Source organism: Cydia pomonella, chromosome 3 (genome assembly GCF_033807575.1).
Source record: "Cydia pomonella isolate Wapato2018A chromosome 3, ilCydPomo1, whole genome shotgun sequence".
Lineage (NCBI taxonomy): Eukaryota > Metazoa > Arthropoda > Insecta > Lepidoptera > Tortricidae > Cydia > Cydia pomonella.
This window is the reverse complement of record NC_084705.1, coordinates 2,617,312-2,740,598: the sequence shown is the minus strand read 5'-3', so window position 1 is coordinate 2,740,598 and position 123,287 is coordinate 2,617,312. Positions and strand designations below refer to the sequence as shown.

At 37.9% G+C, this 123,287-nt stretch overlaps 3 protein-coding genes across 4 annotated transcripts in view; 1 reads left to right on the top strand and 2 right to left on the bottom strand.

Annotated features, from left to right (window-relative positions):
- The first annotated feature begins 2,693 nt into the window (after positions 1 to 2,693).
- On the top strand, positions 2,694 to 74,378 carry LOC133515788 (cadherin-87A). 2 transcript variants are annotated; one of them, XM_061848371.1, is made up of 38 exons: positions 2,694 to 3,027; positions 41,250 to 41,314; positions 45,694 to 45,818; positions 46,506 to 46,592; positions 46,774 to 46,890; positions 47,259 to 47,384; positions 47,819 to 47,953; positions 48,375 to 48,567; positions 49,391 to 49,503; positions 49,675 to 49,872; positions 50,468 to 50,620; positions 51,094 to 51,281; positions 51,463 to 51,625; positions 52,192 to 52,341; positions 52,683 to 52,838; positions 53,130 to 53,253; positions 53,940 to 54,131; positions 54,875 to 55,110; positions 55,692 to 55,845; positions 58,036 to 58,233; positions 58,511 to 58,629; positions 58,784 to 58,904; positions 59,248 to 59,438; positions 59,940 to 60,126; positions 60,558 to 60,772; positions 61,219 to 61,416; positions 62,590 to 62,749; positions 63,075 to 63,210; positions 63,655 to 63,845; positions 64,464 to 64,640; positions 65,362 to 65,474; positions 66,000 to 66,163; positions 68,773 to 68,930; positions 69,385 to 69,490; positions 70,182 to 70,371; positions 71,292 to 71,405; positions 72,149 to 72,228; positions 73,088 to 74,378. In XM_061848371.1, exons 2-37 carry the CDS (start codon positions 41,260 to 41,262, stop codon positions 72,224 to 72,226), a joined length of 5,481 nt encoding a protein of 1,826 aa, XP_061704355.1. In that variant the 5' UTR covers positions 2,694 to 3,027; positions 41,250 to 41,259; the 3' UTR covers positions 72,227 to 72,228; positions 73,088 to 74,378. The 2 variants fall into 2 exon arrangements, with proteins under 2 accessions (XP_061704355.1, XP_061704354.1); XM_061848370.1 differs by lacking the exons at positions 2,694 to 3,027; positions 41,250 to 41,314; positions 45,694 to 45,818; ... (4 more) ...; positions 72,149 to 72,228; positions 73,088 to 74,378 and adding an exon at positions 45,870 to 45,959 and having other exon boundaries at positions 66,000 to 66,179.
- Positions 74,379 to 74,851: 473 nt separating this feature from the next.
- Positions 74,852 to 103,727, bottom strand: LOC133515793 (uncharacterized). Its single transcript, XM_061848380.1, has 4 exons — positions 103,457 to 103,727; positions 78,854 to 78,994; positions 77,882 to 77,941; positions 74,852 to 77,123 (listed from the first exon to the last, which is right to left on the bottom strand). Exons 1-4 carry the CDS (start codon positions 103,532 to 103,534, stop codon positions 76,926 to 76,928), a joined length of 477 nt encoding a protein of 158 aa, XP_061704364.1. The 5' UTR covers positions 103,535 to 103,727; the 3' UTR covers positions 74,852 to 76,925.
- A 5,493-nt stretch (positions 103,728 to 109,220) lies between these two features.
- Positions 109,221 to 123,287, bottom strand: part of LOC133515792 (uncharacterized) — a 19,819-nt gene continuing 5,752 nt past the window's right edge. Inside the window, exon 2 of the mRNA XM_061848379.1 lies at positions 109,221 to 109,609. Within this exon, the coding sequence (XP_061704363.1) occupies positions 109,313 to 109,609 (297 nt within the window). The 3' untranslated portion in view covers positions 109,221 to 109,312. The remainder of the gene's footprint in view (positions 109,610 to 123,287) is intronic.

Below are 123,287 nucleotides of genomic sequence, written 5' to 3'. Positions count from 1 at the left end.
AAAAATTTAAAGGGACTTCAAAATTATTGATATGTTGTCATCTAACCAGGTCCTGATACCACAGGATGGTCCAAAAAGATGTAGACAATTTTTTTAAGAATATTCTTATTACTTACACGACTATTACAAAAAAATCTTTAAAAAATAAAACTACGTTCATAAACCAAAACTATAAAAAAAACATATTATCCTCAAAACATGCACCTTTAGTTTTGATACACAAAAGCAAACTTTAATTAGAAATAGGTATCAAGAATATATTATGCCGCTGCAAAAAAAAGACTTATTTCAGAAGGTACATAATTATATTATTATATGGGTACTTTTAAACCTAATGGTAATTTGAGTATTTCAATTGTAACTAGTGCATCGAAAGAACCGCTTAATAAAGAAGAAATAATGTTTGAAAATCGCAACAAACTGTTTACAAGCCCTGAATTATAGAGAGTGAAATGAAGGCTCGCCGGCGCGTGCGCGGCGTGAGTTGCAGTCGCCGGGCGACTCCGGCGCAGCGTGCACGCGTGCGTGCCGGGGGCATGGCCAAGATGATCGGTTGTAGAAAACGAAACACTATCATTTCCATATTCGTTTATTTAGCCAATATGCTAAACGAAAAAAAGGTTTTGAATTTTACTCCTTAAGAGTAGATTTTCATACAGTATGTTTCCCACCATTGGGCTTTAAATGCAGGCCTCGATTCTACTCGCTAAATTGAGCTACTTTTACTATGGGACCAACCCCGAAATCGTGTTTTTTTTTGGTATTTCCCCTAAAATAATTAAAATTCCAAAAATTTAAACATTGGGGCATAGGCGTGGTTGATGTCGATATGCAACAAATTGTGTCAAATTATTTTGAATAATGTTAATATCCAGAGCGGAAAATGAGGACTACGTTTGTATGAAAAGCGATTTCACGCGGGTCCCCCACTTTCGTCTTAAGGAGATTTTACAAAATCGACGTTTTTAGGGTTCCGTAGTCAACAAGGAACCCTTATAGTTTCGCCATGTCCGTCTGTCTGTCTGTCTGTCTGTCCGAGGCTTTGCTCCGTGGTCGTTAGTGCTAGAAAGCTGAAATTTGGCATGGATATATAAATCAATAAAGCCGGGAAAGTCGTACAATAAAATCTAAAAATTTAATTTTTTTTAGGGTACCTCCCCTACACGTAAAGTGGGGTGAATACTTTTTTTTTGCTTCAACCCTACTGTGGATATCGTTGGAAAGGTCTCTCGAAACTAATAGGGGTATTCAACATTTTTTTTTGATAAAGTGAATATATTCGGAGATAAACGCACCAAAAGAGAAAAAAAATGTGTCCCCCCACCTCTAACATTGAACCATAGGTCCAAAAAATATGAAAAAAATCTTGGAAGTAGAGCTTAAAAAAGACATTAAACGAAAACTATAGCGGATATGATCAGTTTAGATGTTTTTGAGCTATCGCAAAAAGTTTCCCCTTCATAGTAAAGAGACGTACATCCACAGTTCATCCCTTGGTTGTTCAATTTACTATACTTTAAGCTCCAGTTTAGCTTGTTGTGACGGAGGAGTAACTAGGGAACCCTACTCTGAGCATGGCCCGACATGCTCTTGGCCGGTTTTTTTAAGGTTAAATTCCTTGCACTTGTAACTTGCAACTGTAGAATACGGAGAAGAAGAGTCCCCCAATGTTCCCGCTAATTCAATGTACATATTTTTAGTACACATTGTTTTCAAACAGACTGTACTTTAGTACGAGACTTTAGTAGAAGACAGTACTTTAGTAACGGCGCTCACTTAAGTTTTTTCCATTTCCACGCATTTTTTCCGACAACTCACGAATTTGGATTTATCTTACTAACAGATCTACATATTTTTTTTACTAGCCAGGAACCGCTTTATACCTTTATCATACCTTTTGTTACTGTTTTCATCCACTAAAAGTATCTACTTAATTATCTTTACTTTTGGATCACCCATCGTAACTCTGTCTGCCCGTCTATCTGTTTTCTCTTCACGCTTAAACTGCTGAACCGATTTAGATGGAATTTGCTATGAAGGTAGATTGAGTTCTGAGAACGGAGATACGACAGTTTTTATCATGGAAATCATCATTATACACAGATAGATAGATAGAATAGTCGCAGCAGGTATATAATTAACAGAGGATACAGTTTTTGTTTTGACTGTAATGTCATCAAATTATCATTTGGCGACAAAAAAACCGGTTTGAAGGACCATTATATACTTTTCTTACTGGCATTGAGTAAATATATGTCTTTACATAGGTATTAAATTTCCATCATGCTGATAATAATGTAGTAAATTATTTATATTGTCGCCGGTTACGGTAGTGCCCGATCAAAGGATGATGTGTATCTTATTTCTATAGTTAATTTGAATTCTTATTCTTAAGCTCCATCTGGCGGCAGCTTAACAAATGTTATACGACTTTTACTTTCATTTTCAATTGTTTATTACCGCGCCATCTAGCAATGTTCTACCAAACTAATAAAGAAAGTCGATGAAGAGAAAGGGACAGGTCGTCGTCGTTTCAAGCTTGTTCCAGAGATGGCGCTAATAGCGCGAATTAGGTAAAATTGCAATAACCGTAACGTAGCTTATCCTTCTCGCTCTCGCAGTTAACTGTGACCGAAGAAAGAGACAAAAACTCAGTGTCAATGTATCGTAACGTAAACATTTCTGTTAGTTGCGAGTCAGGTTCCACGGTGACGGGTACGGTAGCACGAATTCAACGTGTTTAAATAAAGTTAACACGAAATACAATACGATATATCGGATAATTGTTTTACTAAACAGTGTTTCATGTTTTAAAATAGTGTTCAGTGTTGTTTTAAGTTCATTTGTGCGTGTTTTTAAGTGATGCAGCCGAGTTTTTGTAATACTAACGGTATTACTGCCTCGTGAACTTTGTCTGAATTTTAAGACACACCTAGTGGCTTTTGAAGTCTGCTTTTTGTTGGAGCACAAAAGAAACAGGATGTAACACAGAGCACGTGTTATTTTCACTGACAACTAGATCTAACGGTGAGTAACTACTCAATTTCGCAACGTAAAATACAGTAGTCAACCGGGATATTTAATCCACATCTTTTGCGAATTCCTAATAACTTTACTCAAGTAAATATGTACTTAGTTAAGATTTACAGCTGGTTACCAGCTGGATGACTAACTTGGACCTTAATTACACTTAATTAATTGCGAAGTTCCAATAGCATTCATTTTAAAGTTTAACCAACCTAATCCCAACTTCGTACATAAAATTAAAAAAAGAAAAAAACATGCTGGCAAAGGCAATCATCCATGCAGCCAATTATTTTTTAAACATAAAAGTTGTTTTTATAGGTATGAGTTATTTTATCGGGGCGTGTATGAACGTCAGTTATTAAAGAGTTTTATTGTTTTATCAAGTTTTTACACGTCTGGCTTGCCATTTAGTCGGACGGCCTTGCTTAAAGGTCTGCCATTCTCCGACCGTTTGTCACGCATGTTGTTAAGATGTCGAAAATGCAGAATTATGAATCATTCCTATACAAGGTGTGAAGTTTGATGCCGATTTTGGGGGTCTGTTAAGTCTTTAGGTCAATAGGTGAAGGTGTAGTTTGCAATATCAGTTGGACTTTTAGGAGCTTGTAAGACCCGCTGCTGGCCAAAGGTCTTCTTATTGGACTTCTACTAGTCTGCCTCGGACAATCTTCGTTGATAAATATGATTAAATAGTTCGTATGCTTACCAAAGGTGCTTTGGGGTGACTTCGTAAAGCGGGGTAATTTTGCAAATGGCTAAAGCTTGTGCGGAAAGAGGAGTCGTAGAATGTACATCCCGTACATTCTACGACTCTTCTCTTTCCGCACAGACATATCGACTAAAACCGAAATCAATGTATACTTTGGCAATGCTTAGGCCCTAAGTCGTTCTCATCTCACCCGCCGCCCGTAGCGTATGGCCTCGGTCGTCCGCCGCCCGCAGCGGGCAGGGGCCCGCCACCCGCGGCCTCTGTATGGTGTGTTAGTAGATGTTCGGAAGCGATCGCTCTTGCCCGCCGTGTGACCGCCGCGGCCGCGGCCCGCCGCGGCCGCTGCCCGCCGCGGCTGGCGGACACCCGAGGCCTGACTCTACTGGACCGTTTATTAAGGCATCTTGCTTACTGTTGGTATAGTAGAAACTGACAGTTTAGTAGACATTTACAATTTTCAAAACTACCCTCTTTCGAAGTTACCCTTTCCTCAAGAAGACCCTTACACGAATGCGGCAAACTTGATCTGCCTTTCTTTGTATCAAGTTCCACTAGTCACACTGCAAAATATGGGCACCTGATTTCTTAACAGCCTATATATCTGTGATGCATAGAATCCTAAATTGATTTCTAATTGTCTCTTCATGGTTGGTGGTTAACCAACTTAAGAATCGTAAAAGTAGTGTCCATTTTTAAGCTGTGATGTGAGCTAGGTTTGTGTTGTGAAACGTGGCGAGGTGCGAAGTCGGTGGAGGGACTGGAGGGAGAAGTGGCGCTGATTGTCACAAACACACATAATCGTATCATTAATGCTAGCGGCAGCCGTTTGAACTAATTTTACTCACCCAGAGAATTAGAGAAGCACCAGTCGTGCACCTTTTTTTTTTTTTTTTTTCACGCAGGGGTAAATACATTTACGTATCTCACCCCCGGGCCAGGGAAGCCCATAGGGGGGTGGTATGTGGGACTCGCTCCTGCTGCGACTCCCTCTGTTATTCAGAGGGAGGAGAGGAGAATACCGACTAACATCCCCTGCGGCGATTCTCCGCACTGCCGTTTATGGGGGCCGCCATGGGGTCGCAAACGTTCTACCACGACGCCCCCCGAACCAGTCGTGCACCTAGCGAATACTCAGACAAGCCAACTATATCAGTAGTAGAATAAAATAAGGCGAAAAATTCAAAATTGGTATGGAAGATCGATCCTACGCCCCTACATTTTTCAAATTTGGCGTTTTTTCTACTGACTAAGTTGGCTTGCCACGGTACAGTAAAAGTAGTTAGGGTAAACTTATGCGGGTTTAATAATAGTACTTAAGTATACTTGTTGCATTAAATTACAAATTCTTGCGCTGTCTGTGGGAATCGAGGGGTTCAAGCGGAAAGCTCATATTTTATCAAGTTTCATGCAATGCAACGACTAGTTACCTACGAGTAGGTATAATTACCTACCTAATGGTATAGAGGGTTTTCTTAGTACGCACGTTTATTTACACGTTACATATGTAGACTCTATGGATTATTATTGATGTCCGATCGAGACCGGATTTTTCTCCGAAACCGGATTTTTTACCGAAACCAAAGATTTGGTGGATTTTATCGTCTCATCGACTTTAATGGTTGAATTAAAACTAAGCTAAAGAAGAAATATAATCGCATAGGTCCTTCTTTTCAGTATGACGAGCTCCTGACGTCCTGACACAACTATAATGACACCATTACGGATCACTTTAGTCAACTATAATGAAGTTAACCAATCGCGCCTTGCCGCGGTCAAAATGACAAAACCAAAGGATAGAACAAAATACATAAACGAGCATTTTTTCAGTAGATACATATCTATATTAGTCGTACCGAAGAATTCTTTATTATATCATCAATGTATAAAATACCGCCTGTTATTACCTGGTTCTATTTTCCTTTAACATTTATTTGTAGTTTTACATGTATGTAAAATGTATAATTGTTGATGCAATAAAAAACTTACTTATTTACTATTAAAATCTACCTATCCGTGGGTATCACTAACTATTTCTCTTTATCTTTAACGTTTTATAGTAGGTATTATACCTCTTCAATGATCTTCAACTTCTTATTACATTAGTACTCGTAATTAGCTAATTGCCTACCACGGTCATTTGTCACTGACACTAGTAATTATCATAGGAATCTGCTAATTTTAGCCGCGTGTTGATTTAAACTCCAGACTTGCCTAATTAAAAGCCAATGGCCAATTACTCAGAGATGCGTATCATATATCTGTGCGAGTATGCAGCACGCACGCAAAGGAACAATATGCTTATCAGTCTCAAAATCCACAGTAGATGCTACCAGACAACTCATAAAAACTATTGCCGGGAAACAAGAATTGGGATGCAAAGTTGGATTAGCGCTATGTGATTAGTCGAAAGCATTCGACCTCATAGACCATAAGCTTATTATTAAGAATTTAGACCATTACGGCATCCGGGGGACTTTCTTGAAAATATTTGAATCCTTTCTAATGAACAGGCAACAATGATGTGAAATAGATGTTAATGGCTATAAGGGATGATCTAATAATCAATCGCTTTATACCATTTCTGTTGCTCAAGGTTCAGTAATAGGTAATTATTTATTTAGTTCATTAGTTAATGACTTGTCAACGTGTACGTCGCATTCAACTTTAGTAGTTAAAGTGCTTTTGTTGTTTGGGGAACTAGTTTCACAGAACTGCAATCTAAAGTAAATTACCTGCTACGAGATGTAAAGCACTGGTTCAATATCAATGGTAAGAAACTTAATCTTGAAAAAAACAATGTAATCCAGATCAACCTTAGGGGTTTGTCACTCCAAACATTGAATATTGTGCTTGATAATATCGAAGAACGTTTAGTAAATAAGGCAAAATATCTAGGGTTTATAATAGACTCTGAGACTGAGACTTTCTTAGAAAACACGACATTTATGTAACGTATTTTACTTTGACATGCATAAACTGTGTCAATACAAATAATTTTCACATGCCCTAGGGCCGAGCATATCAAGGGCCAATAATGTACACTTAATCATATCTAATGTACCATATGCTCTTGTGAATAAACTTTCATTTAATTTCATTTCTGCATTAAAGTGGGATACCCATATACAAGGTGCCCGTGAGCATTGCGAGAGATTTGAACGCACATTCCTCATGGCAACAGAAGCAAAAAATGTTATATGATTTTTTGTGAAATTCAACAAAAAAAAATCCCTTTTTTTAACACTCCTGTACATAAAACGTAATTTTTATTGATAAACACATAACCTAAAATTAACTAAAACTTTTTTTTTTTTGCGGGTAACCTCTCGAATACATTTTTTTAATTTTTGGATGCCAATCAATAGGTATGTTCAGACTAGACCTCAAAGTGGCAATACCGCAGACAAAAATGTGTTTTGTACCGACTTTGGCGAAAGAATGATTTCGGAAAACATTAAATTATCTCTGAAACTAGGCCTAATTCAGAAAACTTTATATGACATTTTAGTTTCTAAATATTACCAGGAATGCTTAGTTAAAATGTCTCGCAATGCTCACGGGCACCTTGTAGATGAGCTTTGTAAGAGGTGAGGCAAAGCGTGTTTTGCAATTTCTAGATTAACGAAAATGCTTGACTTGAACAATGTGTGTGGTACAAGGTCCTAGAATCTATAATCGTTTGCCAAATAATTTAAAGTCAGCTGAATTATCAGATAAATGATAATATGTTTATAATTAAGCTTAAGGAATATTTAGTACATAAGAATAATTTTATGTGTTAATTAAAATGAGATACTTATAGATATAGAAAATAGACGTAAATGTAGATGTTAATGTAAATAATTGAATTGATATGTAACTTGCGTTATGAATAAATAACATGAAATTAAAATTTTAGACTTACGCCGTTCAAGAAATGGGCCCCTGTCAGCATCAATCGTAGCGGATGTAATTATGCGTCTTTCATTCTCAAATGATTTTACAAAAAGAACGCGAATTGTAGTGATTTATAATAATATAAGAGGGTGACAGATATTTTATATTGATGCTGACTATACATAGTCCAACTATACGGGCAGAAAGGCGGACAACACGGTAATAATTCTAAAATAACTTCAATAACTTTCTGATAACTGACAGAACAAGGCGACAATAAGTCTAACCAAAACTTGCAAAACGTGCATTTTGCCTCCAAACCTTTTCCACTCTAAAATAAACTTTATCTTTTCGTAATAAGGAATATATTCATCTGCGCACCTGCCGCGAACACTAAAGTTCGCAAATTGCGGGCATCTTTCTCTGTAAGTCTAATTACGTCTGAATTGGAGAAAAAGAGAAAGATACAACAAGGTGTTTATTATGTAGTACTGACGTATTTATAAAGGTCGTATAGTACTTTAGGACTTTAGGTTTTTATGTCATTCTAGACTTGTAGGGCGTTATCCGTTTGTAGTGGAAAGTAGCTGAACCCTAGGTCAGCTATAATTATGATTTACAATCTGTATCGGTGTATAGTTACTATTATCTACCTACTTAAGTGGACTGTAAGCATTGAGATATATCTAAGGACGGGTCTTATGGGCAATAAGAATGGGGCCAATACAGCGGTGTCACGCGCAAGAATTCGAGCCAATCGTGCAGTCTAACGCCACAACGCGATTGGTTTATGAGTTCGAATCACGCGCGCGATTGGTCGCAACTAGTTGCATTAGACTGCATGATTGGCTCGAATTTGTGAATGACACCACTAAAGTAATGCCCCACTAATGGCCGTAAAGAGCCTTCCTTAGAAATATGGCAATGACTGTAAGGCGGAGAACAAACAAAAGTTTCATTTCATGACCTGTATTAGACTAGGTATAATGTTTACAGTTGTGCAAGTTGCGGAAAGTTTCTCAAAAGTTTTAAGAAAATTTCATAGGAAATTAAGTAAACTTCCAAAATTTAAGAGGCTGTCAATACCTAAAGCGCGCACACTGTCTATTTGTATCGGAGTAAATGAGATAGCACTGTCGCATGTTACTGGGCCTGGGCAAGGGAATAATAAGAAAAATATTTAAATAAAAAAAGTGGATTATTAGTGTAATATTTTACTCAATAGCGGTTTAGATATAAATGTTTTGAAATTGTGATTTTAATTGCAGACCCATAAGTCAAAACAATAAAGACATAGAACCGTTTAATTGTGATTTTAAGACTAATCTTTGCAATTATTTTCTATCGAGCCGATTTCGTTCAATCATGTATCGAGTACAACCATGGTCTTTGAAATATAATTAATATGAACATATATTTTTCTTACTTGACTAAAACAAATAGTCTTTCTTAAAAAACTGTTTAAGTAACATCAATTTCAAGGACATTGGGTGTTGACAGCCTCTTAACGCAAAATTTCGATCCCTATACCAAAATATGAGAAGTTTCATATGATAAGTGTACGAGATTTTTCAATGTGGAATTTTCGCAATTTTAGAAACTTTCCAACGGCACGATATACATATCTGCCGTCCTATCACTAAAACCTATCTAACCCACAAATTATAGTTTTGAGATATGGGCAAAAAACGTTCAAACCCATATCTCTAGAAAATGTGTACATTTCTTCCGGATTTCTTTTGTGCAAAAATTAAAACTAAATTTATCCTTACTTTGTTTGAAAACCATTTCCTCAAATATTATATTATTAATTAGATAATCACAATTTTGTGTTTTAGTGTTGCAAATAATTACTAAAATATGTGCGATATTACTCCTAAAACACCGTTAAGTATAGCTTAACCGTTCTTTAGAATTGAATAACATATAAAAAATAACTAAATAACGGCCAAGTCAATTTACGTGTTTATAGTATCGTAATTGTGAATTGTGTAATAAACAAAACATAGCTTAATAACCGCAAAGGTACTGAACAATTTTATAGTATTTTATCTGTTAAAATATTACCTAGAAAACATTTGTAATAACTCATCTGTTTCCATAAAACAAAAGCCTCAGCTCCTTCTACTTCACCCAGTATCAAAATTCACACTTGCAACCGAACCCAATCACCAGCAACTCCCTGTTCTTGCCAGCCGATCGACAGGGCTCCTGCCATAAAATATCTTGGGGTGGTAATTGACGAAAAACTGGATTTCAAGAACCACGTAATAACCACAGCAAATCGAGTACGCAGACTTATTTACGTTTTTAAAAATTTACGAAACTCGGCACGCAAGTCATTGCTTAGAACAGTCTACATTAGTATCTGCGAATCTGTACTAGCCTACTGTATAACTGCTTGGGGCGGAGCATGCAAAACTTACATGCTTACACTGGAAAGGGCGCAACGAGCTGTTATCAAGGTCTCCCTTCGAAAACCAATTAGATATCCTACCAAACTAGTGTACAGCAATCTGGGTGTCCTCAGCGTTCGTGGTATTTTTGTTCTGCGGGTGGTGTCAAGGATTCACAAAACAGTCTTGATGTCTCCCAACTACGAATGCATGCTGCAAAAGCGCACGTTCAAAGTCCCAGTTCCTCCGACTGTATCAGCTTTTGCTCAACGTCTGCCTAACTTCATCCATCCTTTTGTATATAACAAAGTTAATAGTAAAACTCTCATCAAAAAATGTACTGTTAGGGAAGTTCAGAAAAAAATTTCTTTATGGCTCAGCTCCCTCTCTTACGAGAATATAGAAGAACTTCTAAAAGTTGATAAATAACCACTTTCTCTTTTCACACACACACACACACACACACACACTCTTTCACTCGCAACAATCAACTTGATCGAGTCGCACACATAATGATAAATTTAAATTAGTTTAATTTAGTTTTAAGTAGTGTTAAATTGCTTGTTTATTAATTTAATTGTAAAAATGTTAAATTATAATATTTTAGTATTTCCTCTTCTTATAGGCTTTAAGTACCAATTGTATAAACTCTTTTGAGTCTGGGTTACCTACGAGACAGGCTGAGCCTAGTGTAGGAGCCAGAGCAAACTGACTAGCATATTCCCTAGCATAAAAAATACGCATGTCCTTCCTGTATGTTCTATTTTTGATTGTATTTTTTGTTTGCGTTTTTTCTGCATGCACTTTTTGTAATGGTAATTGTATAAAACAAAATGCTGTTAATAAAAATGCTGTTAAATTGGGCCGAGAATAAACACGTTATTGGACTGTAACCGTTTTTTAGCTATGTAATGACTATACATATTGAAGTAATTTGTATGCATTCCTATACTAAAACCCCGTTAAATGACGAACAAGTAATGCTCACAAGGAAATATTCACAAAAAAAGGTTTATTGTATTAACAAAATCATGTTAACCTGCATTATACTACTAAGTTTTAAGAGAAATTCAATATGTTAAATCAGATCTTTATCGTATATGTATTTATTCGCATGCAAAAATAAAACCAAAAACTTAAAAAATACTGACAAATCAGTCGTCAACTTTTTTAAATTTTAAAAACGCAAATTGTGTCAGTCTCAAAAATGTGTTAAATTTTATATAAAAAAATGTACGTGAAGAAGTAGATTACCAACCATTGTAAGGTGCCTGATCCATGTAAGGCCCAGTGTCTAATGAAGCCCACTTTTGAAAATGCGCCCCCCGCGCTTTGATTGCCAGTTCAAAAACCTAGTAAGGCTAAATGACTACACTAAAACCTATCATTTCTCAGATCCCTACTAGTTTTTTATACGGAATTTGTGACTTCCTGAGTTTTACTACGGTAAAAGGTAAGTTAACATGCTACTTACTAGGTTTAGAGGCATAGAAATCTGTAGTAATCATAATAATTGTGCCGATTTTGGAGCAGGTGTCTCTGTAATCGGGTGAGTACTTACGAGATGGATTCAAATAAGATAAAAAACGAATTTCCAATAATTAGTTACCCACCTTACCTAGTAGCTTTTTATATAGGGCAGCCAAAATCAGCCTTTAACACCCTTCGCATAAAAATAAAGTATTAATCTCATGCATTATGGAATGGCTGTAGTACAATATGCGGAGATGATCAGAGGCTTCACTTTCATAATTCCGTTGAATTTGGGGACCCGCTAAAGTGTGGTAGTTTCTTAAGTTACTTGGAGTTAGTAACTATTACAAAGCTCAATTAATACCTTTATGATTTCGACTCCATTAATCTGCACTTCTTTTCTTCTGAAACTTTTTCTCGTTAAGTAGAAAAATCTAAACTTCCCTTCTACTTAACTTTTTTAATGTTCGACTCGTCTAAGGCCGTTGAAAAAGATGATGCGAGCCAAAACATGATCCTCCCTATCCCCCATATGTATCCTCGAGAGCTCTATTCTTCTTATATTTTCCCGTCGCTTTGGTAAGATGCCGTTAGAAAGTCCAATTCCTTCTCCTTCTCAAACTACCGCTCTATTTATTTCCATTTCTTTGTTTCCTCTCTAAAGTTCTTGAGTGTCTTTTGTAAATAAACAGATTACCGTTTTGAACAGACATGCGCTCACGAACCCATATTAACCCGGTTACCCTACTCGGCACAGTACAATTATCGCTCTTGTAAAAATGCTGCAGATATGGTATAACACGGTGTTATCATTCTTGGAATTCGGTAATGCTTTCAACACGGGTGACTTCGACATCTTAGTAGGCATATTGCGTTCTCTTAATGTATCTCCTGCGACAGTGAACTAGTTTCATAGTTATTAAATAGGGCGTCAACAGAGGTGGATTGCTCTTAATCTTTATTGTGCCTGCACAGGACGAGGCAGCGTGTTGTCTCCTGTTTCATTTCCTTACTTTATATACTCTAACACGTTATATTTCCTTCTTCTGCCACTTTAAACATACTATCAAGGCTCTTTTATTCATCTACCATAGACCATGAACATGAACACTAATTTAGAAAGCATTTTGATTTGGACTTTCACGTTACGGTCTCAAGGTAAATCCACTGAAGTTATAGCAGGTACCTACCCAGGTCAAAGTGTTCTGCCAGGACTGATTTTAGTACTCTACCTGCCATTATTTTTAACGATACCTATTTAGATTTCCTACTCTCCCCAGGTCTCTTAAATCTCGCTGTTTCTCTATCATGGATACCTCAGATGAGCGAGTTTAGAAGGATTTTTTTTGATATAAAAGCATCACTCCGCAGAGTTCGAAACATTACGCCACTAAGATTGCATTAGCTCAATCCCTCTTACTAACTATATTAGTTTATGCTGACACTTGCTACTTAGACCTTTGGAACACCAACTCAATATGTTTGAGCAATTCCAGCAACTCTCTATTCAGTAGTTGCTTTTTAAATTAGATCATGTCTTCGTAGTGACCATGTTATCGCTACGTAGAAATCTACTACCGACGTGAATTATCATTGGTTTATCGTTCTCCATTTTTGTATGTAAATCGTAGCACTTACTTTCGGTTTCCGGTTTTTTTTTTTATATAAGCATGCATCCATCAGTCACCGAATAAAAAAGACAGCTTACAGCGCACGGCGCATTGTTAAACTGTCTGCCTTACGTAATAAAATTCAAGGGAATATGTTTTACACTTAGCGGGGTTTTAGCGTGGCATTGTTGGTTGGCCGTGTTTAACTGTTGTATTATTATTCTTTTTCTCAAACAGAATTACCCGTTAAGCACACTAAATAGGTTTTAGTGATGTATTTGTTACATGAATCGCAATAAAAGTCTTTTACACAAACGGTTAAAGAACGTTAGCCATGTTTAAGCATAGTAACTGTTTTTTTGTGTAGTATTTAATAAAAAAAAATTGTACTTGATAAAACATATTAATAGTTTTTCCAAGTAAATGTGTTTTAGCTATGTATGACGTAAAAGCTTAATTAAAATAAAAAACTGGCTAAGCGCTTTTATATTACTTATAGAAGAATAATGTAGGTTTGCGATTTTATAGTATTGAGAAGTATCAAATTATAATGCAGTTAGCGTGTTAGGTCGAGTCTGTATCTCCGTAACTACAACAGATAAAAATATGATTCCAAGACCAGTCGATAGAGAATTCTTTTCTCTTTTAGAATATTTGTCCAAATGAAAACTGGTATTATGCAGCTTTGAGCGGTTTTAGAGATAGGACGGCAGATATTGTTTTTATTCGCCCCTTTACCACATTCTACGAAATAAATACCTACATAATTATGCAATGTAAATACGTCATGTTTCACAACTATGAGACCATCCCCGGAGATGCAAAACTATTGGCTTCTCTACATGATGGCCCAGCGTAGGCCAGTCTAAGGGACGCAGCTACGCACGCGGTGAAATTAGAGCAATATCACTTGCTCAATCTAACGCATAAATGCGTCCCTAGGACTGGCCTACGCTGGGCCATCGTGTAGAGGAGCAAGATCTCTCAACTGACATTCGGACTTCGGACACAAAAAATCTAAGTAGGCATACTTTGAGTATATCAACTTTACTACCGACATTACAACAACACACAACGTAATGATGCCATTTAAACACACGAGTCCGTAGTGTCAGCGTGGGAACATCCTATTGTACAGTCAAGGTATTATCAAATATCAAATATCAAACATTTATTCAGCAAATAGGCCACAGGGGCACTTTTACATGTCCATTTTTACAAACAAGAAATTAAAAAAAAAAACAATTACAAATATCGAATCTATGAAATAATAAATACTTTATTAGAGATGTATACTGTCTCTAAATGTCAAATTACATAAAAAAAACTATGATAAAAAAATAAAACCATAAAATACTAAAATTTTTTAGAGATGAATAAGTCTCTAAGTGTCAGAGATAAAAGATAAAAAATATAAAAAATTAAATATCGACACGGACGAAGTGCCAAAAATATGTACACACATATATATTTTAATGTATGGGCAAAAAGGTGGTGTATACATGTTTTTGGCACGTTGTCTGTGTCGATATTTAATACCTTGACTGAACCATTTGTAACTTCATATTTACTACTTCACTCATATTTATAAAAAGGACAACATTCGAAACCATCAAAATGCAGCATTTAACTTCAAATATCTTAATTTGATATTAATCTCGTTGCCACTCGTTTGCACCAGATAAATGGACAGGTTAGAATCCCGGTAAGGGCATTATTTGCATGATGAGCACATTTATTTGTCCTGAATCATCGGTATTTTCTATGTTTTTAAGTATTTGTATATTATATAGGTATATCATTGTACGAATAACCCACACACAAGCCTTCTTGAGCTTACTGTGGGACTTAATCAATATGTAAATAACTAAAAATAGCTATAAATAGTTCTAAACATGAAAAATTGTATTGACATATAAAACTATGTTTTATAAAGGAATAAATGAATGAATGTCCTTTAATATTTATTATCATCTCCTTATTCATTAAACATTTTGGGTAAGGTTATTTATAGTATGAATATAACTGCAAAAAAATACATATACACATAATAAAAAACCTGTCCTAGGGTACCAGCGGGGCAGGGCCCAAGCTGCCGGTGGTCAGGGCCGCAGAGAGGAAGACTGACTATCCGCGCCGTGTCCAAGATTACCGCCTTTTGCATCTGACCCTTGATCCAAACACCTAGCGAGAGTCTCTCAAGGTGTTGGTCGAGAGATTATTAAATATCAAATCAATATTAGATTTACAAGCGTCAAATGGCCCTAATAATCTCGGCACATAGTTAATGTTGCGTTGCAAAAGGCGTTAGGCATCTGACCCTTGATCCAAACACCTAGCGAGAGTCTCTCAAGGTGTTGGTCGAGAGATTATTAAATATCAAATCAATATTAGATTTACAAGCGTCAAATGGCCCTAATAATCTCGGCACATAGTTAATGTTGCGTTGCAAAAGGCGTTAGGCCGGTTTGGACCAAACTGGTTGCAGTGCCACCAATCAATCGACTAAGAATGTTGTACGAATTTAGAAGCAGACAACCTACATTTTTAAAGATTAAAGTACATTACAACATCTGTCATAATCAAAAAACGATAAATAAATAAATGAAATTCTTTATTTCCAGGCAACTATTGAGCCATATTTAGATTGTATGAAAAAAAAAGGAATTCTAAAGATTTCATAATTTTTAAAAGTTGTGAGTGAGTGAGAAGTGTGACTATGTGCATCCCCCCGTAAAAATGGCAGATCGATTTGTACGGTAAGATATCGCTGAACTCCTCCCTTCCGACGTGTCGGAAGCCGGTGTTTCTCAAAGCCTAAATCAGTATGCGTAGGCAGTGTTACGTTACTTATCACCGAATAAGAAAAGTGAACGCATATCGCCATTTGCGAAGTAGGATATGCAGTCCTTCCTCGTCGGTCGACGTTCCATTAGAACTAGTTCTGCGATTAAACGCATTTAAGACGTGACCGTTTATACTATGATAGGTTTAGATTATAAATAATTGTACTAGACAGGAGAGATGAGGATTATATCGGGTATTACGGGTAGGTATATTATGCAAGTTGCAGGATGTATTCCACAAAGTTGGCAACATTGTTTAAATGTATAGTTTAAAAAACAAGTAATAAAGGGTTTATCCGTTTTAGAAAAGGAAAACGTGAAGATTTCGAAATTTTTATCCGTCTTTTTTCGGAATTCTGAAAACTTTTCGCTGTCATATTTTTAGGTGTTTGTTGTTCTTCCACACAAATATGAAAACAAGCTTTAGAACTGTATCGTCAAGTAATAAAGTATAACAATAATGTAATATTTATTTACACTCGAAAAATATATCCCAATTCTCCACACATTGTTGCCTGAACCGCCTGAATCGAAAACTTAAAGTTGACATTGACATTTCGCGCTAAAAAGGCGCCAATAGACAGGGGGCTTCTGTATACCTCCCACAGAGGCTACAGTTTAACACACACTCTATTCTGGTCAATATGGTGATCAATCACGTAATCACAGTGATACATATTACGTTAAAACGTGATTAAAATGAAGAAACGTCGCAGGCGCTCCAATCAACAGGGCTTTATCTTGCACACAACACAACATGCGCATCAAGGTCAACTGCATTCTTGCGATCATAGGAACAACATTAGCAACAGAATTGATATTAGTACTGGGAAAAAGCGTGAAGGAGCCAGGTATTGTAAGGCAGGACTTACTTGTAAATATAAAGTTTCTAAATTACTATTATTGTATGTGAAGATATCGCATCTTGACTCTGTAATTCGACCACGTTCTACATAGATTTACCTTTTGCTCAGAATGTATCCAAAGTGACGTCACGGACGGCCGATTGCCTCCGAAATTGACGAGGAATGACAAAGAAAATAAAAAGGAATGGAAATTATTGGAAATATACCATATATTAATAATATAGAACCGATAAGAACAATCAGAATCAGTATACCTATGTATACAAAATAAATAATTGTACATATGTTTGAATAGCCTTCATTGAAAATCCACTTAAGCATCCCTGCAGGCCTCAACCAACACCTTTCAAACTTTTTTTTGAGGGTTGTAAGGTCAAGCCAGGCTTGGCCGGACGGACATGGACTAGACACACAGCATAAGGAAAAAGCGGATGTGAATTACGGCAGTTACAATCACTACGTAGTGTCAGGTACCAAGCACTTTTGGATTCTAAGGTACGCCAGATGGTAACATTGCGTATTGTTCGGAGTCGTTTTCCTTTTGAACGTCTTTTCTTATGATAATGAGTAATGACATTAGTGTCGCCAAATACATCTTACATACATATCTATATTTCACTGCATACGTACTGGTTGTATAAGTAACCTCCTCTGACGTTCCTAATACCTTTACAAGTGTAGGTACCTACCAAGCACTTTTATGAATTCTAAGGTACGCCAAAAGGTATTGATAACTGCGTATTGTTCGGAGGCGCTTTCGTTTTTCTTCCTTTCTACTGTACAATGGCGATAATGTTTCATAACGACACCTTTGTATTGTATTGACGACTTTGGCATATTTTATGTAACGACTATTGAAAAGTTTTAAAACACTGTTCCGCCTGCAAAACAGACGAGTCACAGTTCACAGATGATTCTTTTGACAGAGTAATGTTTAGAGTCAGAGCCAGAGCCACGTCATCATAGAATTTGACGTATAAAATAACACTCGCACTGCGTGCGCTATCGAAATCATTGCAGACTTGTCTTGGTCTGACCTTAGTAGTATATTACTCATATACGAGGGGAGTCATTCTGATGACGTCATTCTGCTGAAGTAGACGACCTGCACCGCCGTCTTCAGGCAGTTTTGGAGACGCAATACCATTCTCATCAACATATACGTTGGTAGCGGTTTCCTGCCCACTAGGGAGAGGTCTACATAGGAAGCAGGATCCGTGCTGCATACATCTGATATGTATCGACCTTAAATGTACTATTAACTTTAAGATAAACGTAAAGATTATTAATTCAGCTATTTTACGGCCAAAGCCGGTCCGGTGTGAACCATTGGGTATGTAAACAAGTTTCGTATCCGCAAAGGACGGTCGTTGGTCTGAAATGTAGCCGGTTGTACTGTGTGAAATGTTTAATGGAATCTCATCTTTGTGGTAATTAAACTATTGAGATTTTTTAACGGTTATAGTTTTTCCAAGTAAAAAAACTAGCACGAAACCCAGCTAAGAACCCAATCGTTTGAAAATGACTATCACGACTTTTAAAAAATCGCACCTAAGTCGGTTGAGCCGGTTCACTCTTTTGGAAAATATGAATACTATGATGCCGCAGACACTGCTTACTCATAAACACATGCGATCATCATGATCATGTCTGTATGTCCGTCTCTCACCGACGTGCTTTAGGATTGCTTAGTCAAGATTGACAAGAACCGTGCATCCACAGCTGAGTTCTTGTCAGTTTTATCACAATGTGTACTTTTCAGATTCAAGGAAATTGACAGTTATATCGCTATCTGAATGTCAAATGTTCGAAATTTTCACCGATATGAGCCTCGTTATTCCATTACTAATTATTTTTATGGACATACAGGATGACCTTAGTCATTGGACATACAGGATGACCTTAGCCATTGGACATACAGGATGACCTTAGCCATTGGACATACAGGATGACCTTAGCCATTGGACAAATCCTGAAATCCCACGTAGGGTTACTTCTCAGGAATGCTCTGACGTTAATATTTTTTTAATTAGAACAAAAGATAAAAATATAAAATTTTCGAACAAAAGTTATTTGCAATAATCGACAACAAAAAGAAACACACTGTGTTAATCTTTGGCAGTATTTTTGACAATTTGTTCGAAATATTTGATAATGATGTCATTTTTCAAAAGTCGGAAGCTTATTACTGTCATAAATAAAAAAAGGTAATCAAAAAAGTCGAAGAAGGTTCCATACTATTCTTTGAGGATATTACCTTAGGAGCTACTAAAACATACAGGCTGCTCCAAAGTAAAAAATAGTAATTTGTTAATTTCTTCGAAGCGGCTACACCGGTTGTTATGATACTTTGTACACTGGTTCTAAATACCCTAATGCATATGTACATTTCGGCTTTGTCCAATGGCTAGGGACACACTGTATGAATTGCATGCTGTTTTTGATAGGGTGATGAGTTTAGACGTAGTAATTATTATTCTTATTCAGTCCAACCACAACTATTACTCGTATTTTTCTTAGAAGCCCAAAGATTACCAACTATTAAGAAACGAATAATTAACAAATGACTAAGCAGTCTTAGATAAGCCTTCGTTCACAGAATAGCGTGTTCGCAACTGAGCCGTCAACCACACGATGTTTACAAATAGGTAACCCGCTTCCCAGCTTTATTGTTAACCGCCGAGGTACTGGCAGTCATTCTCATCAGGTCTTAAGTCAACCAGTGTAACATTAGTCTGGCAAACCAATTTTGTTAGTAGAAAAAGGCGGAAAATAAACACTTTTACTTGGATCGTATTAAGCTCCCGCTCAGGGATCGGAAACCGGCATGTTTTTTATGACAACGATCTTTGTTAATTATTTCATTTCTAATTGGGTAATCTAATAAATAAAACATACGTTATCTAAAAATACAACTGAGTTCTACATTTGGAGTATAAAATAAATCGAAGTAGATGTTTATTTCGAAGTTTTTGCAAAAAAAAGGTCCCGATCCCTGCTCCATCTTCCCCACTAAGAAAATTATGTGGGAATATGTTTTGCTAAGGTTCCCGCGACAGTCAGCTCGTCAAGCGTTGGGAATAGCTACCCTGCTGCAGATCCGAGATAATGCGTGTATTATAATTAAATATGTCGCTTTTACAACGTTTAGCTACGTATTAACAGGCAGGTTAAGAACAATTAAAAATTTAAAACGGTTAATAATTTGAAGAAATTCGGCGCAAAACGTTTTGTTTCTTTCGCTCTTTATTGTAATCCGCGTCTATACCTACATCTGCGAAGGAATTTAAAGTGTTGCGTTAATTTGGGTATAGCTTGAAACCCCCTTGTAAGAAGTTACAGGGCATTGTTGTGAAGTTTTAAACTTAGACTAGACCTTGCCGTAATATATACATAGTAGTATAGGCTATGAATCAAGGACCTACGCAAGATTTGAGTCTATTAATTCTCCGATTGAACACTTGTCGTTTAAAGAGGTACCTACTCCTTGTCTATTAATTAAGTGAAGTCAACTTATGTTTTAAGTTATGTGGATTCGCCTTTAAGGGGCTCCCCGCGGTTTTAATAAATTTTTGAATATTTTTCGTGCATCATTGTCACTTGTCACAGTCGTGACGTCGCGTCATTGAATGCGACGTTTTGAGTTAAAAAAAGTAATGATACATTGCTTCTTGAATTATTTTATATGGAAAAATAAAAGTCTGTGTTTTATATAACATATGAAAGTGTGTTAATAAAAGTATTAACTAACTAACCTTTGGTTATGCGGTACTATCAAAAATACACCCAATACCCAGACAACAGGGTTGCCAGAGCTCAACGAGGGTGGGAGGGGGTTAGGGTCGGCAACGCGCATGTAACTCCTCTGGAGTTGCAGGCGTACAGAGGCTACGGATACTGCTTACCATCAGGCAGGCCGTATGCTTGTTTGCCACCGAGGTAGTATAAAAAAAAAATACACCTTTTTTGTTCAGATGTTAACTAAACGTCGTGGCCATCGCTGTCTGTCAATTTTCTTCATAAAATGTGTGACGTTCGTCGGACTGCCGCAATTATGTTCTGTCTGTTACTTAAGACGAAATTTAAAAAAAACTTTCAGAATCGTTTTATATCACTAAAACCCAAGTCTAGTTTAAGTTTGCGCTTATATCAAAAATACACACTGTATTCATTATGACATAGTATAAGGAAATATAGAACGGGTGTATTTCATTCGCCAACAAACTGCCAGCGTAGCCAACATGCAAACCGCTTACGCTCCGTAGCGATCGAAACGGAACTGTCACTCTCGCACTAATATGGAAGAGTGATAGAGACACAAAGCGTTTCGTTAACGATGCGATAGCGACCCGGCTGTTTCTGCAGTTTGGCGAAATTCTGTAGTAGATTGAACTGTTTTTGTTTATGTGCTATAAAATTTAAAAAAAGTCACGTTAAGACTTAAACATGCTAAATTAAGACTATGCAATAATTCAAATGTTCGTGAGCACCAAACCACACAATACGCCTTTTTCCATGATAAATATCTAATTGTGCCTCAATCGTTAGATTTTCATACAACCACGTAACACTTTCCGCAGCGCCTGCGCACAGGAGCATAAAAACGCTTGCATCACGCTTATACAAGATGTTAACCAACCGGCGAAACTATTAACTAAGTATGAGTTTTAGTTGCGAGTGCATCGGTTAAGAGCAATGCCTAGCTGAGCAACTTTTCAAATCTCGTACATATTTTTGAAGCTGTTTCTGTCGCGCTAAGGTGGGCGGGAGTGTGTGCGTGCGATAAGGACAACTGCAGCTCGGACTAAAACTCCCACGCAAAAAACTCAAATATTGAGGTTTCGCTCTCGACTGTTTCCTTCTCCAACACAACCAATCATTGTGAAATTTTGGAAACTGCAAGAGGAAGAAATAATCTATGCCGCTATGTTTTGATTTTTTGGATATTTGTTGTCATATTTGTATACTGCGCCTCTTTTTGCAGCCAATTCGATTGAGCCTTTTTTGCGATTTTAGAGGCGCTGGAAGTTTCTCCAATAAAATAATCCAAAAAAGCAAAACATAGTGGCACAGATATTGATGATATTGATCTTAATTGAAAAAATAATTGCTCCAGGTTAAACATCCGGAGAGGAAACAGTCGAGAGCTACAGAGAGTATGGAAAAATAGCAACTAGGAATTCCTCTTAAATTAACGCGAGTGTGTACAGAGTATAGTTGATTAAAATTTAACTCCCAAGAGAGTAATGACTTCTGATTTATTTACCTGCTTTTAGAATGACTTAAGGGCCAAGGGAGTTAAAAATCGTAATGAGATTTGATGTATTTTTTATCCAAATTATACTAAATCGCATAGTTGGCTCATAACTATTACAGACCGTTGCTCTGGATTCGATTTATAATTTATATTTTTTATTGCTTTTGTGGTGTTCTTATAACTAAAAAAGTGTGCCTACTATAAACCTTATCAGGGCACTGCATTGTTACATGGAGCCGGACCAAGATAAGTTGGCAGCGATTTTGATAGCCCAGACGGGGTACGTGTTATTTTAAGCGTCAAGCTTCTATGAAATAATGACGTCTACTTAACACTTGCACCATCTGAGCTAACAAAAACGCTGCTAACTTATCTTGGTCTGACTCTACCTATAAAATACAAAAAATATCATTCAATATTTACATTTAATATGTTACATCTAAATCTAACATCATCATCATTCTTTGCGTTGTCTCGGCATTTTGCCACGGCTCATGGGAGCCGGGGCCCACTTGGCAACTAATCCCAAGAATTGGCGTAGGCACTAGATCTAAATCTAACAAATCGTTGATAATCGTTTGTCCCTATCTGTCATTTCTGTTAGAAAGAGACAAATTTTAACAGAGGTTTTGGTCCGGTTGCTACGCTTTATTAATAAGAGAATAAGATTAGGTTCCATAACAAGCTATACAATAAAATAGACAAAATAACAATCATTGTCTGAACTGATAATATTATTGAATTATATTATCTATATATTGTTCAGTTCAATACACGGAACACAATAAAGATTATTAATATTAATATTTTATTATAAACATATATATTATTATTGTAAACCATAGATATAAGAAGTAAGGAGATTTATAACGAAGCATAATTTCAACGAGTCTCGCTGTCTCCAACTGTCCCCCACCACATCATTAAAGGCGTGGCCAGACAACCAACTCACGCGCTGTGATTGGCCAAACCGCGCGGTGTAGGAGCCTACAGCGGCGGCACTAGAGTGAGGACAATTCGATAGAGCTATCGATATTTTACATGTTCTGAAAATGACCTAAGAGTTTTGACATTTTTGTTTTAAGTAATAATTGCCATAGACTTAATTTATATTCCTTTAAATTTTTGACCTTATTTACGAGCTAAGAATTGTAAGGTACGTGTAAGGTATATTAGTTGAGCCATAAGTTCTCTCACAAAGGTTTTTACTGATAAAATGTAATATAAAGCTTTTAATATAAAAAAAAGCATGTACCATGATGCGAAAGCTTGTTTATGCTTAACTAATCAAATTGGTTTAAATTTTAGTCATTATTTGATGTAATGTTTGTTTAAATTGTTTACTTTCGGATTGTCGTTAGACGCGAGCGCTTCATTAAAAAAATAGTTTCAGTTTATTATAGCATATTTCGTCACCAATTGAAAGCAATTCCAGCATGTTATATAGTAAGTATAATGCACCATTAAATAAGCTTTTATATCATATGTACGAATAATAAGGAAACAGTAATCATAATTATCAGTAAAAATCTTTCTGATAGAACTTTTGGATCGACTAAGTATACAATATACTATTATTTTAAACATATTTATATTCTATCTGTAACTGTAACTGTAAACATTTTTCTTGAAAATGATCCGAACAAATAACACTTTTCTCGCTCGTAAACCAGTTAGGGCCCTTTTCCTGTAGCATTTATCCATTTTTCGTTAATACTGGGATTTTTCGGGAAACTGAAAAAAAAAAGCAATCATGAACATATTTCTTTGTTGACTCACTGTAAACTGTACCTCTGTAAATTCTATTCACCACAGTTTCTTTTTCAATTGTTTACTCTAAATAATTGTATATTATTATTTTCAATTGTAGTATTGTTTTTTTTTTTACTTGTAAACCGTATTATCCACCACAGGACAGGCTATGCCTAGTGTGGGGGCCAGCATAAATGTAATACTGTTATTATTTTATTTCTGAAATAAAACATTTGTACATTTGTACAATTGTACTTAATTAAATCAGTTTATTTTTTGGATTACCTTTTCGATTTTTAATCCAAATTAATAAGTATTAAATTGAACATTGGGTACCTATAAAATAATTGTAAAATTTTACTTGAAAAGTAATTACTTTCGTATGAAAGTAATTATTTTTAATGTGTGTATACACTATATCCAAACATTTTTATCGATAACGCTCAAAGATCAATTATATGCACGAGCACCACTCTACTTCGCGGCGTCAATGAAGGGAGCGGTTGGCGGTCGTACCAAGAAACAATAATGTCCCTGTGAATATCGTTAGCGGTTTAATGCATTGCGCCGTTGCTAAGGACACTACAAATAGTTTTCCATGCCAAAGCGTCAATGTAGAATGCATAGACAAATTGCCACGCGTTTGTATGACAACATGGTCTGACTCAGAAAAATCATATGTCACTGGATTTATTTGTTAAAATGTGTGGTTTTATTGACTAATACGTGAAAAAAAAATGTACTATGTAACTCCATGATCCTTATAGTTTCTGGATGCACTCCTATTTCGACACAAAATAACGCTATAATTCGGCATTTCAATAAAATTGACGCGCACATTGTTCAATGACAGCTAATTTGCTACTGTCTTACGGCGGGCCGGTATGGCCACGATGTGGCCATGTCGCGGCGACACGCGCCACGCCTCCGTCAGCCATCTAGTACTTTCTATGATCTGAGTTGTAAACTGTGTGAGGTGTGCAATAAAAGGTATTGTATTGTATTTTTCTATGGAACTTTTACTACTATTCGACAATCAATATTGTGTGTGAAAAGATAGGCCTGTGCCCAGCAGTGGGCCTTTTATGTTATGGTATAGTCAGCAAACGAGCAGACGAGCAGCCTGATGGGAAGCGGTCATCGTCGCCCATGGACATAAGCAAAATCATAGGAGCCACTTAAGCGTTGCCGACCCTCGAAAACCCTAAATATCCGCTTCTTGAAGAATCCCATGTCGCCTCGCCTTATATTATATTCGCAGCCCAGAAGCTCCTTCTCATCATCAACTGAAAAACATCATAAAACACGTTACTGTACATAAATATATCACAACTTCTAGATAATAAGAAGAAGTTAATAAAAAAGCACGGACGTTAATGTATGCATTGTTAGACGCCGTATTTACGAGTATTACCAACTTTTACTTAAGTTCACAGTTCACCTGTTTAGTGTAGGTAAATGATACACTAGTCACACTACACATATGTAAATCTGCGAGACGTCGTCGACGACTTCATTTCATTTCATTTATTAATTGTATAGTCATGTTGCAATACAATTCAGTAAGTCAGTCCATGACGCGCTGTGAGGACATACAATAACAATACAGGGTGTCCCAAAAAGGACACACGGACACGGACGATTAGGGGAACAATGAAGTGCCTTAGGGCGACACGCAATCTGGTGTGGACTAAATCTTATTGTAATGGAGTGTGTAAAGTGTATACTGAAACCGGTATTTCACGACCATAGGAGGTTAAAGTTTTAGTAAGTTACAAATACATAGTTGCTCTGGTAGAGTCAAAGTGTGGCAATGTCAAATTTCTAAGAAAAAAAGACGTTCCCCTAATCGATTACACCTACGACTCCATTGTCCGCTACACACCTTTATTGTATATAACGCTTTAAAAATGTCGTTAGTGTGATGTAGAACTCGCCTTATTCAGTTCAGCGCCATCTACAGACTTATTAAGTAAACTTTACACTAACAAACAGTTTCGGAACGCCGCCATATTGTGCTCGTAATAAGATTTAGTCCACACCAGATTTCGTGCCGCTCTAATGCACTTATTGTTCTCCTAATCGTTTACACCTACGACTCCATTGTCTGCTGCAATGGCTTCTGACTGTACTTTCTCTAACTTTATGGCTTAGGGTGGACATTCATTTTAAGTCAAAGTTGTCTATTACGTAAGTTTCTTGCGGTTTAGAGGAGTTTCCTTCCGGGAGCTTGAGCAAATTTTATAAAATTATAGAAGATGGACGGCGTGGAGAGAACATCGTGCCGTCGGTGAGCCGTATTTGGCTCCGCGGCTAGATGTGTCGTCTCGTCGGTTAGAAGAGAAGGTCGAACATTCAAGCTTCGGATGTATATACCTATAAATACACCGTCCTTCCCAGGACAATATAAGATTGCCCTTTTCAGTAGCAATTAGTTAGCATTGTACTAAGGAGAAGTTTTTAAAATATTAATTCTATGATTTTAAATTTAGGAAGCAATAAAAACATGCCAAGACCTTATTAAATACAGCCTTTTTAAACTTGCAACTTGCTAGAGGCAATTCTAAAACTTCTTCACAGAGCTACCGTGTCACTGTTTCAGTGTGTTTATCTGCTTAAGCACGAATTATCAGTCGATCGATCAAAAATGTGCATATTAGAACAATTTCTCTATGTCTATGATGCCCCACGACGTCAATCAATGTGTATGTATTATGTTCCCACAGGCTATTCCTAATACGTTTCTAGGAAGTGTCTTCATGCGAACATATTCCACCCAGGGACTCATCCACCCCATTCCAGAAAAAAACCTTAAAATGGCTTAGTCGTTTATCCAATAACCCAACGATTGGCTTTCCCTTTGAATGCTTACCCGTTCATTTGACTTAGCTGTAGGAAGGGGTTTCCCTTTCAGAGGGTATCCCCTTCCTAATTCAAAAAATTATGACACTTGTGCTGTCAAAGCGCTAGACATCCATTCCTTCTTTTTAATCATAAATAGGCAATACTTATTTGATTCTATTTTTATGACTAGAAAGTTGAAAATGGCATATGTGTTATAATTTATAATCGTTACCCCTTCGAGAGGTTAGCGCTTAGGAACGGGTAGCAGCTTACCCGTATTATGAAGCGCTTCAAAAGCCAAATGAGTGGGTTTTAGTTAAAAACGGTTTTACTAAGCAAAGCTTTACGAAATACCCCTTCCAAAACCCTCCAAAGGGGATACCGGACCGGTCCCTGTCCACCACATCGTCTACTGTGGCGAAAACATGCAGGCACGATACATATAATAAATTTGATGATGGTAGACGACCCCCATCTCGTACCAATGAGTTTTTCGGAACTGTACGAAATATTATTTGATACTTACCAGTCGCTTTTCGATGAAGGAAAACATCGTGAGGAAACCGTACTAATCCCAACAAGGCCTAGTTTACCCTCTGGGTTGGAAGGTCAGATGGCAGTCGCTTTCGTAAAAAACTAGTGCCTACCCCAAATCTTGAGATTAGTTGTCAAGCGGACCCAAGGCTCCCATGACCCGTGGCAAAATTGGCATTTTCAACAACAACAGGACAACGCGAGGAAAAAGAAAATACCTGCTAGAAAGGACAATTAAAAAAAAAATACGTTTTCATAACGGACAATGGGAATACCTGAAATCTCTTTTTTATTATAGCACAGTCTAAACACGGTTATCACACCAATGCACGCATGTTGCTCCCGTGTGTGAGCGAGACAGAGCTGTGCATGTATATACTATATACGTATAATTACGTATCATGATGTCCAGCTCTCACACCGTAGCGGCGTGCATAAAATGTGACTGTCTGCACATTCTATAATAAATAAATATTTGGGGTCAATCTTACACAGATCGACTTAGCCCCGAATTAATCAAAGCTCGTACTATGGGTACTAGGCGACGATGTACATACTTATATAGATAAAAACATACTTATATATACAGAAAATCTGTGTCTAAAACACCAGAACCAAAAAGTAATGAAATAAGCATATTTGTATTTTGTATATTATTACAACCCCGGTCTCCTAACCTAGTTGCTAGTGACTCAGTTCAGGAACAAATATCTGTGTTCATCACACAAATAAATACGAGGATTCGAACCCTTTTTAGGGTTCCGTAGCCAAATGGCAAAAATCGGAACCCTTATAGATTCGTCATGTCCGTCTGTCTGTCCGATTATGTCACAGCCACTTTTTTCCGAAACTATAAGAGCTATACTGTTCAAACTTGGTAAGTAGATGTATTCTATGAACCGCATTAAGATGTTTACACAAAAATAGAAAAAAAAAATTTTTGGGGGTTCCCCATACTTAGAACTGAAACTCAAAAAATCTTTTTTCATCAAACCCATACGTGTGGGGTATCTATGGATAGGTCTTTAAAAATGATATTGAGGTTTCTAATATCATTTTTTTCTAAACTGAATAGTTTGCGCGAGAGACACTTCCAAAGTGGAAAAAAGTGTGTCCCCCCCTGTAACTTCTAAAATAACAGAATGAAAAATCTAAAAAAAATATATGATATTACATTACCATGCAAACTTCCACCGAAAATTGGTTTGAACCAGATCTAGTAAGTAGTTTTTTTAATACGTCATAAATGGTACGGAACCCTTCATGGGCGAGTCCGACTCGCACTTGGCCGCTTTTTTTAGGCTTCCGTACCCAAAGGGTAAAACGGGACCCTATTACTAAGACTCCGCTGTCCGTTCGTCACCAGGCTGAATCTCATGAACAGTGATAGATAGACAGTAAACATTTTCACAGATGATGTACTTATTTCTGTTGCCGCTATAACAACAAATACTAAAAAGAACGAAACCCTCGGTGGGCGAGTCCGACTCGCACTTGTCCGGTTTTTTTTACCTAGAAATCAGAGTCGACCGGACAAATCCGGTCCTATTTCTCTTTGCCCTAAGAGGATTTGAACCCGGGACCATCGGCTTCATAAAGGCAGGGTTACTACCCACTAGGCCGGACCGGTAGTCGATGTCGTCGTCTATGACCAAGGTTGATATTAGGCACAGATAAAGACAAGTTAATTAATGTTTTCGCAATAATTAAGAATGATTAGTTTTAATTGCATAGTTACTTATATAATAAGCGTTTACCCTACTGTTGTAACTTTTACCCCACATTAGTAAATGGGGTAATTATACATAACAATTACCTAAGTGGAAACGTTAATTTTATACTCCGTCGGCAAATAAGCATACGGTCCTGATGGTAAGCAGTGTCCGTAGCCTATGTACGCCGGCTCCAGAGGAGTTACATGCACGTTGCCGACCCTAACATTCCGCACCCTGGTCGAGTGTCAGTGTGTTTATTAATACCATAATAATTCAGCCTATATACGTCCCACTGTTGGGCACAGACCTCCTCTCATGCACGAGAGGGCTTGGGCTATAGTCCCCACGCTAGCCCAATGCGGATTGGGCACTTCACATACACCTTTGAATTTCTTCGCAGATGTATGCAGATTTTCTCCTAATGTTTTCCTTCATCGAAAAGTTAGCGGTAAATATCAAATGATATTTCGTACATAAGTTCCGAAAAACTCATTGGTACGAGCTAGGATTTGAACCCGGAAGCCGGATTGAAAGTGTCATATCCACTCGGCCACCACCGCTTTACGTTACGAACTAGGTTATTATTATAACTAATAGCTTAATGTTTTTAAAACACTGCAACTATAAGTACTTCAACTGCTACAATTTTAAAGTATTTTCGGCCTTATAATTGACAGTATGTCTGAGGAATAAATTCGTCGACACAAAATTTACACATGAACAGACAGAAGTTTTTGTGGCAAAATAAAATGACTGACAAAATCAAATATCGACATGTCTATAACCGATGTTTCCTTAGCGTTATAGATATTTTTATTTATATTTTAGCGTAAATTACAGCAAGTAGAATTAAGTTATATTTATTTACAATAACAATATACATAATGGATATATACAGATGATTACTATAACTAGCTTATATCTAAAATAGGTCATTGAGGCATTGTACCAAGGATGCTGGCGGCATTTCCTCGTTGTATCGCAATACTGATACGTTGTGCGAGGAAGTCACCAGCTCTTCGGTCACCAGTTACGTCAACCAGACGTTTCGCGATTTCATAGAATAATTTAGTAGAATTTACATCTTTTTATTATCGGACTTATCGATGTCATTATTTGTCGATGTTTCATTTTCTAAAGCACTCGTTTTTGCCACAAAATCTTTTATGTCTGCACATGAACCATCAGTTCAGTCACGATTTGTTTCATACATACATTATACACATATGTCTTCATAGCCAATTTAACTGTCATTTGACTTGCCCCAAGCAATTCGCCACATGTGATGTATGCTAGTGTCGGAACCGGCTTAACGCATAACTGTACTGTAATCGGCGGAGTGGGTAACGGTGGCAAATTGCGGAGGTCACTCGCATAATGCGACGTTTCGTGTTCGGGCTTAGTAGGGTGCCGCAGAAGTTGGGTAATACAGAAGCTTAACTGTGTCGTTTTCAAGCAAATAGACTGCAGAGCCTAGAACACCGTAGAAAGGTAGCCTGTTTATCGGTATTGTACAGGATATATTTCGGAGAGTGTGCGATGGGATTACATTATCTAATCCCCCCATCTCCGTTCTGCCACCGTGGGACTAGACGCGGACTTGCGTTTCAACCTTACGTCGTTACTTTTCCGCTGATTCGCACTAAACGCTACGCATCCAGCTTTATCTTGCGAACGGCTAAGGAGTGGAATTCACTTCCTGCATATCTATTCCCAATCCACTATAATTTGGATCTTTTTAAATCGAGAGTGAATAGACATCTTTTAGGTAAGCATGTTCCATCGTAGACTGCATCGGCACTTACTATCAGGTAAGATTGTGGTCAAATGCTTACCTTTTCCTTATATATACCTTTTCCTTATAGCCAGTGTGCCTGGACCGCCCTATGTAATAAGTATAAATGCATTTTGTTCTCGGCGTCTTCTGGAAAAGTGGGGCCTTCGCCGCCCTTCGCAGCCTGCCGCGCCGGGCCATGGCTCCCTTAGCCCTAGGGTAAATTAAATACGCCCCCGTGGTACCGCATTGACGCTTGCCATAAGGACGCTCTGACAGATTATTCGTATAAGGATCATGAAAATTTCGTCCTTATCCTTATGGTAAGCGACATGTGGTACCTTTTGCTTCAAAACGTCACCTGTTTCATAAAGAAATAGGTAAGATTAGAGATTATTAAATTAGATGTACTGTTGTATGGAATTATGGCAAACGTATTTTTAGCTAGTGGCTCTGTGACTAGCATGTCTTAAAACGGTACATACGGCCCGATTCGAAGAATGATTAAGACACGTTTAAGATCTTGGAAAGATCTTTCTAAGATCGATAACTAAACGACATGTCAAAATTTACGTTTATTTCGATTCCGCTGTGCTGCGTTTCGATCCCAATAAGATCTATCTACGATATTTCTAACTTCAAAGTGACATTGGTTGCCTGAATCGAGCTGCTTCTGTCAATTATACAACATACAAACGATATCTAAATGACAACTTATCTAAACCAGAACTTATCGTTGTAGTATTTCATTCTTCGAATCGGGCCGATAGGTAAATAGGTATGCATCAATGATGCAAACAAAAACAAATATTAATTATTATTTCTAAATAAAGAATTTCTTTTAATTTTTATAACATTGTTGCCATTGACTAATGACATTTGTACCTTTTGAATGAAAGACATGCAAGTCAAGCCTCTGTATTGATAAGTCATCTGCGTGCTACACTGTCTAAGTAAACAGTCCATGCCAATATCAACCTTAAAACTTCACAATACGGTTCAACATCGTTCATGCAATAACTGCTCATGCGCTCAGGTCTATTTGTATAGGACAATGTTCGGCTTCTTGCACTTTTTGTAAGAAATAAAAAGTATCCCACTTTCATTTCCGTAGCTACAAGATAATGATAGTCGGATACAATATTGTTGCTGGATTTATTGTCATTATTCGACTTGAAAAAGGTGGTTGTCAAAATCAAAGAGAATTTGAATTCTGAAAACCATCTTTTTCAAGTCGGCGCCATCTTACCGGGCACTACCTAAAGATTATGGCGCCATCGCTCGAAACGATGCTGCTATACCTTTGGTCTTTGATCTATTAGATGGCGCCACTTTTTGATATTTATCAGTCAAAAAACACAATTTAACAAATTGAACACATATGAGTGAAAGAATAAGGATCAAAGTCACAGGGTTCAGTACCCCTAGTGTAAATAAATTCGATTTTGAAACGTGACGTACGCGTTTGCGTTTAGTCTCATTTTGTATTGGATTTTGAAAGAGCGCGCCAAGCGGGACGTTTTGGAAACTCAAAATCCTATACAAAATGAGACTTAACGCAAACGCGTTCGTCACGTTATGATGTCGATCAAATTTACACTAGGGGTACTGAACGTTTTAATTATGTGTCGAAAGATGACAGTAAATTAACGTCGCTACAAAGTCGCTTTGACAATACACTTCTAAGGGGTGTACCGAAAAAAAATTGAAAACTTCAAATGAAAAAAAAAGATGCGATTGAAAACAAACTAAGGATTTTAGAATAACTACAATAAAAAGCTACTTTTAATTTAGATATTTGTTAGGTTTTTTATTTATTATTTTTTCTGTAGGAGTGAGAAAAAAAGAAATAAGAATAGTATCCGAAAATTTTCAGAGTAATTTACAATTTCCGAAACTTTTCGTCGGCATATCAGTACATAAAACTATTTCATATACTCCACAATTTACTTTCTTGCAAGCATTCAACGCTCCAATTTACTTGACAAAAACTTGTCATTCCAATAGTAATCCAAATCAATCATACGTAGTTACAGATCATTCTCACGCGCATGCGCTTGCGTCACGTGTGAATCTATCGCAATGCCATTGTGGTGCTGCTCTGGTTTATACTTGGGTGTCGTAAGGACATATTTAGGTACAATGATCTTAGTTGGACTTAGCTAATTATTAATTGTAGTTTTAATTTATTGTATTGTAATTTTAATTTATTGTATTGTAATTTTAATGTATTGTATTGTAATTTTAATGTATTGTATTGTAATTTTAATTTATTGTATTGATGTATTTCTTCTTATTAATTGTCTTGTTTTTGACATAGTGTTTAATTTTATTGTTATTTATTTTTTCTTTATATATAGTTTTAGTCATTGATATGCATTTTTATTTTTATTTGAATTTGTTATTATTTTTGTATCTTATCTATGGACATGTGAAATAAAAATTTGATTTGAATTGAATAAAAAAAATATCGATCACAATATAGGAATACCCATACCCATTATTACCCATAGAGCTGCTTTCCATTGAGGTGTCCATTGTGCCCAAACCACCCGACCATTGACCGGGAGGTTTGGGCAATTTGTCATGGTTTAAAAATTGTCTTGCAATTTTAGGACTGTTTTTTTTTACCACATCGGTAGCAAACAAGCTTACGCCGCTTACGGGCCGCCTTATGGTAAGCAATCACCGTAGTCTATGGAAGCCTGCAACTACAGGGGTGTTACATGCACATTGCTGACCCTAAATATGACTATGACTGATTATAGTTGTATGAGCATTTTTCGTGACAACTGTAACCAAATATATGTACTAATACACAAAAACAAAAAGTTGATTTTGTTAAAAAGTTAAGCTTTTATTACGACTTAAGTAAGTTTAAGTTAAGTGTGTTTAGTTAAGTAACGTTGTCTGAAAGAGATCGCTCTTTAGCGATAAGACCGCCCGTTGTCTACCATAGTCTAAGTTGTATGTTTAATTTGTATGTCATTATGTTATTTCATATTGGTGAGCAATAAAGAATATTTGTATTGTATTGTAAGTATGTACTTACTTAAGTAAAACAGGTGCCCAATGCTCCCCTAGCTCCCCTTCCTGCTTTTTGAACTACTGGCTTTGCTTGAACCATAAATGTGCCGTTTTCAACCAAAAGGCCACTTATTGTCGGTTGGTAATAATACGCTATTTCCATAAAGCTTACATTTAAAATCAACCTTATTGACAACCGACAATGTGGTAATGTGGTACATTTTAGTTGAAAAAGTTACAAATAGCTTATACATTTAAGTTCGTGACTACAGTACTTCGTTCTTTGGTTCTTTCAAATTCACTGGTAAAGTAGCTACTTGTGGTACAAAAGTTCTTAACTTATCGAATTTTAGTCACTAAAATTCGATACGCTAAATGATCACATGTTATCCTAAGTTATTGTTATTACCACACGACAATGTCCCAGTTACTCACATTCAAGTACTGCACGGAGAGTTGTCATATAGAACTCACTTTATTACTTTCAACTGCCATTCAATCTTCAACCTTATTGTTTAGCTCATAAGGTAGAATTTAGAAGAAAGGATTGAGAAGAGATACGACTTTCTGAAGGTACACTGAAGTGTGCCGCGAATTAGTTTCACAACTAGTTTTTATTTTGTTTTAGTTTTGTTCAGTCGATGCAATTTTCTGCGTTTGGAAACTGTACGTTCCACTTTTGGATTTATTGGTCTTTAATTTGATTGTTTCAATTGAATAGATGTATTAGTTAGATGTAGTAAATGGATAAAAAACCTGGCAAAGTGCGAGTCGGACTCGCGCACGAAGGGTTTCGTACCATAAAAACGGCAAAAAATTACGTTTGTTGTATGGGAGGCCCCTTAAAGATTTATTTTATTCTGCTTTTTTTTATTATTTAATTTAATTCATATTTTTATTTTATTTTTTGGAATTTATATGTAAATATTATGATTGTTTTGTGTTTTTGTATTACCTATGGATCTTGTCCGAAATAAATGCTTTTTATTTTATTTTATTTTTTTAGTATTTTTTGTTAGCTGCAACAGAAATACATCATCTGTGAAAATTTCAACCGTCTAACCATCACGGTTCGTGAGATACAGCCTGGTGACGGACGGACAGCGGAGTCCTAGTAATAGGGTCCCGTTTTACCCTTTGGGCACGAAACTCTAAAAACTAAATTCTAGCATGAGTTCGATCCAGAAAGATCGTACACGCTACATATGTTTCGGTTTATTTTATACTCCTAATATAGGACTCGGATGTGTTTTTAGATAACGACTTCGTATTATTAGATTGCCCAATTAGAAATGAAATAATTAACAAAGAACGAAAAAATACCGTTTTCGTTTCCATACAAAAAATACCGCCGGTCTCTGCGTACACGTAATAAGACCCCTAAGAGCACAAAATAGAGAGCAAATGAAAACTTAATCTGGTGGTTTTCATTTAAGTTTTATCCAAGAAGAATTGGCCACCACGTCTATAGCAGATGATTGTTGCAGCGTCGGGTAAAATCAGGTGTTGCGGGGAGGTTGATTGCAACGTCTGCGATGACTGAAGAGTCCAATACCAGAGCGGCATCTTCTGCCACAGCAATCACAAACATGACGAGAGTCCAAGGGAGGAGGTCTAGCAGCGCGGAGTCTTTTCTGCCTAAGGTTCTCTAACCAGTCCTTGTCATGCTTGTCTACACCCGCTTTGAGATCTCGACGCCACTCTGGCCTCATTTCAGCCTGAGATTCCCAATTGTGAGGATGAATATCGAAGCAGATCAAGTCCCTCTTGCAGCAGTCCTTGAATCTAAGCTTAGGGCGTCCAACCGGCCTCCTAGCGTTTGCGATTTGGCCCAACATGACTTGACGTGGGAGTCTGGAAGCGTCCATTCTATGTACATGGCCAAGCCAGGTTAGCCTTCTTTGCTTTAGGATCGCTGTTATAGAGGAACAATGCGTTTTAGATAGCACAGTTTGATTGCTCATATGGTCCCTCCAAGTGACTCCCAATATGGATCTGAGGACATATACATACAATAGAACATGGCAAGTTAAACATAAGCTTCTAACTAATCATTATTTATTTTATTTTATTTTATTTCTTAGGAAAACTTACAGCTAAAGTAACAAAATAGGTTTCGAAATAAAAACAGTAAGCCAATTACAAGTTTTCACATTATCAATTGATCGTTTATTTATATCGCCTCATAGTGATAAAATGTATCAATGATCTAAAGTATGATATTTCGCTCCCATACAAGTTTGGCCCAACACTCGTTAAACGTGGGTGGTATAATGTTAGGCTCCAAACATGAAACGAAATCCCGATAGTTATTAGAAATTCACGGACGCTTTTTTTAATACTACGTCGGTGGCAAACAAGCATACGACCCGCCTGATGGTAAGCTGTCTCCGTAGCCTATGGACGCCTGCAACTCCAGAGGAGTAACATGCGCGTTGCCGACCCTAACACTCCGCACCCTCGTTGAGCTCTGGCACCTTACTCACCGGTAGGAACACAACACTATAAATAGAGTCTAGTGTTATCTGGCTGCTGTTTTCTGTAAGGTGGAGTACTTCCCCAGTTGGGCTCTGCTCTAGATCTCGAATGACATCCGCTGTGCTGTGCCCTACCACACAACGCGAGATGACATTCACAGTGCCCATACCTCTCTTTTGGACGTAGTTTAAGGACATACCCGGATACAAAAACTTCATACATCATTATAATTTAACGCGGAGTTTCTCTACGATTTTGAGGTTAGGAATTCTACCTTATTATGGTACAATACATAAATATCTTCTTCCTCGCGTTGTCCCGGCATTTTTGCCACGGCCCATGGGAGCCTGGGGTCCGCTTGACAACTAATCCCAAGATTTGGCGTAGGCACTAGTTTTTACGAAAGCGACTGCCATCTGACCTTTCAATCCAGAGGGTAAACTAGGCCTTGTTGGGATTAGTCCGGTTTCCTCACGATGTTTTCCTTCACCGAAAAGCGACTGGTAAATATCAAATGATATTTCGTACATAAGTCCCGAAAAACTCATTGGTACGAGCCGGGGTTTGAACCCGCGACCTCCGGATTGCAAGTCGCACGCTCTTACCGCTAGGCCACCAGCGCTTAATACATAAATATATAAACTAGATCCAAAATACCTTTCTATTACCTTCATTCATGTATAACCTTAAAAGAACATTATGCAAAGTGACTAATTATAATTTTAACAAACAAAAGCCTAAACAGTATTGCGACATAAAGCCATTTAGATTCAAGAGTGTCTCACAGCCTTAAGCCTAATCTCGGCATTACGGTAACCTTGTCACAACGAAAACAATGGCTTGCAAAATAATAATTACAATTACAACTAACGTTTACAATTATGAAGTTACAGTTACTGCATGTTAGACAGTATATTGACTTCGTGAAAACTGCTGTTTTGGCTCCTTGCACGACTGTGGCGCCGCCTATAGGATACTTTAAATAAAGACTGACAGTTGTCAATTAGTAGTTATGAACAAGTCGTCTTATGAAATTTCAAATTTTTCCTTGATTTTCGGGTTGAACATGAAAATGGCGAAGTCGTGTGAATTTTTTGTTTAATGTGTAATATTAATAGCTTATTATAGTTATTATGTAGGAAAGTAACGTGGCAGTGTGCAGCTAATGAATTGGCCTTGAAATGCATTTAACCATTCTTTAGTCAACACCCGGTAATCCATCGTGGCTATTTGAACAAAGGGCCTCCGGAAGATATAACTTTAATTTTAAATCTAAGATAATTACTGTAAATGAAGAAAAGACAATTCAGAATGTATTTACATAAACTAATAGACTTCTTCTTCCTAGCGTTGTCCCTGCATATTGCCACGGCTCATGGGAGCCTGGGGTCCGCTTGACAACTAAGCCCAAGATTTGGCGTAGGCACTAGCTTTTACGAAAGCGACTGCCATCTGACCTTCCAACCCAGAGGGTAAAACTAGGCCTTGTTGGGTTTAGTCCGGTTTCCTCACGATGTTTTCCTTCACCGAAAAGCGACTGGTAAATATCAAATGATATTTCGTACATAAGTTCCGAAAACCTCATTGATACGAGCCGGGGTTTGAACCCGCGACCTCTGGATTGAAAGTCGCACGCTCTTACCGCTAGGCCACTAGCGCTTCACATAAACTATTCAAAATAATATGCCTTTTGTACCTAAGCTGAACCGATTTCTCAAAATAGCTTGGTCATCTGTTTGAGTTCTCATTAATGTTATCATTCTTGTTCAATAGGGTACTGCATCAATAACAAAACATCTTACAAATATTTATTATCGTAAGGTCATCATTGACAAGCATGTTTTATTATAAATTATAATTCATTTGCTTCCACCGGACGTGTTAAAGACGATGTTATTTTATTATCTTCCCCATTATCACGGTAAGGCAAAGGCACGTATGATAGTAATATGTTTAAGAACTGTTTTCTTTTTTTATAATAGTAAATATGTTATCGTGAAATACGCAGTGCATGCAGTTTTGTCATTTAGGTAAGTGAGTTCTTTTAGGTTTTATGATATCTATACCTACTACTTTCGTAGATATGTACAAGTAACTAAATAATACTAATGTAATAATAATATACTGTATGTACTGTTCGCTTAATGTATGTGTAATTTTTCTATTCCTCTGATTAATCCGTGCACTACCTGTTATAAAAACTTATTGTTATATATATCCTGCTGGCTAGCCTAAGGTTGTCGGGAAGAGATCGCTTACAGCGATAAGATCGCCTGTTGCTACCTTTCTTTGCATTGTAAATCTATTTTTAAATTTGTTTTCTTTGTTGTGCAATAAATAATATTTACTTAATATCATGCGTAATTTAAATACTATTGAACATGTGTATAACAAAAGGGCTTTGATAGGTACCTATTTTAAGTTATTTTTATACATATTATTTATTTCAGGTACATAAAAAAATAACTTAAATTTATCTCAAATTAAAACTATTTAGTATTAATTAAATAGAAAGGCATTTAATCACATTAAGTTAAATAAATATAAATAATTAAATGAATACTAGACTATCTATCTGTTTTGACTTTATGGGCGACCCCACACTAGCGTCTCCCGAGCGTCGGCGTCTAGTCAACTCTATGGCTGCTGCTCGACGCAACGTTGGCGCAACTGCGCATCGACGCCATTTTCCATAGCGCTGACTAGACGCCGACGCTCAGGAGACTCTAGTGTGGAATGGCTCTATTTCAAGAAGAAAAAGACAAAGTGTCAAAATACTGGTACTTAATCATGTTTTGACCGTGACCAGCAGCCAGTAAATGATTAAATGGCCGGACCTGGGGTTAATTGAAACAATTAACCCCGTGCAGATCCAATTGTAAAATAATTTCATCTGAACCGGGAATATCGAATTGATTTGTTGATTGAGTTAGTGTGGTAAGTGGGTCATGGTGATAACGTGTTTAATAATTTGTAATTAAGAGGGAGCAACCCAAAACAAAATTGTAGTTTACCCAAAATGTATGAAACAGGCAAATCTTTTTCGCAATTTCGGGATTGGTCCCATAGTAAAAATTGCTCAATATGAGCTTTATATTCAGTCCGTAAATTATTGCAGGTGACTAAATAAACACTCTGTATTTTTTTTCAATACACCCGCCAAAACCTTATTTTTTTTTAAACAAACGGTCATACCTATACAAAACAAAACTTACTTACTTACTCCTCTGGCGCAGCGACCCAAAGTGTGTCTTGGCCTCCAACACTACTGCTCGCCACTGATCCCGGTCCTGTGCAGTTTATGCAAAACAAAATGTATACAAAAATACTTTCTTATAAAAATAAGACCTTTTATAAGTTTCCTTAAACTGTAAATGTGCTAAATACAATGTACTTACACATGAAGTTTAACTACTACGAATATTTTAAGTTAAAATTAGAGAAATTACACATTATGATAGAAACTTTAAGTAATGTACAATTTAATGTAATCTTAAGTTTTAGAACAGTGGCGAATTGTATTGCTAATCATTGGAACAATTTCTTGAAAGATAAACTACTATTAAAAATATCAAAATCTGTTTAAAGGTTAAAGTTGTCTCGATAAAACATCACTTACCTTGTATACCTGCAGTATACAAAAGCTAGTCGAATGATCAGTACCCCTAGTGTAAATAAATTCGATTTTGAAACGTGACGTACGCGTTTGCGTTTAGTCTCATTTTGTATTGTATTTAGAAAGAGCGCGCCAAGCGGGACGTTTTGGTAACTCAAAATCCTATACAAAATGAGACGCGTTCGTCACGTTATGATGTCGATAAAATTTATACTAGGGGTACTGATAGCAAAATTCGAAAAATAAGTTTATTACTATTTTTAAATAGAAGTATTTTTAGAGTAGGTACCTAATCTAGATAAAATACCTAAACCGTCGATATTTTGGCACAGGGAAACTTCATGGAGTAACTGACCATGTCGAGAGCTTGCCAAAACAATATAATATATATATATTATACTACGTTGGTGGAAAACCGCTTGCAAAGTACCTATTTATAATTACTATTATGTTAGCTTACATAATATAATATGGTGATGATTAATCAACGAAACACACACAAAGCGACGCAATGTCATTGCCAATGACATGCAACTGCGACCTTGCTTCCGATTGCGAGGGGACCTAATTGAGAGCCATCCAGACCTATTTGCTTCCTAATCGAGAGCTATCCAAGTCCTATTTGCTAGTTAACGATTTGGAAGGCTGCGGGTACATATAAGTAAGTAAGTAAATATTCTTTATTGTGCACCATACAGTTAAAAATAGACAGGAAATGAAAAAAACACGTAAAAGTTAGGTAACAACAGGCGGTCTTATCGCTAAGAAGCGATCTCTTCCAGACAACGTTTGGATAGCAGGAAACTATGAACTTACAACATTGAACGGGTAGTGGGGATACTTTATTAATAAATGATAAGTTTATAAAGGTCCCCAAATTGTTTATTTAAACACAATAAAAAAAATACAAAAGAGACTTTTTATTTGCAATAACAATATACATAATATATTAAATTGGATTGGATAAATACAGCAGAGGATTACTATAACTAGCTTAAATCTAAAATAGGCCCTTGAGGCATTGTTGGGTGGAGCAAGGATGCTGTTGGCATTTCCGGGTTGTATCGCAATACTCATACGTTGTGCGTGGAAGCTGCCAGCTCTTCGGTCACCGGTTACATCAACCAGACGCCTCGGGATTTCTGCAAAAAACTTGGGCGCGCTGGGAAAATACTTAAGACCTAAAAATAGTGTATCAATAAACTTAATGATTGAATTTTTTTATAAAGGTTAATAAAATATCTGGGGCCCAAAATTGTATATGCCCAAGTGTAGGTACGTACATATGTATGACCATGAAATATTGCCTTTATTCATTCTTAGTCATAAAATTTATTTAATATAATATACAAGGAATAGATGAATAAATTGGTACAACTTTTTTATTTTAACTGTTTTATTAGTTAAAAAAAACTTTGTAGTAAATAATTGTCATTTTCTTTGTTTCAGACGAGGCAAGATGGAGATACGGTGGTCCTTGCTTGTCCTATGGGCGGCTATTTCGTGGATTTCAGGTAAAAAACATTGATCAGTTACTTTTAATAAATAAAATACTTCACATTTCAAAAACATGAGGTCCAATATAGTTATTAGACATCCAATTTTATTCGCGACTTAAAGACAAAGACAAGATAAGAAATTGTACTTGTAATTATGAATGTCTTAAACTAACCTTGAATGAATGATGCTTTTGAATGAAAGAATGAATGAATGATGCTTTTATTCGAAACACCTTCAACTTCCACACCTTCGTAAAGAGATACATCAGACACGAGAACCCGGGCAAGAATCTCGTTGGGATTAATTTTTTCAAAACAAATAAATAAATATTATAGGACATTATTACACAGATTGACTAAGTACTAAGTCCCACAGTAAGCTCAATAAGGCTTGTGTTGAGGGTACTCAGACAACGATATATATAAATATTTATAAATACTTAAATACATAGAAAACACCCATGACTCAGGAACAAATATCCATGCTCATCACACGAATAAATACCCTTACCAGGATTTGAACCCGGGACCATCAGCTTCGTAGGCAGGGTCACTACCCACTAGGCCAAACCGGTCGTCAAAATCGAAGACAAGAAAACATAATACCTATTAAAATTACAGTTCAAAAGAAAACAGGTACTTAATATTTTCAACTTTATATTTCACGCTCTTGTTGTGCAATAAATTTCCCTATAAAGGGTTTTCCGTCCATATTTCCTCATCGTATACTATTTCACCACATTCGTTCTGGGCTAACCGAGCTGACCCACTGATCAAGGCGGACACGCTATAGATAGAAAACAAACGATTACCTACTTAAATAAAATATCAAATAATTCACTCCTAACTATTAAATAAATTATAAACTCGAAACGGCGTTGAAACTCTAGGTCCATGGGGTCCCAGCGCGCACAAGTTTTTTGGAGAAATCGCGAAACGTCTGTTTGACGTAACTGGTGACCGAAGAGCTGGCGGCTTCCTCGCACAACGTATCAGTATTGCGATACAACGAGGAAATGCCGCCAGCATCCTTGGTACAATGCCTCAAGGGCCTATTTTAGATATAAGCTAGTTATAGTAATCATCTGTATATATCCATTATGTATATTGTTATTGTCAATAAATAGATGGAATTCTATAAATAAAAATGCCTTATATCATCTTGGAAAATAGCTGATATTCTTCCAACAGCTGGATCGGTTTTTATGAAACATAGCTAAAAGGGAAACTTGCTTTCACGTAAGAAACCGCATTGAAATCAGTCCATCCGTATGAGAGCTACGATGCCGTAGACACACACAGGCTGTCATTGGCGTCAAACATATTTACACCCCTCTTTTTGCGTCGGGGGTTGAAATAAATAAGTTTTTTTTGTGTTTGTTGTCTTCATCTGTTTTTGTGTAATCTCTGTAGCAGGAATTGTTTTTCTTGTTGTTTTTATGTTATATGTATTACTGTATGTGTTATCTGTCGTTGCATCACCGTATGGGTCCTACGGAAGACCAGCGCTGGCTGGTCATTGGCATGGTCACTGGTGGCATTATGCTGAGTAATAGCATAAATGGACCCATTTCGTGATGCGCTCTTAATGCTCTGTACCCCTAGTGTAAATAAATTCGATTTCGAAACGTGACGTACGCGTTTGCGTTTAGTCTCATTATGTATGTGATTTAGAAAGAGCGCGCCAAGCGGGACGTTTTGGAAACTCAAAATCCTATACAAAATGAGACTTAACGCAAACGCGTTCGTCACGTTATGATGTCGATTAAATTTACACTAGGGGTACTGTTCTTCTGTTTTTGTTGCCTGTACAAGTTCGTGACTGTCACGAATAAATGTCTTTTATCTTTATCTGTTTATCTTATCTTTAAATGACAAGCACCCATAAATTGCACGGCACACTTACATTTTAAACGTTCCGAACGTTGATTATCGAACTCAGATTCGGTCAATCTGAAGCCAATCTGCTGCACTAGGTGAGGTAATTCCATTCAGGGCGAGGTAGAGCGTGGCCATTTGTATGAAATACTGCTTCTTATGTTGACCCACTGATAAGCTTGGCTGTGTTAATAGCGAAATGCTCGAAAACAACGTACTCTATTATAGCGAGTGACTTTCTCTAGGCCCTGTGGCTGGTGCCTTCTGCGGGTGTGCCCGGAGGCAATGAACTAGAATAACTACCTAAAGAAGTCTGACTTAGAGCTCAAAAATGGCCTCACGTGTATTGTGCCGCGAGTGACTCAACTGTACTGCGCGCAGTTTGACAACGGCAAATGGCGTGACGTAGTTTTTTTAGCATCATTTTAGCCAATCAAAACTTTTAGTGACCAATGTCAATTTTTAGTGTTCCGTCCGTCTGTCTGTCGAAGTGCCAAATATCTCGAGAACTACTTAAGCTATCGATTGGAAATTTGGAATAGTTAATGAACAACGCTAACCCAGACACATTGAAAGTGTATTTTTGGTTATTTTATTTTTATTTGGTAAAGAAAATGCCCAAAATAAAAAGGGGGCAAAATTTCAAAGTCTAGTTAATAGGTCAAGTGGGGTATCATTTGAAAGAACTCAAATTGAACATTCCAAAACATTTTTTTTTCATAGTGGAAAGATGGAGTGGAATGTTTTTTAAGGAATATGTGTAAAAAATATCACTCCCCCCCTTATCTCCAAAGTTCATCAACCAGAAATTATATTTGTTTTACATAACATTAACATTATCATAAATTCATAGTACACGAAATATATAATAAATATAATTTTCGATTAGATGTTATAAAACGCTACAAATTTCAATATTTACCTTTTACGGGATTTTTATGTGATAAAATAACAGATAAGTAATCAACAGTTCCTATGAAATACTTAAAAAGACGACACATTTTTATTAGTTAACATGCCATTAACGCGTCCAACGTGGCTCGTTAGCGGTCAACCACACATTCATGATCATAATATTTACCTTATGTCTTGCTTTGATGACGGGTGTCTTATCCACAGTGATCTACGATAAATATGCGATCATAATGTATTACACAGTCAGTTTATTATATTATACAGTCAATATCAAATAGATAGTGACTGCTAAAAGTGCCCAAAAATAGTGTAACACACCTTTTTTACCATTTGTTATCATGAAATTGAGGATGTGTTTCGATATATTTAGCCACTTTAGCTGCCACTGCTGACTGACTTTTTAGTATTTGTTGTTATAGCGGCAACAGAAATACATCATCTGAGAAAATTTCAACTGTCTAGCTATCACGGTTCATGAGATACAGCCTGGTGACAGACGGACGGACGGACGGACAGCGGAGTCTTAGTAATAGGTCCCGTTTTGGTACGGAACCCTAAAAACAAATAAACTCTATTAGTTAATCTTTGAGTGGTTCAGACTAAAATTGTAACCAATGTGGTATTTTTGAAACGCCTGTTAACCATCTTTTGTTCTAGTTAATATGATTAAAGTGTTATTTCGCGAACTTTCTCCGCCGGCTGACCGCAGTTACCAAAACGGTCCCTAAGTGCAGTCGTTAAATACATGCCATTGCTGTAACTCTTCTTTTTGACTGGTACTTATTCGGAACGGTACCGGTTTTAGAATAACTTATTTAAAATCAGTAATCGTTCTTAGTAAGTGTGCAGTTGGGAAGATGTATTATGTATTGTGGTGTTCTGAACTTTGCCAAATATGTGTGCTGCAATTCTTTCCTAAATTCGAGGAAAAAATAGTCGTATAAGTACCGAGTACCTGGGCGACCGAGCGAGCTTTGCTCGGTTATAACTATTTATTGTAATATGGTGGTCTATAGGTGATAATCTTAACTACATTTTTTTACTAAATTAAACTTGTCTAAAACAATAAAAATTAAAAAAATATATATAAACTTGAACATATTAAAAAAAAACAAAAGTTAGTCACCGGGCGAGATTCGAACCCGTAACATTCGTTTAGCAGTCCGAGTCTCAACCCGCTGGACCAGACGGACAGTGGCCGGCTACACGAAATTAGCGACCATATTCTGCGTCGAAAGAAAAACGCATGAAAACTCAAAAACACGCGTTTTCCCAAACATAAGACAAATCTAGATAGATTGTATACCCCCAAAAACCCCCATATACCAAATTTCAGTGAAATCGTTAGAGCCGTTTCCGAGATCACAGAAATATATAAATATATACAAGAATTGTTCGTTTAAAGGTATAAGATATTGATAGCTTTAACATATTTTTGGTTATTTTAGAAGTAAACAGAAGTCGGAAGCAAGGAAGGTGCTACAATAGATGTCACAGGAGTTACACGTAGAATTTAATTAATATATATATTAGGATCTATGTACAATGGTCGCATATTATAAAAAAAACCCATGAATCATCATTGTATCTATAAATTCCAGATGCAGATTCCGCAGATGTCCTCCCAGCCTTCACACAGGACATGAACAACTTGCCGTTATCAGAAAGCACCCCGGTCGGCTCAGTTGTTTACACGTTGCAAGGAACCAATCCAAGTGGTGGACCAGTGAGTACAATACCTTAAGTAGGATCCTGGGATGTTCTTCCAGCTTTCACCCAGGACATAAAGAACATGCCATTATCAGAAAGCACCCCAGTCGGCTCAGTTGTCTACACGTTGCAGGGAACCAACCCCAGTAGTGGACCAGTGAGTATAATACCACAATTAGGATTCCGTTGGGATGTTCTCCCAGCCTTCATCCAGAACATGAACAACTTGCCGTTATCAGAAAGCACTCCGGTCGGCTCAGTTGTCTACACGTTGCAGGGGACCAACCCCAGTGGTGGACCATAAGTAGGATCCTGGGATGTTCTTCTAACCTCCATGACCATCTCCAGTGGGCCAGTGAATCCAACGTTAGTATCCAGAGATGTCCCAGCCTTTACACAGCACAAGGACAACTTGTGCTAGAAAGCAGAAAGCGGGCTCCGGTCGGCTCTGTTGTTTACACGTTGCAGGGGACCAATCCTGTGGCGGACCGGTGAGTATATGAATGAATGATGCATTTATTGGGAACAAACATTAAACATACTTTAAAAAAATAGTAATAAGAATAGGATAGCTATACATATAGGTGAACACAAAAGATGAACTTCCAATGTTTTCTGTATCTTTGGCCGGGTCCTAAGCCCAAGGACTCTATGATTTTGTTTAGTTTTGCCGCCGTACTAATGTAATCTACCTTTATTTCAGGTAAAATATAGTTTGGTGGGGACTGACAAGTTTTCTGTGGATCCTGTGTCAGGAGAAGTTACTCTAGTCCAACCCTTAGATAGAGAGGTAAGAATAAGAAGTTCTTCTTGTACTTCATATGTAAATGTGTAATATCCAATAAATTTGGAGAGATCTCGAAAACTTCCTCACCAGATAGCGCTGTTATATGTTAGCCAGCTCAGATGATTTAAAAATTTAAATTAGTGTTATTGCAAAAGACGTTTATACAATTTACTTTATTTTTCAGAAAAACGATACATTAAAGTTCCTCGTGTCCATAAAGAACGAACACAACGAAGGTCAGACTGAATCCGTGACTGTGATAGTATGGGACGAAAATGACAATCCGCCTGAATTTAAAAATGTAAGTACAAAAAAACTGGACCGCGAGCCAAATTATTCACAGGCGCTAACTCGTAAAGTGGTAAAGTGAGATATATCTTGAAGTCCGTCGAAGTCATCTGTCGATCTCTTGGTGGTTCATGAATGGTAGCCACGCAATAACGTAGAAAAATTATATTTCTAGGCATATTGTCCCGATAAAAAGCGAATTAGGGCTGGCACTTTCTATTTCATTATATGTAGAAATTTCATCTCGTCATTTAATGATAAACCGTTAAGTTACAATTGTAAAATGTTGATAATTATCAACATAAACATGTTATACGAGTGTATATCTAAACTAAATAAAACAGATTAAACACGAATTAAACGAACTGACATTGTTTACAGAGTCCTTACGAAGTATACGTACCTGAAGATGAAGTCGTTGGGAAGACAGTCTTACAGAACATCCTGGTGGAAGACAGGGACACCGTTGGTGATAATCTGGAAGTCGGCTGCTTGCCTAATGAACAGGTATATGTATATCCCAACTAGTCTGTCAGTTACTGAGATATTGACATTTTACACACAGCCTGAAGCCGTTGATAGAAAGACCTTGAAATTTAAAGCAAAGCTTGAAAGGTTGTGTATAAATGGGGTTAGAAGATTTGACCGACTTCTGCGCGCACCTAGTTCATCAACACCAAGTAGAACTTTGAGATCGAAACTTGCCTGGGGTGGTGAATTGTTCGTACATTTCAACAACTGTTAGGTACTCTAATTGCTGATGCAAAGTATTCTGCTAAATGAAACACTACTAGGCAAAACACTTTCCGCTCATATCAAAGCGGTTAAGGGCGGCCATTTTATCAAACATTTCTCTTTAGTCATGTAGTTTATTCTTGCCTGGATGTTTAAAGCAAAAACCATATGTTGTTATCAGCCGATCACTTTTCTCAATATTCTAGTGGCCCGAAGCTTGTGACATCTTCGAAGTGGTAGCCCTTCAATCCTCAGCCAACTCCTACTCGGGTGTGCTGGTGCTGAAGAAACCTCTGGACTACAATGAGAAGCAGTTCTACCAGTTCCAGCTGTACGCTTCTGTAAGTATCGATTTGTATATCAGCAGGTACTTTAGTACTTTAATTACCTACTTGTTAAAGTAACGTTTAAAAATGTTTAAATTGACAATGTTTTTTTTCCTTAAAAATCTCCTTCGAAATTGTTAAAAAACATAACTTGTATAAACGAATCGATTCACTAAAATCGACTGTTTGTGATGTTTCACCCACCATAGCGACTACCTGACACAAACATAGCAAAATTTTATCATCTGCACCGAGTGCTCCGACTTGACAGTGACAAAGTGGGACAGGACCACTAAAAAACGTTATATTTTCATAGGATTTTATTCCTCCACGCTGCCACTTCCCACGTCGGTGGAGTTAGTTATGACGAACTATAGTTTTTAAGATATGTGTAATACCTATATGAGGAGTAAATAACCTATAGTATTTCTTCCAGGACGGAGCCCTCAACTCCACAGCCCCAGTGGAAGTCAAGGTCGAAGATGTGCAGAACTCCCCACCCGTCTTCAGCGGTGCCCTCAGCGGATCTTTGGCGGAGGATGCCCCGGTGGGAACCTTGGCCTTGGTAGTGCGCGCGAGAGACGCTGATCGGGTTCAGCCGAGAGAAGTGTTCTTGGAGTTGTTGACCAGTAAGTTGTTCTTCCACCCGTGCTCAGTGGCCTCAGCTGGTCTTTGACGGAAGATGTCCGGGTGGGAACCGTGGCATTGGTGGTGTGAGCGAGATGCTGATCGAGTCCAGCCGAAAGAAGTGTTAATTTAAGTTGTTGTCTAGTAATTTGTACTTCCATCCTTCAGCGGGCCTTTGGCGGAGGGTGCTCCAGGGAGATCCTTAAATTACTGGACTAGGTAGGTGATCTCTCAACCTAGAGAAGAAATTATGCCCGTATTGGGGTTAAACTTTATCAAGAAACTATAGTAACCTGTTAAAAGGTGTAAAAAAGCTTGAAAGGTAACTTTTCTCAAGGAATGTTGGCGCAGAATTATTATATGTTGATAACATGCAGAGTCAGCATGTCATTCAAATCGCGGAAACATTCAGATAATAACCGAATCTCCGTATCTGACTAAAAGATGTATTCCAGGAGTCATTTAAGGATTATAAGTTGGTCCTTCGAACCGGATTATCAAAATTATCCACCTATTCAATTTTTCAATTCAATTCAAATATACTTTATTCATGTAGGCCTAGCAACAAGCACTTATGAATAGTAAGACAGTATTACATATAATTATCTTAATCTAATTATCAGAGCAATTTATTGATGTTGTAAATATTATTCCATATATAATACTAATGAATATAATTCATAGATCAAATTTAATACTAAAACTTTCACAAAATATAGTCATACAAAAAAAAATGTATAAAAAATACTAGTCTAGATTCTTTCTAGAATAAATTCTAAATGTCAAACAAATATAATAAAAAATATTTGTTTTCCTCATTTTCAGATCCGTTGGACTACTTTTTACTGGACAGTGCCTCAGGCAATCTGGTGACAGCTAAACCGTTAGACAGAGAAGCCCTAGCCGATCCGTCATCTCCTCTAAATCTTACAATTAGAGTAATTATGAAACATTTTTTTCATTTGGTTTGATTATAATTTTGTTCCTACTTTAAAAAATAACATTACATTTTTTTGGGTGCTTCGATATATGCAAGCTTATCTTTTTCCGAAGTTCTATTAGAATTAAATGTGTTACACAATTCCTATAATTTTAAATATTTTCAACAGGCCACGGAAATAGTAAACGGCTCCCCCCTAGTGTCCCCCCTAACATCGTCCATCGCCACAGCAACAATTACGATACGAGACGTTAACGACGAGCCACCGCGTTTCTCGAAGCCTGAGTACCGTGTAGAGGTTCCAGAGAGCTTGCCAGTGGGCACTCCGCTGCCGAATCTGGACATGGTCGTTACGGACAGAGACGTGGTAAGTTTAAAATTTATCGCTTGTTAGAATAACGTTTCTCGAAACCTGAATACCGTGTAGAAGTGCCGGAGATCATGCCAGTTGGCACTCCGCTGCCGAATCTGGACATGGTTGTCTCTGATGGAGATATAGTAAGTGTCATCGTCATCATATTATCTGAAAGTCACGTATTATCTGAAGTTCACCGATGGCCTCCTTATAGGATCTGGTACAATGACCGTGCATAGTTCTTATTCAACGGCTCCCTGCGATCTTCACGAGAACATTGGTCTACAATGGGAATACTAAAGAACACCAAGAATAATCATTGTATCCTGAATAATTCTAACACCTTCTGTTACTGTATATTTGCAAATAAATAAATGATTGATTGATTGAATCTCTTTCTTTCCTTTCATTCGTAAATCTACCATCACGTTACGTTTCATATAAACGTATTCAAATAACTTATATTTAAAATTCCCTGTCGTTTAATACGTTACTCGTCAATCTTTCTGTTATCTGGTAGAAAAGTTCAGTCGGACGTAATCGGTGCTGTATTATATGAACCTTTAAAGACTTCCACTTAAAATTCAACCTTAAATTTGCTCGACAGGGTTTAAATTCCGTCTTCACCCTTCGTCTCTCCGATGAGATGGGAGCCTACATAGTGGAGCCAGCCAACGCCACAGGCAGCGCTTCAGTCACCCTTCGTCTAAACTCTAGCTTAGATTATGAGGACCCAAACCAGAGGAAGTTTATTTTGGAGGTGAGTTTTGAACCTTATACTCGTATTTGTCCTACCTGGTCCAACATTCATAATTCTTATATAACCTCCATCTTTTCGATAGGATTAAAACCCTTATATAAGGCCATCAAATGTTACTGGCTTATCCGATTAGATTAAATTCTAGTTTGGTTTAGGAACTAGGAACTGCGTAATAATTGTGAAAGAATCTAATCCCCAAAAGTTTAATAGAACCACAAAGTAAAGGAATCTACGAAAGTTTAGAGTCAGACCAAGATAAGTTGGCAGCAGTTTTGACAGCCCAAATAGTGCAAGTGTTATTCTAAACGTCAATTTTTCCATGCAATTATGACGTTCAGTTAACACTTGTACACTATCAAATTTGCCAACTAAGCTTGGTCTGACCCTATATAAAACCCTTTTCGCAATATGGAGTAATCTTATATGTCTCTTGAAGACGCGGCAAAATTAAAATCATGCTCTCTATTTTGTAGGTGATCGCCGAGGAGTCACACACTTCCCCTCGCCTCTCTTCTAAAGCCAGTGTCATAGTTACAGTGACGGATGTTAATGACAACGCACCCACTTTTGCTGATGAGGCGTACTCTGCTTCTGTGCTTGAGAACGCACCAGGGGGTGCTTTAGTTGCTATAGTGAAGGCTACAGATAGAGATACTGGCAGGTATGAGCTATTTTAGTATAAACCAAACAACTCTTTAAAAAAAAGTAATTGACAATAATTTGAGCATTTTTAAGCAAAAGGTCTTAAGCTTACTTGCACGGTGACACAAAAATGCAGTTAGAAATCGCCTTGACAATTAGTAATTTAGTGTAAAACGGCATTTTTTGCAAATTTTCTTCAGATTCGGAACCGATGGAATTATCTACCAGCTGTCAGGCAATGGTGCTGAGCTCTTCATGGTCAACAATCGCAGTGGCGCCATCACCGTAGCACCTTGTATTAGCCCGGGCACCCCGCCTTGCCTAGACTATGAAACCAGGAGGGATTACTTCTTGCAATACAAGGTAAGTTATTTGGTGCTGGTTTCTTGTCAAACGCAAGTCCCGTATTCTAGCACTCCTGAATGAAGTATGGATTCTTATAATATAAGGTCCTATTAATTCCTGATTATAGGTTTATTTAGCTTAGCTTTAGCTTAAATGACTTTATTACAACGGTAGAACAATCAAATCCAACAATATACTCGTAGTTAGATTAATGTTTCAATAGACCTGTTTATGGTTCGTGGTTGATTGAAGTGATTGATGTATACATTCACTAGTATTTCTATCAGTCGGGTAACAGTCGCACAATACCTTGTTAAAGACATGTTCTGACATTTAAATTATAAAAACTCCGGTCGCTCGCGATTCTTTATTTATTATTTCAGTCTCTTCTCGTACGTATGTTTTCCCTTCGAACTCTGCCTCTGCCTTAAATGATCTCTTAACTATCATTTTTTGGGTACTTCACGCATTGGGCTAGCGTGGGGATTATAGCCCGAGCCCTCTCGCGCATGAGACGATGTCTGTGCCCAGCAGTGGGACGTATATAGGCTGAATTATTATATTATTATATTATTTTTTATCAGGCAATAGACGACGATGGTGCCGGGCAGACGACAGTGGTGCCCCTGCAGATATCCTTGCTGGATTCCAACGACAATCCTCCCGTATTTACCACGAGCATCTACAAGGCCTCCATAGATGAAGATGCGATCAAATTTGAACCAGATTTGCAGGTACAGTACAAATTTTGTCCTCCTGGATAGATAGAAAGGTCACAAAGAAGTCCTAAAAAGATTAAACGAAATATTGTCTACATTGAAACTAAGGAAAGAAAATTAAAAGGTTCACAACTGAAAAATTATGCAAGCTGAATTCCTGCGGAATAATGCCAAATACTAGATAATGTGTTCTGGTTATCCCAAATTAAGGATATTGAGCTCGCAAAAGAACTGTATCAGCGGATTTTAGTCTAGTTCCTTCGAACCAAGGCCAGAAACGGTTGAACTCCCTTCTAAACCTAATCCACTCAAATTTTTTTCAAATATTTCTAACCTTAGATGTTACATTTCTTCAGGTGCAAGCTCGAGACGTGGACACCTCTTCAGAAATCCGGTACTACATCATAGAGCCGTCTGTGCATCCGTTCTCCATCGATGACGTCAGTGGCAAGATCTCGCCGAAAGCCGGTGGGGTGGCTACAAATGATAGCAAGATCGTGCTCACAGTTCTGGTAAGATTTTTGTAGACCATCGGTAGCAAACAATAATATGGCCCGCCTGATCATCAGGTCAGCGGATACCTGGATAAACGAACGGTCAACAGATACTTCAGAAACCTACACGCTCCTTTAATGAAGAGCTCTGTACCTAACTCCCCATAGAAAACCTCAGTAGTTCATAAAGTTGATTCCATAGTAGATTTTATCATCTGATGAAGATTGGCCTACGAATTGACTTCGGCGCGCGAGAACGCAACTCATGCTAGCAGACCATGTAATAATAACCATGAAATATCTTTGCAGGCCACAGACGGCGTGCATAATGCGACTTGCAAGGTGGAGATCAACATTCGCGATGTCAACAACCATGCTCCAGAGTTTGACCAAGACAAATACGAAGCTGATATCTCCGAGGACGCGCCGCCTGGTAAGTTCTTCTAATGTGTTTTAATACGGGTAAATTCTATCGGACTGAGGGATGAATTCTGATAGATTGCGTTCTTATATCCCTCTCTACTTAATTTTAAAACTAATACGGGACTTAATCGCGTAAACTTATTTTATTATATTGCCTGACGTTTGTGGCGTCACGTTCGTGGTCACAGGCAGACTGGCGAGGAGATGTATCAACATCTTGCTGCGCGGGTTTTGCGAACTACCCGCACTTAATCTTGATTACGTCACTCGAAACGTCAGGCCATATAAAAACGTTTACGCGATTAAGTCCTCCCTACTTAAGTGAAGGCTCCGTGGCGGGGCGTCGATAAAGCTTAAATCGTACCGTTCCTACAATTCCTATTGTGACAGAATATTGAGAAACTATAGAGATCACTCTGATTTAGGTCTCTATGAACTACAGGAAAAGTTTCATTCCTCCTCTCCCCCAGACTTTAGTTCTTAGTTCTTTAGTTTTATTATTTCATAGATTCGATATTTGTAATTGTTTTTTTTTTTTTTTAATTTATTGTTTGTAAAAATGGACATGTAAAAGTGCCCCTGTGGCCTATTTGCTGAATAAATGTTTGATATTTGATATTTGATATTTGTTTGTCAAATTCCAGTGAAAGTGAAAGTTTATCACCTCATACAAACATCTATGAATTGTTTGCTCAGGCACGGAAGTAGCAGCAGTCCGCGCCACCGACCTGGACAGCGGCGCCAACGCCGAGCTCAAGTACGCCATCCAGCACGGCGCCTTGGACGCCTTCGCCATTGACAACGTGACCGGCGTGGTCACCGTGTCTTCTAAACTGGACTATGACAAGCGGAATACTTATCGGATCGCGATTGTTGCTGCTGATCTTGGTGAGTTAAATGATTCCTCGAGAACCTCTTTTTTGATTGATTAAATTATCTAAAAATTTGAATATCAAGGATTACGAAGAAAGTATATAAATGTTGAGTATCCACCAAAGATAAGTCCAGGGACCAGGCATCCACCAAAACGGTGTTCTTCCTTTAAATACCGTTGTATTGAAGATTTTTTTAAAGTAAAATCGGGACATAGTCTTAAGTTTTCATTCCCACTTTCAGAGGCAAGTATGCTGGTTGATCTAGTCTAAGAAACTGTAAAACAGGATTTGATATCTGCCTCACCACGTACAAAGGCTGTAACAGCCGTTTTAAAACAAAAGTTTAATATAGTGCGCGAGAATACGGTAAACGATTCAATGAGCTGAATGTTAAGGATAGCTCACGCTAGAATGATCCGAGTCGAGGCGTACGACACATTGTTGTCTGTAGCAAGCATTACGTGATCACCGATCACCGATCACCCATAATAGAAGACGAAGTATTGGATGCCTCGGCCTGGAACTGGTCCGTTCTAGCCTGAGTCATCCTTAACGTTGGTTATGAATTGTGGGGTGTTAATAATAGTTTGGTGTCCAACAAAGTCAGTTTTTCTTGCATTGTCTATGTATGCATAGACTACATTGCTGAAGACCGTAACTTCTTCAGCAATGTAGTATTTCTATGTACTGTGACTATCCGCTCAATATGGCGTCAAACCGAGACCAAAACCCAACTTCACATATTTTTTCTTTTAGGCATGCCAAGCCACACCGGCACCACCGAGCTCACCGTCCACGTCAGCAACGTCAACGACAAGAAACCCTACTTTACCCCAACCATACAACGAGCCGAAGTCTCAGCTGACGCAGAACTTGGGACAGTAATCCATAACCTGATGGCAATGGATCCAGATATCACGGATAGTGAGCAGCTGGTGTATGAACTGCCGAGGAATAAAATGATTAAAGCTGTGGATAAAAATGGACAGGAGGTAAGGACTGTTTTGTTTTTCTGTGTGAAGTACTTCTATAACATACTATTTGATCAGAATCAGAATGCTTTATTTGTAAAACATAGGTATAAATAGGTCTTAGGTATTTGAACACTATGTTTCGCCGGTCGGCATACAAATGTCAGAAGTAACGAAAATCTAATTAAAAATTGCACTATGTTGTAACTTATAAAATAAAACAATTAAAATGATCCTTACTAAAAACTCTGATCCTCGGCATGAAGTCTCAGCTGTTGCAGAACTATAATTCTGTGAACTGTTTTGATAGTTTTTCATCGAGAAAACTTGTATAAAAACCATATTACGGACTGATGTCGGTGATGAATTGATGATGCAGTAAAAGGTTATAATGTCCTAAAGATAGTGAATGTTCTGAGGCACAAAAAGATAAATAAAATAATTAGTTACTGCAGTGAATAAAAGTGGGCATGAGGTTAGACTTTACTGCTAGATTGCAAATATTTACTCACTCCATTCAAATATCCATTGTCAAAAACTTCCTTTATTTCAATGGTCACAAAACCGTTTGGACCTCCTGAGAGAATGATCTTTTTTTCCAGGTATCAGACGAAGGCATTTTCGACTCTTGGTTCTCCATTCTATCAAACGGCAGCGTGGTGGTATCCCAGCGGCTTGACAGGAGCCGGGCGGCGGTGCTGTCACTGCCTGTTACCGTCATTGATGCTTCGGCCAACCCGCTGCAGGAGGCTGATGGTGAGAGAACTTCTTCCAGGTGTCAGACGAAGGTATCTTCGACCATGGCTCTCCATCCTGTCAAACGGCAGCCTGGTAGTGTCACAGCATCTTAACAGAAGCCAGGCGGCGGTGCTGTCACGGCCTGTCAACGTCATTGATGCTTTGGCCAACCCGCTGCAGGAGGCTGATGGTGAGAGAACTTCTACCAGGTGTCAGACGAAGGTAACTTCGACCAATGGCTCTCCATCCTGTCAAACGGCAGCCTGGTAGTGTCCCAGCATCTTAACAGAAGCGAGGCGGCGGTGCTGTCACGGCCTGTCAACGTCATTGATGCTTTGGCCAACCCGCTGCAGGAGGCTGATGGTGAGAGAATTTCTTCTAGGTGTCAGACGAAAGTATCCTCAACCCGTGGCTCCCATCCTGTAAAGTGGCAGCGTGATAGTGTCCCAGCAGCTTGACAGTAGCCAGGCAGCGGTGTTGTCACTGCCTGTCACTGTTATTGATGCTTCGATCAACCCGCTGCAGGAGGCTGATGGTGAGGTTCTACTCAATAGATTACTTTATAGTTTAAGTTGTTGCCAAATCTGGAGGCGGAGCCAAGGGCGACCATCGGTATTCATTAGCTCCAATTCAATAGTAAAGTGTACGTGTAACTGAGTTACAGATAGGATTCTAATATACTACTACTCTCTCCCGGTCGGTTTCAACCACGGTAACTGCTAAAGACGTTTATGTGCCCGCGTCTGAATTGCGTAGCCGATCTTATTAATAAAGACCCGTGCACACAACGGTCAGGTAAAAACACCATGGTTGTAATTATTATATTATTGTGGTCGGGCTTTCACCTCGTCCCGTCTGATATAAGTTCACAAGTTGACGGGATTCAAAGTAATTGGTTTAATGTTAATAATTTATTGTTAAATGAGAAAAAGACTAAGTGCATTAAGTTTGTTACAAGTCACATAAGAAATGAGCAAACAGGTGTCATTGTCAAGGATGAGGAATTGGAACTAGTAGATAGCACAGTTTTTCTTGGTATAACTTTAGATTCTAAACTACAATGGGGTCCCCATATTGCTAATCTCTCGAATAGACTGAGTTCTGCAGCTTTTGCAGTGAGCAAGATCCGTCAGTTAACAGACGTGAAAACAGCTCGATTAGTTTACTTTAGTTACTTTCATAGCATTATGTCATATGGTATTTTACTATGGGGTAGTGCTTCAGAGATAAATACCATTTTTGTTCTGCAGAAGAGGGCTATTCGTGCAATATATAAAATGTACCATAGAGACACACTTAGAGATAAGTTTAAGGACATTAACATAATGACAGTGCACTGTCAATATATTTATGAGAATATTCTGTATGTACATAAAAACATTGCCAGTTTTAAGAAAAACTGTGAAATACATAATATTAATACTAGAAATAAGCATAAGCTCGCAGTGCCCTTCACTAGGCTCCATAAAATTAAGAAATCATTCATGGGTAATTGTGTAAGATTTTACAATAAACTTCCTAATATTATAACTGAATTGTCTGTTAGTAAATTTAAAAATTATGTAAAACGTAAGCTTATCTCTAAAGCCTATTATAGCACACAAGACTACATGAATGATGAAACACCGTGGGATTAAGTGTGATTGTAAAGAATGAATTATTTATTGTTATGTTATTAATGATGAAATTGATAATTCAATGTATATATATACCGTATTTTTTGACATTTAGATTTTATTCTAGAAAGGTTCTAGACTAGTATTTTTATACAATTTTGATGTTTGACGATCTTTTTGTGAAATTCTTATTATTAAGTTTACCATATCTATAATAGTTCAATGTTTTTTTTAGAACAATAATAACTGCATCAATAAATTGCTCTGATATTTAGATTAAGATGATATTTGTAAAATTTGACGATTTAAAAGTGCTTGTTGCTAGGCCTATTTGAATAAAGAATATTTTGAATTGAATTGAATTGAATTGAATCAGTTTGTTTAATGACAAAATATTTACGCTTGCAATGGTATACGATTACATTATGGACAAGGGTGATGCAACTACTTTGCAAATCCTAGAACACCTTATACACTCTTTTTTAAAGAACCCCATTCCGGATTTAAATATGTTTAATTAAATCGGCGTTCAACGCTCTAATAACTATCTAACATTGAAAATCGACTCATTCATAACCTAATTTTCCCACAGGTGAACTCATCATCACCATAGTAGACGTCAATCGCCACGCCCCTACATTCTCCCAGCCTGCCTACGAAGAATATTTAGTAGAAGAGCAGCCAATCGGGACGGTCCTCAACAAATATACTGCCACGGATAAAGAGACTCCTATCTCGGCACTGGTCATCTATCCACCAAGTCCTTACTTCCAGATTGACAATGTTACAGGTACTATATTCTCTCTCTCTCTCTCTCTCTCTCTCCCATTTGTCTTAACGTGTCGCCTGTTTTAACGTGTCGTGCAGATATTCATATTGCATTCATTTGGTCATTCAGTTGTTTCCTTCAGAACTTTTTTCTTTATAATTTCATTGTTCATTATTTAGCTGATCAGACAGTTGGTTTGTCTCAGTTTCAGCAAGATAATTCGGTCTTTTTACGCTCAATATTGTGGTCTTTGATATCGACCATGCAGCATTTACCGAACAATATACCTTACTTACAGGCGTAGTGAAGTCCACGCAGCGTATAGACTACGAGACAGTGCGAAGCATCAACTTCACACTCGTCGCGTACGACTCTGGCGTCCCACAGCGGTCTAGCACTGCACAAGTTATTGTACACGTAAGTTGATTAGTTCCACTTTTACTCACAACTGTCTGCAGAGTCCGTAAAACTGAATACAAGACAGTAGAGTAGAAAAACCCAGTACTAGACCTCGGGATTGACCAAAGGAAAACGAACACATTTTGTTTTTCTTACCATCTTCGTTTCTCAGGTGGAAAACGCCAACGACGAAGAGCCGGTATTTGCAGCGCCGCAGTACGACGCCAGCCTGCAGGAACATGCACCAGCGCACACGAGCGTTGTCACCGTCAGCGCTGTGGATAAGGACGAGGGTAAGGACGGAAATAAAATATCAATGACTCGCTGTCCAAGGGTTAGTGAAAGGCACGTAGATAGACATGATAAAACCTACCAACAAGCAAAATAAACCACCATACTCCAATGTTCCGATAACGTTGAAGATGTTATTGCAAAACCATATTTGTCAAGACTAGGCTAGGGAAGGAAAATAACAACTAACGAATGTAAGACTTGTTTTATTTCGTGTAGTATCATAGGTACTAATAACAATTCAGTACTTATGTAAATCGTATCACCGCTGACCATTCACAAAATTGATTTGGGACAAATAGGTACCTAAGGATATGCAATATAAATACATTTCTAAATTTTCAGGTGAATTCGGCCAAGTTCGTTACAGCCTCACCGGCGAACTATCCAACTTGTTCTCTATCGATGAATTATCTGGAGTGGTCACTGTGGCTGAAGGAGCCGATATCGACAGAGAAGTTACTAGCGACATCTGGCTTCGAGCCGTGGCTAGCGATGGAGCACCACCAGCCAAACAGAAGACTACCAGTGTACCTGTAAGTATCTTTACTACCTATTCTAGGTTAATATCTGTGCTTAAATTACGAAGGAATTATCTAACCTATTTGTGGTCAATGGCTGAAGGAGTGGATTTTGACAGAGATGTTACTAGCGACATCTGGCTTCGAGCCGTGGCGAGCGATGGACCACCGCTGACGAAACAAAAGAACAGCCCTGTGCGTTCCAGTTTAAGGTTTTTGCGGTAACATGAAACAGCAGCGTGTGTTCCGTTAAGGAGGCATAGATACGTTTTGATACCCTTTAATGAGCAAATTTGTGGAACAAGTAGTATGGGGTGAGCAGCGCGGCGGCCAAGTAAAACAAATGCCAATATTTGAACGGTCTCTGTACGCTGCTTTAATCTCTTGGATACTCGCTAGTTGGATCCGTGGTTGCTACTAGAGCTATAAAATGCACTTTGTGTTACATGTACGCCCGCGCTTAAACCGCGTATATATATTCTTATCCGTATTTCAAAACTGCCTTTTTTCTTCTAGCTGCACATAAAAGTGCTAGACATCAACGACCACGCCCCCGTCTTCGCTCAGAGCGTGTACAAGAGTACTATATCAGAAAACTTGCAGCTGAATCCTCCGGCTGCTATTCTTCAAGTTTCCGCGGAAGACAAAGATGAGGGACTCAATGGGAAAGTGGAGTATGCGATCACAGAACAGAGCGTGCCTGGTAAGAAAAAACTCTGAAGAATGCTTGATGTTTTTGACTTCTTATTTTGAGCTTAACTGTTGTGGTATTTCTAAGAAATATAGTCCGTTCATTTGACACCACCATAGACTAAACATAACTAAACAGCCCTTAATTTTATATGTCATACGTGAATGATGAAACTTATTCAGTACGGCTTCTATTGTTGCCTTTGTTTACGTGAAAGTGTGATAATGTGTTTCGGTCTTTTTCAATCGCGCGTTGTTAAAAACCGACAGGTGCTTCATCGTGTGGATAGCTTCGTCCATCATACGCCCGCAGTTGCACCTACAAATCAATTGGCTTTCAAATTTGGCCCAAGTCTTCATATTTAGCTTCTCACCGGACCGGGGATTAAAAAACATTATTTCAACCACTTTATCTAAAGTTCTAAAGGATTTTTTATCTTTCAGGAACCTTCTCCGTGGACCCAATAACCGGCATCATCTACCCCGCCCGTCCCGTGGTCGGCAACGCGACGTACCACCTGACCGTGTCCGGCACGGACCGCGCCGGCGCCGGTCTGGCCGCGTCCGCGAGGGTGGACATTACAGTCCTCAGTGTGAACAAGCATAGTCCGGAGTTTGTGCTGCCGCCGCCTGAGCAAAGGCAGTTAGAGATACCCGAGGTATGAGTTTGTGCTCAGCAGTGTTGAAAATTCGCCTCTTCGGGAGATCCCAACTCACGGCTAAAGGAATATTGTCAATTTCCCCTGATTTTGGATGTCCATAGTAACTTGCTGTGATTAGAACAGTGATTGACATCGTAACCGTATTATTCACTGCGCTCTCGTGGGCCGGACACACGTAAAGGCTATATAATTATGCAGAAACGATTTGCCTGTGACTCCTGTCTTACTACTTAAAATAACATACATTTTACTATATATTCAAAAACATGTTTATTCGTACAGATGAATTGTTATACCGTCCTGCACGTTGTGTTGACGCACAACAACACGATATCAATTGAAAACTTACCTATGCCAAATTGTAAACAGCTCATCTTCTACAACATATCTTACTCCACGGAATTTCAATCCGAAGTCACACAACGAAATGTTTGTTCTTTCAGAACGCAGCTCAAGCGGACTACCTCATAACCACAATCCAGGCGACCGACGAAGACAGCGGGGACAATGGGCGCGTGTCATACTACCTCAAAGTGGACAACCAGAGAGTCAGCGAGACCCCGGAATTCAGTCTCGACAGAGATACCGGGGAGCTAAGAACTAAGACGTTCTTGGATAGAGAACATCAGTCAGAATATATGGTGAGTGAAGCTTTAGCTTTATGAAATGAGGCTCAGAAAAAATATACTTACTACCTACTTTGAGGGAACCGACTTATTTATAGAATTCAAAATGTCTCCATAAATTTGGACTCTTTGTACAACGAATTTCCTGAAACAGCCTGAGTAAGAACTATATAAAGTTATAATAAAAGTGATATAAATCTGGCGTGGGAATAACATCGAGTAAGTTTAGTTACCTACCGCTTCAATTTATTAATAGGGTTGTTTCCATCTACAAATCTTAGGGTAGAATTGTATCCGAATAAATTCTTTTGGATTATAAGAACATGTTAAACTACTTTTAGGGGACCTGTAATGACCATATTTTTGTAAATATTGAATATTGAATTGGCACACGTCACGTGACAAAACTCGAAACGTCTTTGAAGATTCTGATGACGTCACAACTCTCGGATTGACACTGTTGACAGTTAGGCGATAAACAACAAATGACAAATGTCAGTTGACAACTCGTATCTTCTACGTGTGTATGTAGTTATGTGTCAAACCGTAAACTGTGACGTCACATAATTTTTCAAAGAGCGTTTTGGGAGCGAAAGCATCCGTAAAAATAAATTTTGTTAATTTAACATTTTAAAGCGGTTTTTAGTATAAAAGTTGAATTTTAGGGCAACTTTTAGTTAGTATAGAACGTAATACAAGCGTTTCAAAAAATTGGAAACAACCCTATTATTGAAGAATCAGATTATAAAAGTTTAAAGACGATTGGTGCCGTGACCAGGATTAGCAATGGTCATTCGTTACCGCGGTGTTCATTATTTTTAGGTATTATACGTCTATAAAGCGTCTCATGGTTGGGCAAAGGGCTGCCTCCTTTTATTTCTATCTGTTCCGTACCTCTGGACAACCCGGTCATATAATATTTATTAGAACTATTGACAATGTTAACATAATAGGGAAATACTTCTATATTATTTTGTTACATACTTTAATATGTATTGATTTATTAGGATAAACATAAAACGATCCACGACGCAGGCTTCGTCAATCTAAACAAGCAAAAAAAAAAAACATCCACAACACGCTTCGTCATCGTAATATGTACCTATATAACAAAAAGCAATAAACATATATTTTGTTTAATATGTAATGAGGGTTCTATCATTATTTTGATAAATATTGTGTTTCCAGTTAGTGATAGCAGCCGTGGATAACGGAACACCCGCCCAGTTTGAGAGCCTGATGATCCTGACGGTGGTGTTGGCCGATGATGATGATAACACACCGCGGTTTTCTTCTCCCAGCTATTTGTTTACCGTTAAGGAGAACTTGCCTACTGGAGTTATTGTGGGTAAGAAATCGAGGGTTATAATCTCTTTATATGATTATTTACGAAAACCATAGATAAAGATATTACAATTAAGGTACAATTGACAAGAGTACTCGTAAGTAGCAGAAGAGCAAAATTCTTTTATAAAATATTACCAATTGTCAGTATGATAAATGATAAAGCTAGAAAAAAATAAGATGCGTTACCATACGTCTCGTAGATTGTCAATATTTCTTCGCAATCTATATTAGCCGACAAAATTATACCTACAATAGTTTGCATTATTTTCTCCAGGCGTCAACACCACTTTGTTTAAACACATATTCAAATATGAATTGTTTGACAGGCACTGTAAAAGCAGTAGACAATGACTCCGGTGAAAATGGAAAGGTGTACTACCACATCTTGGAGGGAAATGAGAATGGGGACTTCACACTGGACAGGACGAAGGGTGTCATCAGAGCTAACATCAGTTTTGACAGGTTAGTTAAAATTCGTAATAATATCCGTCTATTTTTAAAAAGGTCTTAAAAACAGGTTCTCAATTTGTCGGAATATTTGTGTTTATATATTTACTTTATTAAATATACTTTTACACATTGGTTATTAAACAGTAAAAAAAAAAAAAAATAAGTCATAAGACATTAATGAATGGATGTTTACGGCATCCTGGAGAAATCTAAAAAACTCTTTTAATAGTGTACATGTACGGACCGTGGTAGAACTGCAGATGGCAGCACAGGTTCTCTGTTTACTGTCGTAAAGTATCAATTTCAAGTGTACATTTTCGATTTAGGCCACAAAATGGCGGAATACAGGAAGCAGCATTTACTTTTTAGTGCAAATGTTAAAGTTTTTGATTTAGGTCATAAGATTATTATAGATTATATCAAAGTAGGTGGTTAGTAATTATCTTATTTTTTCAGAGAAAAGCAGCCCGAATACTCCCTAACAATATACGCAAGCAACAATCCAATTTTAGAACAATCGCCTGCCGACTTTAACTCAGTGGACAACAGCACAGAAGGTCAGGAGAGCAGCGTCGCGTCGGTCAAAATCAAGGTCTTGGACGAAAACGACAATGAGCCAAAGTTCCCAGAGAAGACATTTTATGCTGGTAAGATCTCCTTTCACATGTGTGTGGTAGTTAATCGTGGGTTCAATCCTCGGTTGTGCTGTATGGAGAAGAAACTTTAACTCAGTGGACAACAGTACAGAAGGTCAGGAGAGCAGCGTCGCGTCTGTCAAGTTTAAGGTCTTGGACAAAAACGACAATGAGCCAAAGTTCCCAGAGAAGATATCAACTGGTAAGTTTGTTTAGAGCTCCCGAAAAAACCCTGTGCCATAAGCTATGCAAGCTGATGGCTGACGAACCGTCATCAACTCGCAAAGCTCATTCTCACACTCTAAATGATATCAAATTTTCGACCATCTATTATTGTTAGAGTCGGATATTAAGTTAAAATGTGAATTTATTTAACAGTCTTCATTTAACGTTAATATAATGTGTATATTTCCAAGCTTAATAAAATCTACTGTAATTAAAAAATAAATTAAAAAATTGTAAATTAGGAGTTTAGAACACAGAAGCGGAAGGAGGGAGGGGAAATTTGAGGAACCAACTATACGACAACTTTTTATGAAGTATTTTCAAGAAATTTTGATTCTTTACCAAACGAGAGCACGCTAAGCTAAGAGTCTGAACTTAAAGCATATTATTGTTTTCTTTTTCTAGCAATAAAGCACACGGCACGCGTCAACGAGGCCATTCTCTCTGTCGCCGCTGAGGACCCAGATCTTGAAGAGAACGGTACTTTGGTATACATGGTAGCAGCTTCAAACCTGTACAAGTTTGGTGCTTCGAAGTCCAGTGGAAGTGTCGTGCCATCTCCCTTCAACATTACACAGGAAGGTGAGAAAACAGTTTGCAGCGTACCGCTGATTGTAAGCTCTTCTTGACATGGCTCTAAGGAATTGGTGTGACATTAGTCTGCCTAAATTGGTGCATGTAGATATTCCGCTCTCACGTTTGAGGCAGTAAGGATAAAGACCAGGAAAATATGTCATCCAAATAAGTTATAATGTAGTGAACTGAATTTTGACCATTAACCAGTGTTACCAGGCTCGTGATAATTATCGTACATGTCCCGTACGATGTACGTTCGAAAGACCATTATTGTAAGCAAAAGTACGATAATTTTAGCCCTTGGACGATGTAACCTAAAAAGTCTAGTATTTGAAGCAAAATGTATGACACTTTCCCCACTTTCGAAGCGTTTTGATTCAGCATTCCTTATGCGAACTGCCGAGGAGTGGAATGCCCTGCCCGAGTCTGTGTAATAAGTATAATCGGGGTTTCTTCTACGGTAAATAGGTATCTCATAGGTAAGCGTGCTCCACCTCCATAAAAAAATTGGGGTACATAATCCCGTTTTGATAGGCGTACGATATTTTTTTCAACGGTACGATAATCTTGACACTCTAATACGATAATTATCTTCCGCTCACCTGTCAACAGTGTCATTAACTTGCGGGTATAGTCAGTAACCATTGATTTGTGGTCGGCAGTGGTTATGTCAAATCATCTTTACTATTCTTTATCATTCTTAATTATTTAATTTTATATTCTCCAGGCGTGTTAATGACAGCGGGCTACATGGCGGAATATAACCAAGACCGTTTCGTGTTGGACATCATCGCACGTGAGCTCGCCCCGCCTCATAGAGAAGCGAAAGCGCAAGTCTACGTAAGTTTATCAACCTTACTTCAGGTGAAATTAACGTCTACGTCTTGGTTCTAACCAAGGTATTGTATTGCAATTAAATCTTCCAAACACTTTGAATAAAGTGTTGTTAAAATCCATAAATTGTCCAAATATTGTTTTCACTTATCACGCTTGGTAAGTTGATGTAAGCGGCATAAATTTGCTTATTATGCTTTGGAGCATAAAGTAAAATTGTGTATTACGACCCTTATTGCCTTATGAATAAAGTCCTGCATCTGCCATACTGCATGACACTCCTGCAGCTGGCGGCCGGCGCGCCGCCGACCCGGCCCAAGTACGATTTTCTTTAGTCTTGAATAAATACTGTATATTTTACCCTCGAACGAAGTGAAAAGTAGAGTATATAAGCGTCATTTTATCCTCGACGTATATGGGTCCTCGCTTACGCTCGGACCAGTAAATTGCCTCGGTTGTGACGGGGGCCGCTTTGTGCCCTTGTTATATAGTCTAGTATTGTTCGGTAACGACTTCTATTCGTGTTTCAAGATATGGATAACGGACCGGTCGTCGCTGATCCGCATGGTGGTGTCGCGAGGCTGCGCGCGGCCCGAGGCGGGCGTGCGGCGCCGCCTCGCCGCCGCCAGCGCCGCGCTGCTCGTGCCCGCGCGCAGGCTGCACCTGGTGCACGCCGACAGGCTCTACGACGACTGGTAAATACCGGCTGTACCATCCTCATGCTGGTGTCGCGGCCGCAGGCGGGCGTGCGGCGCCGCCTCGCCGCCGCCAGCGCCGCGCTGCTCGTGCCCGCGCGCAGGCTGCACCTGGTGCACGCCGACAGGCTCTACGACGACTGGTAAATACCGGCTGTACCATCCTCATGCTGGTGTCGCGGCCGCAGGCGGGCGTGCGGCGCCGCCTCGCCGCCGCCAGCGCCGCGCTGCTCGTGCCCGCGCGCAGGCTGCACCTCGTGCACGCCGACAGGCTCTACGACGACTGGTAAATACCGGCTGTACCATCCTCATGCTGGTGTCGCGGCCGCAGGCGGGCGTGCGGCGCCGCCTCGCCGCCGCCAGCGCCGCGCTGCTCGTGCCCGCGCGCAGGCTGCACCTGGTGCACGCCGACAGGCTCTACGACGACTGGTAACTACCGGCTGTACCGTCCTCATGCTGGTGTCGCGGCCGCAGGCGGGCGTGCGGCGCCGCCTCGCCGCCGCCAGCGCCGCGCTGCTCGTGCCCGCGCGCAGGCTGCACCTGGTGCACGCCGACAGGCTCTACGACGACTGGTAAATACCGGCTGTACCGTCCTCATGCTGGTGTCGCGGCCGCAGGCGGGCGTGCGGCGCCGCCTCGCCGCCGCCAGCGCCGCGCTGCTCGTGCCCGCGCGCAGGCTGCACCTGGTGCACGCCGACAGGCTCTACGATGACTGGTAACTACCGGCTGTACCGTCCTCATGCTGGTGTCGCGGCCGCAGGCGGGCGTGCGGCGCCGCCTCGCCGCCGCCAGCGCCGCGCTGCTCGTGCCCGCGCGCAGGCTGCACCTCGTGCACGCCGACAGGCTCTACGATGACTGGTAACTACCGGCTGTACCGTCCTCATGCTGGTGTCGCGGCCGCAGGCGGGCGTGCGGCGCCGCCTCGCCGCCGCCAGCGCCGCGCTGCTCGTGCCCGCGCGCAGGCTGCACCTCGTGCACGCCGACAGGCTCTACGATGACTGGTAACTACCGGCTGTACCATCCTCATGCTGGTGTCGCGGCCGCAGGCGGGCGTGCGGCGCCGCCTCGCCGCCGCCAGCGCCGCGCTGCTCGTGCCCGCGCGCAGGCTGCACCTGGTGCACGCCGACAGGCTCTACGATGACTGGTAACTACCGGCTGTACCGTCCTCATGCTGGTGTCGCGGCCGCAGGCGGGCGTGCGGCGCCGCCTCGCCGCCGCCAGCGCCGCGCTGCTCGTGCCCGCGCGCAGGCTGCACCTGGTGCACGCCGACAGGCTCTACGATGACTGGTAACTACCGGCTGTACCGTCCTCATGCTGGTGTCGCGGCCGCAGGCGGGCGTGCGGCGCCGCCTCGCCGCCGCCAGCGCCGCGCTGCTCGTGCCCGCGCGCAGGCTGCACCTCGTGCACGCCGACAGGCTCTACGATGACTGGTAACTACCGGCTGTACCATCCTCATGCTGGTGTCGCGGCCGCAGGCGGGCGTGCGGCGCCGCCTCGCCGCCGCCAGCGCCGCGCTGCTCGTGCCCGCGCGCAGGCTGCACCTGGTGCACGCCGACAGGCTCTACGATGACTGGTAACTACCGGCTGTACCGTCCTCATGCTGGTGTCGCGGCCGCAGGCGGGCGTGCGGCGCCGCCTCGCCGCCGCCAGCGCCGCGCTGCTCGTGCCCGCGCGCAGGCTGCACCTGGTGCACGCCGACAGGCTCTACGATGACTGGTAACTACCGGCTGTACCGTCCTCATGCTGGTGTCGCGGCCGCAGGCGGGCGTGCGGCGCCGCCTCGCCGCCGCCAGCGCCGCGCTGCTCGTGCCCGCGCGCAGGCTGCACCTCGTGCACGCCGACAGGCTCTACGATGACTGGTAACTACCGGCTGTACCATCCTCATGCTGGTGTCGCGGCCGCAGGCGGGCGTGCGGCGCCGCCTCGCCGCCGCCAGCGCCGCGCTGCTCGTGCCCGCGCGCAGGCTGCACCTGGTGCACGCCGACAGGCTCTACGATGACTGGTAACTACCGGCTGTACCATCCTCATGCTGGTGTCGCGGCCGCAGGCGGGCGTGCGGCGCCGCCTCGCCGCCGCCAGCGCCGCGCTGCTCGTGCCCGCGCGCAGGCTGCACCTGGTGCACGCCGACAGGCTCTACGAGGACTGGTAACTACCGGCTGTACCATCCTCATGCTGGTGTCGCGGCCGCAGGCGGGCGTGCGGCGCCGCCTCGCCGCCGCCAGCGCCGCGCTGCTCGTGCCCGCGCGCAGGCTGCACCTGGTGCACGCCGACAGGCTCTACGATGACTGGTAACTACCGGCTGTACCGTCCTCATGCTGGTGTCGCGGCCGCAGGCGGGCGTGCGGCGCCGCCTCGCCGCCGCCAGCGCCGCGCTGCTCGTGCCCGCGCGCAGGCTGCACCTGGTGCACGCCGACAGGCTCTACGATGACTGGTAACTACCGGCTGTACCATCCTCATGGTGGTACATACATACGTAACAAAAAAGTTAATTTATTTCTTACCCAATTTTAATTTATTAGAAAGGTACTAAATTTTACAAAGAACAAAGGTTTGCAAAATATTATGAATAAGAGGGATAGAATATCTGATAAGGATTTCTTTTTTTTCAGGTGTGAAATCCATCTACTCCCAGTAGACCCAGCCTCATACCAGATCCTGCCCGTGGAGAGGGTCCTGGAAACCGTGGACTCCAAGTACGATGAGCTCAAAGACGTGTATCAGGAGTATGGTGTCGAAACACTTACAGCGGCCAGCGCTACTGCCAAAGGTATGCCAAAGGTGTTAATTGTATCCTATTATATCTCGCAAGAGATAGAGCGCTCAGAATTTACAGCTTATGCGGCATCTCCTGGCTCCTTCCAGGAGAGGCCAGTTGATGCAAGCACATTTTCAAATGCCAGGAATTATGCAACATAAATTTAAGTACACTGCTAAAATATTGTCCTTGCTCACTCCTTGCTGCTAGAATATTGTGCTTGCTTGCTTTATTTTGTTGTATCACGGGTCATTTATTCTAATAAGCCTTTACCATTTAAGTTTTGTGTCTTGGCTGTCAATCTGGCTCATAGCTTGTCAGTTTTCTCTGGCAATACCTACTTAAATAGATCCGGTGTTAGCAATCACAATTGATGGAGTGATCAACGTCCCTTGAAGAGAACTATAAAATTTAACGGTGACATAACAGATGGTTTTATGCAACTGACCTTAAATTTTTTTTTCAGCGCCCGACAGTTTTGATCCAGCACTAGCTGCATTGATAGCTCTGCTGATAGTGCTTTTCACTGGCATTGTCACTTTCATTGTGGTCTGCGCTTGCTTAAAGCATTGGTAAGTATTCAATTTCTGACACTTATTACTGCTAATATTGATCTGTTAACCCTTTGAACGCCAAGAACCCCTAAGGGCGTCGTAAAAGGTCATGCCCGTGGCGCCAAGAACGCATATAAGAAGTATGGCGTACGTTGCCAAAGTAATTTTTAACGTTTCCACTTTCCAGTTACGGTTGATATTTGCTAGCGTATGCCAGAGATATTGGCGTGTGCATGACGTTTTTGGAATTGACAGATGGTGTTCAAAAGGGTAAACTTTATTTTGAACATTACTAGTTCAGATTGATAAGTTTAAATGAAAGAGACTTAGTCTTATGATGATAATCTGATTCATTGCATTTAGCTACGAAAATTATTATACGAAATCAGAAATATTTCTTGTGTAAACTGTGTAGGTACAAGAATATAACTAGGTACATTTTGATGAGTATCAACCATTTATTTTATCTTAAACTAAGTTATAATATTTTATCTTAAATGTAACGAGACTGTCTCTCCTTGAGTTGCAAGCATCCATAGGCTTTGGTAATCGCTTATCATCAAGGAAGTTACATGCCGTTTAATAAGATTCCAAAAATATGAATATTTTTACACATGATCGTCATGAACTACCAGGTCATTAACCTTTCGATTAAAATATATTAAGGATATAACTATATTTACTAAAACCACATAAATCTTCTTTCCAGGGTTATTCCCCCGCCGTCCCTCCAATCCAGTAAGGGCGACAGCCTCGCCCGACGGCGGATATTAGAAGAACTCAGTACCACAGAGAACCCTCTGTGGCTAGAAACCAAGCTACGGCCATATGAGGAGCAGGAGTTAACTATGAACGTTTTTGGAGACCAAGCAGAGCAGGGCAATGTGGAGCCCCCACAGGTTGATATCATCCACTTATATATACATCTATGATTATGTACTATGCTTGCTTACGCATATGTATGGCTTCGCTATGGTATGATTATGTGGGGATCCAGAACAGACGTAATATTAGACTACTTTTTAGTTCATGATTCTGAATGTAGGTAGTTTATCGAACTTTAATAGTACATACATTGCGGTAGACGAGTCTTCCTGTCTTGCTTGTTCCGGCCAAGGATTGTATAGTGCTTTTCTCAAACAATGTTAGGAAATTATAATAATTTCTTGGAAATTAAATAACTACTAAGTAATGAAGTAAATAAGTTTATTAGGAAAGAAATACATATTTTTTCACACACTAATTAATGTTGAAAGTAATATTGGACATATTCGGACAGTAACATCCGCACATTCGGCGCATGTAACTCCTCTGGAGTTGCAGCCGTACATAGGCTACGGAGACTGCTTACTATCAGGCGGGCCGTATGCTTGTTTGCCACCGACGTAGTATAAAAAAAAAGTTCTTACAAGTGAAATGTATGGTTTTTGCCGGCACATTAATAAAAATGTAAATTGTCGCCTTTTTTAAATTTGATATTTGAAAAAGCTATTCGAGCACCATGATTAACCGCTTATAAATATAGTACCATAGATTTTTTTTTATATCGCAGTATGCTTACAGAGAAAGTGGTCGTTGGCTGTATGTAACATTTCCTTTGTCAGTCTAATCGAAGTGAGCAAATTTATAAAGTTAGAGCAGCGGACAATAATGTACATTTCATACTAACTCCCTACATTACTTCTTGATCTAGGCCAAGAAGTAATGTAAGGAGCCATAAATGAGCAACTTCATGTCTTCATTTTGTGACATTAACGCATACATTTCGGAGATGTTTGAGAAAATATATTTTCTACTTATTTATGATAAATGGTTACAGACGGACAACACATACGCGACGATACAAGGTAGTCGCGCCACGGAGCGGTTCGGCGACTACGCGACGCTCGGCGGAGACTCGCCCACGCCGCTGGAAGCTGCCTTAGGATTCCAGGTAAACATCATTCAAGGAGCAGTGACTTCAAGTCCTGGCGTTAAGTCTTTATTCTATAGAACGACTTGGCCATCGCATAAAAACACAATGTTTCCCACAAGTAATAATTATTATATTAAATTAGATTGTTTAGTGCGATTGCCAAGTCAATTTATTTAAAACGTACAAGATTTTTAATATTTATATGGTCACTATAAGATGTTGTTAGGTTAGCTAATTAAGTAATAACTTAAGACAGAAGGCCTCTTAAGTAGGGACTGAATTAAATAACCGACTTGGTATTATATGGATAGAAGAACTGAGTTGTGAGATTTGCTTTTTTCACAAGTTATGTTTTTGATACGTTACTATTTTTAGATTGATTATAAGTACCGATACTACACTATTATAAGTGCTTGCAGTTTGGGCATAGGACTATTTGGGTTTTTTCTTCGCTAGTGTGATGAAAAAGATTGTGTGTATTTCCAGGAGTAAGAATATTGCAAACTTGAAAAACAAATCTAAAGACCTCGTTTGCAAAATTTCACTTACCCCCCTCGTTGTACAATGTATATTAAAAACGAACCATTTTTTTTATACTACGTCGGTGGCAAACAAACATACGGCCCACCTGATGGTAAGCAGTCTCCGCGGCCTATGTACGCCTGCAACTCCAGAGAAGTTACATGCGCGTTGCCGACCCTAACCCCGCGCCCCCTCGTTGAGCGATATTATATAATTGAAACAAACCATATGTATTACAGGGCAGCACCTTCAAGCCGCCGAGCCCGGCCACGCCGGAGCCGCCGCCGCGGCCCTCGGCCGGCTTGGGGCCGCTATGATGGTATTACTTCTTGTCTTATTTATGGAATAAAACTGGCACGGCAGCTCATACTCAAAGGCTACACAGATAAAAATACTTGCCGCAAAACTAAGTGGAAACATCTCTTTCGCATTTGCACGGCCTTATGCAGCGGGACTCGCAACTGTGGTGCAGATAAAAAGTAAAAAACCGGACAAGTGCGAGTCGGACTCGCCCACCGAGGGTTCCGTACTTTTTAGTAGTTGTTATAGCGACAACAGAAATACATCTGTGAAAATTTCGACTGTCTAGCTATCACGGTTCATGAGATACAGCCTGGTGACAGACGGACGGACGGACAGCGGAGTCTTAGTAATAGGGTCCCGTTTTACCCTTTGGGTACGGAACCCTAAAAAAGTAAGGTTTTATCGCCCCGATCGCCACATAGTGCTGCAGTAGGTATAGCGTAAAGTGGCTAAATCAAATTAAAAATTCTTATTCCCCGTGTTATTATTATCGTGTGTACTTTCATTCATCCGTCATTCAATGGGGTTGGCAACTGTCAAAGATTTGCATAGATGGCGCCATCATAGCTTGCCCCTGTCTCTAGTTTTGTTCTATGAGATTTGGCTTAAAGTACTGGAATCCAGGTCACAAAATTCCAAAAAAAAAAACAAGAATTTGACACAATTCTAGGGATTGACAGGGCAAGCTATGATGGCGCCATCTGTTTAATACTTCGACCGGCCAACCCCATTGCATCGTGTCATTGTTTGTTCCATTCACCTTTTTAACAACAAAACGAGTTTTGTTTATTAAGTAAATAGATATTCTGAAAAGGGTTTATATTTACCTACTTAGGTATCTTATCAAGTTTTATAATACAATATTTATTTTTCAGATGGATGTCGAATCTTGCTCTAGTTTAGTAACTAAATTTAATTCCTAAGCTTTATGTAAATAGAGTCTCAAATCTAATGCATGTTGGCAATGTATTATACGAATATTCCCCTCCATTCAAGTAATTAATTATCGTTTTGAAGACTGCATATACGTTTTGTTACCAATTATTTGTTTCCACGTATAATACTTTGTCAACGTCCATTTATAGAAAGATATTGATAAAAATATTTCCAGATATTGTGATGACATATTTTTGGTGTTCTATAAGTACTATTTAATACTTATAGAACACTAAAATATGTCATCTTTAAATTAGTGTAAACAGACAAGACAAAGAACTAATTTCTGCCTACTAGTATTATATAATATGTGACGTTTTCAAGAAAAAGTTACCACATTGACCATAAGGACAAAATTTGCTTGTATCTCTAAACGGTATTTTTTGCTTGAAAACGATGCATATTATACACTAAGTTGCTCTAAGCACTGACATTATTTTACTCGGCAAGGTCGGTGACTGAAAACTGATACTAATGATACTGATGTAGATTTTAGAAACAGTAACATTCCTTATTTATTACTCATAAATAATTGAGATTATTGTAAGAGAATAACTATATGTTTTAGAAAAAAAGAGTCTTATTAAAACTTGGTGCCGTGACCAGGATTGTACAGTCAAGGAACTGAATTTTCAACCCACCTAAGGTTCAATATCGTACAGCAACCTGTCACCATAAGAACTAAAGCATGACGGTGCTTTGATATGTCGCAATTTTCGACCTTAATGCATTGCGAATATCTAATAACATTTCTACGAAATGGGTAGACATTAAATTTCAATTCAAATCCAAATACAATTTAAATGTTGCTTTACTGGTAACAATATATCATACTTATGTACTCCGTTAGCTCAGCGACCGAAAATGAAACTTGGCCTCCGACACAAGACAGCGCCAGTCTTCCCGGTCCTGTCCAGTGCGACTTCTGGCCAATTGTTGACTCGAACTTCGCGCATGCAATATATCATTAGCCAATTTTATTAAGTGCTCATTTAAATCAACGATGATGTTAATACAGTAAGGGCCACTTGCGGGTTCCAGGGTTACCCAATTAGGAGTTAACAGTTTATACAGTACAGTTTAACCCTGCAACACACAATTGGCCTTTAGTATTGACGTTCCGTGCCGTCTAGGACGTAAGAAAATCACAATATTTTTTATTGATATGAGGAATGAACTTTATACGTAGTGTAACATATTTATTTGCTGTATCTTAGCCATTTAGTGTTGTTTGTTTTCCAATCTGCATTTTGATGAGTTCGTCATATATCTTGGAAGTTACTTATGCCTTCCTTATTTCGAATATATTAGTACTTATTTCATAATATGTCTCGTTACTTCGGCAGCTGTGTTATTTTATCTATTAAAACTGCTTTTACCATTTTCAATGCCATACTATTCATGTACAAATAGTGTACAAAGAACGTTACGTTTAAAATTATTTTGGAAGTTTAACGTGTCAAAAAGTCGTTTGTAATATCATATTTTATTTTTAAATTAGTTTTAAGTATTTTAGATATTAAATAGTCATTTCTAGATCTGTATATGTAAATACTGAACTATTTTTATACCTAAAAGTATTATTTAACAACGAAAAATAAAGAGATCTTTTTAAAAAGAAATAAGCTGCTTTCATTTGTACGAGTATACCTATTTATTTTTACTTATATTCATGTCAACGGATTAAATGATTCCACGTAAAATTATTGTTATATCTTTTATTACAAAAATATTTTACATTACATTAAAATATTAAACAATAATTACGTAAATATAAAATATATTATTAATAAAACAACAAATTGTACTAGTAGGTACTTGAACTTAAGTGGTATTAAATAAAAATAATTATATTCGGAACAATCATTGTCACCAAATTACAGATATATTTAACCACCTGTTTTTTTTACTTTGAGTAGAGAGCCAACCGTAAAAAGGTATACTTTGGAAATAATTTCTCTTCTCAAATTTACAGAATTTTAACTCGCTACAATTGATAACTTAGACATACTACCAACATGATAAATAAATTCAAGATTTATTCCGAATATAATCTCTCCTTCAGCTATCACAGTGCTCCTAAGTACGTTTTCTAAGGTAGGTTAAAAGGTAACATTTCACTAAACTAAAAGCACAACTACACTTATCATACTTGGCATGTGAAATGTCATGCTACCTACGACACAAGCCTTTGTTTGGCTCCAACAATATAATGAAATAACATATATATGTACATAGTCAGAAAACTGTACATTATAAAAGTATCCATTAAAAAACAATTTATTCATACGACGAATTAAAACATAATTTTGTTGCTGTGGATTTTGGAACTAATTAAGTTACCGCTTTATCAATTTTTAATTTATTTAAATCTTAATCATAACGACAAACCAGAATTTGTCAAAATTTGAATTTACAAATGTAACAAATTAGATACATTTTGTAGAAACAGGAAGCTTCTTACCATCTAATTTAGTTTAAAAATAAGTTAAGAATTTTATTCTAAGGATGAGACCAATATGCAATATGCTATGCTTTGGTGTGAATCGAGAATGGAAGTCTCATTTCAATCTAAGTCTTTTCATTCTCAAGTCAAAAAAGCATGGACCTCATTTTAAAAATCCTTTCCAGCTAATATGGTCGCATTTTTATCATTTATCGCTCTCGACAAACATGAGGATTTGACGCACACTTTATCGCGATTCATGATAAAATACGCGACTAATATATCCGCACTTAAATGATAAATTAATAGAAATGAGCCTTTGACTGCTCAAAATAAATGGCACTTTAGAATATATTAAACATATAAGTGTACTTCCTCCTTAAATGAATATTATAAACTTTTTATAGGTTTAAAAAATTATGTAGTGAATAACATAAAAAGACTATTTATTTATTTACATAGTTACTAGTATTTTCAGCTAGGCACCTTAACCACTTAAGGTCCAATGTACATATTTTTAAGACAAGTGACAATCATTTAATTTAAAAACAGGCTCGAAGTTTGTAATTTGTATTGTAAATTCGATGGCTATATTTTTTTGGCATAATTTAACCGCTTTTGGTAACTGTAGTTACCAGCTGTCACCCTTATTTAATTATAATAATAGAAGTCACTGAAAAACATCCTGCCCCGTGTGTAGATATGACTCGGACCTTGCGAGGGAAATGTGTCAGCCAGAAAAGTAACATGAAGCTATATGTATAATTCGAATTAATCTTTACTCTATAGGAAACTGTGCACATTTTGATTCCTAGTTTAGAAAAAGGTGCACAGATTATTTACTTGCTTTGTACCCTGCTTGCAGTTGTTGCGAAATGTACTAGAAAATTCGTTTTAAAAATACTAACATAAGATACACGTATCTATCTAATCTATATAGACGCTCAAGAGTAACTATCACATTAAGTGTTTCTTCGTCTTTTTCATCTTTATCTGTGATAGTTTTTGTTCGCGACTTAGATTAATATGACACCTATACCATAATTACTGGCGTCGATATGGACTTCAAAAGGCTTTGAATGCATAGCTTGAGAGGAAGGAATCAAAAAGAAAGAAAGACGCTTGTTGCGAATTGCAATCATGCTCTGTAGAATAAACACAGACACAAGAACATTTGCAGCCGACCTTTATCCTTTTTAACCCCTTGAACGCCACGTCTATCGTGCGCGTCATCGTGAACCTTATCAGAATGAATTAAGGTTGATATTAGGCTGCAACAGCACGCGTCAGTTGACGTCTTTGGTGGTTGAAAGGTTAAGGTTCTTCGCATATTACGATTGAATACACTTTTCAAGCTCCTCAACAGCTTTGTCGGCCCTGGCACGTGTGTGTTTACGCACGTGGTTGAGTTTTCGTGTTGCGTGCGCAACCAGGTCCTTGTATGCGTGGCGCGAGTGAAGGATGTCGTCACGGACGCGGTTGATCTCTTGCTGGGCAAGACTGCGCCAGCGCTTCATGCGTGGCATCGTCTGGAACGATGAAGGCATGATGTAAGCTATTAGCTGGTTTCCGCGGCTTAATACCAAGTAAGCCAAGTAGTAACAAGTAGTGCAGAGCACGTCTCTAGAAAACGAATAAATTTAAAAAAAGCAAGGATGTAATTCAATTGTACTGTAATTATTGTAAGCAAGGATTACCAACAAGCAATGATTTGTCAGATGTATATAAATATTATAATATACCTATATTCGAGATAAAATTTACACGCTTCTACACTCATACGATACAAAATGATAACATAACACATCTACATAATGTACGTAGTACTTATGTAGGTACATTATGTACAACAACGATAGTTTTAAACAGGAATAAGTATTCATTTCTGAATACCAATGTGATAATAATTAATGTAAATATGCTAAAACGGGTCACTCACGTATTTCAAGTCGAAAATGCTCGACATGTTTCACTCCGTACCGAGTAGGTCGTCAGGAGCTTACGTTGACGGACCGGCGCAGACTACGGGCCGTAGCCCTCCGCTCCCGATGACTCGGCAACCCATTATTTGAGAATAATGCCGTAAACGAGGGTAGTTTCTCGCCTTCCCTGCTGCCACCGGCGCCTGCACCGAGTCCGTGAACGCAAGCTCCTGTCGACACTCCTCTTAAAATACGTGAGTGACCCGTTTTAGCACATTTAACATGTCTGTGTCTCACGGAAGTTTTGTTATAAAAATGAATATGTTTTAAATTAGTAAATATGTTTTTTTTTCTATATATCTTACCTCGCATGCCGTCCCGCAGTCTAAAAACATCTTGTCACATTTCTTGATATAATCGTCACTCTGTAACAAAACAGATGACGACTAATTATAACAACGTATATAAATGACATAAAATGGTGCTGCTGTCATGTACACGTTACTCGCTGTAGTTTGGCAAGAAGTCAATGAATAAATTAGTCAACCGTTGGCTCATCTTTACTAATTGAACGCTTTATGTACTGGCATTCATGAAATATTACAGTAAATGATTAAATACCAATTCACCCGAGACCGCCTTTATACACACACGTAGTCCCCATTTTCCTCTATGTATTTTAACATTACTGAAAATATTTTGCCACATTTTGATGTATATCAACCAAAGCCGTTTGATAATTTCGGATTTTAATTATTAGAGGAGTTAAAGGAGTATTTAAAAATTTGCATACAATTTGTTTTTCGCTCCTAACTCTATTGAAAATAAACAAAGTGAAACAAAGGGGATAGTGACGCTTTAACCATAGTCAATAATACATGAAATTGTGTAAACATACTTTTTATAATCTTATTATCCAGAGAGGAAAATGGGGACAAAGTTTTTAAGTATGGAGAAGCTCGTCTCCTTTCCTGTTAAGGTGGCTCTATTTACAACGGCATGGAATGTGGAGTTACCTTGTTGAGATGCATTCGGAACACAACCGTGTGTCCTAGCAGGAACTTATGATGGTTGTCGGCACTGAAGGTGGCTCTACTTATTACGGCATGGAAGGCGGAGTTACCTTATTGAGATGCATTCGGAACACAACCATGTGTCCTAGCAGGAACTTATGATGGTTGTCGGCCCTGAAGGTGGCTCTACTTATTACGGCATGGAAGGCGGAGTTACCTTGTTGACATGCATTCGGAACACAACCATGTGTCCTAGCAGGAACTTATGATGGTTGTCGGCACTGAAGGTGGCTCTACTGATTACGGCATGGAAGGTGGAGTTACCTTATTAAGATGCATTCGGAACACAACCATGTGTCCTAGCAGGAACTTGTGATGGTTCTCCGCACTGAAGGTGGCAGCACGGCGTGCATCACGCACCGCCTCTGCTACACTCGGGTCGAATTTTGACCTACAATATTCTGGCTGAAACAACGAAAGTCAAGTTTGAAAACTTGTTGAACCTTTGGATGGATATTTTTTTTACAATCTTGATTTGTTATACGGAATGGACTTTTTTTTAACCAGCCATACTTTACGTAGTGAATTTATAGGCCATACTGAACAACTTCTATGATGGGACCAATGCCGATATCGCAAAAAAAAATTTGGCTATCCCAGCGGCATTACCCATTAACTGGAATGTATGAAACAGTCAAATATACGAGTATAACAGTACTTATAGGATAATTTTGCTGATGCACTACAATAATAATTACTTAGGCTAGGTTCACACGGCGTTAATTTTTCCTGTATACCGTATACGGGATTTTATCGAATACCGCAGTGACAGCAAAATTTGTATGGCTTCTTTCAAAATCGTTCACACGGCTAGACGGCTTTCCCGCATAGACGCCGTGTGAACGATTTTGAAAGAAGCCATACAAATTTTGCTGTCACTGCGGTATTCGATAAAATCCCGTATACGGTATACAGGAAAAATTAACGCCGTGTGAACCTAGCCCTACTCCGCAAACTCTGTAACGGATGATCTGAAATATCGTATTGCATAATTTTTAGAGAAAATGTGACCGCGGCCGGCAAAACGTCCCACTTTGTCGCTTGCCTTAAAGACGACAGATTATTCGTATAAAGTATTCGTAGTATTGTGTTCCTGCCGGTGAGTACGGTTGCCAGAGCTCAACGAGGGAGGGCGGGTTTAGGGTCGGCAACGCGCATGTAACTCCTCTGGAGTTGCAGGCGTACATAGGCTACGGAGACTGCTTACCATTAGGCGGGCCGTATGCGTGTTTGCCACCGTATAAAAAAAAAGATAGAAGCAAATCTCGTCCTTAGGGCAAGCGACAAAGTGACACGTTTAGCCGGCCGCGGTCACAAAAATTTATGCCCCAACCAATACTAAAATATTCCTAGGTTAATAGATTACCTTGTGCTCCAAATATTATAATACATTAACGAGATTACCAACGCCACGTTCATGCATGTAAACACAACATCCCATAATAAAATATTGTGAGACATCAAATAATTTGGTGCGCCATTCAAGAAAGCTGTCAATAATTATAGACGACCACGGACGGGTGACCTCATTGTCGTTTGGCCACGAAACCAGCGATTTGCAGTTTGACTTTAACTTTATTATTATGGAGCACTGGGTGAGGTCGTGTGTTTATTTTAAGCGACGTAAAATTAACGTGTTTTCCAGAATAGACTAACACTGCAAGTCACATTATGTTGTACTCGATGAATCATTATGAATCAATGATAATCGCTGTATACACTATGTTTTTATTGAATTCCGTTAACTTTGGGGTACGATACTAGTAGGTAGGTAAGAAAACTAGATGTAAATTTTCAATAAAAATGTATTTTATTTTATAAAAAGTAATAAAATTTTGCATATAGCGTTGTTGTAACACGGGAATTACATTTAATTTAACCAAACAATTGAAAACTGTGACATATTAATGTAATTTCAAACATCAATCGTCCGAGATGGTACTTACGTTTATCAGCAAATGTATGAACTCGTACTAAACACTAATCAATATATAAATAGGCCCTAAGCTCGTAAAGGCCTTATAAGATAAAAATAAATTATTGATTATCTCCGAAACGGAGTTATTTAGAATACCAGTGTCTTTAAGAAAGTTACTTAATTTAATCTCAGGAATGCACCCTTGAAATTAACGAAAAAAAAAAACACGGTGTATAGGTATCACATTGAAATAATGTTTTATAAGAAAGCCTATTTGGGTGTAGTTATGGATGAGGTTTTTAGGTACCTGAAGTATGTTGAATAATTAAGAGGCGGAATATGGTCAATCCATTTTTTGACTTTAATTAAGTAAAATTGAGGTGAAAAAAGTAAGAAAAACGCGAGCAAGAAGGTAAAAACGGGTTAAATCATTCTATCGAATCGAACATAAAAAAAATCGATTTTTTAGTAAAACGGTAAAGCGCTGTTTGTTTTTATAGGTAGGCAAGCATGGTATGACACCACACCACACAACCAACCAACAATTCTCTGACATTTAATTGAATTTTATTTTCCTTTAATTTTTATATCTATTATTATTATTCTTGTTAATAATCTGACATTGTATGATTAATATGTATATTTAATGATCTATTTTATTAATAATGATCGAAAATGTATTAAGTGTTAATTTTATACTTATAATGTATTTACGAAATAAATATGTTCATGTAATTTTGCCAAAGATCATTGTATATTGTAATAAAAACTTGTGGTTTCACTGAAGTGGAGATTTAAATCCCATACACAACAACTAACTGTACAATGTCAGACCAAGATAAGTCTGCAACGAATTTAATAGCACACGCAGTGCATCTGTTAATTTAAATATCAAACTTCTTTTTAATTATGACGTATAGCACCTGCAATGCGTGTGCTATGAAAATCATTCCAGATATGTCTTGGTCTGAATCTACAAGGACTGGCTGTACAATAAAGCGCTCAATATTTTCAGCACAAGCCTGTTTAATGGCCCCACGTGTGCAAACGCCCGTCATTGTCAAGGTAATTTGTTACGACGGTACGTGTAATACACGTACCGTCGTACTGTTGCTTGTGTTGTCGCGCGTCATTCCCGGTTAGGTTAGGTTAGGGTGACCAGATCTGATTTCCGGTTTTACGGGACAACCCCGTATTTTTGAAAATACGGGATTCAAAATTTATTTTTATTTTAATTTGCTAGCCTTTTGTGTCCCACTGCTGGGCAAAGGCCTCCCTCTCTTTCTTCAACGCGTCTCTTTTTATGGCAATATTAGGCCAATAGGCCAAAGACGTCAAGACTAAAATTTGGCATAGTAAATTAAATAACATATACAATTGCTAAATTTCTTAATGAATGATTAAAAAAAAACAATATCAAATAAATAAATATTATAGGACATTATTACACAAATTGACTAAGTCCCACAGTAAGCTCAATAAGGCTTGTATTGAGGGTACTTAGACAACGATATATATAATATATAAATATTTATAAATACTTAAATACATAGAAAACACCCATGACTCAGGAACAAATATCCATGCTCATCACACAAATACATGTCCTTACCAGGATTTGAACCCGGGACCATCAGCTTCGTAGGCAGGGTCACTACCCACTAGGCCAAACCGGTCGTCAAGGTATTTTTATAATTAAATGCCATTGGATCATAAAATTACGAGACAATGTACTGTCCCGTATTTGTTACGCCGAATTACGGGATATTGAAAAATTCGTGCCTGAAATACGGGGCAGCCCGTAAAATATGGGACATCTGGTCACCCTATTCCCGGTCCAACCTACTGAGACTATAGGCTGTTTTAGCCAACTCCAGAGATGGTAATATTATTCAATTCAAAAATTGCTTCATATACTCGTAGATGTCAATAGAAGAGTCGATATTTAATTACGCGCTTTGCTCCTGTCAAACCGGGGTTTGTTCATGTATATACTCGTAGGTGACAGTTTGTTATAAACGGCGGGCTAGTAAAAGCCGACAACTTTTAACCACGCATCTCTGAGGTCATAAGGAGCAAAAAATTTTATATGAGTTTTAGTGAAATTTGGCAAAAAAAAATTTTGCCACACGTTATTTTTTTTTACATTTTGGTGAAAGATAAAGTTACAGGACATATGGTCCTATCAGTGTACGTTCAAATCGGCATGATAGTTTCCAAATAAAATAATCAATTAGGCTCATCCTGTATGGACTAGTTAACGGCATCGCGATGTTCCCACATACCGCAGCCCGGTCAGATTGGGTCCTCTATTCTATGTAATTGGAATTTTCATTTTTACATCCGGTTATCGTTATCTATGCATATGCTTTGTGTAACCTACTTTATCATTGTCTCCAAAATAATACTCTATAGCCAAACCACGATCAATTGGCAGAGATTTTGGCAGCCTAGGCAGTGCATGCAAGTGTTAGTTTAAACGTCAAACTTCTATAAAATTATGACGTTTACTTAACACTTGCAGAGGCTGAGGCTGGGCTATCAAAATTGCTACCAACTTATCTTGGTCTGTCTCTAAAAACACTTCCAACAAAGTTTGAAGCGGTCACTCTGGGAGAAACATCGATTCTTTTTAAATATATTATGTAACATCTTAAATCCAACTACCTAGCCCATTGTGGAAACGACGATATATGTTGGTAATAGATAGAACACAGAAAACATCAAAAAGTCCGGAACAAATATATGTGATACACACACAAATAAATGCCCTTACCAGGATTCTAACCCGGGACGTTCTTCGTAGGCAGGGTCATTATACGGACAAGGCTAAGACTGTCAAAATATAATTCTGTAAGTTTATCGATAATCGGCGGTTGAAACTATCTGTTACAGTCAGTCTAAGGCGCTCAGCACACGGTGTGTAAATGTAAGAGACGCGTAAGCGTATCGTAATACGCGCGTAGAACGAGAGCGCTACGAACTCGGAACAACTTCATACAAGTCCGAACACGAAGCGTCATCGTAGCGTAGCGTATGAGATTTCTGTCGTCATTACGACAGGCGTAGCGTACTATAGGTGAAAAAAAACAAAACATCTGACATAATCAAACGATAAAAAATATTCATCTGACGAGAAAGTAAAATCGTCGATACATCCACCGAAGACATTTGACGCCAGTGACGCCATGATTTCAACTCATGGTATTTCACTTATAACACGATTACGCTTACGCGACGCTTGGTGCCCAGAACTCTACGCGGCTCATACTCGTAAAGTTTTTACGAATTTTACGATACTCGTAAAGTTTTTACGAATTTTACGATACTCGTAAAGTTTTTACGAATTTTACGATACTCGTAAAGTTTTTACGAATTTTACGATACTCGTAAAATTTTTACGAATTTTACGATACTCGTAAAGTTTTTACGAATTTTACGATACTTGTAAAGTTTTTACGAATTTTACGATACGCTTACGCGACGCGTACGCTCCGTATGCTGAGAGCCTAATTGTTCTACTTACAGATACAAATCACTTTTTGATAATCTTTTAGAGAATGTAGGTTACACATAGTCTGGTATGTCACTTTTGACGCTGACTATACGTAGGACACCGTACGAGTAGAGTAAGTAGCTATACTTAATGGCAGGCTTGGAATGTTGGCATGTTTCTGCCTTCTTTAAATTCATCGTTCGTAGATCAACTTGGAAAATAACGTTTTAAAATATTTAACAAACTGCTTAATGACAGGCAGGTGCATTTTGCACGTCAGAAACTATTACCATGTTTAATAGTTTATGAAAATTGGTAATAAATCTGAATAATTTACGATATTGTGGTGATGTCATAGCTGTCGTTAAATGGTTAATACTTACCTACCTATTGATGTAAATGTTGGACGATAAAAATGTGCTGATCTATCCATAGTATAGTCACAATGGTAAATCTATCACATTGTTTGTTACAAAATTGCTATAAATTCCACATATACAATTATAAGATGCTAACAAATTAGCTACCGGTATTTTTACAGCCCTGGAGTATATTAATGGAATATTATAGGTTATATGACGTTTTATGGAGAAAATTGGAAAAAAAAATTACTACGTAAAAACACCCTGTTAATGAGATAATTAACCTTATTGAACAGATTAAACCTCTTTTACCTAACTGACCACTTCACGTTGATAAATCAAATGACATGTTCAAAAACGAGGGTTCAAACCTTTCTAGTGGAATTGGTTTCATGGTGGTATCAGATGGGTGTATATTGGGGTTCCCATGGTGACCTTTGAAAGCGGCTGCCAAGCAATTCCGGCAAAAAATGCTGACAGATCCACCATTAAATTTGCGGCTGCCATAACTATAATTTTATATGAACTTTGGCGCACCCATTATTTCGGTATCAGATGGGTTCAATGAGCCCCCTTTATCGCACAGGAAGGCCTTCTTTTTTGTACTTTCGGCCAGTTCCACCGTGGCAGACTATCAAATCACTTTTACGGGAAATAATTGGGAATTTCATCGCGGTATCAAGTCGGTACAAAATTTTGTAGTCGGCTCTTCCAACTCCAACCCGACCTCTCACCTCTGAAAGGTAACATTGTACGCATTGACATCTAAAACGGTCGCCGTAGGCAGCTCGTGACCACATTAGGCGTCGTTAGGGTTCAAGGGGTCAGGATACCAGCAGCCTAGGTTGCCTAGGGGAACTTGGGCGTACGTCCGTTGGCTCACGATTGCGGGGATTGAGGTCACGTAGCTATTTATAGGATAAATAAAGGAAAAAAAAAAAATATCCAATTAAGTAGAGTCAAACTACTTAATTATTGGTTTTATAATAAAAGGAGGTTAGGTGGGTTAAGATAAACTAAGGGACAAGAGAAACTATGGGGAAAGAAAACCCTTGTAGGGAAAATAAACAGAGATACTTAAAGATAAAAAAAATAACATTAAACATACGTAGAAGGACTTTACAAATAAACTATGTTTTTCTTAGCCGATCTGACCTAGTATAGTGCTGATAGTGCAATACGGGGACATTCGCCGTGAACCACCTTAAGGGCGAAAATCTTTTAAACGTCCTGCAGGCGGTGAGGCGATAACACAAAAGTGATGACAATAGGATGGCACTTAAAAAAAGTGGGTGTCAAAAAATAGTTTTCACTTAGGTACATAATGTCGCCCATTGTCTTTGTGACGGATGCGCGAGGCGTAAATGTGATGTTTTTTGTTCCGATGTAGCCCACAAGATGGCAAAACCTACTATGCACAAGAAAACACGTGATGTGTACATGTGCACGTTTATGGTTCCGATTCAGGCCACAAGATGGCAGACCCTCCCACGCGCACGGTCCCTATCGAGGCAAAAAAAATCTGAACTGGTTCACCGCAAATGTCCGCGATAGTAGGTACAGTCAGTTGCAGAGAGTGGTAACCCCAACTGACATTATTATGAATATCTTGGAATCATAAAAATTATCAAAAATGTCAAATATTCTATAATAAAAGATAATATCTTGTCGATAACCTTGTTTTACTTCATCGAGCAAACATTTCAAAGCATCTCGCATATGATTATTTAGACAATTAAAATCATAATTTGACTGAGCTCGTCACAGACTAAAATGTTTTCATACATTCATATGCAATAACTGGCGGCCTTGCAGTTTATGCACTACTTCATTTTTTATGATCGTGCGCACATGAAGCTCGTCTGATCTTTCTGGGTCGACTGGAAGAATGGCTTCAGGTTTATGTTTGCAATTTTCAATGTGCAAGGTCAAAATAATACTTTGACTCTTAGTAAATTAGTTTCTTAAACTGCTTTGAGATAAGTATATAACACGTCACTGAAATTACGAAAAAACTAATGTAAATATTTCTAATGCCGGGGCCATATTAACGGGAAACGCCATTGATTATCGCGATAATGGACACTGAAAAGTTTATTTTTCGTGTATTTTATATTTCATACGGCCACACTGGGATTATTTATTATACAGGATACTACACAGTCTACCACAGTTAAACGTGAAAAAAATGGAACGGTCTATTTAAAAAAAAAGCTGAGATCGCCTAGATTAACAATTCATTATGTAGGAATGAGTTCAATATTTATTACAGATCTAGATTTGCAAGGTTTTCAAATTTAAAGTAGCCACGGATCCCGATTTTTTTATTTTTATATTACGTTGGTGGCAAACAAGCATACGGCCCGCCTGATGGTAAGCAGTCTCCGTAGCCTATGTACGCCTGCAACTCCAGAGGAGTTACATACGCGTTGCCGACCCTAGTACTTTCTGTATCTAGATTTAGTTCTAAACTAGGCCAGCTTCATCTAAAAAATAACCTCGCAAAGTCATCAACCATCTTAGTTAACTGGTAGGACCAATGTTGGCGTTTGAATGTTATTAAATTAAAATATCGTAAAGATTGTAGACATACAATTGGTATTCACTACTTATGATAAAACAAATGACACTCGAGTATTAAAGTGGCAATAGACCACGAGTATTATAATAAAGATACATTTAATCAATATAAAGATAAGTATATAATAAAGGCAAATATCTATATACTGAGGTTTCAGATCCACCAATTATATAACACATTTAAATCTTGCTTTAACGTCTAATTAATTTAAAGTGGAGCTCAATAGAAATTGCAAATAATGTAAATATGTTACATTATTTATTATAATAATAATAATAGTTTCTTTTTGTACCTTTTTCTTACAATAGTCCTACATTAACCGGGGCTTGTCCGTGGGTGCACTGCTATAGTGTGAACAGGGATAATCGTCGGTTGGTGTCACATTACTTTTAGAGTAAATTGTCTTATTACAAGGGGCCTCTACGTGTTGGCTTCGGCCCCACGCACGCCTTCCAAATGCCCGGGACCCCATGGTCCCGAGAATTTGTAAGAGACATACAAATAATAATAATAATAATAAAATTCTTTATTGCACACTACCTACATAAAAAACAGATACAGAAATTGATAAAATATACACATTGGTAGGTAACAACAGGCGGACTTATCGCTAAACAGCGATCTCTTCCAGACAACCTTCAGATAGTGTGAGTTATTTTATTATTTATATTCTTTCTTAGTTAAAATATATGTTCATTATTTATATTTCAGTGAAAATAACCTGCGTAAAAATGTTAGATTATGTGTCAAATGCTAAAAAAAAACTAAGTGCCCTTAATTTAAAAAATAAAATACAAATGGCATTACTTTACTTGACATTTGTACTTTATTTTTTAAATTCTTAAAAAAATAATATAGTGCCTGTGTTTAACCGAGTGCTTTTTATTGTGTCACTATTTACAACAATAAAGATAATTTATTAATAATAGATGCTACGAATTTTAATTATCTGATATCTATTCAAAGTTTCATACCAAGAGTTGTGTACACTGGTATACAGTCTTGCGATTCGAGTGGGATACTAAGCCAACGATTACCGTAGATAAGATTATGCATCGACAAATATAACTTCATTAACTAATGATGCACAGGTCAAAATAAATATAGTATCTATTAGTTTTACATTTTTCTCAGGCAATTGCGTAGTGTCTGACTTCTATTTGACACTTTTCAAAGTCATAGAATGAATAAAATTTGTTACTAGTCAATTGTTTGCTTAATGAGAAGTTAAAATGAAGCCTATTTAAGAAGTAAGAAAAATTGCAGTTTCAGTTTTTAATTACTTGGAAAGTAAAAGGCTCTAGTGCAGAAACGTATCACTTTCTGCATACCTTGCAAAACAACAATGACCAACTTTCAGAGCAAGAGAAATGAAAATTAATTAGAGCGCCTGGAAGGTGTGCATGTAAAACTTCTGCTTGCTCTAATTCAGTGGTGGGCAAAGTACGGCCCGCCGGCCAGCTCCGGCCCCCGAAAGGATTTTATCCGGCCCGCCGCCGGTCCGATGAGATAATTAGTATATGGCATTGGCTCACGATAATCACAAATCAAAATATATTATTGCTGCAATTCTGGCCCTCCTCTTAAATTTCTTAAACTTTCTGGCCCCCTCTGGCCTTTATGAAGAAAGTTTGCCCACTACTGCTCTAATTAATCTTTGAACTTATTACAATTTGTACCAACTAAAACTAGTTATTAGTGATAGTCGTAGTTAGTTAGTTATCCGACTTATCCGCGACCACGACTAGTAAAACCTGCGTCGAAACGTCGGAAATAAAGGTAACGAAATAAATTCGCGAGAGACCCGTTTTAATTTGTCTGATACTAGTTATAGGTTTAAAACTAAATCTAGTATCAGACATAGACATTATGTTACTATTGTTACTTGAATATTTATTTCAAATTTCATGTTTTTCCGGTATGTCGTTTTGACATGAGAGCGTAACTTCTATTTAATATATCACGCGTCACGCTGACGGCTAGGTCAGCGTGACGCGTGACTCTTAAGTTCAGTAACATTGAAGAAAAAAAGCAGTCCAATAACATTGAAATGCAGGCTCGCTCCAGTATCACTAATTCGTAATTACAAAAATAAAACTTTAAACCTCTACTTAAAGTGCCCATGCTTAGAAATGTTCGCCAATCTGACCTGAATGCGAGCGACGTTACAATTAGACATTTAGCGCATATTAAACGTGGAATCGTTAGGCCGCGGACTATACAAACGCGGCGAGCGCTGCGGCAAGCACCAATTCAAGCCATTCATACATTGCGCTCGGACAAAATGTATGTAAGACCTTGATTTGCCGCTCGCCGCACCGCTCGCCGCGACGCTCACCGCTTGCTGCCAGCCGCGGACTTAAGGAGACGTGAGTTTAGGTCGCAGCTCCCTAAGCGCTGGGTGGAGACTTGGAGAGCCGTGGCGGATATCATTGTTTTTAAATTATGTATTAGTAATTACTAAAAATGTAATTGGGCATTTTAAAAGCAATTTTCATATAACATTTTTTTAATGATGCGTTTTAGACATACATTCGTGATTTTTCTATCCAGCCAAACTTTGTTTTATCAGGTTTCCAATCGTTGAAGTTGCCTACTAAAGGCCTCAAGATTGCTACTTACATTTTTTAGCAACCGTATTATGATCTAAAAAAGCGCTACGATTTTTCAAAAAGTATGTTTGCTGAACCCAATATCACCTTAATCGCGCAGTTAAATGCATGGGATTGGACCATTCGTGCAGTATAACGCAACTAGTTGCGAACAATCGCGCGCGTGATGCGTTACTGGAAATTTACCCTAATAATATTGCTTTGAAATTAACCTGAATTAGTTGTTAAAGTACCAGTGACTATTTGGTTATTGTTTGTTTTTATATTCATAAAAGCTTGCGTGTTCGCTTTACACTTAGTGCCTAAGCTTAGTATTAAGTGCATAGCATATGGTAGATATTAAAATGTATAAATGAGCGCTATCTCGCCAACAAACTGCGACCGCAGTTTGGCGAGGAATAAAGTGGTGTCACAATGTTATGATAAATACCTTTATGATAAATAAACTAAAAAAAACTCACCAACCAATCGCGTTGTGGCATTAGACTGCACTATTGGCTCGAATTCGGCATGACACCGCTGTACTGGCCCCATTCTTATTGCCCGGAAGGCCTGTCCTTAGATATATGTCAATGGATTGGACGTAATAAAGGCCGTTCGTACATTTGATCGAGCGTAATATGAATGGCCTTGATTTGCCGCTTGCTGCGCGCCGCTTGCGTCCAGTCCACAGCCTTACAATTAGACATTTAGCGCATATTATACGTGGAAACGTTGATCTCACAGTTATACGAGTTTGCTAACGGGCGACCTGCGGCGCGGGTTGTGGCGCTGTGGTCGTGCTTCCAAAATGACGTACAGGGAAATTCACTTCATTCAAGGCAATAGGAGAAATTATTTTATTTGTACAGTTGGACATTGTAACTAAAAACTATTCAGTTTTAAGCTGTAAAAAAAGTTATTTTCTTTTAGGGTTCGATTGGAAAGGCATCGATTGTTTTCTCAATATTTAATGAAAAATACAGCTCACTAGTTTTAATAATACGGTGGAACTCTCGCGATATCTCCCGTTTTCCAATAAAAAAAAAATCTTAGGCAACATACGCATTAAAACGCATGAATTCTACGTATTTACCATTCAGTTCAGGTATCCTCCTTATTTCAAGTTTTATTTATTTAGCTTAGACTTCATATTTAGCTAAGATATAATCTATGCAAGATACGCCGTTTCAGATAAAAATGACGGAGCATTTCCTATGCTTTTCGTTACATCGACTGTGTTCAACAATGTTATCAAACAGATATTGTTAATCAAGTTTTTCTATTAGATCATTACTATCATTATCATACTCAGACATAAATATTAGGGCTCCTATACACGATGCCCCAGCGTAGGCCTGTCTAAGGGACGCAGCTATGTGGTGGGATGAGATAGCAATATCACATGCTCCCTCTAACGCATAAATGCGTCATTTGGACTGGACTACGCTGGGCCATCGTGTAGAGGAGCCATTAAATTTAAGATTATAGCAGAATATTATACTCAAATATGTACTATTTTAAGTGTAATAGATTTAGAAAAATGCTGGCTTATATATTCTAGATACTAGATTTTGTCCGCGACTTCGTCTTCGTGGGATAATGTTGATGATGATTGATAAAAACGTAATAAATTATCTTATGTCCTATCTCAGCCTCAAGCTGTTTCCATCCCAAATTTCACTTCCATCCCAAATGGTGCCAGAAAATCGGTTCAAAGGCTTTGATCTGGTAAAAGATAGATTGGCAGACACAGACTAAGCGTTTGCTGAGACGTAGATGACGCAGTTTCACGCAGCGCAGGCCAGGGGGCCTACCGCGAAAACCGAAATTCGCAAATTGCGGGGAAAGACCTCTCTCTCTTGTACTCTTATTAAGACGTAATTAGAGTGACAGAGAAAAATGCCCGCAATTGACGAACTTCGATTTTCCCAGAGCAGATTTTGTGAAGTATGAGATGTCGTTTATGGCTTCTCTACACGATGGCCCAGCGCTGGACCAGCGAGATAGCCATGCGATGTTTGAGAGCACGCACTATGGAATGGGCCACGTGTAGATGCGTACGCGCCATCGCTGGCCCACTAACTTTGATGTGCGGATGGAAAACCGACCGGCCATCCCATCGCCATCCCACCGCGCCATAAGCCATTCAACGCCACTACCCTCTCTACACGCTGGCCCATCTTAATGGGCCAGTATGATGGCCGATAATGTAGAGGAGCCATTAGCTACGCACGGTTTGGCACAAGGACGTTCCATACTTGACAAAATCTGCTCTGCGCTTCGTGGAACTGCGTCACCTGTATCTCAGCATACGCATAGTTTTACTTTCGCATCTATAAATAATATTAGGAAAATCTATCGATAACTAATAAAACATAAAAGACGACCCGATCAAAGTAAATGCATTACCTTTCTTCCATTATGTAACCCAATCGCTAAAGATAATTTGAGACATTTGACTTGTCAGCACTAGGTAAAATGCATACAGCATTCTGTTCATAATATCGATAACCGTATTACCAAGCAGGAAGGTTTATATTTGTATGCTCGCTTGAGTTAAAAAGTGCATTAGAAGCGTAACCCAATGATTTAGATGAAACGCCGAACGGCTTGTATTACGAAACAGCACAAACAGTTACATGCAGTAGGTAAGTCATTTGTACCCAAAGGGTAAAACGGGACCCTATTACTGACTCCGCTGTCCGTCCGTCTGTCTGTCTGTCTGTCACCAGGCTGATATGAACCGTGATAGTTAGACATTTGAAATTGTCACAGATGATGTATTTCTGTTGCCTCTATAACAAGAAATACTAAAAAGAGAAGCTAGCAACTGATATGTTTGAAATCGCAACCAAGCCTGTCTACGATAATGTAAAACGGAGGTTTTATTTATAACGAAATTTATAAAAAAATAAAAGTAACGAAACTTAAGAAAGTTTCTAGTTACATTGAAACGGAGTTGTAAATTGTAATGCACATTGGGCCTTACGAGGAAAGAGGGCCAAAGGGCCTAGCCAAGATGTCAATCGTTTGCACCGTAGCGAACGAAAAGGTAATCTCTCTCTATCACTCTTCCATATAAGTGCGACAGAAAGACATTAGCGTATCGTACGCTACGGCGCAAACGATTTCTTTAATTCTTAATTGCTGTGAGTTTGTTTCAAACATGTGTGAAGTTGGGTTACTGTTATGCACCTGTTGCGGAATGCATCCTTATGCATAATGCATCCAGCTGGTGAAGATTACGGAGGCATGTCTATTGGCCTGGTATTCGCGGTTTGTAAGGCTTATAGGATTATTTCGGGTCAGATGGTTCGTTTGCAATCGTATTCCGGGTACGGATAATTTACTTTTTTATCGAGCGAAGCAAGGATCTCCGTTTCAACTTGATTCTTCTCTACAGGTCGCATTTGTTAACACTAGTTATATGGATTTTTTCTCGATTTAGTTTTTTTTAATTACAAAATGACGGAACCACGGCGTTTCTGGAATATACAGCTCGCAGAGCCAGTATATAAAAAGTGTTTGTAATATTTGGTGAAATACAAATAAAATAACTTTCATCACTGACATACCAATATGTTACTTTATAAGATGGCAATAAGCCACTTTCTGTGTTTAGCCGTCACACAATGTCAATAAGTTTACTGCGACATAAACGCATATTGCTCATATCAGCGACAACCTACGGGTATAAATATAAATATGCAGGTTATATCGAATAAACTACAGTTGCCACTTACTCTACTCGCCTACTCTGCCCTGTGACTCTGCTCACCGTCTGAAGTTGACTGAACCCTATAGTTCGGTTACCTCAAGATAAACTTGAAAAATAATTTCATTTACCTATGTCAGGGGCCCACTTCTCGGACGGTATTCGACTAATATCCACGGCCTGTCAAGTCGTATACTAGCATGGCAATATTCTAATAATATTAGACTAATATCGTTCGAGAAATGGGCCCCTGTTAGAAAGAAACAGATAGAGTCACTGTATAATGAAAATAATACACATTTTAGATATAAATAAGGTGCAAGAGTTGTATTGGTAACGGTCATGTTGAATAGCGTAACCTGCGAGCAAATGCTTTGACGTAGCAAAATAAATAGCTGGTGTCAGTATTTATCAAGGTTTTCTTAAAGATAGGTAGATACTGCAGATTATACATATACAATAAATATGTTTTCTTGAATCTTTTTACCATTTATAAAAAAAAAACTTAGAGTCGGCAAGAAAATATTTACTTATATAAGGGTAAATTAAGCAATATCAAACAGAAGATATCTCAAGATCAAGGCTGTTTGAAAAACATAAGGAAGAAAAAGGTTTTGGTAAACTCTAGGCTTATATGTATAGATAAGCAAACTATAGCAACTTGCTTGGCCCTAAATTCTAAATCCAAAGGTTGAAATAATACCTTCACTGTACTGTATAAATACAGTATCAATAAGGAATACCGTTACAAGAATGCGATGTGTCTAACCTGCAATGTTGTGCGCAGATCCGTTGTTGGTATCTAAATCCAATAATACCATCGGCGGTCCATTATCACAAAGCATATAGATGATATTTCCGAACATGTTCGAGAAATGGCTACTTACTACTGACGTAACCGGACGAAATAACCCGACCTGGGGAAAGTACGAGGTAAATATTTTGCCTTGCGCACACGCTGCGAATTTGGCGATACATATGGCTATTCGTAAACGCAGAGCAGTTTCTTTAAGTCACATGAACCCGTCGCCAAAAGACAGAGATGGGCATTTCGTAATTGATTCCTGATTTCATGATTACTCGAAATTACTTTTGGAATCTGATTACCGGTTCCCAGATTACTTTGTAATCTGACTAGCTGATTACTAAGTACAATTACATTTGAGGAATCTGGAATCATCTGTTGGAATATTAAAATTACTAGTAATTGGGAACCAGTGTAGATTCCTTATTACATGAATGGATTACTTGATTCCTTTCAGATTACTTCAAAATATATTTTGTTATACATAAAGCTATATTTCTGACTACAGACGTAAAGTATATTTCGATTTACTATATAGATGCATCTTATTTGTATCCAGTGTGCAGATTTCGAAAATTATGCCCATTTGAAATCCAAAATGGCCATCATTTTCGAAATCTGTATTCCCTAAAACCTATAAAACGACATCCATGACGATTTTTATGGCATACTGCATGGCCGCCATCTTGGATTCCAAAATGGGCATCATTTTTCGAAATCTCCACTCCTGAAAACCTATAAAACGATATCCATGACGATTTTTATCACGTAGTGCACGGCCGCCATCTTGGATTCCAAAATAATCATTATTTTACAGTAATTATAGAGTTTCACACATAAAATGTATTTGTCTTCTGGGATAAAAACGAAGGAAATTATTTTGACATTAAGTAATTGTAATTTAGTCTGGATAATATTACGTAATCAGATTACTCGAGTAATTGATTACCGAGGAATCACGATTACACTTGTAGTTAGATATATTCAATTCCGAAGGAATCAATTACGCAAGTAATCGGCGGGATTGACTACAGTAATTTAGATTACCAAAGGAATCGATCACTAAGGAATCATGATTACTGTAATGTAATATGTAATTTAATTCCAAAAGTAATTGATTATGCCCAACTCTGCCAAAAGACCGCTCCCATACAAATGAGTTTTTAAAACGATTTTGTTTGTATTAAGTACCATTTTATAGACACGACAACTAGGAATAGATTGGTATTTAACGTACAGGATGTTTTTTTAGTCACCTGCAATAATTTAAGGGGTGAACTTATAGGTCATACTGAGCAATTTCTACTATGTGACCAACCCCGAAATTGCGAAAGAAATTTGGCTATTTCACTGAAAGAAATGTTTGCATAACTGTAACAAAATTTTGGTTACTGTTTACACAAAAATTGGGACTTGCGAACTATGTGTTATATGTTACAAAACCGTGTTTGGCTATCAGTGTTCAGGTACTGGGTATACACTACAAAATAAGTTTGTAAATTTATGCAAAGTTTATTTTCTTATAACCGTAGTTTAGTTATTTAGTAAAGTTACAAAACCAGTTCGGCTATCTATTTTTTTCAGTGTTCATACATTTTCCTTGTCTGATCACAGATGTTGAGATTTTGTATGAAAGAGTGATTTTTTTTCGCAATTTTGGGGTTGGTCCCTGTTGTAAAAGTTGATCAGTATGACCTATACTATATGTTCATCCCGTAAATTATTGCAGGTGAATAAGAAAACATCCTGTATACCGGTGTACTTAACTGTATTAAAAAGAAATAGCATTTACAATCGTAGTAGAGTTTTGGTGACACAGCTCAAGTAAGAAAGCACAGCAAATGTTTTATGTAGGTACTTCATAGCAATCTTTAGTCAAGTTTTAAAATATATTCTCATTTCTTTTATAATTTTTTTTCATTTTGTAAGAATTCGATATGTTATCTAAAAGAATCCCGTAAGGCCGTATTTGTATGATTTAAGATAGATATATATTACTAAATCAAATTTTCATAGAGAAAACTGTATGTTATTGCATTATTTCTATTATATTACTTGAACTACTAAGTTGTATTTTTTTTATTTTATGTCATGTTATATCAGAATTTTGTTTTAAAATAGCGGCGGCTGGAACGTCATAATCACGGCAGTAAAGCGTCGGCGAACGTCACATATTTTCTGACGTTAATTGACTGCCGCAGTAATGTAGCAACATACTACATCTGCAGGTGACATCCGAACGTCACATTTAGGCATAAGTTTATGTGGGGTAAGAGGAACTACGGGACAAGGGGGACACTTGCAGGGAAAATAACCAGAGATACTTAAAAATATATATAATTTCAGAAAAAAACCTAACCTATAAATCACATTGACTTAAAAATACCTAAGTAGAAGGACTTTCCTCATACGGTTTCCCTTACCCCGGGCAAAATAAAGTATGTTTCTCTTATCCTGATCTTATTGCAAGGGTCAAGTTACGCCAGAGACTTGCTCACATATGAGAAAGCAGTTTACGAATAGACTTGGCATTGCACTAATTTTAACCGTTGATTAGAAACACATTTGTCCCGCGTCATTAGTGCAAATACGCTGTGATCTACGCCACGATGCATTTGCATCACAGTTTGGCTGGCTTGTCTGGTAGCAGAAGATCTAGCTGTCTGACTGTCTAGCACACATTGTACTTCATTTCAGACTATAGAGTACTTACATTTTTTATCGCTGACTGTACTTTTCTTTCAACGGGTAACTAATAGTCATTGAGAAAATTCTACTAAACCTAAACACAATTAGATTGCGTTATTTTATCACAGAGTTGTTTATGAGCAACCAGAAGGTGTCACAAAAAACACAGTTGGCTATGCATAGACGGGTGTTCATGCCTACGCTTATGTATGGTAGCGAAAATTGGGTATGGCATCAGAGCCAAGTGAAGGCAGTGGAAATGAGAGCGTTAAGAATGTGGTGTGAGATTACAAGATAGAATTAGGACCAGTGTGATAAGGGAAGTGTGGACTGAAAAAAGATGTAGAAACAAAAATTGAGAAAGGTATGTTGAGACGGTTTGGACTTGTGGAAAGAATGATTGAAAGAAGGCTAACAAAGAGAGTGTATAAGGGAGAAGTAGAAGCGGGAGTTGGAAGGGGTAGACCCGGGCGGATTTTCTCTGATCAAATCGGGGAAATCCTGAAGAAAGGCCTGGTCAAGAGCACCCTAAATCGGTGAGCGTGAAACTATGATGAATCTTATGTAAGTTAAGGAAGCGAACGAGGTTTGTCAGGATCGTAGCATTTTTTAAATTTGTCGTTTTTGTCTTCTGGCGGAAATGGCTTGATGTGATATCACAGAGTTCCTATGGCCACCTCCAGTATGTATTAGATCAACTCGATGGTACCTTAATATTGCATTTTCACCCAAATTACAATACATATGAAGTTTAGTGAAGCTTTCCAAAGCGGATGATCCTTTTATTGCAATACCGAGAGGTACAGTCAGACTAGAAATCAGTTTACTATGTAATACCACTAATTTCCGTAAACAATCGAACGGGAGCGTACAAATCCGATGAGCCAATCAGTGATAAGAATAAAGATTAATCACGATGTCATTCGGTAACAGTTTATTTATATATCCCTGTCATACACGCCCATTGTCAACTCAATACAGAGTTTAAACCCTATAACAACTCAAGCTATTTCAAACTCAATTGAGACGTAATAAGACTCAAATTGAAATGACTGATAAACTGGCAGTTAATGTCTTGTGGTTGCAACGATGTTGTTTTCTAAGAAATCCCTTGTCATTACGGCATAAGTCTAATTTTAGTAGTTGGCAATAATAGTTATACCATAAATTATAATCATTCACGCACAGTAATGGATGTGGACGCCTTGAGTGAGTGACTGATAGGTGCTATGTTTGTATACATTAAGTTCATTGACGAAAAACAAATCGTAATAATTTTTAGATGGTCTAGAAAGTATTTTCGTTTTTTAAGATATGTAATAATTATGTAGGTAGAAGTTAAAGTTTTCGATATTTCTTAGAGGAATTAATGATTTTATGACTACCTTGCAAATCTTGCGATACATGCATAGATACTTTAACTGTCATCCCCAGGTTAATCCAGATTTGTTGAAGATAGGGAGCGTGCATGAACTGTAGGAGGCAGCACAGGAGCCGTCAGATTTTTGGCGCGAGGCGTAAATGTGATGTTTCTTGTTCCGATGTAGCCCACAAGATAGCAGAACCTACTATGCACAAGAAAACACGTGACGTGTAAATGTGCATGTTTATGGTTCCGATTCAGGCCACAAGATGGCAGACCCTCCAACGCGCACGGTCCCTATAGATAAGTATCGTCTAATAACCATGGAACTTCCCAGTACGAAAAGGCATCCCTAGTTAACCCAAGGATCTGAAATTGCTCGGTCGAAAAATATCACTTGACTTTTTATTTCCTCGGATTCAATTTTAGAGCTGAATCTGCCACGAACAGTTATATTGACACTATTTACAGCATAGCTGGTATAATCAGGTCATACAATAGCACAATGATGGCAATATTGGCTATGGCAATGGCGCATAATGGAACAATCGACTTGCATCAGATTACGCCAAAGCGCAGCCGCCAATCTGCGAGCATTAGACGGGTTAATTGCCACTATCTCGTATATGGCTAGACAGAGTATTGAAAAAGCAACCTTGCTACTTGGTGATAGAGTACAGATTGGAGGACAGAGGCACGATACGGGCTAGAGATAGGTGCAAAACTGTATGCGCAGGCTTGAAGTGCATCGTATATCATACAGGTTTAAATCTAAAGAAGATTAAGAGAATCCATGGTTTGTTTTTGTTATAGATCTTAAGAGCTGCTAGTAAGGTTTAAATTCGCGTAAAGTGTACTCATTAAGAGATTGATTATGGCTATTTACATGCGATTTACAATTAACGCGCCATTATGTGGGGATAGCCGCGATGACCTAAACATTGCTTTTAACGTTACTTTCGTCGAATAAAAATCGTTTTATTGTAAAACGTATAAATATTTTTAAAATAAAAAATAAATAATTCAGCCTATATACGTCCCACTGCTGGGCACAGGCCTCCTCTCATGCACGAGAGGGCTTTAGGCTATAGTCCCCACGCTAGCCCAATGCGGATTGGGGACTTCACATACACATTTGAATTTCTATAAATATTTTTACTATGTAATTTTTGTTTTACATTTACGTATTTGCATCATTAATAAATCGAAAGGAAACAAACACTATGTCATTGTATATTCTCTCATCATCATATTCCTCGCGTTGTCCCGGCATTTTGCCACGGCTCATTCGAGCCTGGGGTCCGCTCGGCAACTAATCCCAAGAATTGGCGTTGGCACTAGGCCATCTGGCCGCGTTAATGATTTGCATGTTATCTACGCGGCCTGACCTTCTAACCCACAGAGGGTAAACTAGGCCTTATTGGGATTAGTCCGGTTTCCTCACGATATTTTCCTTCACCGAAAAGCGACTGATAAATATCAAATTATATTATTTCGTAGGTACATAAGATCCGAAAAACTCATTGGTACGAGCCGGGGTTTGATCCTGCGACTTCCGGATTGCAAGTTGCACGCTCTTACCGCTAGACCACAAGCGCTTATTGTACCTAAGTTCTCTATTACTTTAAATTTTAAAACATTGAACCGTTTAATCTGAACATGTGGAAACGCTCTTATATTATTATAGCTATAGTAAACACCCCTATAATGGAACAGGCACCAGTAATGGTATAGACAAATCCTGTCAAACAAGTATTTTATCATCAGTTTTTAATCGCTGGCAACATTTTACCATAAACAAGAGCCAAAGAGCTGCTAAGTTTAATTTTTCATTGGCATTTGTTAGTTTGAAAATATCCCATGACTGGAGCAAAAAACCACAGTTTTAATTGGTTAATAATATTGAAACCAATTGCAGTAGCTTTCATTAAATACATAGGAAACATAAAGGACGAATTGGACATTCAACAAGCGTAAAGCGGTAGACATTTTACAGGTGTCGGTGAAATATCAAAAATACTCCAAATGTTCTCTTAAATGTCCCATGATTGGTGCCGTTAACATAGGTACATTTATCGGAATTTGAAGGAATGTGCACACATGCCTAAAGCAAGTGCTATAGAACATAGCCCACGTTTACAGCTTGTACCGATGACCTATTTGCAGATTATCCACATGAACGCTATATCGGCTTTGGTATGCATTTCGCTTTATCTCGGCAATAGAATGCAGAAGATATATCGCAATAGGCCACGCTGCGGTAGGTAAGCTATGTTTTGTTTTGGTTCTAGCTTAGACTCAACTATTTTTATCAAGCAGTTACGTTTGCTAGCAATACCTACAATTTTCAACTAGGGAAAAAATCAAATTATTTCATTTAATTCTTTTTTTCTATTTAAGTTTATGTATGTATGTATATACTTTATTGTACATAGAAATAAAAACACAAAAAACACAGTTACAGAGTAAATTAAATACAACAAAGGCGAACTTATCCCTGTATGGGATCTCTTCTAGTCAACCTTTGAGGAAATGAGTCAAACAGAAATAATGGTGAATGAATGACAAACGCAAACAAAACCTAATAAGCTATTTTTTTTGTTATTAGGGGAAAATTGAAATATTCACCGCTTAAGGCAAGTCTCGAAAATACGACCTTTTTTACATCGGTAGAATCGCTCTTAACCAACTGAGCTATCGAAATTTACCAAAAGCGTGCGAGTTTTTCCAATGCTCTATCTTCTTTTTGTGATAATAAATTCTTCTTATCTTATATTAAAGGCACTGGGTTCCATTGCTGTCGAATTCATATGAAAATATGACATACTAAGACAACACTCCCTCATTTTTGTTCTGTTTAAGCGCCCGATTCGAATTTTATGACGTCAAATATTAAGCTACGATATGGATCGGATATGTCAGTGTTAAAAGTGAAGTTTTTGTTTGAAGGGACATCACTTTTGTTATGGAAGGTAGAGGCAAGGAACAGAATCTTCATATACCAAAAAGTGTCCGACAAAAAACCATAAATAGGTGGCGCTACAATACCTAGAATACTTGAGAAAAAAATCTAATCATAGACAGTGCACTTCACTCCGCCAATAACGCCTAGGTTCTTAGCTCCTCTAGCGCTACTCTGGAGAGATTTGGAACTATTATTTATAGCTGACAGCTGGACACTTTTGCAACAGTTCCGCCTAAGGAGATTCTGTTCCTTGCCTCTACCTTCCATAACTTTTGTCGTAGATCGGTGCAAAGTTTAGAATAGAGTCAAACTAATAGTAGGGTAATGCATGCTAACATGTCTAACCCAGTAACATGTAAATAAAATGTGTGTTAATTAACACTAACAGGAGATAATGAAAACAGAAAGGAACCAGTGACAGAGTGAAGTGTTTTCTCGTGTTAATTGTTTTGTGTTTTTTTTATACTACGTCGGTGGCAAGCAAGCATACGGCCTGCCTGATGGTAAGCAGTCTCCGTAGCCTATGTACACCTGCAACTCCAGAGGAGTTACATGCGCGTTGCCGACCCTAACCCCACCCCCCTCGTTGAGCTCTGGCAACCTTACTCACCGGCAGGAACACAACACTATGAGTAGGGTCTAGTGTTATTTGGCTGCGGTTTTCTGTAAGGTGGAGGTACTTCCCCAGTTGGGCTCTGCTCTAGATCTGGAATGACATCTGCTGTGCTGTGCCCTACCACACAAGGCGAGATGACATTCACAATGCCCATACCTCTCTTTTGGACGTAGTTTAAGGACATACCCGGGTCCGGGTCGGGTGTTGTGACCATGTGCAAGTTACGGATGGTTTCAAAATAGTTAAAAAGGTTGTAATAAATTTATAAAAAAATTACTGCCTTGGGTTTATTGGGTAGTTCAAGTTTCACCGAGGCAGGAATTTTTCCACTTTTATATTTATTCTAAGCTCATTAAAGCTTCGTTTGCAGACTTTTCTGCGTTTAAAAAATTAAATAAGAAAGGTTCTCGGAAGTTAAAAATAATAATTGAAAACTAAAGAAACTAAAAGTTATTTTTGTAAATCGAAAAGTCGATTCTCATAGGTATATTTATTTTGACACTTGGAGAGACTTTACACCTCCAAATTTTATTAGTATTAGTACTCTGACATTGGGGACCTTTTACATCTCCAGATTTAATGTGTTTTTAACCATAGAGACTATACATCTCTATTGTATTGTATTAATTATTTATTTTAAGATTATTATAATGTAATGTTTACCCAGGTATTGGCTGTTGTATTTATAAATGTTGTTATGTATTTTTCATGTCACTATATGATGTTACTATAAATGTTGTATTGACTTGTAAAAGAGCCCTTGAGGCCTACTTGCAGAATATATTTTTGAATTTTGAATTTGAATTTTTGAATTTTACAAAAGTATGAGAAGTACCTAAGCGAAAGGGTTTTTTAAAGGGAAAATTTCACATTGTAACTAAATACCTATATGAACTTATACATAATTATATACAATTTAGGATTGTAAGTGACTTTAGGTAGGTCCCTTACATAGTTTTTATTTCTCATGCTCTGAATTGTTTGTTTGTTGTTGTTCTAAAAAGTATGCAGAAAGTGATACGTTTCTGCACTAGAGCATTTTACTTTCCAAGTACGTTTTTTTTAAGATAAGCAATTAACCTCTTAAGGCCCAGCCATAGAAATGAAAAATCCAAAATTTGCCACTGGAATTTGAACCTATAGTTCACAGAATACAGTAGATTTTAATTTGTTTGAAATTGCACGAAACGAAACAAATGCAACTCTGTCCTAATTGAAAATGATTTAAATTTAATTGAACTGAATAAGTCCTATAGTTAGGACCTTGGGCCTTACGAGGTTAAAATTTGGTTTGAAATGGATTTGTTATATAATTTCTAACAAGTTACCCAGTACGATATTTTTACCTATATGGTTATTTGAAAATACCCACAAGATATGCTATAAAAATTATACTTAGTCATGTTTTAAAAAACACATGTATTTTTTTTTTGTGTTCGAAATGAAAAGTAGAATGCTTAACTCAGGTGAAAGGCATTTCATCCCATGGTTAACAATCTACTATTACATCATCTTTTTTATCATATCAAATTCCAATATTAATGTGATCGGTACAAACACCTAAAAACGAAAAATACATTGGGCTATAGTAGAGCATCTTACCTGGCATACTGTTTTTATGTGTTGTGACTTTGCTGTGTCGTACTTCCACAAAATTTAAAGCTACCTATGCTATTATTATGTTAGCTATTTATGTATCTAGTATAGTCCGTTATATCAAGCGCAAATATTTACGAGAAACAGTGAACACTCAAAAACACTTACAGCGTTCCTCAGCGTCTCTTCTACCCCTTTCTTCGTCTCTTCTTTTAAATCCACCATCTCCTTAATAAAAGTCTTCATATCTTTTCCAACCTTCGCTGAATATTCCGTGTAGAGAAGTAGAGCATCTTCCCTGGCGGAACGAAGTTCGTCACGAAGCTGCGTGGTTTGACGTTGCTCGACGTCAACGTCGACGTCGACGTCGTCAACGTCGTTGACGTTCGGGTCTTCTCGGACGTATACGTATGTTGGCTGGAAAGAGAGGGAATAATAATTAATTGTTTAGTCATTTGTTTTTATGGGTTTTTGGAGTTCAAAAGGTTACCAAGTGCCACAATTTAAAACTTATCTACATATAAGTGTCATAAATACGTAGACAAACATTTTTTTCCATTCTGTAGCCTTACCACGAGCTTGTCACTGACACTTACTTTCTCTGCATCTCGTTCGTACTGGCATATTGTACGAGTGAGATGTATAAAGGGTAAGTTACGCAGACGTTAGCGAATGATGTCAGTGTCAGGTCAATGCCAAGCTCGTGGTAGTCGTACAGTTCTACAAAGTTAATGATAATTGAGCCAAATTGTCGTATAATATGGGCTCCCACTCCTGGTGGATAGTAAGCTGCAGAGATAACTGACCCCCTGCAAACAGCTTTCTATGCAGGAGGGTTGACGGATAGACAGACGCGCGAGTGGTCCTATAAGGATTCCGCTTTTTTTGTTTTGAGGTACGGAACCCTAAAAAGCTAAATAAGAAAATACACACAAGATGAGATTGAAAAAAACATATTTCACTGAAATCACAACACTTTTCCTTTAACAATTCTCACCACCGCAGCTATTTACCAAGTTAGTTGCATAAGTGCAAATCGGATCGAAAGACGTTTCCGCAATTTTTTTCAGACTTCCATAGTTAAAAAGTGTTGACACTTAAACACTGAAGTTTGGAGCAAGTGAAACTGGTGACATGGAAGAGGGGTCAGTCATCTCTGCAGCTTCCTGTACGTTTGCCCTGTATACTTTTGACATTTATGTCGTCAATGTTTAAAAAAAATATTAGAATGTAAGGAAACTTGCCCAGCTACATACCTACTATCTACGCAGAAATTTCGCATTGAAATTAGCACAAACTTTTTAATTTTAATGTCTGCCGTAAATTCTATTTTTAATATCTGTGACGTCACCCGTACGTTTCATCACTAGGTTTTAAAAATATCAAGGCTCTAGAAATACCAAGGTTTATGTATAGTAGATTGGAATGCAGAAAATAAGCAAATTAACGCTTTGGTATAATCTAACTAGTTGAGATTCAGCGCTCGGGTGTGGACATCTAAACATCGTTTCATTCGGTTGTAATTGATTCGGTCAAGTTGTGTTCTAATGTATGGGGAAGACAAATTATATCCAGCTTGAAACGAATATAGTATGAATAGAATAGAATAGAAGAATTTTATTCAGAAAACGCTTAAGTTTAGGTAATACATGAGACGACAGAATCAATTTATTAAGCGTCACTGAAAAGGTCTCCACTCAGCTTAATGTCAAGATACCACCTAAGGATCTCGACGCTGGTCTTCCGTGGAAACTTTTCCGAGAGAGCGCAGCTACACGCTAAAGTACAAAATTTTATATATTTAAGTACAGAAGTTTCAAGTAAATATCATAAGGCTATAATTAGGGACTTCACATACACATTTGAATTTCTATAAATATTTTTACTATGTAATTTTTGTTTTACATTTACGTATTTGCATCATTAATAAATCGAAAGGAAACAAACACTATGTCATTGTATATTCTCTCATCATCATATTCCTCGCGTTGTCCCGGCATTTTGCCACGGCTCATTCGAGCCTGGGGTCCGCTCGGCAACTAATCCCAAGAATTGGCGTTGGCACTAGGCCATCTGGCCGCGTTAATGATTTGCATGTTATCTACGCGGCCTGACCTTCTAACCCACAGAGGGTAAACTAGGCCTTATTGGGATTAGTCCGGTTTCCTCACGATATTTTCCTTCACCGAAAAGCGACTGATAAATATCAAATTATATTATTTCGTAGGTACATAAGATCCGAAAAACTCATTGGTACGAGCCGGGGTTTGATCCTGCGACTTCCGGATTGCAAGTTGCACGCTCTTACCGCTAGACCACAAGCGCTTATTGTACCTAAGTTCTCTATTACTTTAAATTTTAAAACATTGAACCGTTTAATCTGAACATGTGGAAACGCTCTTATATTATTATAGCTATAGTAAACACCCCTATAATGGAACAGGCACCAGTAATGGTATAGACAAATCCTGTCAAACAAGTATTTTATCATCAGTTTTTAATCGCTGGCAACATTTTACCATAAACAAGAGCCAAAGAGCTGCTAAGTTTAATTTTTCATTGGCATTTGTTAGTTTGAAAATATCCCATGACTGGAGCAAAAAACCACAGTTTTAATTGGTTAATAATATTGAAACCAATTGCAGTAGCTTTCATTAAATACATAGGAAACATAAAGGACGAATTGGACATTCAACAAGCGTAAAGCGGTAGACATTTTACAGGTGTCGGTGAAATATCAAAAATACTCCAAATGTTCTCTTAAATGTCCCATGATTGGTGCCGTTAACATAGGTACATTTATCGGAATTTGAAGGAATGTGCACACATGCCTAAAGCAAGTGCTATAGAACATAGCCCACGTTTACAGCTTGTACCGATGACCTATTTGCAGATTATCCACATGAACGCTATATCGGCTTTGGTATGCATTTCGCTTTATCTCGGCAATAGAATGCAGAAGATATATCGCAATAGGCCACGCTGCGGTAGGTAAGCTATGTTTTGTTTTGGTTCTAGCTTAGACTCAACTATTTTTATCAAGCAGTTACGTTTGCTAGCAATACCTACAATTTTCAACTAGGGAAAAAATCAAATTATTTCATTTAATTCTTTTTTTCTATTTAAGTTTATGTATGTATGTATATACTTTATTGTACATAGAAATAAAAACACAAAAAACACAGTTACAGAGTAAATTAAATACAACAAAGGCGAACTTATCCCTGTATGGGATCTCTTCTAGTCAACCTTTGAGGAAATGAGTCAAACAGAAATAATGGTGAATGAATGACAAACGCAAACAAAACCTAATAAGCTATTTTTTTTGTTATTAGGGGAAAATTGAAATATTCACCGCTTAAGGCAAGTCTCGAAAATACGACCTTTTTTACATCGGTAGAATCGCTCTTAACCAACTGAGCTATCGAAATTTACCAAAAGCGTGCGAGTTTTTCCAATGCTCTATCTTCTTTTTGTGATAATAAATTCTTCTTATCTTATATTAAAGGCACTGGGTTCCATTGCTGTCGAATTCATATGAAAATATGACATACTAAGACAACACTCCCTCATTTTTGTTCTGTTTAAGCGCCCGATTCGAATTTTATGACGTCAAATATTAAGCTACGATATGGATCGGATATGTCAGTGTTAAAAGTGAAGTTTTTGTTTGAAGGGACATCACTTTTGTTATGGAAGGTAGAGGCAAGGAACAGAATCTTCATATACCAAAAAGTGTCCGACAAAAAACCATAAATAGGTGGCGCTACAATACCTAGAATACTTGAGAAAAAAATCTAATCATAGACAGTGCACTTCACTCCGCCAATAACGCCTAGGTTCTTAGCTCCTCTAGCGCTACTCTGGAGAGATTTGGAACTATTATTTATAGCTGACAGCTGGACACTTTTGCAACAGTTCCGCCTAAGGAGATTCTGTTCCTTGCCTCTACCTTCCATAACTTTTGTCGTAGATCGGTGCAAAGTTTAGAATAGAGTCAAACTAATAGTAGGGTAATGCATGCTAACATGTCTAACCCAGTAACATGTAAATAAAATGTGTGTTAATTAACACTAACAGGAGATAATGAAAACAGAAAGGAACCAGTGACAGAGTGAAGTGTTTTCTCGTGTTAATTGTTTTGTGTTTTTTTTATACTACGTCGGTGGCAAGCAAGCATACGGCCTGCCTGATGGTAAGCAGTCTCCGTAGCCTATGTACACCTGCAACTCCAGAGGAGTTACATGCGCGTTGCCGACCCTAACCCCACCCCCCTCGTTGAGCTCTGGCAACCTTACTCACCGGCAGGAACACAACACTATGAGTAGGGTCTAGTGTTATTTGGCTGCGGTTTTCTGTAAGGTGGAGGTACTTCCCCAGTTGGGCTCTGCTCTAGATCTGGAATGACATCTGCTGTGCTGTGCCCTACCACACAAGGCGAGATGACATTCACAATGCCCATACCTCTCTTTTGGACGTAGTTTAAGGACATACCCGGGTCCGGGTCGGGTGTTGTGACCATGTGCAAGTTACGGATGGTTTCAAAATAGTTAAAAAGGTTGTAATAAATTTATAAAAAAATTACTGCCTTGGGTTTATTGGGTAGTTCAAGTTTCACCGAGGCAGGAATTTTTCCACTTTTATATTTATTCTAAGCTCATTAAAGCTTCGTTTGCAGACTTTTCTGCGTTTAAAAAATTAAATAAGAAAGGTTCTCGGAAGTTAAAAATAATAATTGAAAACTAAAGAAACTAAAAGTTATTTTTGTAAATCGAAAAGTCGATTCTCATAGGTATATTTATTTTGACACTTGGAGAGACTTTACACCTCCAAATTTTATTAGTATTAGTACTCTGACATTGGGGACCTTTTACATCTCCAGATTTAATGTGTTTTTAACCATAGAGACTATACATCTCTATTGTATTGTATTAATTATTTATTTTAAGATTATTATAATGTAATGTTTACCCAGGTATTGGCTGTTGTATTTATAAATGTTGTTATGTATTTTTCATGTCACTATATGATGTTACTATAAATGTTGTATTGACTTGTAAAAGAGCCCTTGAGGCCTACTTGCAGAATATATTTTTGAATTTTGAATTTGAATTTTTGAATTTTACAAAAGTATGAGAAGTACCTAAGCGAAAGGGTTTTTTAAAGGGAAAATTTCACATTGTAACTAAATACCTATATGAACTTATACATAATTATATACAATTTAGGATTGTAAGTGACTTTAGGTAGGTCCCTTACATAGTTTTTATTTCTCATGCTCTGAATTGTTTGTTTGTTGTTGTTCTAAAAAGTATGCAGAAAGTGATACGTTTCTGCACTAGAGCATTTTACTTTCCAAGTACGTTTTTTTTAAGATAAGCAATTAACCTCTTAAGGCCCAGCCATAGAAATGAAAAATCCAAAATTTGCCACTGGAATTTGAACCTATAGTTCACAGAATACAGTAGATTTTAATTTGTTTGAAATTGCACGAAACGAAACAAATGCAACTCTGTCCTAATTGAAAATGATTTAAATTTAATTGAACTGAATAAGTCCTATAGTTAGGACCTTGGGCCTTACGAGGTTAAAATTTGGTTTGAAATGGATTTGTTATATAATTTCTAACAAGTTACCCAGTACGATATTTTTACCTATATGGTTATTTGAAAATACCCACAAGATATGCTATAAAAATTATACTTAGTCATGTTTTAAAAAACACATGTATTTTTTTTTTGTGTTCGAAATGAAAAGTAGAATGCTTAACTCAGGTGAAAGGCATTTCATCCCATGGTTAACAATCTACTATTACATCATCTTTTTTATCATATCAAATTCCAATATTAATGTGATCGGTACAAACACCTAAAAACGAAAAATACATTGGGCTATAGTAGAGCATCTTACCTGGCATACTGTTTTTATGTGTTGTGACTTTGCTGTGTCGTACTTCCACAAAATTTAAAGCTACCTATGCTATTATTATGTTAGCTATTTATGTATCTAGTATAGTCCGTTATATCAAGCGCAAATATTTACGAGAAACAGTGAACACTCAAAAACACTTACAGCGTTCCTCAGCGTCTCTTCTACCCCTTTCTTCGTCTCTTCTTTTAAATCCACCATCTCCTTAATAAAAGTCTTCATATCTTTTCCAACCTTCGCTGAATATTCCGTGTAGAGAAGTAGAGCATCTTCCCTGGCGGAACGAAGTTCGTCACGAAGCTGCGTGGTTTGACGTTGCTCGACGTCAACGTCGACGTCGACGTCGTCAACGTCGTTGACGTTCGGGTCTTCTCGGACGTATACGTATGTTGGCTGGAAAGAGAGGGAATAATAATTAATTGTTTAGTCATTTGTTTTTATGGGTTTTTGGAGTTCAAAAGGTTACCAAGTGCCACAATTTAAAACTTATCTACATATAAGTGTCATAAATACGTAGACAAACATTTTTTTCCATTCTGTAGCCTTACCACGAGCTTGTCACTGACACTTACTTTCTCTGCATCTCGTTCGTACTGGCATATTGTACGAGTGAGATGTATAAAGGGTAAGTTACGCAGACGTTAGCGAATGATGTCAGTGTCAGGTCAATGCCAAGCTCGTGGTAGTCGTACAGTTCTACAAAGTTAATGATAATTGAGCCAAATTGTCGTATAATATGGGCTCCCACTCCTGGTGGATAGTAAGCTGCAGAGATAACTGACCCCCTGCAAACAGCTTTCTATGCAGGAGGGTTGACGGATAGACAGACGCGCGAGTGGTCCTATAAGGATTCCGCTTTTTTTGTTTTGAGGTACGGAACCCTAAAAAGCTAAATAAGAAAATACACACAAGATGAGATTGAAAAAAACATATTTCACTGAAATCACAACACTTTTCCTTTAACAATTCTCACCACCGCAGCTATTTACCAAGTTAGTTGCATAAGTGCAAATCGGATCGAAAGACGTTTCCGCAATTTTTTTCAGACTTCCATAGTTAAAAAGTGTTGACACTTAAACACTGAAGTTTGGAGCAAGTGAAACTGGTGACATGGAAGAGGGGTCAGTCATCTCTGCAGCTTCCTGTACGTTTGCCCTGTATACTTTTGACATTTATGTCGTCAATGTTTAAAAAAAATATTAGAATGTAAGGAAACTTGCCCAGCTACATACCTACTATCTACGCAGAAATTTCGCATTGAAATTAGCACAAACTTTTTAATTTTAATGTCTGCCGTAAATTCTATTTTTAATATCTGTGACGTCACCCGTACGTTTCATCACTAGGTTTTAAAAATATCAAGGCTCTAGAAATACCAAGGTTTATGTATAGTAGATTGGAATGCAGAAAATAAGCAAATTAACGCTTTGGTATAATCTAACTAGTTGAGATTCAGCGCTCGGGTGTGGACATCTAAACATCGTTTCATTCGGTTGTAATTGATTCGGTCAAGTTGTGTTCTAATGTATGGGGAAGACAAATTATATCCAGCTTGAAACGAATATAGTATGAATAGAATAGAATAGAAGAATTTTATTCAGAAAACGCTTAAGTTTAGGTAATACATGAGACGACAGAATCAATTTATTAAGCGTCACTGAAAAGGTCTCCACTCAGCTTAATGTCAAGATACCACCTAAGGATCTCGACGCTGGTCTTCCGTGGAAACTTTTCCGAGAGAGCGCAGCTACACGCTAAAGTACAAAATTTTATATATTTAAGTACAGAAGTTTCAAGTAAATATCATAAGGCTATAATTATTATTCAATTAAAATTACAATAACAAATAAATTATTTAAATTATCGGTACCTAAACAGTCAGTCAGTCGTCATACAAGGCGAAATAAATTATAGGGTAGGCGTTCGTTCTAGTACATGGCATAGTGATGGCCCAGGAGTATGATACCTTTGGGTATGGTGGTTTACGCTCACTAGCGTCCCCTCCCCTGACGCCCCACATACGTCGGAAATCCCGATTTAGGCGGCCAAAAGTCAACTTTCTAAAAGTAGGCTTATCGCAAAACTAATTGGCTCTCGAAAAACACCACACTATCACGGATTTAATCCCACCCCATTACTACCCCTATCAGTTTCGCAGGTCATATAAGAGGTTCTCGAAACTCGGTCATCACACTCGTTGCACACGCAGTTCATAGCACTCTTATCCGAAGCAAACATTTGTAAGTCATTATTTATTTTTGTGGAGTTTTTTTGTGAGTGAAAGTGATGGATATCAAAAATACAGGTTTATTTTAATCTATTTTGAATTATAAATATTTATTTAATGATACATATATAACCCACTAAACATTACCCTTTTCGTAATTAAAATTTTGAGTATTTTTTGTATTCAATAGTGAATATACTATACTTCCGAGCTCGTCCGAGTATTTTTTTTATGGCATTCTATAAAACAAGTCTTTATTTATATATCCTGAAAAAATTGGGGTGCACTTTTGAGCACTTTTTAAAATATCGAGTTTCAAAAAAAAATCACGATATAACAAATTATTACGTTGTTTTTTTCAATACTGTTTAAATGGCTTTTCTGTTGTTATAGGTTCATCAAATACCTCGGGTGTAAAAGTTGTGACTCGAAAATATCTGTTTGACAAGATGAATGAACCAAAATTTCAGTCAATAACAGAAAAATTTGACTTCTTGGAAAATTATCTCCTTATATGCCCAAGTGACGCAGACCAAGAAAAACAGGCTATGAAGCATAGATTTTCACATTTTAAATCAGAATTTAAAAAGAAATGGACTAAATCACGTCGTATAGTGGAAAAATTTCTGACAACTGATGGATCTTGGTTGGAAGGAACATTTGAAATATCGATTAAAACTCATTGCAGGCGCGGTCGGCCGTCCAAATCGTTCAGTGAGTCTAGTGAAAGAACAAAACACAGGAAAACTGATAACTTGCTCCACTGTAAATAAAGAAGTTATAGATCTAAAGTTAATAAAGCGGATTCGAATGAAACAGATCGCCTTACTCCACAACAAGCACTGACTTAGCAGTACGAGAAAGAAAATTCGCGTTAAATCATTTCTGCAAGAAACTATGCAGCTATTGATTTCTGCTGAGCCACATATAGCGAGAGCTGCCGCAGCGCAGAGCGAGGAATGCTTCCAAAGCAATAAAGATGATTTTTCTTTAAGATACGATGATGATTAATATTGTTTTGTATGAACCTTTGTATACATATAAACGTAATAGTATTAAGTAAAAGTAAATATTCTTTATTGCACCACAAAGAAGACAAATTTAAAAAACAGATTTACAATGTAAAGAAAGGTAGCAACAGGCGGTCTTATCGCTGTAAGCGATCTCTTCCAGACAACCTTAGGGTAGCAGTATTAGATGCGAACCTATGTGTACTTCTATGACTTTCTGTAATGTGTTACTTGTATACCTAAATATATATAGTAGATATTATATTATTTACATATAATGGAAGATAATAAAATATATCAATACCCAACTTAACATTGTATTATTCATAAATATATAAAATATTTAAGCTAAGAGGAGCCCTGAAATGTGAAAAAAACTGAAATAACTGAAAAATGGCCATAATATAAATAATAATAATATTAATTATATAAAACTACATTTTCTTACATCAAAATCGTGTTTAAAATGCAAAAATGTAATAAAATATTTTTGGCCGCCTAAATCGTCATTTTCGACCTATGTGCGCCCCTTTTAAGCATAAAATATGTCCGTTTTAGCGTTTAAGACAATAGGCTACGTCTTCTCTATACAAACGTAGTCCTCACTTTCCTCTCTGGTTTTCACATTATGGAAGATGTTTTTACATATTTTAATGTATATTAACCATAGCTATACCCCTGTTTGACTTTTTCGATTTTTTATTTGTGTAAAAATTAGGAGCATAAAACAGATTACATACAGGGTTTTGAATATTCAAAACTTTTATAGTAAATAAAGATTGAGAAAATATCAAATATAGGGGCATAGCTGTGGTTGATCAAAATATTTTTAATAATGTTAATACCCAGAGAGGAAAATGAGGACTACATTGTATGAAAAGGAAAGTTTAGGGCGGCCGTGGACCATCCTCTTAAATTCGTATTTTTTTTCTTTAAGACACAATGTTTAAAATTAAAATTACATTAAATTTTAGAATTATGTAACGGTGGTATTATATATCAAAATTTATAGATACCGAATTTTATTTAGATCAACGTTTGCCCTCGTCAGATCGGGGTATGATCATATTTTACATTTGTAGGCACACCCCAAGTAGAAAAAAAAACCGGACAAGTGCGAGTCGAACTCGCCCACCGAGGGTACCGTACAAATTTAACATTTTTTTTTTACAAATTTAATTTTCAGATTATTCCCTGTATTTGTAGTGAAAGACGATATTATTTGCCAAATTTCATACTTCTAGGTCAACGGGAAGTACCGTATAAATTTAATTCGCTTGAGAGTGTCGAAATTTACTTTTATTGCCACAAAAACGGCCGTATATTTTACGTTAACTTAAATGGTTTTTTTTTCACAGCTTCAAGGTACTGTAGACCTGAGTATATGGTTTTAATTTTAATTTGATACTTCCATCTTTCCTCGAGATATAGGGGTTTAACAGACAGACGGACCGGACGGACGGACAACAAAGTATTCCATCTTTTCCTTTTCACGTACGGAACCATACGATAATTATACTCGTATGTGCAAATATACTGCACATAATAGACCTAGCACTGCCAGCAAACCCACAGTGACTACACTTTGATATACAGATTATTACACATTTTCACGACACACATTGTTTATTCCACTCCAATAAAACAACAATAACATCACAATGTTACAGTCGCTACCGGTGATAAACGTAAAACAGTCGCACGTATGTTTTATGCGTTTTAAATTTGCACTTCGAGTGCTGGTTTTGAAGTAGCCTTGTTACAAAGGTCAGTCGGGAAATATTTTGATGACGTAATAAAGGAAGCATTAAAAAGTATGGCTTCCTTCGTGTATTTAGGTACGTTTTATGATCTGGTGCGAAATTTTACCTGGTTCTGTAGTTGATCGTTAAAATTACACAATTAATTGCCACCCGTACTATATAATATATGTATAGTATCGTACTATATTATTTTAGTCCATTGTACTACATGTATATATTGTACAAAAACAATATAGTACGAAAAATACTTTGTTTTTATTTTTCATCACTAAAGGGGTATACAAATGTCACCGATATCGCATCGTATGCGACTTGGATTTTTAAAGGCTTTTTTCCATTTTTCCAACAAAAAAACTTTTTTTTTTCTATATTTTGACAAAAATACTATTTTTCTGTAGAAAAAAAGGTGGCAACCCTAGTTAAGAGTCACATGAACCCGCCAAAAACCCGCTCCCATACAATCGCAGTTACGCTCTCATTTTAAATAAACATGCTTAAATTACATGAAACTTGCACCAACTTAACCTTTCGGTTTAGCCCATGGTTGACTGGTAGAGATTTTTTTTTATACTACGTCGGTGGCAAAGAAGCATTCGGCCCGCCTGATGGCTTTTTTTTTGGCTGAATGCTTTCTGGCATCAAGTCCGGCATTTGTTCTTTCATGTATCTATTGTGTGATAATGTTTAAATAAATAAACTTGGCATGAACACTTACGTAACCTATGTCTGGTATCACGTTTTCGTTGCTAAATTGTTGTACAGTCAGCATCAAAAGTAGCGGATCAAACAAATTTTCAAAAGTATCTACCATTCTGTAACAGCTTAACAAAATGTGCTGGTTCTATATGTAGATCAATTAAGATAGTAAAAGATATACTTTTGAATGTAAATTTTAGACATTAATCTATATTTGGAAAAGTTATCCAGAATATCAGATACTTTTGGCGCGTTGTTTCATCCGCTACTGCGATGCTGACTGTACATACAAAACAAAGAGATTTTTTTTTAATTTTAAACTTCTACTCGCTCTAATTTATTTTTATAACAATTTTTATAGCAAATAAAACCAGTCCCAGACATAGATACTTATCTATACTTGAATCTTCAATATGATAGAGAATGCTTTAAGGCATTAAGTCCGTCTTTTGTACCTTCATGTATTATGCAAATTTAAATAAATAAATAAATGTTCATGTTAAATAACATGAACATTTAAACTGAAATCAGTTTGAAAATATACAATATAATATAATACAATATACAGGGTGATTCATGAGACGTGAGCTGGACTAAGCCTAAACAATCAGTAAATGCTAATGAATCGTTCACCATCATATTTAAGTAAAACAATCACGCTTTTTAACTGTTATTTAACTTTTTGTTAAGGACAAATTTGATTATCTACAATCATGGACACCCTACAACACTTAATTAACAAAGATAAAACCTCTTTAACCGTTATGACAGCAGTTTGATTATGAAGAAAATAAAATGTCACACTTGAGTGAGATATGATTTTATAAAAGTAACCACACTCCGATGACATTCAATTTGTCACTTATTATGGATAAAACAAAGAGGGTGACCGTAAATATCGTAAATAAAATAAAACTCTTTTTTTTGAACAGTAAAAATTAAATTAACTTTAATCTCACAAATACTGGTACGAAACAGTTGCTGATAATTTATTGAATATGCAGGCTTGATCCTGCTCACGTCTCCTGAATCATCCTGTATATAACTTTATGCGTTAAAAGTTGAATGCCCTATTCGTCCTTCATGTTTTCGACACTGCAATTGGTTTAAACATTATTAACAAATTAAAAATATGTTTTTTGCTCCATTCATGGGCAGTACCTACTATGGCACCATTAAATTTAAAAGTAACAAAAGTCATTTAATAATCAAACCTATTAAGGAGCTCTATTGCTCTTGTTTATGGTAAAATATTGCCAATGTTTAAAAACTGTTGATAAGAACTTATTTTTCAGTTAGCTTTGTACGGTGATCTGTTGTGCATATTCGTTGCTAAGCAACGGCGGTGGCGCATCGCGCAGGTGCGCGGACTTACCCGCGTAAGGCACCGCTGGTAGAGTGGCGAGCCGAGTAGGTCGCCACAAAACAAATTGACTACAAATTTTTGTTTTAATTGCAAGTTTGAGAAAAGCACTATACAAATCTAGACGAGATACGGGGTTGCCGGCCGCGTATCTCTCTGGCCTAGTGGGTACTGTGAAAATTGGAAACCTTCTCAGTCTCGTGGTAGATAACTGGCAACGATTATTTGAATTCAGAACTGTCGCGCTGGTGAAGGAATAAAGATCTGCAGTCGATTCATTCCGAAAGCGGCAGCCATTAATGATAGTTGATATTTGTGTTGAAGAAAAAAATATAATTGTATTTTATCAGAAATCTACCTCGAGCGTTTACATTCAACACCAAGTTAGACCGCATCCCTTTTTACAGTACTGACCCTGCCTATGAAGCCGATTGTCCTAGGTTCGAATCCCGGTAAGGGCATTTATTTATGTGATGAGCACAGATATTAGTACCCTAGTATATCGTTGTCTGAGTACCCACAACACAAGCCTTCTTGAGCTTACTGTGGACTTAGTCAGTGTTTACTACAGTAAAGTTAGCAGCGATCCTTGGCGTACGTTGCAGTGTTCAACATGATCTGGAGGCCTATCCAAAACAATAGCGTACATCGACAAACGCATAACGAAAACATGTATCAGGATGACAGATACTAGAAAACATTGAATAATAATTCCTAATCTGAACGGGAACTTTAAGTGGAAATTTGTATGTAAATTTTCTCACGAATTTTCCAAAAATAAATCGGAAATTTTGGGAATGTCACACTGCTAAGCTAAGATGAAGCTGGGTATGACAAACGGAACACGATCGCGTAAAGGGCCACCTATGCGATGGACTGGCCAAATCAAATCTGCCATAGAGGGACCCCTGAACACATTTGACAGACTGACCTCCAACCGCGGAAAATGGCGAGAAATCGTACGGCAAGCAACATCTGCGCCTGATGTCAGCAAGTGACCACGACACTCTGCAAAGAGTACAACAGCAAAGGAGAGCAGCTGAAATTAACCGCTGTTTAATTTCTGATGAGACGTCCGGTACATGTAATAGCAACCTAAGCCAAACAAATGTCGACGGAAACGATCAGATTGCACTGTTTGGATTACCATTAGAATATACACTATTACTATTAGAATAGTTCCGTTGTTGTTCTGAGAATAGAGGTTTGTGAAGCTTGTTGTGAATTCCATTCTAAGTACATAGTTATTGGGTTGGACCATGCGAACTTTGCGTGGTATTTGTAATGACAATGTGTGGAATGTTATCTTTAATGTCTAATTTCTATGAAAATAACATGTTTATAATTACATTCCCTCACTTTGTTCTATTTAAATCCGTGCAAATCTAAATTAGATGGACTTTAGGTATCAATTAAAAACAGTCGTAGAGTGTAGCTATGTGTTTATTAATTTTGTACTAATATAGTTTGGGTATATCAATGACATTTTCAATTGTAGGTACAGTCAAGTGTAAAAATATGTGTGCACACAAGTTAAATAAATAAATAAATATTATAGGACATTATTACACAAATTAACTAAGTCCTACAGTAAGCTCAATAAGGCTTGTGTTGAGGGTACTTAGACAACGATATATATAATATATAAATATTTATAAATACTTAAATACATAGAAAACACCCACGACTCAGGAACAAAAATTCATGCTCATCACATAAATAAATGCCAGGATTTGAACACAAGTTGCTCAAAAATATATCCCATAGCTTTTACGTCGGCGAATTAATAGCTTTGGGACATATTTTTGAGTAAGTTGCGTGGACCCATCTTTTTGCATTTGACTGTACAGACACAATATGAATTAACCGATGATCTTTTATTAAAAACGAAAAGACCGATTAACGGAAAGAAATAACTTATGTACGATAAGCATTTAAAGAAGTAAATTAAATAAACTGGAATCCAATAATTATTTAAACGTTTGGAAAACTATAACCTTCTCCGTTTCAGAAGCCGATAAAAATGTAACCCAACAGGCCACAAAAAGTCTATAAGTTCACACTCCATTCATTAAAATTGGTTTAGTTGTTACGAGGTAACAAGGCATAAACATGCATACATACACGTAATCTTAGGCAGGAACTCGTGGTCGTTCAATAAATAAAACAATAATTGTATTAAAACTTGCTCAAAGAAAAGAAAGATGGTATCTGCTTAATAACTGCATACCAACGTAATTCATACTTTTTTTTTGTTTACTATATTTACAAGGTTGAATATCTTGTCGGCGAATGAAAAAGCCTGCATTCTTTCCCACGCTCGGTATGTAGTAGCAATGTCTCTGCTATTTTACGACCATAATCCCGCAAGTGCTATTAATATAGGATTAGAACTTGTTTGAAAGCTAGGGTTGAAAAGTCTTTCGAAAATTCCGTCCAATGAAGAAAACTCGCTTATCAATTTTATCACATGAATCTTCCATTGTAAATCATTCCAGCCTCTCGTACAAGATATGTTGAATCAAATTGTAATCATAGATGTACCAAATGATTCTTGTTCACTGCAAAATTGCGAACCTAAAAGACACTTCTCACTGCAAAATTTAAAAAAAAAACTCCCAAGAAAACTCATTAAAAAAGAGGTTTAAAAGAGAAAATTAAAATTTAAACTGTTCCAGCCCCCTAGTTTATGAAATGATTATTTAAATACGTTACCAGTTTTCGAATAAATACTAATAGTTACGTCGTAATCTTGAATGAAAAAGGAAGCATTTTATAAAATACCCTCGTCTGTCTCCATGTTATTAGAGTTTTTGATTATTTAAAATGTCTTGATTTTAATAAAAGATGTCCCGCCGAGTTTCTTGCCGGTCCATATTGGGATAACCTCCTCCAATAGAGGCGGGATTTAAATCTTCTCGGGTCAGAGATGTAGGTTAAGAGCCGGTGTAGTTTTATTTAACGTTCATAAGCGCATTGTAATATGCCTGCTTGAATAATAACCTATCTTTATCTTTAAAACCCAGAAAATTTACGTGAAATGAAAAATATTTACGTTTCTTTTAATTTTTCGTTAACAATTTATGTTAAAAGAACTAATGAAAATTTAATTTCAGTTTTAGCCTACTATTTTCGAGTAAACTAGAAAATATCTTGTATCATTAGGATAGTAAGGCCCAATGCGAATTATTTCCACTAATTACAAATATTCTCGTGTTGTTAAGGATACCAAATATTGTTTGTTTATAACTTAAAAGTTAAAAACAAATAAAATCTGTTATTACTGCCAATCTGTTTTTTTTTTTTTTTTTGCGGGCCTTAATACCCTCGTGTTCAATAAGGCCCAAAATAGTATTTTTATAAAACGTCAATTTTCCAAAAGTGCCGTAATATTTTTATAACTATTTTGCTATATGGAGCAACTTAAATAAATGAGAAAAATATTGAGCTAGTTTTAAATAATATCCGGATTCTTTTTTTTAATGTTTCATTTTAAATTTAGGTGGGCCTTATATGCTTCTCTCACTTTATATCTCTATATAGGTATTAAAATAGTCCAGATACTTTTGGTGCGTTGTGTCATTCGCTACGATTGATGCTTACTGAACTGTGCCTACGTTTTATATGTATAAGGTAGTTTTTTTATTTTTTTTTTATCTAATCATTTATTTCGGATAACAAGACCCATACATTACTTATTTCACAATATAATAATAAAAACAGAAACATCTAAAAATTAATAATTAAAATTTTAAGTCATTAAGTAATTAATTGTGGATATGTGGATTTTTATGTTAAAGCTTTCGTTTAATGTCCTATATTACTTACAAGTAGTGTTGTCTATGAAAGGAACTTATACACCTATTGGATAACCTTAACTAAAGCTACATATGCCTATTTTAATTAACTGAACAGCTTAATTGTGCACAATTCGACCAGGAATTTACAAAACCAAGTTCGATTTTGCGAACCATGTACAAAGCTCATCAAAAGAAGATCTAGGGATCGCCCACTTTGGTAACTAAGGCCTTAAACTTAAGTAGGTAAGGGATAATTGCTAACTGCTTTATTTTGAACATACTGGTGCAAAAAAGTAGATAAAGGTTTACCATAAAAGGTGAGCAAAAAACCAAGGTTTAGATTAGGACAGCGGAGACATTACCGTACGATTCCGTTCGAGCCGATATGGCAATTTTAGTTTGATGTTCGAATTATACCAAAGATGGCGTTGTTTCCGTCGCAAACTAGGTAACGGTTGTATTTGCTAGACCCTATACAAGATGATGTCTTATTGTTATCGTAACGCATTTGCGATCCTAAAGTATCTGGTCAAACTTTTGAATGCAGTTTATCTTAGTAGTCAGCAATGTATTGTAAATTGCATGCAAGTTCTTGCTAGTCTACGCCTCGTTTAAAACGTCCTCCCAAAACTGTTAAATTAAAAAGTTAAAAAAACGCCCAACGCCAATCATAACATTTTAAACCTATGTGGATTTTTATCAAATATAGCTAGAAACCATCGCAAGGAAACTGGCTTTCACTTAAAAAAATCTCATCGAAATCGGCCCATCCCTTTGAGAGCTACGATGCATTGTAGGTATCGCGATGCCACAGACAGACACAGAGACATTGTCGTCAGAGACACTCCTCTTTTTGCGTCGGGGGTCAAAAAGATTAAGACCAACGATTATTATCTAATTGCGGCTTGTAGCGCGTTTATGAATAATATAATAATAATAAAATGTTCTTATTTCACCACACAAAGGATAATTTTACAAATAAATTTAAATTTTATTTCTACCTTTGTGAGGGACAGGAGTCTGAACTAGGTTAGACCTGTATTACAAATCTCCAGGTCCTTACTCCGGAAATTCAAGTTGCAGTGATCAAGTTACAGTAAAAAAGTGATTGAAAATGGTAATTTACGAGGTACATAAAAGTAAAAATAAGAGCTTAAAAATAGATATATGATGAAAATAGGGAAATGTGCATGCCTATTTTAGTTTAAAATACGAGTTTTATGTGAATGTGTGTGTGTATGTATGTGCTGAAAGGAGATCCTCTATTTCTTCATAATGAATAGGAGATAAATGATAAATTACATCATATCTTAACACCGTAGCCATATGATAACCCATTAATCAAGCATAAAATCAGGTTACGTATTTTATTAACATTTTTATGGGCCTACGCTAGCTGACGCGGTCGCCCGCCGCGTGCGCACGCACGCGGGTGCTATTTGTAGGTGAAATCCGCCGCACGCGTCCGCTTCAGTTAGCGTTGCTCATACTATTTTTCGTTAACCCGCTCGTCCACTCCGTGCACCCGCGCCAGCTAGCGTAGGCCCTAAAACAATGATTCATCAAACAGTAACATAACTATGTAAACTGAAGTATTATCAAGAAATCCTATTCACCTCAAGGTCACCTCATTGGAATTTCTCTGCCATTTTCATGTTTAATGAGTAAATCTTTTGTTTTCACTATGATACATCCTGTGTCTGTGACTAATGTTTTAAGAATGTGTCACTTAGATGCAATTGTTTACTTATTTGTTTTGCCGTTCCAAAAACACCTGAACATTCTTATGCCTTTGCTGTAGATGTTAATTTTGCTTGGTTTTTGGTTACAGAATAGTAATATAGATGTTTTGTTGTTACGTCATAGAATGCAATGCGGGACGCCTGTATTAAATGACATTGGACGGAGGATTATGATGTAAACTGCAGTAATATTACATGAAATATAATATCAAACTATAATATAATGACTATTTTTAACCTTGTATTGTTTCTAGGTGCATACCTATTACATTACAATAGATTGATTATCATATTCGTAGTAATAAAATGGGTGTCTAGCTGTGTAGTACTAGTACCCGTTCTACGATATGAAATACGGCGTTTCGTGAACCAAATATTTCATTTGTCAGGTTTGGTCCTCAGGATCCCAGGATTGGTTTAAGAAGTGGACTTAATCACGATACAATACAAATTATATTAATATAAGACTTTTTTTATTATTTTATACTACGTCGGTGACAAACATGAATACGGCCCGCCTGATGGTAAGCAGTCTCCGTAGCCTATGTACGCCTGCAACTCCAGAGGAGTCACATGCGCGTTGCCAACCCTAGCATTCCCCCCCTCGTTGAGCTCTGGCAACCTTACTCAGGGTCTAGTGTTATTTGGCTGCGGTTTTCTGTAAGGTGGAAGTACTTCCCCAGTTGGGCTCCGCTCTAGATTTGGAATGATATCCGCTGTGCTGTGCCCTACCACACAAAGCGAGATGACATTCACAATGCCCATACCTCTCTTAAGTAGCGTCACCAAGATTTTTAAAGAAATTTTTTTGCTCCCTCAACTTTATCTTGATATCTACATCAATTAAGCTAATAGGCAAAGTTTGGTATCGTTTTCGTATCAATCGGGGGTGCAGAATTCAATTATGGTGAGTATCACATTTAAACACAGTAAAAACATATAGAATATAAGAATAATAACCTTTGTTTTTAATTCATCTTCACGCTTTAAACAGCTGAACCGATTGAGTTGAAATGTGGTGTGGTGGTGGTAGACAGTTTGATTCCGGGGAAAGGACATAGGATAATTTTTATCCCAGAAACTTCCATCAACGCCAACATCGACAACCAGGGGCGTCACCGGATGATGAGCTAGGAGGGGGGGGGGGTTTGCTTCAACTATTATATGGCATGAGGTCTGTCAAATCTATAGGGGCCCTAACAACCATTTTTGATAGAGTAATTTTATATTTCCCTTGCAGCCAACGCTTTTTGGGCTTTTTAACCGGTAAGTAAGGCGGAATTACTGACTAAATTCTTAAATCTTTATCTTATGTATAATGACTCAAAAGCAAGCGTCTAGCAAAAGAAGCCGCAAAAACGACTAAAGGTCAGACATGATCAGATATACTATCAGCACATTTACTTGTCAGTGATAAACCGTTCTATCACTTACCGCTGCTAAGAATTAATAAGTGACCTAACAGTGGAC

Bases quoted from the DNA above. Each gene is read 5' to 3' on its own strand.
- LOC133515788 (XM_061848371.1), top strand. From the start codon at position 41,260: ATGGAGATACGGTGGTCCTTGCTTGTCCTATGGGCGGCTATTTCGTGG. The intron at 60,773-61,218 runs GTATGAGTTTGT...TTGTTCTTTCAG, and splicing joins GGCAGTTAGAGATACCCGAG to AACGCAGCTCAAGCGGACTA. The intron at 68,931-69,384 runs GTATGCCAAAGG...TTTTTTTTTCAG, and splicing joins GGCCAGCGCTACTGCCAAAG to CGCCCGACAGTTTTGATCCA.
- LOC133515793 (XM_061848380.1), bottom strand. From the start codon at position 103,534: ATGAAGACTTTTATTAAGGAGATGGTGGATTTAAAAGAAGAGACGAAG. The intron at 78,995-103,456 runs GTAAGTGTTTTT...TCGTTGTTTCAG, and splicing joins AAGAGACGCTGAGGAACGCT to CCAGAATATTGTAGGTCAAA. The intron at 77,124-77,881 runs GTAAGATATATA...TCATCGTTCCAG, and splicing joins ACTGCGGGACGGCATGCGAG to ACGATGCCACGCATGAAGCG.